Raw genomic sequence first — 144179 nt, 5'->3', positions numbered from 1 at the left:
GATTGCCTCTTAGTTTCTTTTGACTGTACCAGCATGTATACAAACATGGAGTTCAATGAACTCATTCATTCTGTTGGACGGGCTTATAACAGTGCAGTAAAAGAAGATTATCCGATAAAATTACCTAGCTGTGGAACAATTAAATCGTTAGTAGCCACAGTGTTGAAAAACAATTATTTCGAATTTAATGACCGATACTTTGTACAGAAAATAGACGCTAGTATGGGAAGTAAATGCAGCCCAGAAATTTGTGATATTAGAGCATTTGAAGTTATCAATGAAATTATTGAAAAATATAAGTATAAAAATAAGATCTTATTTTACGGAAGGTATAGAGATGATGCGTTTATAATAGCTCATTCATCACGAGAAGAGGTTGAGGAGTTTTTTAAAATAGCAAATGATCATCACCCTTTATTAAAGTTTACTTATGAAATTTCAATCGAAGAAATTATTTTTCTCGATACAGTCGTACATAAAGGGTTGAGGTTCAGGAACACCGGTATCCTTGATATAAAGAGCTACACCAAACCTACTAATACGTTTCAATATTTAGATAGGACGTCTATGCATAACCCAACAGTCTTCTCCGGATTTATAAAAGGGGACGCTATTCGCCACCACCGAAACAACAGCAACACGCAATATTTAAAAGATACACTTTGTAAATTCAAAGGCCATCTTAGCAAAGGGGATATAAGGTTAAGGACCAAGCAATACATCGTAACTGTGAATCGGCTCTCAGTATCGAACGACCAGAGTTACTCCGCTTTAAACAAGAATCTGACCAGCAGATTCCACTACTATTTGTAACTAAATATCACTTCTCGTTAGGAAATATATATAAAGCTTTACGAAAACATTATAAAAATCTAGTTCGCAATGCGAAATGTAGGGAGCTATTTCCAAAACCACCAATGGTGGCATATAGTAGACATCGGAACTTAAAAGAAATACTGACTAGATCGGTATTCAAAGCTTAGTACAATATGAAGGATTGGGTCAGGACCCCTGATGAAGCACCCACCCTTCATATGAGCCACGGAATATTATAGAGTTTGCCCTATGCTGTACTGCAGAAACACGATGTGTTGGGTCCTGGAGAATAGGCAAACGTGGCTGATAGGTACTTCGAGACATTCATTCTTATTGTCATTTTCACATAAAATATATTAAATCTCTCCAGGTTTTGTTTATTGTATGTAATAAGACTTCTTGTCCATTTTCTCTAAATGCTCAACCGTACCACATTATGTACATGTATGTATGTACCTATCTCAAGCCAGGAGCCTGTAAATCAGTGATTATCGTTTGTTAATGTGTTACATATATGTTTTTCATTCATTTTTTGAACATAAATAAAGCCGTTAGTTTTCTCGTTTGAATTGTTTTACATTGTCATTTCGAGGACTATGCGGAATGGGATTTGCTCATTGTTGAAGGCCGTACGGTGACCTATAGTTGTTAATTTCTGTGTCATTCTGGTCTCTTGTGGAGAGTTGTCTTATCGACAATCATACGACATCTTATATATTTTTTTTATATTTACACATCTGTGTCACCTCTACTATCGTTCACTAAAATATCGTCATTTGAGCTTGATGGACCAGGAATAGGTTGTAATTCAGGTTGGTTTGGTCGTTCCGACATCTTTTCTGGATCATTACGGTACTTTTAATATTACTGCATAGTATAACATATTTAACTTATTCATGTCATTTATTGTATATGTCTGCTTCAATGTAATGATTTGCTTTCTGTAGCCTCTTGTGGATGTAGTATGAACATGGAAACTTTTAATTATCAGGAACATTATTCTTATGCGAGTCTTATCGACTTTAAAATTTACTTGACATGGTGCATCTCTTGAACCATCATGACGTGATGTCAGTATAAACTCTACGTCATTTGGTATCTGGTGGAGAGTTGTTTCATTGTCAATACTACCACATCTCCTTATTTCCTTATAGAATTGTATAACTATCACTTTAGCTGGTATTCCATTTACACATGTAGCACGGGCATAATTTTCGAAAGGAACAATGCATCAATAGAAATCAAAAATCAGGACGAGAACACATTAATGAGATTGATAGTCCTAAGTCTGTTGAATATCTCATGGCAAGTAAACCATGCACATTCATGACGCGAGAGCAAATCAACCATGTTATTGATAGATTTAATCTGCGAAACGTTCCGTTGTAAGTATTTTATAATATTCAGGACTAGAACACATCAAACATGTAATTGATAGATGCAAGTCTGCTAAACATTCAGTGGCAAATATTTCACGCATATTCAGGACCAGAACAAATCAACAACAATTCATTGTGCATTTAATGCAATAGGTAAGTTCTGTAAAGTAGTTATATTACTGACTAGAATTCATACTCCATCTGTAAAATGTTAGAAACGATGCTGGACAGTGGTGTGATGACCATATTTTAACACCCCAGTCACATATTGGTATTTTTTACATCAAAATATAACCGCATGTTTTCATATCTGCATGCCTCCAAATTCGGAAATTCGACGTGTAAGTCATATATCACGCAATAACTGTGCACATGAACATCACACTAGCATCTACTAATAAGATATGAGAGAACATTTGCCACATTATGATGTTAAAATGCTAAAGTTTCTGTCCGGCTGTTATTAAACTAGACACTGTTACTTTTTTCAAATTTAGTTGATTGTCTTTCACCTAGTATTTTAGGGGAGCTTTGTTACACCTCTCCACATTCTGTATGTGCCTGTTTACAGTCAGGAGCCTGTGATTCAGACGTTGTCGTTGGTTCATTTGTGGCATATTTGCTTTTCGTAAACTGTTTTGTAAGAAATATCATATGTCAGTTGGTTTTCTTGTTTGAATTGTTTCACATTTTTCATATCGGAACTCTTACTGTTACTATATGGCATGGGATTTCCTCATAACTGAAGGCTGTACGACGACCTGTAATTGCTTATATCTTCGTCATTTGAACTCTTGTGGATAGTTGTCTCATTGTGAATTATACCACATCTCCCCTGTTTAATATTTTCATGTTTTACAGCATGAAGATTGTCGTGATTTTGTGTTATACTCATTAATTTAAGTTATTGCAAATTAATGATTTAAATTTCAATCAGATTTTATCGACTTCAAATAAAAGGATAATTAAACAACATTGTATATCTGAACATTTTAGTGTTAAAGAACCCTTTTACTACATCGATACATGTTACATTTGTAAGCTGTATTTTACATTCACTGTCATCAATTTGGCATGCATAATATGCGTATTTTAACCGATTAAACTACCACAGACTGGTTATTTTTTTTTCTCGTTTTGGTTATGGTTTAAATACTACAATTTTAATTTTATACAGCATTTAAACTTATTACATACAGTTACATGTATCATGTTTAATCTTTTATGTGTTATTTCTTTTAATTAGTTTTTCAGTGCTACCAGCTCATTGTCAGTCTGGTGTTCATAGACAATACCAATTAAGGAATACGTACACAAACTATCTATATGATATAGTAAAAAGAGGTAGCGATAAAAAACCATATGCATTAGTCGAAGTAAAACAGAATACCATACCAAAAACACCAAACACAAAGAAAAGACAAAGAAGCCTATAACTTAAAGATGCAACATGAACTCCTCCACAAATCGGGGGAAACGAAGATGCCCACTAGTGACACCTGTCGTATCTTTTAAGCAAACACCAGTTTTAAGCCGCATACAGTATTGCTATATTGTAGAGATTAGGACGGAGCTAAGCCAAGTGAAATAAATCATTGGTCATCTGTGACATACATGTAGATATTGCGTAACAGTCAATCAAACCATGATAGTATCCGTTAAAGTGTAGACCGACTAACTTCTACATGTACTACATGTACTATAATACCAAATGACACCCCCAAACTGTTTTATCAATTGCATGCAACAACCCTTTATCATTGAAATCCTGATAGGATATACATTGAAGTCACTGGATATCGTATCAAATGGAAATTTCACATGCATACGCTGCTGTGTTATAGCTCTTTAAACTCCAGAAACAAAATATCATTATGTAACTGAATACTAGTGAGCTAGTGACCTAATACGATATACATGGGACTTTTGAAGCTCGATTCCCCATGTGGAATTTACTGACCCCATATATATTGTATTAGGTCAATAGCACTTTGTATAACGAATTTATCTTACCGACTATCTTAACATGTGGTATTTAGAATAGTGGCCTATCAAAGAGAACACGTCGTCTTCAATATTAAGAACCTATTTCCATTGGTCTATAAAAAACAAATGCCAACAATAAAAACTTGTTACTTTAATTTAATTTGTTTTATGAATTTATTTCAATCGTTCATTATCAATATTTTCGTCTGTTGAAACCTTTCAGATTTTTCCTCAACACCGTGTTGTTTTCACAAAGGGAAGTAACACCACTGGTAAACGTGTATAGAAATAAACCACGCATATTAACCCCAAAATATACAAGGTTCCACGCGGTTGACCAGTCATACTCCTAGAAATGTATAGGAGATAAAATAGTGACATTTACACGTTATTTTTAAATATGATACACGTTTTGTTTCTTTGACAGATTTTTATATTGGTATTATCATGTGCCTTTGTTCTTTAATTCACAGTTGTAGCGTTTTCGTCAGTTTGCAAGAAATCCGCTCAAACATGTACTAGGAGACGTCTTAATCTTGCTGTGGGTCTTTTTGCTCCGTGTTAGGGTCTCGCCGTTACTTCGAGCATGCCGAGTTGAAAAACAGCAATACAAGTGTTGTTCCCTTGTTGTTCGTGTTTGTTTCCTGATTTTGTGTCATGAATCATGGATACCCCATATCATGCGTTTTTGATTATACAGGATATTTGCAGCACTTCTACACATTATAGAAGTTGCAAATGAGTTAGACTAACTTGTCTTAGAAGATATGTGGTAGAGTGTTCAGCATTAATATTTATTTTCTTTTAGAATAATTAATATTAATTAGTAGTTTTATTATATGTTTATTAAGAGTTCATCAATTCTTCTATTCTCTTATATCTTAGTACAGTTCTACTCTATTTTTCTGGTTCATTAGTCAATCAGTCATGTGTCATATTATCTTGTCTACTATTGGTCACAGTCATTAAGTTCATAGTTTTTGCCGCTCTTTTTGATATACCTTGAGAGAAAGCTTTACATGTAGCAGCCATATTTAAATAGTTATATAGTTTAATATTCTGGACACTTATTCCATATTAATCAGGACCAGAATATCTTCATATTCTATTGATCTGGTGATGTTTCCAAAAACGGAGATAGACCTTTGTACCATATACATGGGTTAATTTATTTATGTCGTATGAATAAAGCATCTTAAACTTGACGAATCCATTTATTCTGTCCAAGAACCCTATTACATTTGGCGCCCACTAGTAGGTTAGACGTTCAACGACATATTTCCTGTTGGAGCCTCACTGAAGGTCAGGATTTAGGACGTGACATCCATCGGAAGATTGGAAAAATCAGTCGAAAATATTCAACACGTTGGTGAAAATCGTTTATTGTACAGACTATTTGCTGTTGTATACATTGTTTATGTAATGAAATGGTGAGAATATACACATAGTTTACACTCTATATAAATATTTTGTAAATATTTGGTATCAGAAAGCCACTATTGAAGAAAAACATTGACTTTGAAAACATCCAAAATTTGAAATTGGCCATTATCATGCATGTTTTGTGTTGATATTGTATATTATTGTACTGTTTATAAATTTTCTTTGTTTGAATAATACTGACAACTGGTCTGCTTGTCCAAACTTAGAAAATTTTTGAAAATCCAGCTGGTATTTACACTTGACTTTTGTGTTTTGTACTTAGCCATTTATTTGTTTACATTGTGTACTATTGATTGGTAGGTGTTAATACATACCTGTTTGTGTTTGTTCTTGTCATTCACTTACACTTTGTTAACACGCATACACATCAATAGTGAGATACTATAGGTGTATTTATTTTATTTGCATGTCTACGATTGCGTATGTATGATTGAATGTTGATATGAACCTGTGATTGACCTTGACCTTTCACATTTTAATAAATTTTCCCTTGCCTTGCCCGACACTTACCCTACTTTGTGCATTGCAGTGCATGTAAATTAATACACTTTTATACACATTTAAAAGCATACATGCACTTGATAGTCTATAAGCGAACCAGATATAGATAGCGATATATAGATACATTTGAGTGAACTCATAGATTGAGACGAGAAGACATATTTGGTATTTGATTTGATGTAGTAAGTAACCCAAACCCATACATATAAAACTTACATTACACAGTAGGCTTCGGTTACACAGTAAAACTTGGTATAGTTGTGTTGTGGTCCAACCTTAGTTGTATTTGTTGTTACTGTTGCTTATACTTATACTTGTACTTTAACTTTACTTTATATTCTATCTACTTTACTTTGATCTATTGATGAACTAATCTTTACTTTAGTTTTGTTCATATTTATTTATATATAGTACTGGTGTCATATTTGTATATATTCATACTTGTGTTTTAGATATTTACATACTTGATATACTTATTCATTTCTTTTTATCAGGGTAGATAATCTGCACTATTATTAAGTTGTCTTTCTTTGCATATTGTGTTTATCATAATTAGGCTTTTATTTTTTTTTGTAATTTCAGAAAATTAATTGTACTTTATAATTTCAGATTACTATACTATTAGAGAGCTGACTTTATTTTTTTTTCTTTCTGTATTTTGATACTTGTATTTAATCATTATACATAATTTCTTTTACAGTTAGTTTAGTTCCTTGGTACCAGATTTAATACTTAACTTTGATATTTCAGATCTATTAATTATTATTTAATTTCAGATTTTGATATTTTGTTTCATATTTGGACTTTAACTAATCTTTACTTGAATTTTCAGTGCTGCATATTTGTCATATAGTATATATATTATTTTGTTTTCGTTATCCATCATAGATTACTGGTGATACATATAGTTATATCATATTGCATTGTGTTTTAGGATATACTTACCAGATATTTGTTTTCATTTTGACTAATTTGAGTACGAGATAAATTTATATAGATTTACCAGATAGATTTATATAGGTTTGTCAAATACATTTGTATTGATTTCAGCTATTCATTATCTTTATTTTGTATTCATTGAAGGTACTTAATATAATTTTGTATTCATTGAAGGTACTTAACAATTTTTTGTATTCATTGAAGGTACTTAACATTGCTTATATTCATTTTAGGTATTTAATATTATTTCTTATTCATTGTAGGTAATTAATTCTATTTCATATTAATTTTAGGTACTTAATATATACATTTGGTATTCATTTTAGGAATTTAATCACACTTTCTTCTTTATTGTAGATTATTAACATTCATTTGCTATTTCTTGTAGGATACTTATATTTTTTTTTTGTATTTATTGTAGATAACTTTATTTTTTTTATAGGTGCTAATATTTATTATATTCCTTGTAGATTTAGGATATCTTATTATACATTCATTCATATTTTGACATCATGGCCGATGAGGAATATCAACAGCTCGTCGACACCTTAAAGGAAATGCATATAAAACCAAAGGCCGATACACCTGAGGCATTACAACAGTGGATTGAGGCTTACGCAATAGAAACACTACAGATGGGAAAACAGACGCAACCTATTAAGAAGGAACCATCAACGTCATCCCATTATACTCAGCCACCTAGAATCAAACTTTTCTCTGGTAGTGGTGAAAAGAAAGGAGGTGAAACAACAGATGAACTTTGGAAATATGAAGTACTTGGACTCATGAAGGATAAGATCCACTCAGAGGAAGCTATCATCCAAGCCATACGTAGAGCTTTGCGTGGGGAAGCAGGATTAGTAGCAATGCGTTTAGGAACAGATGCATCATTAACTGAGATCATGAGCAAGATGGAAAGCGTTTTTGGCAATGTAGATGAACTTGAAACCATCATGAGTGACTTTTACAATGCAAAGCAGAAGGAAACCGAGGATGTTTCAGCATGGAGTTGTCGCTTGGAAGGAATACTTGATAAAGCCATCTATTCAGGGAAAGTCAGTAAGCCACAAGCAGATACCATGATGCATGACATGCTTTGGAAAGGACTTAGACCAGATATAAAGCATATCAGCCACTATGAGAAGGAACGCTTTAAGACATTTGATCATTTGCGTGTAGCTTTAAGAAAGATTGAGAAAGAACACAATCTTGATGAACTACCAAAAGTGAAAGCAACATCAAAACAGGCCATTGCTAATGACATGAATGAGAAAGAGGAGGAATCTGAACTTGTTACAACACTGAAGCAGATAAACACACGCCTTGAACAGTTAGAATCTACACAACATAATAAGCAACAATTTAAAGATCAACCAAATCAACAACAACAAGACACACAACCACAACCGTACCAAGAGACATTTAATCAGTTTAGAGGTAGAGGATATAATAGAGGTGGTAGAGGAAATAGAGGTTATGATAGAGGTTATGGAAGAGGTTATGGCAGAGGTTATGGTAGAGGTAATGGCAGAGGTTTTGGTCAAAATCAACATCAGTCAACTCAACCGATTACATGTTACCGTTGTGGTAGAGACTCGCACATTGCCAGAGGATGCGGAGCCAACACTGATGTCAACGGCAAACCTTTAAACTAGATGATGTCATCGACAAGGGGCAGCCGATCGACATGAACATACAAAGCCCTATTCAACAGAATTTATGCAAATCAATAATACCACCAGGACTTTGTGGACAACCAACTGAATCAAAAATTATCATCAATGGCATTGAAACTTCATCTCTTCTAGATACAGGGTCCACTGTTTCAACAATAGCTCATGAATTTTACACTAAGCACTTTACTGACACACCACTCAAACCGTTAGAACAGATTATTAACATTGAATGTGCAGATGGAAACTCATTACCGTACCATGGATATATTGAGGCCAACATTCAACTGAAAGAAACTGATCAGCATTATCCAACCATACTACTTGTCGTACCAGATAGTCCGTATCACTCCAAAGTTCCAGTTCTGTTGGGAACAAATATACTGACAACCATCATGGATAATTACAAAGATAGATTTGGCAACCGATTTCTTCAAACTTCAGATTTAACAACACCCTGGTATTCCTCATTTAGATGTATACTATTGAGAGAGAAAGAACTTAGAAAGATGAACAACAGATTAGCATTAATTAAATCAGCTGAATATAAAAGAGTCATTATACCACCAAACAGTCAGATATCCATCAAAGCCATGACAACCAAAGAACTACCTTACCACTCCACATCTGCTATCACGCAGCAAACAAAGTCATCTATATTACCATCAGATTTAGATATTGAACCATCACTGATAGATTATAAATACCAGCATAATGACATGTTCAACCTCAGAATTTGTAACATCACTACAAGAACAGTCACCATTCAACCAAATGCCATAATTGCTGAATTACAACCTGTACTCATACAAGATAAGCCTTTAAATAAAGAGAAAGAATTTGAACCACCATTATTACAGCAGGTAGACATATCCAACGACAACATAACATCAGATCAACTTCAACTTGGAAAAGATTTCATTACATCATACCAGGATATATTTTCCAAAGATGATTACGACATTGGACATACCAACATAGTACAACATAAGATACTGTTAGAAGATGATAGACCGTTCAAACAACGATACCGACACATACCGCCTTCAATGTATGAAGATGTTAAGAGCCACTTATACCAGATGCTCCGAGCAGGAATAATTAGAAAGTCTCATAGTCCGTATGCCTCCAACGTTGTTCTAGTTAAGAAGAAGAATGGCACACTAAGAATATGCGTAGATTACAGAGAATTGAATTTAAAGACAAAAAAGGACGCCTATGCTTTGCCAAGAATGGAGGATATGTTAGATTGCATGGCTGGAAATAAGTACTTCTCGACCGTAGACATGAAGTCTGGTTACCATCAGGTGGAGATACTTGAGGAACATAAGGAGAGAACAGCATTCACCGTAGGACCTCTTGGACTCTTCGAGTACAACCGTATGCCTTTCGGACTTGCTTGCGCCCCCGCCACTTATCAACGTCTTATGCAAGATTGCCTTAGAGATCTTCACATGCGTATATGTTGCGTATTCATAGACGATGTTATCATATTTGCTAAAACGTATGAGGAACACCTAGAGCGACTTGAGATGGTCTTTGACAGATTTCGACAAGCCAACTTGAAGCTTTCGCCATCAAAATGTTCTTTCTTCCAGCAAAAAGTCAAATATGTAGGACATATTGTATCTGAGGATGGAGTAGAGACAGACCCAGAGAAAGTTGAGAAAGTAATGAATTGGCCTACTCCAAAGTCACCTGAAGAAGTACGTAGATTCATCGGATTCGTAGGATACTACCGCAAGTTCATTCGTAACTTCAGTCAGATAGCAAAGCCACTTACATCCATTATGCCAACTTCAAATGTAAAGAAAAGGAAGAAGAAGACTAAGAAACAACAACACGAAGCATTTCAGTGGACAGATAAGCAAGAAACAGCTTTCACAACATTAAAGCAACACTTATCATCAGCACCGATACTTGGATATGTCGATTACTCCAAACCATTTGAACTACACACCGATGCCAGTGGTCAAGGACTTGGTGCCGTACTTTATCAAGAGCAAGACGGACATCAACGTGTAATCGCATATGCTAGCAGAGGTTTAACAAAAGCGGAACAGAACTATCCAGCACATAAGATGGAATTTCTTACGCTAAAGTGGTCCATAACCGACAAGTTCCATGATTACCTCTATGGCCACAAGTTTAGAGTACTCACAGACAACAACCCACTCACATATGTACTCACGTCTGCAAAACTAGATGCTACTGGACACCGTTGGCTCGCTGCACTAGCCGCTTACGATTTCGACATCATATATCGTCCAGGCAAAACCAATGCAGATGCAGATGGACTATCCAGATTGACAACCATCAGCAAAGATTCTATTAAAGCAATATGTGGATGCATATATACACCGTTGATTGACTCCTATGCCATATCACCAGATACCATCGACATTAGTAATTTGGATATGCACATAGAGGTTTCAACTGACACCAACTGGTCAGAAGTCCAAGCTATGGATCCACTACTCCATGCATGGAAAAAACAGCTGAAATCTGGACAGAAACCAGTTAAAGGAAAGATATCATCAAGTCCACTAAGTAAACAGTTTAACCATCTCAGAATTATAGATGATGTACTTTACAGAGAGATTACCATCGACGAGAAGATACATCATCAACTCATCATACCATCTTCACACATCAAATTAGCATTAGAAGCACTTCATGACGAAATGGGACATCCAGGCAAAGACAGAACCACCAGTCTAATAAGAGAACGTTTTTACTGGCCTGGGATGAATAAAGATATTGAAGAATGGATTCAACGATGCGAAAGATGTATTAAGAAAAAGAAAGACCCAGGAAGAGCACCACTAATCAATATCATAACAACTCAGCCAATGGACCTCGTATGCATTGACTACCTTACTCTAGAGCCGTCAAAGGGAGGAATTCAAGACATCTTGGTAATCACCGACCACTTTACACGTTATGCACAGGCCATACCAACACGCAACCAGACTGCAAAGACAACTGCAGAAGCATTGCTCAACAACTTCATCGTGCATTATGGTTTACCTAACAGAATTCACTCAGATCAGGGTCCATCCTTTGAAAGTAACATCATTCAGGAACTTTGCCGTCTTACAGGAATAAAGAAGTCAAGAACCACACCATACCATCCGATGGGCAACGGCATGACTGAGAGGTTTAACCGAACATTACTGTCAATGCTTGGAACTTTACAGCCAAAAGATAAGACCAACTGGAAAGCGTACGTAGCTCCGTTAGTGCATGCGTACAACTGCACTCGTCATGAAGCAACGGGACAATCACCTTACTTTCTGATGTTTGGCCGACAACCAAAGCTTCCCATCGATTTAGCATTTGGACTGGTAAAGGACAAAGATAGGAAACCACAAACTAAGTACATACAAGAATTGAAGAACAGACTAGTGGATGCATACAAGCTTGCTTCAGAATCAGCAAAAAAAGGCACATGAGAAACAGAAAGAACATTACGATCTGAAAGTTAGAGGAGCAGTGGTAGAAAAAGGCGACAAGGTATTAGTGAAGAAAGTTGCATTTGATGGTAAGCATAAGCTGAGCGATAAATGGGAGAACGATATTTACCTAGTTATAGAACAACCTAACAACGATATACCCGTCTACGTTGTACAGAAAGATAGTGGCGAGGGGCGTAAGCGGACATTACATAGGAATCTCTTATTGCCTGTGGGGTATATTTCAAGTCAACCACCAACGACAGAACCATTACCTAGACCAGTTCCTAGACCGAGAACGAGATTGCAAAAGAAGATTAGCAAGAACAACTCTAACACAGACTGTACCATGGAGGAAACCGATATCGATAGTGATGATGATTATGAGATATTTGTACATCAACGACCAATGGTTGACAACACTTCATCCAGTGTTGATGATGATGAAACAGAGAGTCTTGATGGTCACGAAGAAGAAGTACTACACACTCCGGAGTCAGATGGGGACGCCCATGATATAGATATAGATGTACAGGAACTAGCTTGCTTACACGAAGATGAAGAGCAGGAGGTGCCTTTAGAACCAGAGACGCTTGATCCAGCTCATGATGAAGATGATATACCTCCAGTTTTGCCTCGTCGATCAGGTCGAGAGAGGACACAACCTAAGTGGTTACAGTCTGGTGATTTTGTGACGAAGTCTGCAGTTCCACCTACTGATACATCTGTAGAGACACCAGCTGAGTGGAGACAGAAGGCAGATTATCTTTCTAGCTGTATTGCTAGAGGTTTATTTTCAGGGATAGAGCTAGAAGCAGGGAAGGCTTTATTAGCCATTTTGACCGATCATTGATGTTTTATATTTTAGCTTTACTATTGATACTATTAATCTTATATTTGATGATATTTCAGTGGATTATCCTGATTGATTCCTACTGTATTTATTAGTGATTGCAGTATCAGTACATTGCAGCTTCAGATATAATACTATTTCATTTTTATTTTTCATAGATATTATGTTGTATACTCTGAAATGACGTGGACGTCATTTTAGATGCCAGGGGAGTATGTGGTAGTGTTTAGCATTAATATTTATTTTCTTTTAGAATAATTAATATTAATTAGTAGTTTTATTATATGTTTATTAAGAGTTCATCAATTCTTCTATTCTCTTATATCTTAGTACAGTTCTACTCTATTTTTCTGGTTCATTAGTCAATCAGTCATGTGTCATATTATCTTGTCTACTATTGGTCACAGTCATTAAGTTCATAGTTTTTGCCACTCTTTTTGATATACCTTGAGAGAAAGCTTTACATGTAGCAGCCATATTTAAATAGTTATATAGTTTAATATTCTGGACACTTATTCCATATTAATCAGGACCAGAATATCTTCATATTCTATTGATCTGGTGATGTTTCCAAATACGGAGATAGACCTTTGTACCATATACATGGGTTAATTTATTTATGTCGTATGAATAAAGCATCTTAAACTTGACGAATCCATTTATTCTGTCCAAGAACCCTATTACAATATATACAAGCATACCTTGTGGTAACCTTTTTGTAATATGTTTAAAGGACAACAGCAAATTTGATTAAAATTTACCTTCAAATGCGCTATGTTAAAAAGTTGGACTAGTAACTTACAGGAAAGAGCCGAAAGTATTAATTAATTTAAATGCAATTAATGACAACAAAGAATTTTCAATTCTTAATATTCATTTACTATTATACAACTGTGTGACAATTATAAAACATATATTGTGTTTGCGAATTCACTTTTAAACTTTCTACGATTGTTTAGTTGTTACACATCATTTTACCTCTTAATCTTTGTTAGACTAAATGTGATGTAACTGTATCCGTCTTTTCTGAGATTTAACTATAAAGTAATTGTGACTTAGATGGATAGTTTTCTCATTGTCACACATACCACATCTTCTTATATCTATGTCAAAATTTGAGGCAAAATCTCACATGACGCATTTTGTAAAACACTGCTAGCAAAATATTTTGTCTCTTCATTCCTGCAAACATGTGCTGCAATAATTATAAAATCACGAAAATTTACAAACCAGCCTTTATTTCTTTATTCTTTCTATGCATATTTTGTGTTTAATCTCAAATCCATTATACAGGCCACTGTGCATGCGGTCTTCGACCGACTTGCTTTACACGTTTTACGATAAAATGTAATTTTACGTATACATTTTACGTACATAAATGTTATCCGTTTATAATGTTTTACATCTGAATTACATGTGTATTTCCCTTCTCCCAGAAATTATCAAGTCGCCTTCATTAAAAAAAAAAACAAAAAACAAACAAACGGGAAACCCTGGAATGAATAGGCAATTTGCTGTTTAGTTCTGATACAACCTGAACTAAAACATTCTGATTATTTCAGTTGATGAATTTTTGCATCGGTTCTTGCTCGGCTACGCACAAGAGCCCAATGAGAGAAATGACAACACCTGCGTAAGTGATGTCGGAACAACAGATTTAGGTTTATCCAATATTTCCTACATGCAAATAACAAGTTACCGAATTCCACATACTGAATATCGACAAAATGTTGGTGCAACTGTTGTATGTTTTGTCATAAAGCTCTTCAGCTGTTTCGGAACTTATACTGCCTCGGCTTTCAAATGTTCGGTTTGATGAAGATAAATCCAGGAAATCGCTTCGGACGCATGAAATTATGAAAAAAAACTATAACAGAGAACAAAGTCTTTTTTTTTTTTCATTCAAGTGGGCTAACATATAAATTTGCCGTGTCAGCTTAGTTGATGATTGATTGTTTGTTGTTTAGCGTCCAGTTACAAATAGCAGCTTTATAGTTGTTGTGAAGTGTGTATTCATGTTGATAAAACAATAGAATAGACATAATTTTCATTTGATACGTGTGCTTCAATTATAAAGTGATTGGAACATGCATATGTAGACTCAGTCTTTGGAAGATTAAGCGTTTCTTAGCTGGTCTGACTCCCTAATGTGAAAGATTTGGCGTTTTCATCTACCATCACACAGACTTATTTAAATATATGCATTGTAATATGTTAAGTCTATAATTTTATCTGGACGTATAAATGACTGGCTGTACATATGTGAATTATCTACACGTCTGTGGTATCTTCATCATTGCAACCCGAAGGGTAATCGAGGTATACAAATATGGTCACTTTTAGTCTTCTTCCGACCGGCAGTAAGTCCCTTACCAAAGTGGGGCGTCTGTTTGGCTGTGAGGGATGTATATATATTCACAACGACCGGACAGAATAAGGAATTTAAATCTGGCCCTTCGTGTAAAGAGAGCGACCCATTCTCTGCATGTTAAGAACCCTTGTAATAATCTTTTAGGGGTCATGTTGCAGGGGGAGGGATTTTTGTCACTATCCAATATGCCAACTTTTTCCGGTATCTATTATAATTTCCCTCTTTCATCCCGGTGGATCCCTATTATAAAACCTATTGTATCTATAGATTGCTCTCGTCCTAAACATGCTTAAATATTTGCCACTGGATACAAATAAACAACAATCAATATGTAATGATCCTGTATGGGGGTGCGAGAGGCAAAATATCAACAGCTAATAAAATTACGTCCTTTAATGGCACTTGCAAAACGAAAAAGAGACAGTACATGTGATTACGATTACATACATGTATATAACAAAATCATATACGGACTGAACAGTATTTCCGGAAAAGTAACGGATTGTCATGAGATAAATCCCACGGACAAAAACATGAAAAGTTCGCCAGAAAAAGTCGTTGTACCATCATCAAAGGGCATTGTCATGAGATAAATCTCACGGACAATAAGTTCAAGAAAAACATCGCTGTACACAGATTAATAAATTGTCATGAGATAAATCTCACGGACAAAAAGGTTCAAAATAAACATCCTCGTCAAGCATTGGCAATTGTCTTGAATTTTACAACAAATATGTACAATATGAGCGTTCCATAAAATGAATTTGGTGAGAATATCATGATCAGCTTTGTGTAATAATTGAGCTTTTTCTACAAGCTGGCAGTAAAAATCTTTGAGTGCTTGACCCGGTGACAACTTTATGTGTTCAAAAACCTCATTTTCTAGCATGATTGTTGGACTTTGCCAATCGAGATTAACATATTTTCTCTTAAACAGTTCAATAAGTTTTTCCCAGGAGCTTTTGTCATTGGATGTTAATGAGTTAAACCACGTGAGGGCTGGGCCCGTTAACTGGAGATGAAAAGCTGCTATTCGCCTTTGGTTTTCATAAGGCTTGATATTATGTAGTGTAGCAAAAGAGTCAAATTCACGCAAGAAAACAAGTCCATTTTCATGGGGATATCCCCCGAATTTCCTACACGGAGCTAATTTTTCCATGACAGCTGTATGTACTATTCTAGGTATACTTGTATGTTCTAATCTAGGCGTACTTGTAGTGTAACATGCACTTGTGTTATAAGTCAAATTATTTTGATGCAATCTGTTAACCAAACTTATTTGTGGTGTTAAAATTGGCATAGAACGATCTAATGTGTTGGTTTGAGAGGGCCTAGTCGGGGCTAATAAATGCAAACTTTGATCTAATTCTTGGTTTTGAGAAGGCCTAGTCGGTGCCAATAAATATGAACTTAAAAGTGAATCGTCGGTAAATTCGTCGTCCGTTTCAACTAATGAGTGTAAAGTTAAAGTAGACTCACCATCGGTCATATCATTTAAATTGCTATATTTCGGCGCCGACATCAACGAAGAAAAAAACCAACACCGTAATGAGATAAATCTCACGTACAGATAAAAAAATTAAATGTGCATGTTAAATAATACGCCTGTAATGAGATGAATCTCACGTACAGAAAACTGGGATTCATAAGGCAACTTGAAGAAAATCATAATCTGCATAAAAAATTTGACCACCCACGTGGTTTTCCCCACTTCAGCAATGTTCAGTGAAAATTATGGGAAAAAAATTTTCAGTTCATTTCAGTTCAGGTTTACACAAATAAAGTCCTTTGAATGAAGTTATATTTCGGGTCCTCCGCCATTTAATGATCCTGTATGGGGGTGCGAGAGGCAAAATATCAACAGCTAATAAAATTACGTCCTTTAATGGCACTTGCAAAACGAAAAAGAGACAGTACATGTGATTACGATTACATAACAAAATCATATACGGACTGAACAGTATTTCCGGAAACGCGGATTCAACCCCCTATATATATTACAAATAAATCAATCATACTGGCATATGAATGAAAGGAGATGTAAATAGTAACAAGACAGCAGCGTAACCACAAAAACAATTCAGAAGTAGAAATTAACAACAAATTTAGTCATATATTTTATGTATTATAAAGTTAACATTATTTGTTTGTCATATTTACTGAGCAAATGCAACCATAACAGCAGAGCCATGAAATATATGGATTTTATAGCTGTATTTTTGACACAATTTAAGTGTTATAACTCTGTCATTTCTTCAATGTGTAAATGTATATAGATCAATCATCATTATTAGTTACTTAAAAATAATAATATCATAAGGTTAATGATTTTCAAATATTATATACCTCATATATCAATTTTGTTTTGGTTCGATTAATAAATCACAGCAATCTAAAAGATCCGAAAAAAGACACGGGTTTGCTTCAAGTTATGATATGTAATACTACTAAAATTATTATTACTGCCTGAAGTAAAGACATGGTCCAGTTTGGTGAAGAGGATTTTCCATGGAAAGGTGTATTAAAGCTTATTTTCTTTGATTTCATCTTACTTAAAAATATAGAAGAAAAGGTGTCAGTTCTTTCCGGACCCCAAACCCGCGTTCCACACCCAACAATGGTAGCCTTATTAAACACTTGACTAGAACACACCCGCGAAATCGCGGGCATTTAGAGCTTGGTATTAGTATGTTAACTGTTGTAGAATGAATTTTTGTAAAAGATTGTATGACTGGAGAATTTCAGGAAAGGTATCAAAAGTAATAGGTACTTGGTGACAGGACAATTATTTGTTAGCCCTCCCCCTTTTTTCCAAAGTCCGTTATCTTTTGTTTTCTGTTTTTCTGTATACTATGAACATACATTTACATATTATACTATAAATAAAGTGTATTTGCTATTTACTATCAATTCCAATTTTACTATCCTAGGAGATATAGTCATTATTGAGACTCTCTATATAATATATCAGTGACAGTCGCGGATAGTAAACTTGGAATTGATAGTAAATAGCAAATACACTTTATTTATAGTATATGAATGATCATAGTATACAGAAAAACGCGAAAATAATTGTCATGTCCCCCAAGTACATTTTTTTAGTCCTCCTCCCTTTTTCCAAAGTCCGTTATATTTTTGTTTTCTGTTTTTCTGTATACTTTGAACATACATGTACTATAAATAAAAAAAAATGATAATTACTATCAATTCCAAGTTTACTATTCAACAGGGTCACTGATATATTATATAGAGAATCTTTAAATAATATATCCATGAACGCAGTGAATAGTAAACTTTGAATTGATAGTAAATAGCAAATACACTTTATTTTTATGATAAAAAAAACGCGAAAATAATTGTCATAATTATCCCCAAGTACTTATGAAAATTATGTGAAATTTTAAAACAGTCCTAAACGAAAGTCTTGTCGTTGACTTAAAAGTTCGCCGATGACGTAAACAATATCCGGACTCCTTTATTTTTGTTTTCCTCCCAAAATAATCCAAACTGAATTGTCATAAGCGAGGAGGACAAATGCGACTAATCAATCTACAACCAGTTTAAACCTAGCATTAAAGTATAATCAATATACAATTTCTGTAACAAGTACTAGTACTAGTGAAAATGGAAGTAATTGTTTGTGTTGACTGTTGAGGATCTCTATTTCATAAAGGAATTAGTTTAAAATTGATATAATGAAATAAAGGGGGGGGGGAGGATTTTAGGATTTTTTTTTATGTAAGGAACAATCATCTAGTCATACTAAATATCTATCAGTGTCATTTTCATAAATATTATAAAAATATATGATAAAAATAATAAATTTTATGTAAAATAGATTCCTTCAGATACAATGACATATAACACTATTGAAACTCGTGTATTTCATAAATACTAACTCATGTAAAATATCTATTTTAAATGTTCACTATTAATTCCAACACCTACAGAGATCTACAGAGATTTAGACAAATTTCAGTAATATGATTGTCTCAAAAGTCATACTAGTAGAAGATTTGATGCTGCATCTGCACAATTAACTGGTGTCATGTTGTCCTTGAGTCTCTTGTGCCAGTTTTACAGAATTAGCTCAGGAGTAAGACATGTCTTCGGATGGTTTTACGGCGTATTAATTATTGTCCTTAGTGGGTTTCAAAAAGTGGTATTAAGTTTGGACATCTTTTAAAGTTGGTCACAAAGCAATGACTACACAATATTTTTTTTATATAAATTACAATCATTTTTATAAGACTACAAAAAAATTTTGCGATCATATTGTGGTATCATGTTGTCGTTGTCGTCCGCGTCATCTGAAGACAGTTGGTTTCCCGACAAATACAGTGCACTTTAGTACAAGAAAATAGAAATCTATGAAATTTAAACACAATGTTTATAACCTTGAAAGGAAAGTTTGGATTGTTTTTGGGGGTTATGGTCCCAACAGTTTTGGAATTAAGGGCCAAAAAAAGGGACCTAAATAAGCATTTTAGTAGTTTCCAGACAATGACTTGTGTTAAGTGTATGAATCTCTCTGTAATTATAACACAAGCTTCCATACCACAAAGGAATGGCTAGGATTGACTGTGGGGGTTATAGCTCAAACCATTTAGGAATCAGGGGCAAAAAATGGGGAAAACAAGGGTTTCCTGGTTAATGAACTAAAACAAAGTAAATAAATCGTGCACTAATCAACTGGAAAGTTGTTGCCTCAAAATGAACCAAAAATGTTTTTCTTATATTTATTTCAAATTCTATATATTACAAAATGAATTTGAATTAAAGAAAGTTTCTGTTGAAGTATGTTTTATTTGTATATTGTGTTGCTTGTTGAAGTATGCTTCATATTTAATACAACAAATTAATTTTAATTTTTTTATTGCACAAATGAAATAGCTTTTTTTTCAATTATTGTTATATTTAAGTGTTTAATTTTAGAAATTTGTTTTATATAATAATTTAACATTTATTTCAACACAATTTTGCTGATATCAAGAGTTCTATTTTACAATTTTTATCTTATTAGAAGTTTTTAATAATTCAATTTTTACTATACAACTTAATTTTGAAAATACTTTATTTATTGTTTCTGAAGTTTTAAAGAGTAATATTTAATGCTTAAATATACTGACTGTATTTTACCTTTTATTAATTAATAATTGTTATAACAACACCTATTGTATTTTGTTTGTAGGCATAGGTTGAATATATTTTTATCAAATGTTGGCATAGGTTGAAGACACCGCACCTACATGTATAGGACACAGAGGCATAATGATTAATTTATTGTGGAAGGAAGATAATAGTATAGAAGATAGATAGATACACTCCTAAAACAAGAATCTGCTCATTTGGTCAAATGTTACATATGGAAGTTAACAAATTCAAAATATTTACAAATTTCGTTTTTATATGTTTTGTGCAAACTGGTAAACTTATCCATGTTTCCCTGTGCGAAACAAGATTTTGATGTACAAATATCATCCCCTTTAAAAAAAAATGTTTTGCACCCTTTGTCTTATTTTGTGTACGAGGTGAGCTGTGGTATTCTAAGTTTGTGAGTGTGTTGTAACATATTGTAATATGGACAATTGGCAGAATGAATATATACATGCAACTGAGGCAGATGCTTGGGGACAAAGTTCAAGGATAGAAATGAAAAATTCATTCTAATTATATTTCTACCACATATATATTTCAAATAATAAACACTTTTTTGTTTATATTTTATCTCGAAGTGTCACAAGAAATAGATATTAGAACATATTTCACATTTGAGTTATTTCCCTTAAACCATAAATCGATTTCAATCAAGTTGCTTTCTTTAAAAAAGACAAAAAACAAACAATCGTGAACCCTACAATGAAGCATGTAGGAATGGCTTATATACTACATACAGTTCTGACACAATCTGAACTAAATCCTCAAAATATTTCATTTGAATCGAATGTTGTTCTGTTACATACAATAGAACAATTTAGAGATGACCAAATTAAGTCTTAGTAAACAGTAAATGACTTCGGAACAAAACATATAGGTTTATCCATTATTTTCTACATGCAAAAATTCGCATATTTTTTCATTCGACAAGTGGTTAACAAAAACATTTGCGTTTCAGCTTTAGTTAGTTGATTATTGGTGGTTTCTAAACGTCCAGCGGCAAATATCAGCTTAGTTGATATTGAGTTTGTTTGCATCTTTGATAAAAAAAAAAAAAAGAAAAAAAAAGGATACACATAATTTCGATTTGATACGTATACAGTCTAGTACTTTCTTCCAATGTAAAGTAATAGGTATATGTAGTGTCATATTGGAGCTATACATTTTACTCATAACTAAATGTGTATAAACTATTAATATTATAATTTCTACTCAAGGAAAATAAGGAAAGAGGGACAAACTGTATGAACTAATGCAATATATTGTAAGATCGTATAATTTAGAGCAAGGACACTAAAAAAACTGACGAAAATATGTTATACTAGAAACAAATTGAAAAAGGGAGACATATACAAAGCGTTTCAAGTCTGTATGTCTTTTTTTGTACTATTTCATTCAAAAGGTAAGTGAAAGACATTTCTACAGTAATGTTAATGTGTACACATGTATTGAATCGTTGGTTCGTTAAATATACTCCAATGAAAAATATATAAATGCAAACAATACTGGCATTGCAGAGCCACCCCTCCCTCCCCAAACCAACCAACCAACCAACCAACAAACGCTCGCGAAGTTTTTAGATCTCCAGCACTTGACTTTAAAAACCACACATAATTTTAAAAGTAGAGAATCATTCATGTCGTATTTTTCGTTATGGCATTATTAGTTAGTTTAGTTTAAACATATTTAATTATAGTGGATTGGGAAACAAGTTTTGCAACTTATATTAATCCCTTTCCACTTTGCGGGTGCGAGTGCTGCCTTGTAGCGGCATTAGCCTGCTCTTTTTCGAAATCTACAAGGGTGTCTTTAACGTGCAAGAGATATGGCTCTCTCTTAACACGGGTCATCCATTTATCGTCCCCTTCCGACGGACTATCATTATTAGTTGAATTAATCCATCGTTAGTTGATAAAACCGGATACAGTAGGTTTTACAGATTATGTGGATCACTGCTAAGCATCTAATTTATTTAATAGTTACTGTCATAATTCAATAGTTACATTAGATGTATGTTTCATTATAATATTTTATTCTGATTGGCTAACTGCACATCACGTGTTATTCCGTAAGCAGTTGCATTGCTCAATACAACTTTTCACTCATGATAACACGTGCTCCAACAATAAAGTGCACAGGTGAATTAAATAATATATATATATAAAATTCGTGTTTTCATGTTCAAAAAATGTAATTATAAGTATTGAATGCTTCTTTTTGTAACTTTATAGGGTTGTAAAAGCGTTGACCGTGCGTACATTTTTAGAATGAAGCGCGGAAACAAAATGTACTTCGGTCAACGCTTTTACACCCCAATAAATTTACAAAAAGAAGCATTCAATTCTTAAATGATACTTAACTGTTTACATTAATTTGAAATATTTCTATCTCAATTCTTAATAAATATTTCGTTGTTTTTAGTGGCGGAATCAGAAATTTTACATAAGTGGGGGCCCACTGGCTGACTAAGAGGGGGCCCGCTCCCGCCACGCTTCAGTGATTCCCTATATGACCAACCAAAATTTTCCACAAAATGGGGGGCCCGGGCCCCCTGCCCCCCTAAATCCGCCTCTTGTTTTACAAATGAAAAATATTAATTGTACACCAGTTGGTATCCATTAATGAATACAATATATTTTAGATCAATCTCGTCTTGTTTAATTAAAATTAAGATTTATTCTGTCCTATATATATATAAAATGTTCATGTCTTTAGTACTTAGGATTTAATATATACTGTTACAAATCTATATGAAAATGTTCGAGGCCTCCCGAAAATTATTTTCCCGAATAAATGCGAATGGTCCATATAGCATTGAGTTGTCCATTTGTGACAAATGCTTTACTCGATATTGGCACACTTCAAACTAAAATGATGAATCAATGACAATCGTGATGATTTCAACAATTTCTTAGCATAACTTCTACCGTATCTACCTTATCGTATGGCAATTATATATATATATATCTCAATTGATAAATTACCAGGGGCGGATCCAGTCATTTTTAAAAGGGGTTCCAAACCCAGGAGAAAAGGGGGGGGGGGGGTTCCAACTATATATCCCCATTCAAATGTATTTATCGTCCCAAAAATTTTAAAGGGGGGTTCTAACCCCCGGAACCCTCCCCCTGGATCCGCCACTGAAATACGGTCGTGAATGTTCACACACTACGGACTTCATAAAATGGGATGAGCTCCTTACACAGAAACAGTTATGAGGAAGAACGACTGAAATCGACCTGTTACGAGAACGAACGACTGAAATCGACCGGACTACATACGATTCACGGACGCCCTCACGTGTTTGTTGACCGATACGTTATGTCTGAGTCTCAACTTAATTACAAGCCACATGTTTTTGTAGTCGGAAGACATCTAAATGCAAGAATAGGAGTATGAATTGAAATGTTATTGAGATTGTGTCTTATTTCCGACTTTAACGTTTTAACTGAGTATAGATTCGCATGGAGGGTGATGCATGCTTAGAATGAGAGGATGACCCTGTCAACGCAAACGGTCCGTTTCTTTTTAGCGATTCCTACAGTTTCTGTTTCTTTAAGTTACCTTGATTTGCCGGTCTTCATTACCGATTTATTTGTTTCACGTGTTTGACAGACCGTAAAAGTGTCGATATATATATATATATATATTTGTGGTGAATGATGTCATATTTTTTTGACAGTTTGCATATGATATTACACTAGATGCCAACTTCAATATCAAAGTGTAAATATCCGTTGGGAATAGTGCACCTCTCGTTCACCTTCTACATGTATGCTCGAGTATTACTTTACAGCGATCGTTTTGGTTTGATTACTAGGTAATCGGAGATTATTTTAGTTAAAATTTAGAAGCTAATAATGATGCAGCGAAAGTTTAATCCAGAAGCTAAAAAAACAATGATTTGAGGAAAAACACGTTAATTACGACACCATTAAAGGGACAAAAGTTAAATGTTATATATAAACTCGCAAAATATATGTTTGAATTCTTATTTAACTAAAGGTATCATCACACCAGATTACATAATGCTCCATGAAAATATGTTCACGGCTGAATGAACCCTGCCAGACGGATGTTTTTGATAATTCAACACCTCAGTACTATGTAAAGTTGACAATTGTGTTCAGTACCTAATACTATGACAAAGACATTATCACAAAACCTCAACCATGAGAAAAGAATCAAAAATAGGAAGCAGATACCAGAAACACATCTTCATCTGAATATCATCCCATTCACCAAACCATCACGTACTCTCACCAATGAACCATAAAAAAGGTCAAGGTCAGATGACCCTGCAATATTTAACTACACACCAACCATAGTCGACTATAACTTAAAGTATCCGAGAAACGGACGTAAACAGTAACGCCATTAATATGCGGTCAAGATCAGATGAAACCGAAATATATACCTTGCAAAAGAATATATATACCCACCCAAGATGTCTTATTACTCATAATGATTGAATAAAAAAACAAGGATGAAACATTTATGGAATTTTTCAAGCATTAATATTGTCAATTGAATAGCATTTTTTCCACGTACCAGGATATCACGATGCGTGCAAAAAAATGTACTGCTCAAACTCTAGGATCAATCATTATTCAATCTTGATATGGCTTGTATGTAGTTTTCTGTTGGTTTGATTGGCTATGATTGTCAAAGGTTGTCTGCTTTTCTTCAAAACATGGTTTACATTGTCCACATTGCTATTGATTTCATTTTTAAGGTAGGTGTACAATAAATAGTACGTAAGAAGAACTTATATAGCAAAGAAGGAACTTCACAATGATTTATATTTATTATGCAAGTAATGATACAAAAACATGTATGGTGTATGTCAACTCAGTTCAAACTTTCAACAAAATATTGTATTCTTTGAACTTCATCTCATTTCTTAATCTCAAGTTTATATTTGATGGAACTGTATCCGTCCTTGAACTTAACCTACAAATACAAAACATTTATTTGACTGTATGTTATACATATTCTGTCAAAAAATTCTTTATTGAACAATTGATGATCAATACACTATTCTTTCAGTGAAAACCGCCTTGGTCTCATGGTAGCGAGTTCGCCTCGAGTACGAAAGATCGGGGGTTCAAACCCTGGCCGGGTCAAACCAATGAAAGACTTAAAATTGGTTTTTGCTACTTCTCCACTAAGCACGCGGCATTTAGGAGTACACAATGTAAGAGCAAAGACTTCTCGGCTCGGAGTCAGCATAGTGTGTCCGGGCAAGGTAACATGTTTTCCTGCGGACTGTTACCTTGTGAACTAGCATGTTAAAAATATGACTCAACTTGTCGGTCTAGTGCAAAGCAGGATTAATATTCATATTAAATTAACATGTTCTCGTCCTGAATATGCATATCAATGTGTCGATGGACGGAAAGCAGTCATCAATCATAATCATTTTTCATTAAATAATTTAATTAAGCGTTTTAGATAATTGGGTTTTCATTTTTAGAATATTTAATACCAGAGCCAGTTTATAACTATATGTTCTGTTAAATTATTCCTATGGGTTATTTTAAGTATCCACTGAACTGTGGTAGATGCATATGTAAAGTTGCGTGCACCTACTACTCTTTGTTCAACTACATCATCATCTATCTTTTCACTCACAGCATCGTTACATACAATTTAATAAACAATTATACGTAATAAGTGACATTGTTCAGCACGAAAATTGTCACCTTCTCGTGCAGAGAAATAAAAGAACATTCAATACAATACACTACTTAAAATAGTACATATCGGAAATGGTGATAGAACAGATGTTTACCTATTGGCAAACCATTGGCAACCATAGCTGCGCCCCTGCTTTCTCATTTTTCACGGGTTTATAGAGTGCCGATGTTCAGTGGTTGTCGTTTGTTGATGTGGCTCATAAGTGTTTCTCGTTTTTATATAGATTAGACAGTTGGTTTTCCTATTTGAATGGTTTTACACTAGTCATTTATGGACCCTTTATTGCTTACTGTTCGGTGTGATCCAAGGCTCCGTGTTGAAGACCGTACTTTGATCCATAATGGTTTACTTTTACAAACTGTGACTTGGATGGAGAGTTGTTTCACTGGCACTCATACCAAATCATTTCAGCTATGGTTTCTAGTTATTTATTTTTTTTAGATATTGTCATTTTTACATAAAGATTAATATTTCCTGTATAATTAATTATTTTTTTTTGCATGTTGTAAAGTTAAACACTATACCTCAGGGTTGCTTCCCTTCTTTGGAGTAAATTTATACTTGTCACGTTTGAACTCTTCTTTTAAGTCTCGATAAAGCGTACTTTCAAAGTCGGTGGAAAATTCTAGTGCAGTTCTGCAATATATATATAACACTCAAAGAATTTGAAAATTGGTTGTTTGATTTTTCGTGTGACGTAAATATTCCAGGCAATACAACTTATAAAGTAAATAAAAAATGGGTCATCTATAAATCTAACTGTGTCATTAGACACTAACACACTGGTATTAAAGAGATAATAGTAACTGCAATTACGATTATCCCAATATGGCGACGGTAGATATAGGTAAAATCTTTACACTCATTTTTCTTAAATGTAGCATGCTTTTGTCAATAGTTACTCAGCTGCAAGGTTTATCTATACCATTACATCATATTTGAATCGTAACGGTGCACTGGAATCGTCTGAGCGCTTTGAAAATTGCCGTTGAAAAATTCGGTATGATAATCGTAACTCTATGGTATTTTTCTTCTTTGATAATCGTAATTTTCTTTATCGGATAATAGTAACTGAAACATAATAAATGTGTCTTTCAGCATTTCAATGGTATTTTGTGTGTTAAAAATGCAAATGTCAAGTTTAACGATGACATAAACGCATATAAAAATAAATGAAGAAACTTACAGGTTAATATCTAGGACAAATTTACCTATGTATATATATATATATATACAGTCATGGGACTAAAGTGAGTTCCCAGTAAAAAAAAGTCCTATCATTTCAACTTGTATATCTATTTATAACTGACAACAATATGCATAACCTTTTAGTTTAAACATATTTTACTTGCAAAAGTAGCAAAAGGGATTGGACACAAGTTATAACAACATTAGAGACGTCCTCTCCCAATATAAATATAAACACAAAGTACATTAGATAATGGCGAAAAAAAACACAACATAGTAGTAATGCATGTAATACATACTTCAAACAAAAATTAGAAATAAAAAGAAAAAAGAAAAAAAAAATACAATATAATAAGGAATAATAATGAAACAACTAGACTGAAGTGAAAGGTTGTAAAGTAGAAATTTAGAATGTTAATTGTACGCTTTAAATCTTTGTGTTATTCTGATATAAGATTGTACGGACTCAAAATGTCTTTGTTTTGCTGAAAAGAAAGGTCACCGTCACCAGCTAAAAGAAGCTCAATGGATATAGCATAACTTTCTAATTTTGAAAACAGTATTTCTCTGGCTTCGTTGTGAAGAGCGCACTGTAAAAAATAGTGTATACTATCCTCAACAGGATGGCCACAGCTGCATGCGGGACTGGGTTTAATATTAACACGATGTAAATCTGAATTTAAAGAACTGCACATATTTCTCAAACGTGTATGAATGATATTAATTTTCTATCCCCACAACTAAAATAGGAAGGTGGCTGTATCAATTTGGACTTCATCTTTCGTTTAAAAATATTTAAGGGGAAGGCTATTCCATTCAAAAGTAGTGGATGGGAAAAAGGATTTTCTAGTTATGTCTAGTCTATAACCGGGTACTACATAAATATTACTGTTTCGCAAATCGTAGTTAGATACTTGACCAACAAGCGGGGGCATTAAATCACAGAGATAATCAGGGGCAGTCTCATTATGTATAGAATAGAACATATTGAGCATTCTGGATTTTCTTCTGTTCACAAGCAATTGCCAGCCAGTTTCAAAATATATAGCTTCCCGACTAGCAAACACGGGCAACCCAGTTACTAACCTCCCTGCTTCTAACTGAACATGTTCTAAATTGTCGGCTTCTTGTTGAGTACAACCATCCCATAACTCACATGCATATTCCGTAACGGGTCTTATAAAAGTTAAATATATACGAGCAAGATAATTTCTATTCAATACATATTTCAATTTTTTAAGAACATTTAATCTCGTGCTTGCACACTTTAAAATATTTTCTATATGTGTATGGAATTTATCATTGGAACCAAAAGTAATCCCTAAGTGTTTATGACAGGAGACAAATTCTACTAATTGGTTTTGAAATTCTATTTCAATATCATCTGGGGAAGTATGGCAGGATAATATCATAGCCTTTGTCTTATTAGGGTTAAAGTTAATAAGCCAATCTTTAGACCATACTGACATTTGTTCTAAATCGCTGTTTAAGACATCCTCTATAGTGTAAGGGTTATTGCTGGAATAAGAAAGAGATGTATCATCAGCAAACAATCGAGTTAGACTTGTCAAATTATCAGCTATGTCATTTACATAAATAAGAAATAGTAGGGGACCTTATACAGAGCCTTGCGGAACTCCTGCATTAGTATTATCAAAAGGCGAATAGGCATTTGAAACGAAAACGCTTTGTTTTCTATTTGAAATATAACTTTCAAACCATTTATACAGATTTCCATCAATACCATACGCTTTTAGTTTTATTAAGAGGCCACTATGCCATACCCTATCAAAAGCTTTCGAGGTATCACATAATATAAGAGATGTTATACAGCGATCATCAAGTGACATGCATATCCTATAATAAATTTCTATTAGCTGGTGAACCTTTTGATATATACATGTACCTGTTAAAGATACGGAAAATGAAGCAGCTGTCGAGACAGCTATTGTGGTAAGTAGATATTTTGATTTTTTTCAAAGTTTCAATGTTGTGTGCGCGTTTAAGTCCGTTTTTGTTTGTTTTTTTTAGGGGGGAGGGGGAGGGGGGATTAGCTATATTCCATATCCCAAAAGTGCAATCCTTTCAATTCATTGCTCAAAATGAAAGTCACGTATACCACATTTTCATATGTCATATATATGTTTTGCCTCCAATATCACGTTTATATTAAAATTCTGCGCGAAATGAACAAAAGTTTCCGTCAATAACTTTATAACTGCTTTTATACTGATATAATATATGATTTTAAAAATTTACTTCAAATGTTTTGATCAAATACCCATGTTTTTTTAGGACGTTTCTTTAAACAGTGTGTATGGTAAAGGATCTAAAATAGTTACAGTTTATTGTTACTATTGTTTATTGTTACTTTTGTTTATTGTTACTTTTGTTTATAGTTACTTTTGTTTTTTGGTTTTTTTTTAGCCTTACCTATAGTCTTAATACGAAGCACTTGACGGACTGAAAAAAACACACACAAATATGTATATTGATAAATTACATCAGAAGGCATAACATGTACATCATCACAGTCGGAACTTGTTTAATTACAAAGATTTGTATAGATTTTACAACAAATATTTTGTGCTTCAGAAAAATACATGACAATTAGGTTAGGCTAATTTTTGTTTTCATTTAATAGAAAATAACTTATTGTATGGCAAGTATGCAAATACAAAAATGTTCCTTGTTTAGTACCTTCAATATTTGTCTCTACAATACCTTCCATGCATATGTATGCATCATACTTTTCATATACCGAGTATTTATGAATTTTTGAATTAGTTTGTTTCTAATATTGCGGAATATGCGTTATTTTATTCTCCACTTTGCAGTCATTCTTTGAATAAGTATTCCTTGTAAGACAATTTAAAGCCACATCAACTTCAATTCTTCATTTTCGGGCTTTTGGCCAAACTATAAGAGAACACAAATCCATGTTTGTCAAAGAACTCCACGTTACTTAATTTCATAATACACAAAAAATCCCAACCTTTCTCTATTCTTATATAGCATTAACTGTTTAAAGGATGTCATATTGTTATAATTAAAAATTAAATTTGTGTTGTTTATAGTTATTTTCTGAGATATCGAAATTTCAGTGACAGTCATGAAGTAGCTAAAATGCCCAAAAAATATGGTATGATTAACAACGAGACAACTTTCCACAAGAGACCAACATGACTCAGATATTAACAAAAATAGGTCACCGTACGGCCTTCAACAATGAGCAAAGCCCATACGGCATAGACAGCTATAAAAGGCTCCGAAATGACAATGTAAAACACTTTAGACGAGAAAACTAACGGCATTATTTATTAAAAAAACTAAATTTTATGATATACTAGTATGTAGATATAGGAAGATGTGGTGTGAGTGCCAATGAGACATGCAACTCTCTATCCAAATAACAATTTATAAAAAGGTAAACCATTATAGGTCAATGTACGGCCTTCAACACGGAGCCTTGGCTCACACCGAACAACAAGCTATAAAGGGTCCCAAAATTACTAGTGTAAAAAAACAATAGCATAACATCACAACATAGAAAAACACACGTTAAAATATCAATTGGCAGACTTAACTCAATCAAAAAACATAAATTAATACACATATGTAGCTGTTTTCCTAAGAACTGTTAATAATATATGCATAAAAAGAAATGTCATAAGATGTTGGAACGTTTCGTAAATAATTCATCGACATAACTTCATTATATGCTATTAGATATATGTTTTAAGTGTCAATATCAATAAAACACTTTCCAGTTACGATTATCTTTCCATTTTTAAATACCATAATTACGATTATCTTTTTTTCCGAGTGACGATTATCATCCCGAATTTTTCGACGGCAATTTTCAAAGCGCTTAGACTAATCCAGTGCACCTTTACGATTCAAATATGATGTACTGGTATAGATAAACCTTGCAGCTGAGTAACTATTGACAAAAGCATGCTACATTTAAGAAAAATGAGTGTAAAGATTTTACCTATATCTACCGTCGCCATATTGGGATAATCGTAATTGCAGTTACTATTATCTCTTTAATACCAGTGTAACAGTCGGACGAAAACACTTGGTTGGAAAGTTCGCCTTGCATGGCAACTTATTTGAATTACTCAGAATAGTAGCTACCTGATATGACGTACAGTGAGAGAGTCATTCCTATAATGTTGCATAAATCGCAACAAATTTGTTAATGCATACGGCATTTATTCTAAAAAAATATATACCACTTTTTGATAAAGCTAGTTTAATCCTGAAATTAAGTTCAATGTCACTATTTTGTTATTAAAACATATATTGAAATTCAAAATACAGGCTTAAATCGCTTCTCAATTTTAACTTTCACATATATAAACACTGTGCGGGACAAATTTGCAATTCCAGAATTGGCAAATCCGACTTTGTCGGTTTACAAGATATCAAAAATATTTTTTGCCAAAGTGATAGATAATCAAAAAAATTAAATTTCCCCATATGTCCCAACATGTCACCGTTGTCATTGTTGTCACCACAGCTGCTTAAAAGTACATTTCCCATGGGAAATTTAAAAATTCCCATGGGAATATTCGATGTTCCCATGGGAAAAGTTAAAGTTCCCATCGGAAAAAGTACTCTTCCCATGGGAATTTTAAAGTTCCCATCGGAACTTTACAGTTCCCATGGGAAAAGAAGAATACAGAGAGTTCCCATGGGAATTTAACTTTTCCGATGGGAACAGTTTATCTTCCCATGGGAACAATTTTTCTTCCCATGGGAACATTTTTTCTTCCCATGGGAACAACTTTTCTTCTCATTGGAACAACTTTTCTTCCCATGGGAAAATTTGTCTACCTATGGGAACAATTAATTTTTCTTCTCATTGAAACAAATATTATATGTATGGAACATGTTTTCCGTTTGATTGTTTTTCTCCTAGAAAAATAAAAATTTGTTGAAAATACAGGATTAATAGTAAATTATTGCAGTATGCAGGTTTTCTACAAAATGTCAATGAGGTTTCGTGTCTAAAGTTGATAACAACATGCAACTTCCATAAAAACTCTGATTATCCAATTAAATATGAAGCCCTGACAATAATAAGTTGTGCGTGTGTGTTATGAATACAAAATATTCTTTTTCTATTATTAAACTTATTGGAAAATAGATAATAAATGTTTGACAACTTTTTTCCGGTGCTTAGAAATACCACAATTTTTTTTTCATTTTTTTTTTTTACAAAATACAAGACCCATAAAACAAAACCGGCGTTTTGCATTTGCGCCGATCTGCATTTCATTTGCGCCGATTTTTTCTTTCATTTGCGCCGATTATTTTTTTCATTTGCGCCGATTTTTTTTACAGGTAAATTACAGGTGAATAGATATAAGAAGATGTGGTATGAGTGTAAATGAGAGAACTCTCCATCCAAGTCATGTTATTTTCCATTTATCATTTAAGACCTCTTCCATTAGCCATTTGTACAAATGTAATGAAATGTCAATCAAGATGGAAGAAGGCCCACAAGATACACCTCCAGACTTTTTCTTGACAGTACCCGTAGTTCTATAACCTCTGTCTTTCGGACATCTGCCACATGTTTATGCTCGATCAGTGTTTTGACAATATAATCCGTGGTGACTCTGGGTTTACACGATTTGTGGTACATTCGTAAGATATGTTCTTATGTTTCAGGACACTAACCTTACGATATGTATGGCCCTCGATGATTAAAGAATTGACTCTTCGGCTCGTTTCAGTGTGTAATATGTCCACCATGTTACAACGAAGTTCCAGAACAATATGAATCAAAATAAACTTAAACATAAATGAACAACAATTATAACCAGATTTTATCAATGTACAGTACATGTACAAGTATTAACTTACCTGTAAATCTAATTAGGAGCAAATATAAAATCGGCGCAAATGAAAAAATGAAATCGGCGCAAATGAAAGAATGAAAATTTTCAAAATCGGCGCAAATGTCATACGCCCAACAAAACACTATAACCATGATAACACGCTGAGATAATATTCATTTACAATCTGTATACACGTGTCTAATTAATGGGTTCTGGTTGAATGAACATGAATTTCGATCGACTACACACAGCTGACGATCAATTATAGAGTGTGGTACGTGTCGTTAAAACATTTACATGGTAATTACTAAAGATGTGATTATATATTTTGGAATTATTTTTTTAATTTAAAATAACATAGCCAACTTTTATATTTCATGTCCTTTGTGGCACCTGTATCATCACATCAAGTCCATAGTGCGTTTTATTGAGGTTGTCATTTGTGGTATTTCTACGGACGTCTTTATTTCAATATTTTGATTCCTTTCGTATTATATTATGTAATAATAAACAGTTTATGTAGGTGAATAACAAGAACAGAAAAAAGTAAATTAAAGTCATATTATTAGTCTCCGTTGTATTGTTTTAAAAAAAACTTAATACATGGATTAGTGATTTCTGTGATTATGCATGAACAAGTACCAAATGTACAAAATAGAAATACATGTAATACAAACTATGAACAAAAACGAAAATGCAATATAATATTTTGTAATATGAATTGGCGTGAAAAGCAGGCATTCAGAATTTTTATTGTATGCGAAGTTCTGAATCGTTGTGTAATTCTGATATAAGATTGCACAGATTTAAAAATTGCTTAACTTTGCTAAAATGTATACGCACCGCACCACCTGCTGGGCAGTGTACGCGCGGACGGTAATTTGGAACTTTATATAAAAAATTATCTTTTATAATATACATCATGTGTACGTTGATATACTATATATCGTGTAGTCAATTTTATATACTACCAGTTGTGTATGAAATATTTATCGTGCAATGAATGATATTTAATTCCAACCAAAGATTTGAGGAATTAACAATTTATTGAGATACTTTCCATCGGTAAAATTTGAAAAGTGCAAGTGTGTACTACTAATATTAATGAATATTTCAAAACATTTAAATATTGATTCACAAAAATGAACGCACTTGTCGATCGTTGGGTTAGAAAGATAGAAAGATTCGGAACTAAAGATAGTCACATTTAAAAATATGCATTTTGAAAAAAATACAAAAACCGCCAGAACAGATCTGATTTAAATCCAGGGTCCGTATATGCACAATGGTACTTGAGTTAAGATTTGATCGGAACGGACGGATTTTTCTACATGTTCTACAATAAATTTGTACAACGATTGAATATTGTTTAATGCATACATGTATATGTCCAGATCTGGATTGAACTTGCTTTGCTTCGTCGAAAGTATGAATATAGAAAAATCACAGATTTATATTTCAACTAGAACGTTCTGGAACAGATAAAGAAATCATCACAATTGTTTTATTGTTAGTTATTTTGTAAATGTATAACTATAATGCGAACCTTTTGAAATAGCACGTGAAATCGCAACTAAGCGTGAATTCTTTGGAAAAGCGACGGTTCTATTAATAACTATTGTCAATTTCAAGTTCTGTTTCGACATGCATTGTAATATATGTCACTGGACGTTAAAATTCTATCATAATTTCGTCTTCGTCAAATATTGCTAGCTGTTGGTTACTTTTTTTTATTATTATTACATGCTAGGATACATGAATACATCACAAGTTATTCCTATGTAATCTCATTTAGATAGTTAATACAAAGTAAATTTTAAAGATGAAAGTCGTATTAGTTCGATAATGCTTCCAACTAAATATAAACTCAGAGGCGGATTTAGGGGGGGGGGGGGGGGCTTTTTTGGGAAAAAATTTGGTTGCTTATATAGGGAATCACTGAAGCGTGACTGGAGCGGCCCCCTCTTAGGTCAGTCAGTGGGCCCCCACTTATGAAAATTTCTGGATCCGCCACTGAAACTGAGAATACATGTATACATGTACCTGCCATATTCCGAATCCCTGACATTCATTTGTGTAAATGAAGAAAAGAAAACAATGATCGATCGGTATCTGTCAATCAAGCCTCATACAGATACTACAGAATATTCAAGATTTACAACTTTTCTTGAATATGATTGCCAATGAAATAAACTATACAGGAGATTTCAAATTAGCCCAATTAATTTGTGTACGTACTATAACAACTTGAACCGTAATTCTGCTGTATAGTGCACGTCGATCGTATCTGTAACAGGAAGGCGTATGGTAACCATACTACCTAACTTAGTTCAAAAGTGCATAACAACCCTTTTCTTTGTGCATTATACGCTCAGGAACATACATCTTACTATTTTGCATGGATTGGTAGTAAATGTTACTTTTTCAACTGTATTCCTTAACCAAAAGACGGTATTTTTTTCTCCATCTGACAGGCTTAATTTTGGATGAAGTGATCATACAAGTACGGATGCTAGGATTTATAATTTGGCTAGTCTGGATGACTTCGTGCAATACCCCCGCTCCGTATTCATTATATATAGTTTAAACATACATAAATTTTAGATCCTTCAGTTTGCATATAAATATGATATTTGAATTTTGTATGGCTTAGTACAGCCTGCAAAACATTTTAGTTGATGTCACCAATGGTAAACATGTAAAATGATAAAATAACTTACTATACCAATATAAACTTTTGTTTGATGTTTATACAAACAGAAATCACTACCCCAGACGTGGGGTTGACACGCCCAAATTAACCAAATTATGTTTCAAAGAACCAATGCACTAAATTGATTTTATAGGATTTAGTTTAACATTTAAACCTGTTTAAAGAATGCATTTCTTGACAAGAACAATTTAAATGTAGGACAAAATCTGCTTGCAAAACGAAATTTATTCATAGAATAGTACCAAGCATGTGACGAAATGACGGGCATGTAACAGAGGTATCGCTATTGCTGATGGATTGGTGGATAGCTACTGTTTGTTCAACGTTCAGTGACAAGTATCTCATGCATATTGCAAGACCAAACAAAGTTGGGTAGACGACGAAAGCGAAATTGTGACAAATTCGTTGCTCAAAATTTATTTTCAAGTGTTATTTAGGAAGTCAAACATGTATACGGAAAGTAAATTTTACTATAATTTATTGAACAATTAAAATAAAAAGATTAAAACCGTTAAAAGAAATTAAACCTGGTTAATGACACTCTATGTTGTTGAATTCGGGTTTGACTGACCTTATTTTATATTACGTTATAAAAAAAATATTCAAATTAAATATACAATTTTTAACTTTCATTTTTTTTTGGGGGGGGGGGGGGGGAGGGGAGGCATCGACCCTAAAAAAAATAACAATACAGGCTTTAATAATTTTTAGCTTTTTTGAAACATTCAAATATAATGAAACGTACATGTATGATATTTTTTACGAATACAAAGAAAAGGCAAGTCTGCCCAAAAATGATTGATATTTCCAAGGAGGTTGTGTGAGAACGTTAACCAGAATACGTATAGATGTCTCTACTTATAACAGTCACAAATCACTTCTACAATTAAAAATCAGAGATTTACCATTCATGCAATTTAATATTTTGTCGATGGTGATCGAGATGCCCCTGTAATACATATATTATATCTGGGACTATAATACTAAGTATAATAGTCCCAGATTATATTCTCTGCTAATATGCATCCTTCTTTTAAAGTCTTGTTTTTTCTTAAATACTTTAAACCGTATATCGGGGGCACTGCCGAAAATAATCTTTCAAAAAGCAAATTTAAGTTTCAACCTTTAAAACTTGTATGTCAGATAATTTGACCACATGACAAGAAATTATACAATAAACATTGATCACGCACGACAGATTCCGATGTAAGACACGTGCCGTTACAATAGCCAGTTTATACGCATCAGCGCACACAAGTTTGTCGAATAGGCCAGTTGATTGGAGGAAAGTTACCGAAAACAACGCCTTCCTTTAACTAATACCCAATCAAACGCCTTAACAGAGATTTGGTTGCGTATTCAATATTTGAAAAAGTTTAGACTTTTAATTCAAACCATTGAAGTAATATTTAAATATTATTTCCATGTTCAAACTTAGAAGTATAAAATATGCCCGTAATGCAAGTTTCGAAATTTTTCAATAAATTTTATACATTATTTCTCGTACCTAGTGAGGAAAAAATACATATTTAAAAAAAATCAAATTACAACTATTTCGAATTGTTCTCTGTGTGTTATAGGAGTCGCAGTCTATTCGTACAAAGAAATACCAGCAATTAAAAAATCAAATATTTCTTTCACCTGTATCCAATCGGAAAAATAATTCATTTTAGTCTTTGATCTATATGCAAAAGACTACAATGCTCTTTACTGTTGAAACAGTCTACTCAAAGTTTCATAGCGTATGCAGAGCTTGACAGATACCCATTACTGTCCTATGTAAAGTTGCGAATGATACATTTCTAAAGTAGATTTCTTAATGGAAAAGAAAGTAAAATTTGTGTTCAATTATACAAACTTGTGTTTTTATATTATGCTAATAACGGAATAGAAACTAAGTCGATATCTTATATGAAAAAAGTTTTTGATAATTACGGTATGATTTGCGGTATGATTATGTTCAATTTCATAATGCACAGTTTGTGATAAATGGGTGTCAAAATGTATTAAACAAAAACCGAGGGATCAGTTTCAACAAGAATGCTTTGCTGTTATTGCAGAATCGCATAAAACTTAATGTTGTCGTATTTTTAAAAAGAATTAACAATTTGAAAACTACTTTTCGTTTTTACCTTACTAAATTCATTTTTACCTTACTAAATTCATTTTTACCTTACTAAATTCATTTTTACCTTACTAAATTCATTTATATATTATGCAAATATAGATGTGGTAGTCGCCACTTGCCGATTGAGTCTGGAAGGTGGCAGGATTTACAGAAAGAAAACATAATCTGCCGTATCTGTGACACAAACAACATTGGTGACGAGTACCATTACATTATGAATTGTGGAACATTTGAACTATAGAAAGAAGGAAATTTTTACGGAACTACTGTTAGTCAAACCCTTGTATCTTTAAAGTTGATCAACAGTTAAACACATAAATATTGTAATATTAGAAAAAAACTACTAGTATGTGAAAGTCAGTTCTCCAAGTTAATTTAATTGTATCGTTTATACATGCATGTAATAATTTTACCTTACAGTTATGTTTATGTATATTCTCGATAACTAGTAATTGAATTTTTATGAGAAATAAAGTATTCGTATTCCTTTAAACCATTAATTATACGAAGACAGCCTACGGTTAAAGATTATAAAGATTATATTTAATCCTGATCTGTCCTTGTAAATGCAAAACTCTGGATTCTCTTTGATATATACCTGAGAGATCATAAAAGACAAATCTAACAAGACTTTCAAAAGTTTGCCAAAAATGAATAGAAATAAAAGATTTTTGTGTAGACACTGCATTAGCATGATTAGAAAATTTGACCAAATGAATGAAATAAACTTTAAAAAAGTAAGTGACCATCTTTCTAGAGGCGAAAACCACGCATATCGAGTTACGTCGACGAAAGAGAATAAGTAAATAAATAATAATTATGATGTCAATTTCATGAAATTATAGGGTTTTAATTAGAAAACAATCTGAAACACGATTCTTGATATATAAATTAAAACAGTATTATAATTTTTATTCTTAAATTCAATTTTGAAATACAAAGGCATGGCTCTGATACTTGACAGTTCAGCGAACACTATTACATGAAATGCACGATGCTATTGACCGAAATCAGCCGCTGGACGGTAGAATTTCTATCAATTATTCAACGATAATAAAAGACTTTTGAGTGTAAAAGTATGATAGAAATACTTTTAATTTGTTGAAAAAAACGCCTTTTTATAAAATGGAATGCTTGTTAAACTGTTCCAGTCATGGTAACTAGTAACTGTCAGTCCATTGCGATATTTCATAGCTCTTTTACAAATTCTAAAAAAAAATAAAAATAAAAAATAATGTTCCCATATGAAAAATATATCTTCCCATGGGAAGAATTTTAGTTCCCATGGGAAGAAAAAATGTTCCCAAGGGAAAAAGGTGTTCCCATGGGAAGAAACATTAGTTCCCATGGGAAAAAAAATTCCCTTGGGAAATTTAGAATTTCCCATGGGAAGAAACTATCTACCAATGTTCCCATGGGAAATTGTAGTTCCGATGGGAACTTTAAAATTCCCATGGGAAAAGTACTTTTTCCCATTCCCATGGGAAAAGTACTTTTTCCCATGGGAACTTCAACTTTTCCCATGGGAACTTTGAATATTCCCATGGGAATTTTTAAATTTCCCATGGGAAATGTACTTTTAATCAGCTGTGGTGACAACAGTGACAACGGTGACATGTTGGGACATATGGGGAAATTTAATATTTTTGATTATCTATCACTTGGGCAAAAAATATTTTTGATATCTTGTAAACCGACAAAGTCAGATTTGCCAATCCTGGAATGGCAAATTTGTCCCGCACGGTGTTTATAGATAAGCTTTAAACTGCATGTCCTGAATATACTAGGAATAAATTCTTCGCGTCACATCAGGGATTGGTTGTGTACAAGGCTTTTCCGAAACTGAAATATTCGGCAAAGTGCAAACTTATTGCAAATTTAAATGATCAGACAATGAGATTTTATGTCTATAAAGCTTAGAATTTATAATCATTCATGACATATAGATTAGACCGTTGGTTTCCCGTTTGACTCGATGGTTTTACACTAGTAATTTTTGGGGCCCTTTATAGTTTGCTGTTCGGTGTGGGCCAAGGCTCCGTGTTGAAGGCCGTACCTTGACCTATAATGGTTTACTTTTATAAATTGTTACTTGGATGGAGAGGTGTCTCATTGGAACTCATACCACTTTTTCTTATATCTATCTATGACAGTCTAAAACAATTCACCTTTCATGAATTATTACGTTTTTTTTAATACATATAGGAAGATGTGGTATGAGTACCAATGAGACAACTTTCCATCCAAATAATAATTAATGCATACATTGTTAGAAAATACATGTATGTGACAAAAGACAATTATATGCTAAAAGGGGACGACCATTCGGTTTTCGGGGAGGGATGGACAGGGGAATATTTGAAATGAATGTTCCGAAGACGAAAAATTACTGTGCCCAAAACAGGACAGAAATGTATATTTTCTGACAAAAAAATGCCGGAAAGAAATGTGTACGAAAGTGAAAAAATCGTACATAAATATAGCACGATGTGATAAAACCTTATGGTATTTTTTCAACTAAAATCTTTAACCTGTGAAAGTACTTTTATTTACATTATCAAATTTATATGTTCAGTGCACCGTGTTATCTGAATCAAAACCGTAATCTGCCATATAGTATAAAAAGTTCACATGATAGGTTATAATAATTGTCCTAAATTTTAAGTTATAAGACCTCACCTTTACGATTACCTAAACCAAAGCCTTTAACTGAGACGGGAATGACCAACGGACAGACGCACAGAACATAATGCATAAGGAACTTTCTAATGTAGGCGGACATGACACTAATTTTACAGCAATAGTATTGATCTTTCTTATTTCACATCACATATCAGGAAATAAAAGCTTGGTTTCTGCTTTGTTAACAGTTTAAGTTAATACCTTGACCTTGACTTTTATCTGAATTCTATTTTTGTCATTCATCTATTACATGTATAACATTTCCGTCTGTGCTATCTCGTGACTTCATTTATTTTTTTTGCTGTCAAGTGGTTTTCTCTCTTATTTAAATCCAACACTTGTCAAAGTTTAAGTATTTTATTTTCTATAATTGTTGAAAAATTATGAAATTCAAAGTAGATTTCACACCAGTTGAAATTTCCGTGTGTCTTTTTTGCATTGCATAAATGAGTTTACTCCCACGATGTTAAAAGATGAGTTTAGTGATACAAAACGCAAATTTATGCACGACCTTAATATATCGACAAAAGCAATGATACAAGTATTTGTCTCTGTAATAAAATCCTTGAATTTTTAGTTCACCCGCCCCTAAGAGCCAAGTGAGCTTTTCTCATCACTCAACGCGTCGTCGTCGTCCTTTCACTTTTACAGAAATCGTTTCCTCTAAAATTACTCAACATGTGTTCGATAACCCCTCTCGTCAAACAACATGGCCGACATGGCTAAAATATAACATAGTGGTGGTAAAATGCAAGTGTTGTCTAATATCTTGAAAATCACTTTTATATATATAGAAAATCTGACAGGGGAGAAACATGATCAACATGTTGAGATCTAACCTACAAAATGTATGCATATGTACATTAAAACCGTCAGACGTCTTCTTATAGGTGTTATATTGCCCTTGAATAACGACTTTCACCATATGTTTTTAATATTTGTTTTCTGTTATCTTGGAAATTATATAGTTAAAAATTTTGTAAAACAAAAATGATCAACAAGACAGGATCTACAAATTAGTCAAATCTCTGAAAACTACAGTTGAATTGTTGCCTTTTATGACGATTTTTACCATTTTGTGCGTGTTGCCTAATAGCTTGCAAACTATAATAGATATATAGAATTTTTCTTAGCCAAAAAATGATACCTAAGTTAAGACGTCGACTTTCGTGACTCGGTAGAATGTAGAGCTAAACGTATTGTTTTCAAAGACACTGTCAGCTCTTTTGTGTAGACATGAATTATTAATAATATGGTCATAGTTATAAATAAACTGTTTACAAACTTTCAATTTTTGAAATACTAACTTAAAGGCTTTTCTACCTCAGGAATAGATTACCTTAGCTGTATTTGGCAAAACTTTTATGAAGTTTTGGGTCTCAATGCTCTTCAACTTCGTACTTTATTTGGCCTTTTTAACTGTTTTTGATTCGAGCGTCACTGATGAGTCTTTTGTAGACGAAACGCGCGTCTGGCGCAAATACAAAATTTCTATCCTGGTATCTATGATGAGTTTATTTTGCTTATGTTTCAATGTTTTCACTGTTTGTTGCACTTTATATGTCATTTAGTGATTTGTGTCGTTTGGTCTAGTTGGTACATACATGTGACTCACATCTTTTGAGCGTAATCATTTGGTAGTACATCGTTTAGATAATTAGTATAGTCTCAGACAAACAAGTTTATTATATTGTATGGATAAATGTAAAATATCGCGAATATAAATCGTCGCAAACTTGCAAAATTGTACCTTATCTTATTCAAAAACATCAAGTAATTTGAAAATCGCGAAATTAAAAAGCCGCCAAGTGGTCTTTAAAGAACTCAATGCGATTAAAGTATCCGCGAAAACAAGTTGGTTTACATTAATCAAAACAGGAGGATATGCTATATAATATATATATATGGTCTAGCGGGACGGCTGCAGTGCAGGCGATTTGGTGTCACGATATCACAGTAGCATGGGTTCGAATCCCGGCGAGGGAAGAACAAAAAATTTGCGAAAGCAAATTTACAGATCTAACATTGTTGGGTTGATGTTTAGACGAGTTATATATATATATATATATATATATATATATATATATATATATATATATATATATATATATATATATGTGTGATTAAAACGGTGACACAGTTACTAGTAATTAACTGCAGAGAAATTAGACACCAAAAGTTCGTTGAAAGTTTGACGAAAGAAAGTTAAGATTGCATATACATTTATACATTGTGTAAGATGTCAATAACAAATGACAAAAGCATACGCGTAAATGAAACTTGATCGAGGACAATAATTGGCACACATGAAAAATTTCTAGACACGCAAGTGCAATATAAAAAGAAGATGTCAAGTAGACGCAAAATGTTAATTTGAAGAGGACAATGTGTCTCTTTTAGTTTGTTGGGGTTCAGAAAACATTGAGATGTTTCATTCGCTGATTTTGATTTCCTGTTCAATTCCGTATTTGAATTTACATTTGCCCTCGATTTTAATATAGTATATTTCATTTACTTTCTTTCTCATTTCTTTCGGAATTTCTTCAAAAATTATTGTTCTCATATTCAATGTACATGTGTACATGCTTTGTTTCTTCTGGTTGTAAAATGTTCCCTTAACAATTCCTTTCACTGCCACCCAGGTTTCAAAGGAAAATTCTCTTTGTCGTTCTTTTATTTGCATCGATGCCGTAATGGTAGATGTTTGCGGAACGTTTAGACAACCTTCAGCAACCCATGTAAGTGATTTTTCCTCCGAGTTTTCAATTGCATTTTCTAGCGAAAATCCTTTCGAATATCCAACAGCAGCATTTGCAATATCGTCTGGTGCTGAAAGAGATAATTCAACATTAAAACCCATCGTGTATCCTTTAGTTAAACAACTTTTACAAGACGACACAGTTTGTCTTTCTGCTCTCAGCGTATGCTGTTGTTGGACTTTGCTTTTGTTTTCAAAGACAGTTTTGAAAATTATATGAACTGCATCTGCATCTTTTCCAGTAACGTTGAATTCATTGAAGATAGGTTCATCTGGAATGAATTTTACACGAGACCAATCCAATACCAGATCAAGTTTTTCTCTTTTTCGGGGCAAGCATCTTCGAGTATGTTCTTGATACAGAGCCCATGCTCGCTTTTTCACTAGTTTTTCTAAATCTAATATGTTTTTGTCGGTTTGACGCAAATCCTAAAAAAAAGAGAAGAATACAGGTTTATGGTTTAAAATATGTTTACCATTTGTTTTCCTATTTGTTTATGTTGACATACTTTGTACAAACATATCTTAAATGAAGTATACAAAACATCGATCGCCTTGACCTGTCCAATTCGAATTAGATATAGGATCTAAAGGAATGCTGTTTTCTTCGTGAGACAATTTTAACGAATATATAGCATCCATCAATTGGAATGTGAAAATATAATCCGTTTGCTGAGAGTGCATGTTTAACGTTAATGATATTTAACGTTGCATAACTCGTCTGGAGATCCGTAGATGGTTAGTTGCAGAAACAAAGATATTACGTTAATAAAATTCTTTCTAAAGTTTTTCTTGTACCCACTCCTTGGCCTTCACATCGTTTTTTTTGCTGTGTTCGAACTCACAATCTCAGTATTGCCAGGCTAGTGATGGAGTAGTTGAACTACTTAAACCACACAACCACCAAGGTCCCTGTTTGGCAATATATAACACCAAAAGGTATAGTATTTGATATTTAGAAGTTCGTTTTAAAAGAGCGCATTGTAACACTTATTTATTTACTTTTGGTATATGGTTCTTAAGTTGACATCTAAGTAAATACTATCTAATAATAGTATAACAAAATATTGAGGTTTAATTTAATCAAAAACTCATTTTATTATCTTTATTACAGTACACTGTACCCGCCAACGAATATACAAAATAAACGAAACATTTAAGGCATGACAAAAGATGAAAAGACAGACAATGAAATCGTAATTAAAAAGAAAAAGAAGTCGGAGGCTGTAATCATACACTATATCATATGGCATAATATGTACATAAATGTTAAAGTTTCCGATGTCCATCAGTTTTTTGTTGTTGTTTTGTTTTGATTGTCTCTAGCATATGTCAACTTTAAGACAGGACTGGGGGTATAAATAGAATCCAATGAGAAAAATTATGGCTTCTTGGGTTTTCTTTGCAGTTTTCAAGTGTAAGGAACATTTTTACAGATATCTCAACTAATAATATTTTGTTCCTTTAGGAATTGTCAACCAATATTTTGTTCCTTTAGGAATTGTCAACCAATATTTTGTTCCTTTAGGAATTGTCAACCAATATTTTGTTCCTTTAGGAATTGTCAACCAATATTTTGTTCCTTTAGGAATTGTCAACCAAGTAGGAACATAAATTATCTGCATTTTGACAAACCTATGTTGAACAAAATCCATAAATATAAGAAAAATTGACTGTTCAAAAACTCAAGTGGTCAAATTTTCAAAACTTGAATTTCCCAGACTGAGAGATAAGGCGGAGGTTGCATTAGCTGTTTTCTGTTTTTTGTTTACATAAATACCACACAGTCCGATATGCGGTTTAAATAGAACAAAAGAATTCGACCTCTTGTGTTTAGAAGGTAGAAAAGTGTAATGAACTTTGTATACGGTTGTCAAGATGTCACAAAAGTTACTTTTCGTAAAGTCATTATAAATATTTGCATTCACGTTGTTTAATTTTCATATTGTACAATTGTTCACAATACAACTTGCAAACAATCGTTTTTAAAACGACCAAAAGTCAAGCTGTTACGTCATTTAGGGGGTCTCCTTATAAACTGCTACTTTTTTTTGCTCGACATAGAAAAAATCTGGGAAAAATTACAAAAATTGAAAAATGAATTGTCAATCGTTTAAGACCATTCCCAAAGTGGCACACCTAAATTTGACATTTGGACGCAACTTCAAAGTTGGATGTTATATGACGGTGTTTTGTTAATTAATTTACGCATCGAACACACCCGTCCGATATATGTAACATCACATGACTTTTAAGTGATTAAAACTATTTTTTTTTTAAATAATATTTGCATGCTTGACATGTTTTTTTCTTAAACAATTACAATTTCACCGACAGTCATAATTTCTGTATTATTTAAAAAAGTTGTGTTACACATTTTGTTACACCTTAGTTATACAGTAACCCGGATTGGTTGACCATTGTGAAGTTGAGTTTTTGGGGTAGCATAGATTTATATCGTTGTATTCCTTTTGTTTATGTTAACCAATTGTCGTTCGGAATTATTTTTTATACATCATTTATTAATCTTGCAATTCTTGTAATGTATCTTGTATTTCTTGAGTGTCATATTTTGGCTATGTTTGTGTTCGATCATACAGTATAATAAGTCGCTAGTTGCCAGCGAATGGATTTTTGTTTTATTTCTTGTGACTCTTTGTGTCTTATTTGCTGATTGCAGTTGGTTTTTTGTTTTGTGTCATGTGAAGATATGGTGTTTTTGTTTTTCTTTTGATGTGTTTGCATCTTAAATTGGGATTGCACGGAGTTATTTCATGATTTCTTTTGTGCTATATTTTCGATACATTTTTAGTCTATCCTATAGCATCTTACAATTGTCTGACGACATAATTTGATACTTTTTTTGTTCGCCAATATTATTCATACGATTCATACGATTTGAATTTACTATTCATATCTTATTTTTTTCTTAATAATAGTTTACCTACAGTCGAAAATTTGCAAGACATTAAGAGTCTTTACTTATTTAACAGTTTTACATTAGAATCAATTTTATTGCAGAAATTTTCTTGAATAACCGACCCACTGTTAGTTGTATGTTAGTTCTTCACAACTCAGAAACAGATTCAAGGATATCAAAGTTCCCTTATATGAATTTTTACCGTATACGGTAGCTCACTCTATTTGTCTCATACATGCTCACTATTACAAGTCACAGAGGCGGATGGCCCCTCCCCCCTTTTTCAGAAAAATTTTGGTTGGTTATATAGGGAATCACTGAAGCGTGACGGAATTGGGCCCCCTTAGGCAGTCAGTGGGTCACCTCTTATGAAAATTTCTAGATCCGCCACTGAGTCAAGTACTTTAATAGTATACCGGTGTCTTCATATTTCATGTATGCTCTGTATGCCCCTTGTGGGCCCTTAATTGGAAATAAAATATGTTCTGTTCTGTTCTGTTCTGTACAACATATGCGTATATATATTACTCGAGTGTGAAACATGCAACAATACTCTACCAAAGCAAGCCAGGAAACAATCCATCAACAAGGAAGTAAGTTAATCCTTTAACTTCAAAGGGGGTATGGTTTTCTTGTTTGAGCGCGAACATTTATTGTCCGCCTCCATCAATCAATTGTTTTTCTTTCAAAACTTAACACTATGAGGTTTTAGAAGATCAGAATTCATAATATTTAGACGATATTTTTTTAATGAATCTTACCCCTCACTCTTTGTCACAATTTGAAGTTAAATTTTCGTTCCCGTATGTAAATAACCAGCACAAAGACTTTTATCACTTTTTTTTTTATTATTCATTTGAAGACTTCCATCGCACTGTTAAAACCAATATTCAGTGGCGGATCCAGAATTTTACATTAGGAGGGGGTGGGCGCTGACTGAGCTTAGAAGAGCTCGCTTCAGTCATGCTTCAGTGAGTCCCGTATGTTTAAGCTAACAAATTTTTCCGACTAAAGCCACCACCCCCCCCCCCTCGAATCTGCCTATATTCTTGAAAATGTTGTTCTTATACATACTTACCTCAATGTCATTGTCTCAAGTCTACAGTCTCTGCACCGCACACTTACAATCGACTAAGCCGTTGATAAGACGGTGCTTAAAAGAGCAGGGGCTTGGGTTAAAATTGTACTTACTAGACTAGATAATCTGTTACAGTTTTGTGCAAGAGTTTGTCCTTTGTTTTTTTTAATAATAACACGGAACTATTATGATGTTATGGAAAATATCGAGTTTGCTTGATATTGAAAATCAAAAACTCAAGTCACATGGTAATGTTTGGGATGCTTAAACCTTTGACAGATTCTGTAAGTTGAAAAATGATTATACTAAAGACCTTTTTGGAATGTTAACATTTACGGTTGACTGGCATATTTTATGTAGAATTTACAACCTGTTTCATTTTAAAAAAAATGATGATTCTAAAAAATAACGAGAATTAAGCATATATGTGCTCTTTTAACTGTTCTTGAACAGGGCTCCAATTTAAAAAGTTCAGATTATCAAGTTCTTTGAAGAAGGAGAAAGGGGAAACCAATGGCACTGCTATATCATCTCAGAAATTCAAATTATATAAATTATTACCATCAGTATTGCAAGGCTATATAAAGGATGCATTTACATCTCTTCTGTTATGGATACGTTTGACAAATTCTGTATATATATAAAAAAAAACAAGTTCCTTTTGTGGCATAACTTTATTCATATAGATTATTTCTCCTACATATCTTTATATATTGCTTTCTTTAGTTCAAATTGGAATCTCAGATAAGAATCTGGTACTTTAAAACCTCTCCTCACTGTTTCATGTCTCTGGTCGACATGTGTACTTCAGAATAATTCTTGGTTGTCAGATGTACGGCAGAACTTTCACATAACTTCTTGATAAAACTGCTGTCTTACTCCCTTTTCGACACTGCAAACAAAAAATTGAACAGGCAATTAAAGAGGGGGTTGCAACCACATGTTCCCCGTACAAACGGATTGGAACTAGAAGCTCTTTCCCGGATCTGGCACTGGATTTATACATCAGATGCGTCACATAAATATAAACATGTTATTAAATATACTAGAATATGAAATAAAGAAAAATATAAATAGAAAATGTTGAATATCATTTATGTCCACGAAACCACAAGATCCTACTTAATTGGCCATGTTTTCAAATCATATCAAATGTTTTCATTGGTCTTCACTTGCTAGAAAAATGCACTTCACTTGTTAGAAAAATGTACTGAAGTTATTGTTAGCCAAATTATCAATGTTAGGTTATTGCATATTCTTCAGACCTGTATCTTGAACTAATGATGAATTGAAAAGAGGGGATTGGTATACGTACTAAACATTTGTCTGTATTTTCAACATGTCTAACAAATATGTGAGAAACATTAGTTTTAGAATACGAAATATTTCTCATTCTGTAAACAGAAATTAGTTTTCTTGTTTTAATTGTTTTACATTGTCTTATCGTGGCCTTTTATAACTGACTGCGGTATGGGCTTTGCTCATTGTTGAAGGCCGTTCGGTGACCTAGAGTTGTTAATGTCTGTGTCATTTTGGTATCTTGTTGACAGTTGTCTCATTGGCATACCACATCTTCTTTTTTATATTGTAGGATTGTTAAGGTATTTTGGTGTTTTTACCCCCCCCCTTTTTTTGTAATATACACCACAAAAAACATTTAGTTAGGATAAAGAACTAATAATCAATAGTCCAATAATGTCAGGCTTCAGAGTTTCATATCATTTACTTTCAACATGTTTATCGGATTTATTTTTACTATCAATGTTGAACCATTAATTTTTATCGGATTTTTTTTTTAACTACCAATGTTGAACCGTTCAACATTGAAAGTAAACAAAAATTCGATAAAAAATGTTGAATGTAAATGATATGAACCTCCGGTCTTATATTAAAGGACAATATATAAGACTTCTGAGGTTCATATCATTTACATTCAACGGTTTTATCGGATTTTTTTTTTTACTATGAACCGTTCAACATCAATAGTAAAAAAAAAATCCGATATAAAAACGTTGAATATAAGTGATATGAACCTCCGAAGTCTTATGTAATAGCACTACGGTAAATAGAATAATTGAAATTCAGTTAATTGAGTGTGGGAGGCTATTTTAATCCACTTTATGAGCGTGTATTATATAATGTTACAATGTAACAAACCTATCAAACACACCGTGAAAAATAACATTATCTCCCCTGGAAATGCTTAACAACAAGACATAACAAACTGCTACCTTGTTTTGCTCTATATCACATAATTATGAAAACACATAACATAGATAGGGAATACTGTGCTTGTGTACACGTTTGAATGTGTAGGTGGCACACTCAGAACGATCGTCTCTAGATTTTTTTTTAAAATTTGTCCTGGCCTATCCGGGTTCACGTAGCAACACGTTTCTTTTCTTCCCAGCTATTCCTGATTATGAATTAATTCAAAACATGCATTTATCCCAATGCAACAACTATTAAACAACTCACCTAAACCAATGGTGATCATCTAATTCCTAGCTGATTCCTTTAATCGTACCTTTCTTGACGACACCCATCGTTGTAGCGTCTACCATTGGAGGTAGCGAAATTACACGATTTGACAGGAGAGCGAAATAAACAAGGGGAGCAATTTTATCGAACCGCATTCCGGACTGCACATGCACATGCTGATAAGGGAAAAATTCTTCCATGCATATGTACAGCTTTAATCTAAACTTTATTCCATTTCACAGTAATGACTTTTAAAAATTCCATTGATTCATAATAACTAGTCAGGGTTAATTTTATTAATATGAAATTGAGTGATTTACTTTTAGTGAAAATCATTTAGATTTGGTAGAAACGTCCAATGTATACTAGAATAGGGGGAAATGTAATAATCACAACACTAATCCCATTTGTTACCCAAATATTCTTGACATGATGGATTTGGGAACCATTTCCTAACCAGTTCAAGGACTCATTTTGGTATTAAATCTCTCCTGGGATACGTATATTTTTTCCTTGGTGTGTCCCTTTAAGTGCGTTTCTCTTTCTCCTTAAATATCTTGGGTCATTCCACACCTCTATATGAAAAAGCTTTGTCCAAAAACATTTGAAATTTATCTTTTTTAAGAAAGAATTTCTTTCATGAGGTGCACAATTTTCATTTTCCCACCACAATTGTCTATTTTGTTCATCTGTTATACACGGGCGACATAAACAATAACTACATTCAGGTGACTCTAGGTCCTGTTCAATATGATAATTTTCTGAATGTTCATTGCTTTCAGAATTGTTCACATTATTCATGTCATATTTGGCTCTTTAAAATCCCAATCATTATGAGCAAAACAGTTATATATTGCATCTCTCTGCTCTTGTGTAACTTCAAGTGCTAACACAGAAGTGACATTAGTACATTTATTGTTTCCCTCCAAGTTTTATAAGATTGAAATGAACTTCCAAAATCTAGGATGTGTAATCTGCAACCCAAGGCACAATGAGGATTTCGATTTGAACAGATTTAATAAAAGTACTTGGAAATGTTGATAAAATAATAGTTAACAATGATAAATAAATATCAGATATATTTTTGATAAAGGAATCTTCATCGATCTTTTTTATTTTCTTTATCCCATGTAAGGCCTCAAAAATGCCCTATGACAGGGATATTTTACACATGCTGTGTTTGTGTGTCATTAATTTGGCGGGAATGGACATATCTGTGTCATTAATTTGGCGGGAATGGACATATCTGTGCCATTAATTTGGCGGGAATGGACATATCTGTGTCATTAATGTGGCGGGAATGGACATATCTGTGTCATTAATATGGCGGGAATGGACATTATCTGCAAGTACTAAAACTGTAACTGATACATTAGTATAGGGGTGTGAGCAATTTTGAATAACAATAAACAATAACAATAAAGATTATTGTTCAAAACAAAACAGAAAAATTCTTTATCATAAATTTTATCTTTAAATCTCATTAATATTTATCTCCTAAATTTGTCGAAAAATATTGACAAGATATATTACATATATATTAATAAATTTGACTTGAGTACTTATATACACCTTCTTAAATTAAATAGATTGATCCATATGTCAGACAAAATTACCACCTCAGCCTTTCTTATCATGCTTATAGTATTTCTAATAGTAATTTTTGTAAATGGTCTTAGTTGAAAATGTCAAAAAGAAAAAAGCTAGAAAAAGGACTCCGTGTTTTCGGATTGAAGTGTCAAGTACTGAGGAAAAGAAGTGTGATTTTTTTTCGAAAAATTTGCTTCAATTAGACAAGAATTGACAAAAAAAACCCCAAACAAACCTATGGTAAACCGGCAGGTTATTGAAGCTTTACTGCAAAAATGGAATGAAGAGAATGATACCAGTAACACCCAGTCAAAAGAGTTTCAAGAGGAACCCTGTCCATCCACATTCATCAGATCAAAGAAAGGAGACACAAACCAACGTATTTTTTCTGACTCCAGAAGATTCATTTAAAAGGCTTATATCGGTTGTTGATTGGCATGCAAGATGTTGTAAAGAAAAACTTAAACCTACAACAATGTTGAAAAAGGATATGTTTGCAAAACAAGCCTAACATGTAACGATAAAGAAACACCTCATGTATTTTCTTGGTCCTCCTCTCCGTATTTACCCACAAAGGTTATTTAGTGAACAGTAGAGTAAATCATGGGATTACTTGTAGTGGAATATTGCCCGCGGTCTACAAGAGATTTGCACAAGGATCAGTAATAGGGGTTATAAGTATGGAAACGTATATTAGTCACCAGTTGATCAGTTGTCAACACAACTTGACGACAAAAATAAGAGGGAAAGTTGCATTGTTACTGATCATGAACTTGTACACTTAAACAAGTTTACTTGTTTAATTAATAATTCAACTTGTAGACTTACTACAAGTTGACTTGTTGAGTTCTTCTGAACAAGACCACAGACCAAACAGTGTACATAATATTATTGTGTCCTAGTAAACTTTGCCGTTTGTTCACTTGCTAAATTGAACGTTTCTTTCTTGCTTTAGAAAAGTATACTTTCCGAGTTAATCGTGGTCACTTGTCGTGTTGTTTCTCGCCTTTCCGAATTCGTGAAAGTATACTTGTGTTCAAAAACTGCACAAGAGAACTTTTTAAATGTCAATTTGTTCTGGAAAACAGTCCATGTTTACTTTCAAAATGTCGACTTGTTTTAGTGCAAAAGTGAAAAAATAATATTTGACCACGCGGTTCCTAGTGTCTTCTTGGAATTTAAGATGAGCTTCATCTACAGTATTTTAATGGTGAGTATAAATTTTTTGTGGAAAAACCTTTTGATTTTCTTCTAATTATTAAATATTTTTTTTGCCAAATATTTTTGTTAAGCTTATTTTTTCTTTCGCAAGCTATCGCTTTGATTTTTTTAACATGATGTGGTTTCACCACTGACCCTGTGAAGACTTTCTTTTTTGTATGCCATTCATAAGATAGTAGAGGGGCATTATGTTTTTTGGTCTGTGTGTCCGTTTGTTCGTCGTAGGGTCCGCCCGTGCGTTCGTTCGTCTGTACGTCCGTCACTCCGCCTGTCCCGTGTGAGGTTAAAGTTTTGGTCTAGGTCGTCTTTGCTGAAGTTGAGGTCCCCTCAACTTGATCCTTAGTACACATGTGACCTATCATAATATCTTTCTAATTTTAATTCCAAATACGAGTTTTGACGCCAATTTCACGATCTACTGAACATAGAAAATGATCGTGTGAGGGTACTTTGGACACATTCTTGTTTCATTGTATTTTTCTTCTGAAACTTCTGCTCTTACTTGACCGAGATTTGAGAACCCGAATGCACAACCACAGAAAAGGTAACCTGTCCAAATTTTCATATATACTCCGAAATCAAAAGTCGGTAATATACAAACTGACTACGACGTCTTCTTATATAAGTAATTGCCCCTTCTGTTAAATAAACATATCGCCTGTTTTAATTTTAATGAAACGCCGGATTGGAAATATTTGACCTTGAAAAGAGTAAACCGGAAGTGACCTTGACCAAGCCGAAAGTAGTGTTTTAACAGATTTTCATTGATAACATTCATAATTTTCATATAATTGTGGAATCTGGGTACAAATGTATAAAATTGCCTTAAATGAGACAAAAAAAAATATTTTGTTAACCGGAAGTGGTAGAATATTGGTCTTATTTCAAGTAGAAGTCCTTTTTCGGAATCAAGAGAACTTTTGAAATTATCTTTAAAGTTAGACCAAAAGTAAAAGAAAAACATGACATCATCATGACTGTTCCTTATGAGGTGCTGACAAAGCTTTGTTACTTTGTGCGAATCCATCATTCAAGATGGCCACCAGCGGGGTATCAGGGCAAGATTTATCATTAATTGACCCATTCAATACCTATTTTGGTATTTTAGTTTTCTCATTACCAATTCTCAATCAAAAAGGGGAAAAGGCTTAATTTTTTGTATGTTTATGATCATCCGGTTGTTTTTTTGTTGTTCATACTAGTCCGGAAGTTAACAAGGGATATATAGATTAGACCGTTGGTTTTTCCGTTTGAATGGTTTTACACGTCTAGTAATTTTGGGGCCCTTTATAGCTTGTTGTTCGGTGTGAGCCAAGGCTCCGTGTTGAAGGCCGTACTTTAACTTATAATGGTTTACTTTTTAAATTGTTATTTGGATGGAGAGTTGTCTCTTTGGCACTCACACCACATCTTCCTATATCTATATAAAGGAAAACAATGAATTTGTTTCTGTACAATTTAAATGACAGGGGTGGATTAAGGAATTTTCAAGAGAGGCGGGTGCTTGTAAATTGAGATCGATTATAGCATTGATATGTTTGGTTATTTTTCAGGCACTTATTTTCTTACCAGATGGCATTGCATTCCCATTCCCTGGTGAAGATGGCACAAAAGAAGATCTTGTTAGATATTATTTTAGTCGACTTTATACAACAAAAGAAATCTGTGGATTTCTTATGTTATATCATGGTATTATAGTGAGCTTCTCGACGATAGAAAGAATTAAAAGGAGACTTCGATTAAGGCGACGCCAAAACCAAGCCCCAATATTACTTGTATGTCAGAAAATATATGAACTACGTGCTAATGGCTTTACAAATGTAGGATACAAGTCAATGTGGAGACTCCTCAACTCAAATTACAATATCACTGTTTCACAGGAAAATGTAAGAAATTGCTTGGGTTTCATAGACACTAATGGCGTAAGCTTAAGAAGAAGGCACAGACTTCAGAGAAGGAGTTATTACAATAGTGGACCGAACTATCTGATACACATAGACGGTTACGACAAGATCAAACCATATGGTATTGCCATTCACGGAGCTATTGATGGCTATTCTATAAGAATATTGTGGCTAAAAGCAGGTTGCTCCAACAACAACCCTAGATACATTGCTAAGTTTTACATTGATTTTGTGAAGGAATTACGACGAGTTCCCCGAGCCATTCGTGCTGACGCTGGCACCGAGAACGTTTTGGTAAAAGACTTACACATTGCATTGCGATTCGATCATGGGGATGAAATATCTGGATTAAACAGTTTTTTAACAGGAAGATCAACAGGAAACCAAAGAATTGAAAGGTTGTGGAGAAGTCTTTCGGAATATTTAATGTTATTTTGGAGAAATACATTTGCGAACATGCGTGATATTGGACTTTTTAGTACCGCAGATCATCTCCATATTGAATGTTTAAGATTTTGTTTTCTTCCTTTAATTCAGACTCAACTAAATCAGTTTATGGAAAACTGGAACGACCATAGAATACGCAGACAACGACAAGAGGTTATAGTCCCATCGGGTATTCCAAACGTTCTCTATTTTCAACCTGAAATATATGATTCGTCTGATTTTTCTTTTCCTATACTATGCAATGACCAGACATTGAGTGAACTTGAAAATGAGCATACTTCAGACTTACCAGTAAGAGGGTGTTCCGAAGACTTCATGCATCTCATCGGATACCTTAGTGGCGAAGAACCAATGCAAGCCCTTATTCCACAAACCCTTGACGAAGCTTTTCAAAACTTTTGTACACTCATTTAAATTTGTAATGGTTGTAGGATTTAGGTTTAAGCCATGCAACGTTACTTTCTTCAAATTAGCCTTAAAGTCAGTTTTGTTGTTTGTGTGAAACGAATGATATGTAATGGCAGAAATCTGAAAAACAATTTTCTAATGGAAGAAAGACAACACGAAGGCGGGAACCTGCTTAGACTACCTGCTTGTACATGGATTCACCTTATTTGCGACTAAAAATTTAGTTTATTATAATCTTTTTGCAAATTAGATTTGTTACAGTATTTGCATAATCTGGGATTATTTATAATTACTGAAAATTTCAGGGATCTACATAATCACTGAAATTTCAAGTATTCTACATAATCCCTTATTATCCATTTTCACTGTAACATGCACTCTATTAACTATATTGAAAGATGTTGGTTTTTTTTAATTAAACAGATAGACACGATTTTTTGAATCTAAAATGCTTGTCATATTTGCATAACTTATTAAAGTACCTATCTCATATAGCAGCCGCGTATAGAAAAATAGTTTGTGTTGGGAATTAGGGTGATGGAAACGCAATTTCATTTTTGGCTACCCTAAAATAAACACTTTAACATACTTCAGATAGGGTATGAGTGTTGATAAGACACAATGTAGTTAAAGTTGGCAATAAAATGTTTCAGTACGGCATTCGATCCACAGCCGTGGCTCACACCGAACAGCAAGCTGAAAAGGGCCATTACAATAACAGTGTAACAAATTCCAACGTGACAACCAACGGTCTAATTAATAAACAAACGAGAAAGGAAAACCACATATGAACCACACCAACAAACGATAGCTACTGAAAAATAGGTCCCTGACTTAGTACAGCTGCATACAATGCAGTGGTTATAAACTTTTTAACAGACCTTGACCTTATCCTGAGACAAACACAGTATTGTACCATTACTCATAAATACATAATATCAAAGATGTCAGGCTTACAATTTATATTACACCAGACGCGCATTTCGTCTATTAAAGACTCAACAATGACGCTCGAATTGAAGTATATTGAAAGGCCAAATAAAGCAAACAAATAAAAACAAAAAAGTTTCAAAAGGTTGTGCCTGTCACGGAATAGAAGTTCCTTCATAACATAAGTTCCAAAAGGAAAATATATTCTGGAATATTATTCCCACAGGAATAAATATTACAGTATATGTTCCTTACGAAAAAAATGGAATAGAATATTTGTTCCAACAGGAATATATATTATGACAATGTTTATAACAAAGTTTCCTTTGGGACTTCTGTTAGGCGGAACAAATATACGTTGACAGTGCCAAGTCAAATAAATGACATACTATATATAAAAAAATAATTAAAAAGGCCTAACTCATTAAATCGACAAAATGTGAACAAAAACAAGTAGGCTTACATTTAGACCCATGACAAAATCTAATTATAAAATAAAAACACAAGTGCTAGTATAACATGGCCATGGACAGCTCAATTTTACTACAAAACAGATGTTCTTAAGTAAAATATTACGTAAATGGTGTTGCAAAAATATTGATAGACACGTAATAACAGGTGAGTCTAATTATTATAATTTTGTTGTTATATAGATTAAAGTTAAATTTCATCGGCAAGATAGAATAAAATGAACTTTAATATTCCTTTCACGGTTTTGGCTTTACTTTGTGGACCTTTTGGATTATAGCTCTTCATCTTTTATATAAGCTTTGGATTTCAAATATTATGGCCACGAGCATCACTGAAGAGACATGTATTGTCGAAATGCGCATCTGGTGCAAGAAAATTAGTACCGTTAATTTTATTAATATAATATGGATTAAAAGAAATATTCTACTCAATAAAACTACAGTTGGGTGCGATGGTATGATATGTATCACACAACAAGTTTTTATTGAATTAAAGAAATGCATTACAATAGTGTCAACGGGCCAACTAAAGACTCAAAGTCTTTAACCTAACGGGTAACTTTTAAGACTCTAAAAATGACTGATAAAATGAAAAACCAATTCTTCAGGGAACAATTGAAGGTCTTTCCATCTCGATACTAAGAATGAATTTTAAAAAAAGATGTTAGAAAAGGTCACTCCTTGTTGATTTGATTTGGTACCTCAAACTGATATAAAAAAAAAAGATTAATAGGTATATGCAGGAGACTTTATTGTTTTATAATGAACAAGCAATAATTTAATGCAAAGGTCAAAATCTGAAACGTCAATTTGACCGTGACCTAAATTTCAAGGCCATAGGTCAGTGATCTCAAATCAAAATACCCCAGGTCAATCACTTGTATGGTTGTGGAGAAATACCGATTTCAAATACAAAAGGGGAGAAAACTCCTATAAGGGTTGACCAAACACTTCGACTTAAATGGGTAGAAGTTGCCCCTTATGGTAAACAGTAATTTGGCAAACACATCATATCATTAACTGTTACAGTTTCTTTGAATATAGATTACAAGCAAAATCCACAAATTTTGAATATGACCTTGACCTTCAACCTTGACCTCAAATTCAATGTCATATGTCAGGGAACTCAAATCGAAAGGCCCGAGGTCAATCACTTGTATTGTTGTGGAGAAATAATGATTTCAAATACATAAGGGGAGAAAACTCCTATAAGGGTTAACTAAAACACTTCGACTGAAATAGGTTGAAGTTGCACCTTACTGTAAACAGTAATTTGGCAACACATCATATCATTAACTGTAACAGTTTCTTTTGAATAACGATAACAAGCAAAATTCAATATTTATAACATGACCATGACCTCAATTTCAAGGTCATGGGTCATTGAACTCAAATTGGAAGGTCCGAGGTCAATCACTTGTATGGTTGTGGAGAAATAATGATTTCAAATATGTAAGTGGAGAAAACTCCTATAAGGGTTAACCAAAACACTTCGACTGAATAGGTTGAAGTTGCGCCTTATTGTAAACAGTAATTTGGCAAATATATCATTTCATTAACTGTAACAGTTTCTTTTGAATAACGATAACAAGCAAAATTCAAAATTTATAACATGACCTTGACCTTTGACCTTGACCTCAAAGTCCTTCAAATAGACCAAGGACTTCATATCTAAAGACTGTATGCCTCTACGACTTATACCGTATGAATTTATCCAACATATCGCCTATCTTAAATTTTCAAAGGGAAATAACTCCCATAAGATGTGTTCCGATCACGTCAAAATAAAACCACGGGGGGGGGGGGGGGGGGGGGGGGGGGGTAACTTCTTATTATTGGGTATACGGGGATGTGCCAAAAATATGGGTCATAATTTTGCGAGATTTTATATAGAAATGACCCTCCTTTTTAATGACATCTTATATTAAAATGCCTTTACGTTTGATAACTGTATATGGATTTTGGGTATGATCTACATATCATATATAAATATGCTATTGAGAATCTTACAATATTAATGGTCAATTATTATATTAAATGAAATAAATTCATTTGAAAGTTCACCTTTCAAATAAGTTCCCAAACGAACCCAGGAAATTTGTCGCCTGAGTTAGTGCTTATATAAGCATGAAGTATAGGTCATTCTTTCTTAAATGTTTTTATAACTACAGGTACTGAATTTCAGTCGAACTACGTGTATCTCGAAATATTTCTCTGGTCCGGCTGACTTCGACATAACGAGAGTCGACTGTATTAAAATGGGTACGTTTTTTGAGGCAAAAATGGCACACCCTTACCAAAAAAATATCGAAGTTACCCCCCCCCCCCCCCCCCCCCCAACCGGGAATAAAACAAATCATTCTTAAGAGTAGACGAACAATTTGGTGAAAACAGTTTGTAAAAGATTAAGTGTTCGGTCACACATGATGAGTTTTGAAACCCCCATTACTGTACAACATCATTGGCCAAACATCCATTCCATAAGTGGTAAAACAAAAAAGCATCTCAGACGGCAGAAGAAGAAAAAAATATAATTAGAAGAAAAACAAAAAGTCTTTCCACGAAAAGCGGAAAAACCTTATAATTCAAAAAGAAAAACCAACGGTATAATCTATACACACAACTGCCGAGAAAGACCTTTAAACCAAACCAACAAACGACAACCACTGAACAACATATGACATTGGATATATGTGTAAAAATGCAGCCGAAGTTTGCTACTCAGTTTCAAGAAAAATAACTTTCCAATAGACTAATATATATTGAAAGGGGATTAATTAAGAAAGCAAAAGAGCAAACAAAAATATAGAGGTCAATGTGCTTGTTTTTGAGTTATTAGCTATTGAAATTTAGGCGGGAAAACGTTCTCTCTTGACTTTTCATAGTCTTATCATTGACAAGCTAAAGTTCTCAAAACTATTAAAAACTAATTAATATTTTATAAGACTTTTACAAATGGCTTATAATTATACATGTAAAAGATTTATAAAATGAATGAGGGTCAATGGGCAAATTATTTTAAGGCATTCAAATGGATAAAACCAGAAGATTTCGAAAATCTGATAAAAATTCCAAAACATGACAAGCGAACATCCTACCCTTAACAGACGTCATAACCTGAGACAGTAGTGTAACATTAAACAATTATTGTAATTTTTTACCCGAGATGGGTTGTTTTCTTCGAGGGCTGTAAACCGAGAGAAAAAAAACTTCAATCAAGGATAAACAATTTGGATGTTTGCCTTGTATGATGGCAATGAATCACATCGGGTATCCAAATCCGAAGAACAAACAGCAAGATCTCAAAAAGTGTTTATCATGATTTTAAAACTTGTTTTATTCATATTTTGAGGTTCGATTTTTCCAAACTTACATGTCAGCTCAAAGACATCAAGTGAACTGATAAAAAGAAATACGTCTTCGACCTGTACATCTTCCAAAAATTGGGGGATTTATATGGCAAGCCCTTTTACTATTTATTCGAATTTCAAGATATCTCCTATAACATATAAGATATCTTATATAATATATAAGATATCTCCTTTAATATATAAGATATCTTATATAATAGATATCTCATATATATATTATATAAGATATCTCCTAAAGTTTATAAGATATCTCCTAAAGTTTATAAGATATCTCCTAAAGTTTATAAGATATCTCATATAGTTTATAAGATATCTTATATGTAATTTATAAGATATCTTCTATAGTTTATAAGATATCTTATAAAGTATATGAAATATCTTATAAACAACTTTTATATCAGATATCTTATATAGTTTATAAGATATGTTATATAGTTTATAAGATATGTTATATAGTTTATATAAGATATGTTATATAGTTTATATAAGATATCTTATATAGTTTATAAGATATCTCATATAGTTTATAAGATATCTTATATAGTTTATGAGATATCTTATAAAGACAATTATATAACTATATGAGATATCTTAAAAACTATTAAAGATATCTTATAAACTATATAAGATATCTTATAAACTATATAAGATATCTTATAAACTATATAAGATATCTTATAAAGTTTATGAGATATCTTGAAGTAAGAATAAATAGCAAAACGGCTTGCCATAGGTTTACAATATAGTCATTTTCATTTATCAACTAGCAGGCTGTTTGTTGTTGTATTCGTGCTTTGTCGCGAGATGCGTTTGTTCTCGTTGTTGTATTTTGTGTACTTCGTATTTTTGATAGAGTTTAGCCATTTTAATTAATATTTTATAGTGCGTCATTTCTTGTTGTAATGTTGTACTGCTGTATCAGGTTAAGGTCAAAGGTTGGTGTCTGTTAAAATCTTCAAACCGGCACCTGCATATATTATATGCACCTTTCCTAAGTTAGGAACCAGCAGTGGTTGTCGTTTGTTGGAATGTTTCATAGATGTTTCTCGTTTCTCGTTTTGTAAATAGATTAGACCGTCTGTTTTCCTGTTTGAATTTTGTTACACGGATTATTTTGCGGCTGTTTATAGCTTACTGTACGATGTGAGTTAATGCTCCGTGTTGAAGGTCGTACTGAGACCTATGATTGTTAACTTTTTTAACATTATGACTTGGATGGAACCTTGTCTCATTGGCACACTTATCACATCTTCTTATTGATTGTTATTTAAACCTTCCTAGATTTTGTTTAAAAGAAATTTGGCATAATTCCTTGTGCTTCAACTTTTATAACATGGTGATACATCCACATGTCAAATTAACGCATATATATATAATGAATAAAGTAAGGAAAAGTAACACCTTGAGGTCAATGTCACATTAAGATCATCGTGGCACCGGACACATCATCTCACGACGATATATTCACATGCAATGAGGCCAAAGAACACAAGCCTATGTCAAATGAGAAAAAGTCATGTCCTGGTCAAGCGTTTTTAGACTAAATCTGCATTAGCTGTAGGTGAAAAGGGGGAGGTTGAGCTTCACGAAACACCCGTTTTTAACCCGCCGCATTTTACTTGTCTCTTTGGTAGCAATACACCAGAGGCGGATTTAGGGGTGTGCCACGGTGGCCAGGCCCACCCCCCTTTTTTTGGAAAAAAAATGTGGTTGCTTATAGAGGGAATCACTGAAGCGTAACTGAAGTGGGCCCCCTCTTAGGTCAGTTAGTGGGCCCCCACTTATGACAATTTCTGGATCCGCCACTGTACACATGTACAATTAGGATTCGACCCGGAACGTGTTAATTATTGGTATTATATATTAATATGAGGAAATCAAAAGGGCCGGGAATGTATCGGGAATGGTGAAAATTTGGTTAACACCATTGTCCTATATAAGTGGCGGGGGTCATTAGTTACATATAAAGTTAAATTCTTTAATTCGTCCGGCGTTTTTAAGTCATGACGGCTGACATTTAATTGGACCTGGCGATCGTTATTTTAGTATTATAGATGTGAGATTATCCTGAAGTTATAATAAATAGTAAAACGGCTTCCCATACATATTGTGTATTCCATTTTTAGTAATATCGTTTTTGCGGGGCTCGATATTTATACATCCCGCCAGTGTCCTGTTGTGTTATTGTTAATCATATTTTTGTATTCTTGTTTTTAATTTATTTTTTTTGGTCAATGATGTCTTGTCTAATTATTTTTTTTGTTTTTTTGTTTTTATACACTTATCCCGTTTTTATGGTATTTAAAATTCTAACACTGTCTGTATTGACTGCTGTTCCCCGATTTTTGATTATTGTCAATATATGTAATACTATGCGTCTATCATACCAGTAAGAGTTTTAGTTAAATTTAAGCCACCACTTCTACATACCATAAGGAACCTCTGTACTAAGTTTCAAGATGATTGGACTTCAGCTTCATCAAAAAATACCTTGACCAAAAACTTTTAACCTGAAGTGGACGGACGAACGAACGAACAGACGCACAGACCAGAAAACATAATGCTCGTAGGTAGCATAAAAATTAAAATCTGGTAGACATGCACATCCTTAGGTTAGGGTTTAAACATCTTAAAGTATTAAAAGCAATACACTTCCAAAAACTGAAGAAGCAGCTAAACAGACAAATCATGTATCTATTTCCAGACTGGTAAATTAACATGGCTCTCAAATTATTGTCACTGGACATAATAAAAAGATTATCCATTAATGATCTTCATGTCTCCAATATACATTAAAACTCGTTGCATTGTTATATGCACCCATCCTATGTCAGCTCTTTGTTCAGTGATTGTCGTTTGTTGGTGTGCCTTATAGGTGTTTTTGTATCTCGATTTATATATAAAGATAGACTTTTAGTTTTCCTGTTTGGATTACTTTACGCTGGTCATTTTGGGGCCCTTTATAGCATGCTCTTTGTTGCAAGCCAAGACAATGTGTTGAAGGCCATACTATCACCAATAACGGTTTACTTTAATACATTGTGACTTGGATGGAGGTTTGTCTCATTGGCATCACATCTTATTTATATTAAATTCATTACCATGAAATTTTTATCAACTTGAAGAAACAGAAAATTTCTAACAATATGCACATCTCCATTCAGTGAACCCACATTGCTTTAGTACGCTTGTACTACTACAAACAAGCATCTTATGAGCAGTAGTGGATTGTATGTTGGACAGACCACAGACTGACATAATGAAACATCTATATCACCCAAACTTAGTTTAAAGGTATTTAAAAATACTCTGGAGGGATCAAGTGACATTGTATACCCTAGACTTTGTAAGGAGCTAACCATTGATAAGCAGAAACGATAAAACTGTAGACTCAAAGCACAGAATAGGTAGGTTCATATTGAATCTTAAAATTTGAAAGTCAACCTATTGTTATCAATCATTTGTGAATGGTAATAGTTGATCAAAGGTTGATTATGATCAATTAATAAATATATTAAAGCAATAATGAATTAAAATAAAGAACAAAACATCATAACATTTTATTAAAATGTAAAGTTTGATCATCAGACCAGAGACCAATAAAATAAAAAATACAATTTGTATAAAATGAGAACTTAAATAAATAACAATGCAAGTTATGATTGCAATAAAAATATAACTTATAAGTCATAAAATGTTATAAAAGAAATACTTCAGGAATAATCATACAAATTTTAATTTTAACTGAACATATGTCAATTAATTAATTACGTATGCTGTTATACTGTTGATATCATATAAATAGATATCAGTAATAAATAAACAGCCAAAACTCCCAGAAAGGTCTCAAATTATTATTAAAAATTAAAGGGCAGCTTTTTGTTGAGTCATTGGTCATTTTTTCTCCAATATATCTCATAGATTTTAATTTGATTGCTAAAAACTACAATTTACCGTTACACATAATTATGATCTTTTTTACAATGACATCCTTGTTTTTTCACCAAATAAGTTCTGTGCAGAATACCGCAGAAAATATTTTAAAACATTTTAAAGAACATTAATACAAATCAATCTTGAGGTTTTAGCGGAGATTTTTTACAATCATACAATAAAGTTAAACAGCAATATAGCTTAAATTGCACATTAATGGCCATTTCTAGTTTGAGATAAATAAATTGAGCTTGACAATTTCTGTACCATTTGTCCTTGCAAAAATAGGGAAAATAAGAACTTAAAACTGTTTTGTGTTATCTAGTTTACATATGTCAAAATAGTTCCTTATGTTTTCCAAATCTTTAGCATAACAAACCAAAAAAAAATGCTATAGTATATATAAACAAGAGGCTCTCAAGAGCCTGAATCGCTCACCTTAATTTTTTTGGTTAAATCTCCCATCAATGATTATTTTGGCTTTTCAATTTACTTAAATGTTCTTTGAATTATCCTATTTTCTTCAAAAGCAAAAAAAAAAATATTTTCTCCTATGTTCCATTTTAGCCATAGGAGCTATGTTATTTGACATACAAGAAAATAAAATATAAAATTTATTCTAGATACTCTGAAACTCATTTAGCCTAAGTTTGGCTGAAATTGATACAGCAGTTTCAAAGGAGAAGATTTTTAAAAGTAAGTCAACATGATGAACAAATTGTGAAAAAAAGACTTTAAAGGGCAATAACTCCTTAAGGGGTCAATTGACAATTTTGGTCAAATTGACTTATTTGTAGATCTTACTTTGCTGATCATTTTTGCTGTTTACAATGTATCTTTATCTATAATAATATTCAAGATAATGACCAAAAACTGCATAATTTCCTTAAAATTACCAATTAAGCGGCAGCAACCCAACAATGGGTTGTTTGATTTATCTGAAAATTTCAGGGCTGATAGATCTTGACCTAATGAACATTTTACCCCCCATGTCAGATTTGCTCTAAATGCTTTCGTTTTTGAGATATAAGCCAAAAACTGCATTTGACCCCTATGTTCTATTTTAAGAAACGGTGGCCATGTTTTTTTGACGGATCAAAAATCAAAGCACAAACTTTGTGCAGGATAATCTAAGGAACAATCATGCTAAGTTTCATCCAAATCCATTTAGTAATTTCAGAGGAAAAGATGTTTGAAAAATTGTTAACGACGACAGACGACGGCGACGACGACGGACGCCAAGTGATGAGAAAAGCTCGCATTTCCGTTTAGGGAAGGTGAGCTAAAAAAGGAAATTGTTAATTGTTATCATATAAAACCTGATCATCAATTGTCAGATTCATTTACAAAAAATACAGAACCATATATCTAAAAGATACAAGTTAAGATTAAACCACAATCCATCTCTTGGAAACAAATGCTATCTGTAAAACAGTTCTGCGGTTTTAATGAACTCACCCTGCTTTTTAAATCAATTAAAGCTCACTTTTCCAATCGACAACATAATGCTTATATTGAAAAAGAGAACTTTTGACATTGCTGCCAAGTTACATATCTCAGACATTTTGTGAGGACAAAATTATTTCCTTTTTGTTTGTAATTAAAAGATTTCTTGTTTGCCTGATATTTCAATATTATTTTTGGCTTACTAGTAAAACACCCAAGTTTTTTAATACATTTGCAGGAGTCAGTTTCTATGATACCAATATTTCAAGCCATCATCACCTACATTATAATTACAATTTTTTTGGCTGTAACTCAATCTACATCTACTGCAAAAATAAATATATTAGGCCAGAAACTTAAATAAATAAAGACTCCACGAAATGATGAAGCATTTCTAATCATTTACATGATCTAATTACTACATTTTCCTAATGTTCATAAGATAAACACAATAAGATATGAAATTTGAAGACTTTGTCATAATGAAGGAAGAGCTACTGTCAACCTTTAAACAAACATTTTAGTATGACAATAAACAGAAGAAAGATTGTCCTCTTTAGACTCATAACAACAACAGAACAAGTTGTTTGATCTGATCAATAAATGGAAGCATGTCAATTATGGATTTTATAAAATGATACACTTATCTTATTTATATTCATGCATAAATAAATGACAGTTGCACAAAACAGACTAAAAAGTGCATCAGCTCAGATGCATGTCTGACATAAAACCATTGTAAACATTTAAGTATATGTAGATAGAGTTGTCGTCAAATCAAGTAAAATTTCTATCATGACCTTCAACTATGAATTGGTGCAAACTGTCTGAACAAAAGTTATCCAAAAATGACAGAACTTCTTCACAGCCATCATTTATACTACCAAGAAAAAAATACAAAAAACAAATCTCATATCATCATACATGTTCATTATGTCTATAATCCTCTTTTAAGGAAAACACTGATTTACATCTTGAATGGCTGTTCTGCATACCGGACAAGGCTGGTCTAATGCCTCAATCTGTGTAGCACATGCCATACAAAATGTATGACCACATGGTATTATAACTGCAGTTTTTGGTCGATCCACACACACTGTACACCTTTGTGAATTATCATCATGCTAAAAGACAAGAAATTATAATATTACATTAATTAACAGTTTGGCATAAAATTGGTAGCTGATATACCTAAAACTAAGGTAAAAAATTGTGTCTGATTGTCAGATTTTTTATTTTAACAAAGATAATCGATAGAATTTTTAGTTGTTAGTAAGCTTTTAATGGAAGAAAAAAATAAAAATTGGTCAGTCTAAAATGCCCAGGTTGGTGTAGTGATTTTTGAATTAGGATCGTAGTTGAAAACTGTGTGATCAGGAGATTATTACAAAAAAATACAATTGTGTAATAAACCTGGTTACTATAATAGTTAGCTAAACCTCTCACTTGAAATTTGATGGTTTACCCACAGGGTTTACCAGGCCTCACGGTCATAAAACTTTCGAGTAAGTTTTTAGTACTCGTACTCCAACTTTAACCGATCATAATGGATCATAATGCTGGAATTCATGTTTCAAGCACGATTTTTGTGCTCCGGGCGTGATTCATGGAAAAGAATAAACTTAGCTATCTCGATAAGTAGCCTGATGATCGCTAACAGATAAATAGTATCTACGTCTCTGATATTACACACCTTTGACATGAAAAAAACCCCAACATTTTTACAATATTAACTTTTAGTCACAGGCCTGTTAAAAAAATTGTAGTTAATTACCTCATCACTGTTACAGTCGGTCTCCATTTTTGCATCCATTCTTGCTCAGAGATCTTCTCGCTATAATTTCGCGCGCAATATGAAAATTATGTTTACTTTGCACTTGTAGACCAACGATATTTGCTTAACAAGTTCACTTGTGTGAAGTTGACTTATTCATAAAAACAATACAAATGAACTTATACTATGTAAGAAAGGCGAGAAACAACACGACAAGTGACCACGATTAACTCGGAAAGTATACTTTTCTAAAGCAAGAAAGAAACGTTCAATTTAGCAAGTGTACAAACGGCAAAGTTTACTAGGACACAATAATATTATGTACACTTTTTGGTCTGTGGTCTTGTTCAGAAGAACTCAACAAGTCAACTTGTAGTAAGTTTACAAGTTGAATTATTAATTAAACAAGTAAACTTGTTTAAGTGTACAAGTTCAGTAACAATGCAACTTTCCCTCTTATTTTTGTCGTCAAGTTGTGTTGACAACTGATCAACTGGTGACTAATATACGTTTCCATATATAAGTGATGAAAAATCGTACATCATTTTTCAATGTTCACAGTCAGCACATACAAGAAGAGTATAAATATTCAACTGACATAGCACTTTTTCAAGAGATAGCATCTTATGAAGAACTTGACAGCAAGATAGACATTATGACAGATGCAATACATGGCTGGCGTAAGAATGCAAAAAATACAAGTGTTGTTTGTATTGGAGAAAAAAACACATAAAGCAATCAGTTGTGAGCATGTAACGCAAACAATGTAGCCTGCATCTCAAAGACATGAAATACTTGGGACAGAGAAGATCTTCAACTATTTACATGAACACGATGTAACAGTGAAAATTAATTGCCATGACAGGAATTGTCAATAAACAAATACGTAAGGGAAAATACAGAAGCAATCAATCAGAACGATGTTTGGCATTGTGTTAAATCTGTAAAATCAACATTAAAAAAGGTGTCAACTGGATCTAAATTTTCCGAGCGAAAAACATGGTCATTCCAGTTATCGGACAAGCTTGAAACGGTGGCTACCCACATGCATTGGGCAATTCAGAACTGCAACCAAGATGAAAAGAAACTGAAGAAGAGTTCATTAAATATCCTCGATCACTATAAGAATATTCACACTGGCTGCCATGAGAGTGCCAGGTGTAAGGTTGATGACAAATATGAACCGTCACTAATTGTAATAACCTCGCCAGTTGCTGAAAAACTTCTTTTAAGTGTAATACTTAATTCAACTCTACACAAATATGCAAAGGATTATGTTCTTGGAGGGGATACATTTTATGTTGAGAGTTTTAACAATGTAACAAATATTTATCAAAACAAAATAATTGCTTTCGGTGATAGCCAATACAATGCCCGAGCCAACCTTAGTGTACTTCACTGGAATGAAAATTTTGATCGAGACTTTACTGTTCAGTGTCAATTAATCAAAATCACAGATGCCAAGGAGTAAAAAAGGGAAGAAAAACTACAAAAGAGCTACGTATAAATTTAGAGACAATATTTGGTCAAGATTTATAAAAAGTATATATTCAAAAAGAAATCGTAGACAGTAGAACAAAAAAGTGTTTTAAATGTGATATTTCAAATAAAATTCATTTTCTGCAGTTTTCAAGACATTTGTTTTTGTAATTTATTAGAATTAATCACAGTACAAGAAATGTAATACTGTGTACTATTTTCTGTAAATTTTTGTTTTTCTATTTCTTTAATTACAATTTAGGTGTTTACTGTAAATTATTCATACTTTTTAATTTTTATCACTCAGTGCAATTTTAATTATACTTACACATGAACATTTCTGTTACAAAGATACATAAAATTTATCATTCAGATACAGCCATGTGTTATTATTGTAAACAAATGATATGTATATTTATAAATAGAATGTTGATAACAACAAGCTCCTCCCATCCCGATATAGGTTGTATTGCTTACCACCTGGTATTTTTTATAGGTCAAGTCAGGTCTCTAAGTTTTCCTGTAGGAATCTTGTTTTTGTATTATTTAGTCATGTTAGAATTGGTTCAGTTTTATCGTCTGCGTAAAAGATATTTTTGAAAAACGCGTTTCATTTTGATTTCACTGCTTGCCATTTCATGTATTTTTACGAATTTTACTGATCATAGGCCATGTTAAACTAGAGGATTGACTTATCTGATTTTATTAAAACATTGCCTTGTTTTATTTTCTGTAACAGTCAAATGCTAAGGTCACGCAATATTAAAGAACTAGTGTAATCACATCATATATATTAATGTGCAATAAATTATCTTCATCGCTTGGCGTATGGTATGGACGTTTGTTGATCATTAAAAACGCAAGTGTATCTTTTGGATAGATCACTTGGCTCTTTTTGCAAAGCATTTCGAAATTTTTGGCCCTCAATGCCACTTTATTTGACCTTGTTCTTCTTTTTTGATTCGAGCTTTATTGACGAGTCTTTTGTAGACTAAACGCATATAGCTCGTATACAATTATAAACATTATATCTTTGATGAGTTTGTTTTAAGTATTTAAAAAGTCTTTTCTTTAGTTTGTCTCAATTAAATGTATCCAACAGTTCCTATTATTCGTAAAACTTACGTCATCTTCAATAGAGTCATTACAGCAGCAACAGGAGATGACCGAGCCCATGTTTTAGATGCTGTGTTAGTTGGTTATACTTGCTTGTCATCCTGGAGCAATAAAACATGTGATTTACTAGTAATACCAAATCTAAATAACTAATAATCACGTAATATATTATGCGAAAAATGTAAATTTTCTTGGCTCTATAAGGCTTTATTGTACATGCTTTTCAAGAAATTCCCCTTGATTTTGTAGAAATTTTAATAGAAACAAGTTTCCTCATCTCTCAAGCAACGTTTATCTTATATAATTTGGAAGATTTCCCAAAAAGGCATACTAAATTGCTCAAAACGTCCCTCTACGCAGTTATGGAGGTGAATTAAAACCCATTTTTATTCCGCAAGATATCCACTTGACATAACGAATATACAGACCATAGATAACATTGCTACTACATATATACTGTCTTAAGTTGTTAATGCCAAAAAACGTATTTACTGGTTCTTTATCGTGAAAGGTTCATACTATACCCAATGTTTCATCCAAACTATTGTCTGACTGTATCTTGAAATGTGGGGGATTATAGGAAACCGTTTGAATAAATAACGAGTTTTATTGATAGGAAATTTTGCAATTGTAACTGTTACACAGTAACGTTAAGCGGTTCTATTTAATACATTGCTTTTTATTCTTGGAAATATTTTATATTCTTGACTTTCAGTCTTAAGTTTATGTGATGAGGGTAATTCCAGAAACACGTGTGGTGTACACTGTAATATGTTTCATACGTAGTTATAATTATAATTTGTACAAACTTATGCGACAATCTCCTCAACTTGTAGTATGATGTACTTGAATAAAGGAAGTGGTTTTTAATGTATCTATACTAGTTATATCGTATCCGTTACATCTGTATGATATACGTACTAAACCATAAGTTGTTGATATGTTTACAGTAGATTTTGATGGGTTCGTGTTTTTCAGTCTTTAGTTTTCAATGTTGTGTTTGTGAACTTTTGTTTGTCTATTGGTCATTTTCTTTTTTAGCCATGGCGTTGTCTGTTTATTTTCGACATATGAGTTTGAATGTCCCTCTGGTATATTTTTCCCCATTTTTAATATGCAATTAATGATGAAATATGTAGATCTACTCAAGAACGTTCTTGAACGACACAATAATGGAACCATATTCCCCTTTAAATTTACTAAGCATTTCAAAAAAGGTACGAAAAAATTGACTTTTAATTCATATTACATTTTTTAAAACATATCTTAATGATTGTGGTAATGTTTTCTGAATATTGTTTTGTCCCTAGGGTTTCATAACTGTGATATCCACGAAAAATGGTAAAAACTATGGGATAAACATCGAAGGTGTCCGTAAGTTATTGAAATGTTTCGAACAATTTTATAGCTTTTGATATTTCTGGATTCTTTGATTTAGCAGATGGTCTATGGATGTGTACTCTCCTTACTAGAGGAAGGAAATATAAAGACTAGAGTACATGAAAATTAATGCTTTTGTGTGTGTGTGTTTCAATATGTTGTTAATTGAATGTTGTTACCTTAATGTTTAAAGGCAACTATTTTACAATTATTCAGGTCAAGAACAAACTAATAAACACCAAGTTCTTTAAGGAAGTGGACAAAGACAAAGCGCGATTGCTAATCAAAGAGAGGGTATGTTGGATAAAGACAGTCCGTTTGCAAGAGACCACATATGGAACCTTGACAGGTAGTTACAAGTAATCTTATCTTTCAAAGAGCGAGGTATTCTCCTTTTTTCATTTGTTTTACTCGAAACAAACCCTTTATCATACAGTTTCAGTAGGAATCTTGTTTAAATTTAATTTACAAGTATATATGGAGTGGTTATCAATTGTCATTGTTTGCTTGCCTTTTCATCATAATTGTCAAAAGTGAAAACATGTATATCACTTTATTTTAAAATTGTTATAAGAAAAATGAATTAAAATCTACAAATTTTGTCAGCCTCTTAAATAAATTATAATATAACGTTTGGATAATGTTCAATACATTTGTTTTAATTTGACAACTTCTGGGTTTTCTTATCAATTAGATGCACTTAGTCACCCAGGTTTAGATACATGAAATCCTTTTCGTTTTGCTTCTATCAGATTTCATTGATATTGAGAGACGTGCTCTATCATATTCTAATTTTTAAAACAATGTTTCATTGTAATTCAACTTGTATATTATATGTTTCAGGTAGCCGATTCACATGAATTTCTATAAAATGTCTTAATAATAAAAAAGAAGTAACTAAAATAGCACATAACCAATAGTTACAATTAATAATATTGAATTTTAAAAGAACGACGAATTCTGACTTCCTTATTCCATACAATTACCATAACAATCAATAAATATAGCTTGCTGAGTCATAAAATTGATTTCATACTACAAATTGCACGATTTTACTTACAGTTTAAGCTTGGATTTTACATGTTTAAAGTCGCCTGTCGATAGAATAGTTTGCGCATGTGTATGGTTAATTTACATAGGTTAAAGTGAAATAGAAAAGTATTGGAAATCAGTTGATATTCAAAAATGCAGCATATGTTACGTTACATAGTTTTATGAATATACTGTTTCAAACAATGCATACATTTTTTATAGAATAAGAAAAACCCATCAAATCCAGACATATATATCGATTAAACTAGAACACACCCGTGATATCAGCGGGTCCGTGACTGAATTAAAGTATATAACTATGCGCAAGCCTTATTTTAGTATTATTATTGTCATCTGATAAAGTCATGCCGATTATAAGATACACAGTTTTTCTCTGCTTTCAAGTCTTTCTGTTTGAACCCGTCGAACTGAAACAATAATATTAATTATTTGGAAAACAAAAGGTCCTGGAATGGAGTATTTTTTAATCAACAGCATTGTCCTATATAAGTTATAAATAAAGTTGAATTCTTTGCTTCGCTGTTTTACGTCATGCCCACTAACAAATTGAAAACTGTACCTATACGCCTTATTTTTAGTCCAGATTTTTAGTGTTCGTATTGTTATCTTAGAAAGTCTTACTGATTAAAATACTACATTAGGTAACAATTTGACAATTTAGTAGTGTCAACCCTGTGGTTATGACCCGTGTATATATCATATTAATCCTGAATACAACGTTTGGTGGTGCGCCTGTCAGATGCGGAACGTACAGATAAGGTAATAGGTAACAGGTGAATATACTATTGGTATCGGTAGCGGACTCGACCCGGAACTTCTTAATTATTGGCAATATTAATTACGTGGAAAACAAAAGGGCCTGGAGTGGTGTAATTTTTAATCTACACCTTTGTACTATATTAGTTATATATAAAGTTGAATTCTGTGATTCGTCGTTTTTACGTGATGACGGCTGACAAATTGGACCTCGTAATTTTAGTATTATAGATATCTCTTTAGATAAAACAGTTTTATAGTCCTTACACACAGCCCTCAAATTGAAAAGTTTTACAAAACTACTGTTTAGATAAAAACAACATAAAACCTAAGTGGTTGTCAACATTCATTAAATGGAAGGACAAGGTATGATAAGAGGCGTTTTTGGCCCCCTTCCCAAATAAGTTTATATATACATCATTGATAGCCTTAGTATAGAAACTATTCAAAACTACGATTTTTTTATGTTCCGGTGAAAGGAAGGTTGCCTAGCAACGGTTTAAATAAATAGCCAAATTATCACATATGCATTCCTTTCTCATTACACATTTGCATAATTCAAAATAATATTGTTTGTTTAACACTAACTTGAGTTTGCAAATGAAAAGTCACTTCAATTTCAGTTTTAAAAAAATGCTTAGCAACAACCTAGCAACAAAAATATGAGGTATAAATATAGCAATATTTAAAGATATTTTAGCTACTGTAAATGATTTTTCTTTCATATATATGATGTCTGAGTCATCATTATTTTTTTTAAGAAAATGAAATTGACCATAGCAACCTAAAAGTTGCTTAGCAACAGCCGAAAAAGATAGAAACTAAATTGAACTACAAAAAAAAAAAACTTTTGATTTTTAATTGAACAAATTAGAATAAAATCAGCTTAGATTGGTTAATGCATGCAAGAATAACTAGCAGTAAGAAATGAAAGCAAGTCAATTGTATATCATGCTTATACAAAGATTAGCAACCACAATAGTGCTTAGCAACGGTTAAATAATGTTGTTTTTTTTTGTAAACCGAAGTACATGTAGGTTTTTGGCATTATTATTATATCTTGATGATGTAAATATTAAATCATATGCTGTTACCAAAAGCAGGGTTGAGATCTCAAAAAAAAAAATGTTTAACCCCACCGCATTTTTGCGCATGTCCGAAGTCAGGAGTCTCTGACCTTGTGTTGTATGATTTTTAATTTTAGTTTCTTGTGTATAATTCGGAGTTTAGTATGACGTCAATTATTACTGAACTAGTATACATATTTGTTTGGGGGCCAGCTGAAAGATGCCTCTGAAAGATGCATCAGGGTGCGGAAGTTTCTCGCAGCATTGAAGACCCATTGGTGGCCTTCGGTTGTTGTCTGCTCTATGGTCGGGTTTTTGTCTCTTTGACACATTCCCCATTTCATTCTCAATTTTAGTATTAAATAAAAGATAGCTATCAAGGAAATGGTCGGTTTATTAAAAAAAAAAAGGATAAATACAAATCATATTGTCACATGATAATTAGTAAGTATAAACATTAACATGTTAGTAGGTAAAATAAACAAGAATGTGTCCCCAGTATAGTATACCGTTAAAACGGGGCAACATCTCTAATCTGGCATTAACATTAGAAATAGCATATCATAGGGAACATGTGTACTAAATTTCAAGTTGATTGGACTTCAACTTCATCAAAAACTACCTCGACCAAAAACTTTAACATGAAGCGGGACAGATGGACGAACGGACTGACGGGCGGACGGATAAACGGACGAACGAACAGACGAACGCACAGACCAGAAAACATAATGCCCATAACTGGGGCATAAAAAAACTTTAAGTTACATAAGAAGTGTCACACTTATAATTCATAAATAATAGTTGTTGAAGTTATGAATATAGCATTTCACATTTACATGATGATTACCGGTACATTAAAAAACGCAAATGGATTAAAACTACTATTGACGATACAGTATGTATAGCAAATAAATGTCATTGTTTGTCACTTAAAGAATCGTACACTGTGAACTTTCTAACACTTAACAGAATATTTTAAAGACTGAAATGCTGAAAACAAAGTTTAAAGTTTTCGATGAGGTCAGGGTTTAAGACGTTAAAAGCTCATTAAGATATGTAGACGAAAGAGGTATGAACATCTTCAAGCTTCTTTAAAAATTCATTATTTCTACGATATATATCCTGAAATTAGCACATTGATCGCCGGTGTATAGTATCATGTGCAATCATATCACATCTCCTTATCTTATCCAAAATGTTATGCTTTTTTTAATGAAACAGTTGTTGGTAAGTAGTATTTCATGAAACCCTCGAAAACATTCGAATTTGATTAGAAAAGTAGACATACTTTATTAAAGGGTCTCGGTGGCCGAGTGGTCTAAGAAGTTACTTCTTCTGTAATCACTAGCCAGTCAACACTGAGGTTGTGAGTATGATCCCCGCTCGTGCGGGTGCACTCGTTTTCAACCTTAATTTCTACTTTCAATGTTGATCTATTTATTATTTTTATTCTGAATGTCTTCACTTGCAGGACTAAATGTCCAGCCAAAAGGTTTCAACTTTCAAGATTTACAGCCGATTTCATTTAGTGTGAAGCCAAAGGTAAAATCTTTGGTAAGCTTGCTTGTTAGCTGAACCGTGAAGTCATTATTATGTCATGTTTACTACCCTCCTTTCGAAGAAGCATAGTCCATCAAACAGATAGATTGGTAATCTACTGAACTAGTATATTCTTAAAGGAGGATAGTTAACCTGACCTAACAATGACATTATGGTTCATCTAACAAGCAAGCTAACTAAGAATATTACCTTTGACTTCACACTCAATGGAATCGGCTGTAGTATTCACCAAATTCAACCTTTCCGGTATTGAATAAATATTTGAAGTTACTGAAAAAATCTTATTTATTGCATTTGGGACATTAAACTGTAGTACTAGTAGTGCAAGTTGTGCTTTCAATAGCAAGTGAGAGGGAAAACAAGTTCAACTACCGTTTTTGATGAATATTCAACAACTACCCTAATTGTTTTTTAAGTAGTAAGAAATATTGACTAAGTCCAAAAATCTGACATTTTTAGAATGTTTGAAGAATAATAAAAATCCGATGGCAATACATGCTTCAATTATGTGTACAATAAACCTATTAGGTATAAAAGCTGTATCTCAAAAACTGTAGGAGGATAACCGACTCTTTATATATATATAGCTTGTACCAAAAATACCGGACATTTAAAGAAAATTAAAAACAAAAAATCAAAACCCTGTAGACGTACACACCTCTATTATAAATAAAAAGCTTTTTAGGTCAAAAATTGAAGGCGATATTTAGACGTATATGTCCGGACAGAAACAGACGAACGGACGGATGGATGGACGGACAGATATAAATTAACAAACGTGCTCGACATTTTGTCCCGTGAGGAGAGGGGGAATGTGAAATCGAATTAAGAGGACATAGTTTACATGTACATTAAACAGCTAGGTAAGAAGTACCAGCACTCCAGGAATCGGTATAGGTTTGGCATGAAATTTTGTCACTTACATAGAACTCCAGACAAAACAAAATACACATTCGAACAAATACACATGTTTTTTTTCGCGCATACTTCGTAAGTTTGTTTGCCATGGGTCTTATCCAATTTGTATTTATGCAAGTAAAATATGTTAAAAGTGATTTCGCTAATAGTGCGGTGACAGAAGTGTAAAAAGTCGTCTAGATCGCGAGTTTAATCTCCCCAAATAACACACGGCTAAAAATGGTCTTAACTTAAAGACAAATATGTCTTCTTTATTTTTTGCCCTGTCGTCAGAATTTCGTATGGTCACATTTTTCTAAAAAGTCGTTTTAATGACTAGTAGTATATTGGAGAGTTTCAACCCCCCTTTTTCAAAATAAAAAATTGTGTATGTTTGCTTACATTTAATTGAAATAGTTTTTTCTGAAGCTATTTTCATATGTCAAAATACTCTATTTAGTATTTTATTTCTTCTTATCTATAAAATTTGCTAAGTTTGGACTGTTTAAAATTGAGGTAATTTTAATTGAAAATTCAGATACAAACTTCAGTTTCTTCTTTATAGTAGTAATTGAAATTATCCCATAATATTTTAAGCATATAGTATTTCATAAAACTAATAACTGATAAAAATTTCGGAACCTAAATATGAAAACAAATGTAAGAAATCAATGGAAAAAGAATGGAATAAAAAAAGTCAATTTCAACACGGAACTTTATCACTTGCCTTCCGTCACATTTTGTGCATTAGTCAATAATTTGATTTATGAAATTACTACCTTTTTCTCTATTATATACAAATATTTTCATTTGAAGTGCACTAATATATGACACATACTTTGTTTGTATATGTTTATATTCTATGTTTTTGTTATAAAACATCAAATATACTATTAAGAAAAGTCTTATTGTAAAAATCAAAATAATTGACGGATAGTTTCAGTTAATATTCCGTGACATGTCAAGTCCGTTGAAATTTGCTCCTTTGAGTCCAAAGAAAAGACAAACGTCGTTACATTTTATGCAGTGCTTAATATGCCAAAAAAAAAAACTCGACTGAAATTTTGAGTCAATTTACCAGTATAGGGAAGTCGACTTTTGTATCTGCATTGAATAAAAGATTGGATGAGGTGAACATCAAGGTTTTTCATGCGATAGCTGTGAATTTGAAGAACTCCGTGCAGGCTGTTTATCATCGTTCATGCTACAAAAGTTACATAAGTAAACATAATTGTTCCCTCTTTTAGAGCGAGGAAGCTTCTAATCTGATTTTTAATGACGACATACAATTATCGGAATGTTGTCCCTCAGTTTTGGGTGTTTGTACGCGTTCTAGAATGCAGTCGTTCAACTGGAGCGCTTGTATATTTTAAAAGATCAAAAACTACGCAAGTTTGAATCAGATGAGCGTATTAAGAAGTTTTATCCGTGTCAGATAAAGTTGAAGTTGAAATAGTTTCTCGTCCATCTTTTGAACTTCAATCACTCTGTCATTCTGGTTGCATTACAAAGTATTTGCTAAAAACGAAAAAAAAAAAACAAAAAAAAAAAACAACTCCAAACCCGTGGAAGCAGAAATCTTAGATCACGATACTGCTTTTACTAATTTTATTTGGGTTATTGACAACGATTCAATTGGAAAAAAAACATTCCTCATGACATCGTTACTTGATAAATATAGATCTTCTCTTCCTACTGATTCTAATCTAAAATATTCTACTTGTAAAATGCAGTCTTAACTCATTGATTTCTATAGAAACTCGGTTGTCAAACAACTTCAACAAGTTCAAGGCAAATCTAACATAATATTTAGTAGCAACATAACTATTTGAGATGCCATATCAACTGCTAGTCAATTGAAAACTGACCTCAAAATATCAATGTCAACTGTATTAAACACAAATAACGGACAGACATTTCATTCCGCTGCAAGTATATTTAGAAAAGATATCGAAACTCTACAAATTTCCACAAAAGAATACCTAACTTCGGATGAATTGTCTCTTCCTTCATCAATTCAGTCAATGCCTTCGTATTTATTGCAATTCATTTTATGGTAACTCGATGATACTGCAGACAGCCAAGTTTATTCTCAGGAAATGGCACCAGAGGAATTGCGTAAATGCTTGGCAATTGTTGAGTCAATCGTTTATGTGGCCAAATTTATTTTTACTCCTTTTCATTTAGAATTGGCTTCACAAATGTACTATAAGTTTGGTTCAAAACACCTTGTTGAAACATTGAATGTCAATGGATTGTGTTGTGTTGTTACAGAAAACCATCAACGTACTGATGTTTACTTTCCGGCGCATGCATGGTAAATGTTTTTTTTAATACGTTTCCCAAGCATCTTTGCAGACAAGCATATGGATATCATCACACCTTCCTAAACCCCCTTTTAGATCTCCGTTAAATCTTGAATGAATTGATAGGGATGGTTTGAAGCTGGTATTGTTTTAGGAACAAATGTCTTCGGACTTCCAACAATACCTTGTCTGTACTTGTAAAGAAAAATCTGTGCGCTCAAAATAACGTGTTTGCTTTGAGCAGAACCTTTCATTTGTAGAAATAGTATAACATGGCTTGTGACAGTTGATGAAAATAAAGATGATGGAGATAACGCTTGATTTTATATATAGTTTGTTGCACTGGTACACACTGTCCCAGGTTAGGGGAGGGTTGGCGCGCCTTTGAAAAAGTTAAACCCCGCCACATTATGTATGTGTCTGTCTCAAGTCACGAGACTGTAATGCAGTGATTGTCACTTGTTTCTATATACTATATTTGTTTCTTTCGTATTTATTTTGTACATTAATCTGGCCGTTATATTTTTCGTTTGTTTGACATTTTTCATTTCGGGAATTGAAGACTTTGCTGTCATGATGAATTTTACTCATTGTTGAAGCCCGCACGGGACCTATAATTGTTAATTTATGTCTCAGTTGGTCTCATTTTGAGAGTAGTCTTATTTGCAATCATATCACATCTTCTTTTTTTGTATGGAATACTTTTGAAGTTTGTGGTACGTTGCAAGGAAAAAAAGGGGGGTATATGTACAAAACCTATAATGTAATTGATATCACTCAGAGTAAAATACACAACAGATAATGCTATGGAAGCAGCAATAAATGTGAGAAAAAAAAACAAAAGCAACGAGTAGTCTTTAAAAAAGCCTGAAGTATCTGCAAATTCTATTTGAGGTCATATTTGACTGTAGTGTTCTATTGCTTTGCTTTGATACCTCACCCAATATGATAGTTTAAAAAATAATTTTAAGGTATGTCCTGCATGACACTTGATTTTTACCTGAAATTGAAATTTTTTATAAGGTTAAGGTGCTCTAAACTTTTTATAGGTTGAAAACTTGATTTTTAAAGTTTTGTTTATAAAACGTCGTTTTCGGAACTTTTTTGATAACAAAATCTTAATGATTAAGGTTTATGTATAATAACAAACATTACTACAGCCAAAACAGTATCGTTTGTATTTAGGAAGAGTTTAGAAAAAGAAAAAAAGTGTCAAAATTGAAACCTTCCCAAATTTTCACAGATTTTTACATATGACCTTTGACCTCAATTTAAAAAAAATGTGACCATATCAAGTCCTGACGACAGGCATATTGTTGTAGTACAAGGTTTCCTCTTTCCAATGATATATTATATAGGTGTGTGTGTTCGGTGGGGAGATTAAATTCAGAAAAATCTGCCTTCAGTCACCGCACTATAAAGCATGTTTTATTTGATAATCCATATAGGATCTGAGTCAATTGAATGCTACATGTGTACTTATATTTTATGATTTAAGTTCTTGTCAAAAGAGTGCTCTGACACATATATAAGAAAAATCTTTAGTGTACCGATATATGAATAGGCTGGAAATACATAATTTACAGTGTAGTATAAGTGTAGTTAACTTAATTTCAGTATCAACTGCTCTTTACCTGGAATTATTTTTATCATTACATTCCATACTTTGGATTTAATACTGACTGCACGTGTATAACCTATTAGTTTAGTACTGTACGCAGATTTTTGTCTATCAACCAGTGATTTTAGTATTCTTAGTTCTCTGATCATATAGCTACTACAATGTATATTATGGCCAACGAACATGTGCAGACCTAAGAATTCTGTTAACGTAAATGTGCACGAAATGGATATGATACATAAGTCTATTTTTCTGTAGATGGTTAAATAGAAAACTTCAAAAAGCAAAATATATACGTTTTGATGAACTAATTTTCTTCAGAACTACAAAAAGAGTTTGAATATATTGAGAATTTATTATAAAATTCATTTGTAAGATTTCGTTGAATATTTGAAAATTGTAATGAATAAAATTAATTAACCATATTTCAAGGGACACAACTCTGTATTTGGCTCCTTAGTGTTAGACTATTTTAATCATTATGGGTCTAATTTCACGTACAACGTATTTCTTTAAGAGAGTGACATGTCTTGATGACTGGATACGACATAAAACAATCCGTACGTAATATTCTGATCAATTATGGATCCGGAATAATTTCGTACCCGTGCCGTTCACTTTGACGTATTATAATGACTTGTCAAAATATGTAAACAATCGGATTATTTTTCAAATTTTTAGACATGAGCGCCAACGTAGACCATCATGATATTTTATCATGTGAAAGATACATAAGAGTACAGTTGATGGTTGAAAATTTCAAGATGGTCTACGTTGGCTCTGATATAAAATTTTGTCTCCGAACATGACGAAATTGTAGATTTTTTTCACTTTTCGTCGTTTAGGGCTTTTCAAGGTCTCAGTTTGAACATATTTGAGTACATAACATCTAAAAATAAAGTTCTACATGGACGATCAGATACTGTAGTTCATTACACAGGCGTGATGGGTTTCAATTTCAAAGTTTAAAAATTCTCGAAAAAGGGGGGCCAGAAATGGCCCTTATCATACCCTGTCCTTTGTCAAATTTATAATATTATCAGTAAAATTAACATTACACAGGTTGGGTCGGTTGAAATATCTTGTTAGCTACAGTGATAATTTCTGCCTCCTTTGTGATAAAACTGGTGTACACATAAATGGCATTATGGTTGTGCAAAACATGAAATATAATTTCAAGGAATAAACAATTTCATGACTCTTTGGGTGAAAAAAAATCAACAGAAAGAAGCTGTTTAGTATAAACATTTCAACAAGTTATAATAAATAAGAACATTTTAAATAGATAGAATTTTACATTAAAAAATGCATGACAATTGGCATTTTCAAAGTTCATCTTATCAGTTAATTTGCACTCTACATGTATCACACAATTCAAGTTAATAAAATAAGGAACAAAAAAGAGGGGTTGAAAAATTAGAATAAAATTTTCATTTAAATTTTACTAATGAAAAATCAATAAATGAGGATTCACAATTTATTCTTTTAGTAAATTTCACTAAGGCTCTAGCAGAATCTAGAGGTGGATTTAGTCGGGGGCCAGGGGACCCCCCCCCCCTCCTTTTTGGGAAAAAATGGTTGCTTATTTAGGGAATCACTGAAGCATGACTGGAGCGGGAGCCCCTCTTAGACAATCAGTGGGGCCCCACTTATGAAAATTTCTGGATCCGCCACTGGAATTTTCTCCCACTCCACACACACATCCCTTAATAATGATCAATAATATTTCAGGAAAAATGTAACTTATTTTATCATTTAGTCATCTGAGAAACAGCATTCCAATTCTAAGCTGACCACACTTTGCAGTTACTCTTTAAGGATTTGTGCTTCACCATTCTTGTTTTGCATGTCTTAAGCACCTCCTACGCTATTTAAAGTCCCAACGTCCAGACTATAAAATTCATAGGGTTCCGTGGAACCCAGTGTCTCGCCTACTTTTGCTGTTTATCACAGACTCAACAAAAATGACGAAAAAAATCAACAAAAATATTCCTCTCAATACTATCTGTTAATTTTAAGAAGCTTCTGTCCAACATGTCCAAGTTTGGTAAAATTCCTGGATAGTGTATGAATCTAATAAATGTTTTAAAAACTGCAGACTGTGTGTAATGTTAACTTTCATCTGGTATTAAATGTCAGTTAATTTTCATCGCTTATTACATTCTTGCATGTAGGCTTATGGTGACATTTACTTCCACACAGTTTTCGCCTGTACATTTGCACGTCTTGGTTGTGCACAATCCTTTTCAGTTACACTTTTTGTTTGCAAGTGAAAAGATAGCATTCTTTGCAGCTGCGTGAAGTGATGTCGAGGTTTTGGGTTATTCCGATGTGTCTACGGTGTTTATGAAGCTCTAGATTTCAAATATCGTAATATGACTACAGTACACCATATTCACAAAACAACTTAAATAAAATATGTTCCTTGTCAGTGACTTTTTGTGTAACAGTTTATTGAGAAATTTTTGGAAGTTATCTTTTCAAGTCGACATATTGCTATTCACTCGTAATAACAAATCGGTAATGGACATCGGTATAAAATGTGTTTATTATAGTTTTGACTAGGTAGTAAAATTAACTTTGAGGAACTTCTTATTTTTATTCAGTTGATCTCTGTATTATAATATGATAATAAAATGACCTATATTATAGCGTATTTTTGAGGAACGGTCATACCATATGAAGAGTTTAGAAATATTCAAAGTAAACTGTAACAGAGTGTTAATTACCCCAACCATACGCGTACGGTCGGACCATACGCGTAATGGTCGGACCATATGAGTATATACCCATATGGTCATGACCATACGCGTATGGTCCAAATACTCATATGGTCCGAAACATATACATGTAACTATAATATACTAATATTATTATAATATATAACTACAAACCAGAGTATACTGACTTGTATCACTACAATATAATAGTTATTACGAACAGGTTGAATTCCCTGTTATAAATTTATCATACACGCACGAACTACGGGGCGCCGAATGGGACTCTTGTGGTTTTGTACTTGAAATTCAATTTTGTACGGACAAAAGTGACTTTTGTTCAACAAAAATGAGTTCAGTTTAACAAAATTTGTAGCATACTACAAATTTAAAATTTTGTCACACAAAATTATCTTTCAGTGGACAAAAGTCACTTTTGTCATGACAAAATTCATTTTTGTTACACAGACTTGACTTTTGTTACCTAATTTGAAAATTGGGCGACAAAAGTCAATTTTGTATGCAAATAAGTTTAGTTTGAATTCTGTGAACTAATTTGCATACAAAATCGACGTTTGTTACACAAAATTGACTTTTGTGAGACAAAATTGACAAAATTGAGACAATCAATCTTATTATTGAGACAATCAATTTTGTCGGCACAAAATTTTTGTCTCACAAAAGTCAATTTTGTCTCACAAAAGTCAAATTTGTCTCACAAAATTGAATCTTGTCTCACACAATTGACTTTTGTGTTTTAATTTCCATATCAGGTAACAAAAGTCAATTTTGTATGCAAATAAGTCTATATTTGCATACCTTTTTGACAAAATTGACTTTTGTCATGACAAAAATGAATTTTGTCTACAAAAATGAATTTTGTCATGACAAAAATGAATTTCGTCATCACAAAATTGAAGTTCTCATAAAACAAGTCTGTATCACATAGTTTTGTAAAACAAAACTGATTTTGTTATGACAGAATTGAATGTTGTACAAAACCACAAGAGTCCCATTCGGCGCCCCGTACGAACTTGTCTCAGAAAAAAATATATCTGTACATTAACCTCACTTTCAGGTATAGAGATGTGATTTTTCTGAGACAAGTGATTGTGACCATCCACAAGAACTTGCAGTCATCCGATGTTCAGTACTTCAGTACTTTGATTTAACTTTTTATTTAAGCGCCACTAATGAGTCTTCAGTAGACAAAACGCATGTCTACCGTATACATTGTTTAGCTTGGAATTCATGATAACACATTTAGTTAGGTCATTTAGTAGAGGATTTTAAATCGTAGTTATGCCCTACATTCCGAACAAAGCTTTTTTTTTCAAACAATATAAATGAATACACAGTATCTAGTTTTCCTGGTTATTAAATTGATGGAATATACAAACAGCTGTTTCTTAAATATGTATTTTTTTAAGTACGCCTGCGACTGTTATGTCAGATTTATAATTGACAGATAAACGTGCTCCATCACCCACGACAAACTTATTTCAAGTATTCCTGAATATTTTGCATTTTTGAGCTGTTTTGTTCGTTTCTTATAATACAACAGGACTAAATTGCTTAAGGATCAAGTGCTGTTTTTCGTACATAAATTAGGCCGTTAGTTTTCTTGTTAGACTTTTTCTATATTTGTCATTTCGGAGCCTTTTATAGCTGACTACAATAGACTATGCAGTATGGCTTTGTTCGTTGTTGAAGGAGGTACAGTGGCCGATATGTGTTAATTTCTATATCAACTGGTCTCTTGTGGAAAGTTATCTTTTTGGCAATCATAACATATATTCTTTATATGTATAAAGACCATGCAATATTATATATCTATTTGTCTAGATATGTTTTGTAAACTGTATAGTTTTTTTACTTAACATCTTGTCAGAAAAAATTAAATGACGTAGTTGGAATCACTTTTTATTCTATTATAAGAAACGAACAAATCTGACTTTACGACAAAAGGGAGGATTCCAATTGTGAACATTTCATTTCTATGTAGCACCATTCCAGCAGCGAATATATATATAATATGTAAATTTTTCTACATGAAAACACATATTTTTAATGATGAATACTAACCCTTTTTATAACCTTTGACCAAGACGGTCTCATTTTTCAGTAAAATGCGAGCTGGAATATGTTATGACTTGTTAACTGTTAAATAGATATACATTGGCATTGATTTGAACATGGCATCTTCCTTTCAAGTGGTGTCTGATTCAACGTCTAAAATGCTTGTGGACTTGGCATATACTTTGTAGAATCTAACTGACACAACTCTTTAGCATGTGTTTACTATTGAATTGTAAAGTGCAAGAGTAGCCATAATTCTGTACCGAGTAAACCATTGCCATCTATACGTCTGCCTTTATTTGTGTTGTATAGATCTGATGTTGTGTATGTATCCATATATACAAAAAATTACAGGACGACATTCGACATTCCATGTTGAGCAAACAATAATGTGAATATTTCTTTTTGGATAACATTTCATTTTTGGGTTCTCTTCTCAGACCTCGTTTAAACTATGTCGAAATTTAAAAAAAATCAGAGACAACTAATTTGGATAGAAACAACTAAAACTTAAAGTGCCGGGTGTAAATACAAGGATAAAACAATATATATATGTACATTGTCGGAAATAAACCCGAGAAAAGCTCGATGAGCCTCGCTTTTCGTCCCGTTCTAAAGTTTGTCTAAAGTTCATAAAAAAAAATTATACATTTTCCGACAATGTAATTATATTGTATATCCAGTTATCTCCCGTCTACCAGAAAACAACCTCAAATTCTAAATAAAAAAAACCCCAAATCATCACATTTCTGTACAAAACATTAAATAAGGCGTATAACATAAAACATATGTTGTATTCCTTTATCTAATTAAGTATAATAATATCAGGTGAATAAGCAAGATACATATTAACCCATTCATTTTATCTTATACGGGAGATATATAAATAGACATTAAAAATATAGTGTAGTATCGATACCGTTTGGGATTAATCAAATTATTGACAGTGCATTGCTCTGATTGTTATAGGACCAGAGAGTTTGATTACAATACATATCTCAGGGATAAGCTCTGCTTACACGGATCTAACAATGTTCCGTTTTTATGCCCCATTTAGGGGCATTATATTTTCTGGTCTGTGCGTCCGTTCGTCCGTTGTACCGTCCGTTCGTCCGTCCGTCCCGCTTCAGGTTAAAGTTTTTGGTCAAGGTAGTTTTTGATGAGGTTGAAGTCCAATCAACTTGAAACTTAGTACACATGTTCCCGATGATATGATCTTTCTAATTCTAATGCCAAATTAGAGTTTTGACCGATTGGGGTATCCGTGTACTATGGACACATTCTTGTTCTTTCTGTTTTTAAGACCTTTTGGGATCATTTAGCTTAGACGTACTAGTACGCTCCTTGAAATCAAAAGGCGGGAACGTCATTATGGTGTATGATTTGATACTAACCAGCACAGAAATAACTAGAGGCTCTAAAGAGCCTGTGTCACTCACCTTGGTCTATGGGCATATCAAACATTAAGCACACCAACATTGTAGACGAGAATAGACTTCATGAAAAAAATGTCTATCTTGTTGGTCTTGTATTACTGATCTTTTAGTCTGTTTAGTTTCTTTGACTTATTAATAGATCTCGCCTTGCTGATCATTTTTGTGATTTAAAGTGTTTATTTTTCGATTATAATTTAAATCATATGAGGCATAACAGAAAAACAAATGTTTCTCTTTAAATATCATAGTTTTCATGATAATAGGCAAAAAATGAAAAATAAAATGTTTGTCATTTATGGGCCATAACTCCTATAAGAATTTGTCTAACAGTATTGACAAATATGGACAATTGGTAGAGCTCATTATTCTGAACATATTTGTTCCTTTCAGATTTTCTCTATTTTAAAAAGGTTGAAAAAATAATAGACAAAACTTGCATTTTACCCCTATGTTCTATTTGTAGCCATGTCAGCCGTTGTTGGTTGGTAGGAGGAGTCTGGCACATGTTTTTGACTAGTTACCTTAATGATGATTGTGGCCACGTTTGGTAAATTTGTCTCAGTTGTTTCAGAGGAGAAGACTTTTGTTAAAGATTACAAAAATTGTTAAAAATTGACTATGAGGGCAATATCTTCTAAATGGTCAATTGACTATTCTGGTCATGTTGACTTATTTGTAGATCTTACTTTGCTGATTAATTTTGCTGTTTACAATTTATCTCTATCTATTATAATATTCAAGATAAACTAAAACCTTAAAAAAATCGAAAAATTGTAAAAAAATTACTATAAAGGGCAATAACTCATCAAGAGGTGAATTCACCATTTTGGTCATGTTGACTTATTTGTAGATCTAACTTTGCTGAACAATTTTGCTGTTTACAGTTTATCTCTAACCATTATGATATTCAAGATTATAACCAAAAAAACTGCAAAATTTCCTTAAAATTACCAATTTAGTGGCAGGAACCCAACAAGAGGTTGTCTGATGCGTCTGAAAATGTTAGGGCAGATTGATCTTGACCTGGTGAACATTTTTACCACGTTTCAAATTTGCTCTAAATGCTTTAGTTTTAGAGCTATAAGCCAAAAAACTGCATTTTACCCCATGTTCCATTTTTAGCCATGGCGGCAATCTTGGTTTATGGGCGGAGTCATCGGATACATTTATAAAAATACATATCCTATGGATGATTTAGGTCAAGTTTGGTTTCATTTGACCCAGCTGTTTCAGAGGAGAAGATTTTTTAAAAAGTTGACGGACGACGACGGACGCCAAACGACGAGAAATAGCTCACTTGGCCCTTTTGGGCCAGGTGAGCTAAAAAGGGATTGTAGTCAGATCCTTATCAGCCAATTTAAACATAAATACAGGATCTGTTTTGTTAATCATATGAAGGACGATGTAGTATGATACTAACCCTGCATATTGAAAACCGAATATGTACACAGTATTTGGTAGACAAATATTATTATGAATAATCAACTTTGCAATATCAAAACAAGAGCATCTAGCTTTATCAGATTAACATGTTACAGCTTGTTTAGCTTGCAAACCTTGTTAGAAGATTTTTTAAATTCGTTATAAATTCCAGCTTTGTCTATTCAATCAAAAGTTATCATAAATATATTTATGTGCGGTTCGTGTATGATTTTTTAAGTATGTAATTTATTCTTTTGTGTTTTCATAATAGTTGTAAACCGGTTTTGGCGGTCAGTATATAATGAAAGTTTGCACGAGATTTAACTATCGAGGTTTGGGCAGTGACCATTGTCGTACGTTTCTTTTGTATTGATGTTTAATTTTCATTAGGAATTCTGTTTTTTTAATGTATTGAAGTTGTATGTAAAGAATTAATGTGTTTTGTATATATTTTGTAGATGTTTGATTTTGTAGATGTTTGATTGCTGTCTTTTACCGGTATTGTTGATTGTGTGATGTTTATAAACCGGGATTTGTTTTCGTAGATGCATGGTTTCCGTATTCAAAACATGAACTGTTAATGATGTTTGATATTAGAAATATTGTGATCTCTGAATCTATAGTTATTAAAATTGAGATGGTCATTGCGCCTAACAGTACATAAATATGTATTTAGTTTTCTATTATGCCTTTATCGTATAAAGGCACATATCTGAATGTGCTCAGATATGTATGCTTTACAATAATATAGAGAGATTTACATGTAGCACATAAATACTTTATGTTCGTTTGAACACAGTGAATTTAGAACATAAATCATTTGTGGATACTAAACGTTTCGGTACCTACTCATTTTCACGGGCATTTTTTATGCGATTCTCATCGACTAAAAATTCACTCGAACTGGTGCATCTCTTAAGGTAGCACAATACAAAGATTTTATAACTCCAACTCCCAAGTTTTAAAATGCTGTAATTTTCTTAATAATGCTTGAAAATTTATAAAAGATGTAGTTTTTGATAGCTAACATATTACTCTTTCAAATTAATGCAATGTTAGTATAATGCAACAATTATGTAACCAATTATAATGTTAACTGTGTCTAAAATATTTTCTCCAAATTTCCACTTTCAAATAGGATTACCGTGGAGAACATTCATTTGTAAACATTACTCTGAAGTTGTAAACAATATAAAAAATAAAAACAAATCATTGTCTAATAATATAATCAATTTAAATATACTGTCATTGAATGTATGTGGTTTAAATAGAAGAATTCAGTATCCAGAATTTAATGAACTTATTCAAAATTATGATATTTTATGTTTTGTTGAAACAAAGACCGATGAAGTAGATGAAATAAATATACCAGGGTATACTGTTAAAATGAAAAATCGCTGTAAATATGCAAGGGTTAAATCAGGGGGAATAATCCTTGCTTATAAATCTAACTTATCTGAACACATTCATCCTATTGAAACAGATAGTAAATATATTTTTTGGTTCAAAATTGATAAAAAAAATGTTTCATCTATGTCAAGATATTATTTTTGATATTGTATTTATTCCACCAGAAAATTCATCATATTGTATAGGTGACCAATTTAACGAAATTGAACATGAACTTCTTATGTTTAGTTCAGATCATAGTTATATATATGCCTCCTTGGAGATTTCAATGCCAGAACAGGCGAGGACTTAGATTTTACAGAAGTTAACTATGACGAATTTTCAGGAATGTTTCAATAGACAAATTCGACTGGATATAAGGAAGTTAATATGTTTACTCTGATTTGAAATTATCTTTTAGAACTTTTTTAGTAATTGAGAACCTACATGTATGTTGTTTATGGGTAATAGGTGAAATGTTGCATGATCCCTCAAAATGACAGCAAGCGTAGTTTTCCGGACGATTTTCATTTGTACACTGCTAAAAACTGTCAGGTCCTGGCCATGGTATATTTTGGAAAAAAAATTTTTTTACTGATTTTTACTAAAAAAAATATTCTCTGTGTGTGCCATTGCAAGAAATAGTTTTGCTCGTTATTTTGTCATTTAAAAAAAAATTCTCAACAAAATTTTCCCGTTTAAACTGTACTAGAAAAAGTTTGGCATGTGAAACGGACGAAGACATATTCTAACAGAAGTACAAATACCAGTCCTCCCTTTTGTGTATACATATGAGAAAACATTTCAAAGTTATTGATTGAATTCAAATCCATCACACATACGGTACACATTGTAGTCCGAAAAAATAAAGGACTTCATTCCTATCAAACACCTTTTTAATTGTTTACCAGTATATTTCTTTTAGTTTTGGGTAAAATTGTAAAGGAAATAATACTATCAAGACGTCCTTCCATATTTTTTTTTTCTGTTCTGACTTTGAAGAAACGACTACTTTTCGCCCAATCGAAATGGTGCATGGACATATTTTGTTTCATGTTATTAGAATTATTTTCAATATTATCGGTATTAAACTTGATTATCGACACATGAAAGTTTGTCAGCATTGTCAATCTTTTTAACGTTAAAGTACCAATAGTTCGGTCACTACTCAATTAAGTTTGTCGATAACGTAGCTAATTTTGACGGTATAGAAACATCATTTCGATCACTTCTCTGTTACGGGCTGTATGTAGACTCAGTCTTTGGAAGATTAAGCGTTTCTTAGCTGGTCTGACTCCCTAATGTGAAAGATTTGGCGTTTTCATCTACCATCACACAGACTTATTCAAATACATGCATTGTAATATGTTAAGTCTATAATTTTATCTGGACGTATAAATGACTGACTGTACATATGTGAATTATATACACGTCTGTGGTATCTTCATCATTGCAACCCGAAGGGTAATCAAGGTATACAAATATGGTCACTTTTAGTCTTCTTCCGACCGGCAGTAAGTCCCTTACCAAAGTGGGGCGTCTGTTTAGCTGTGAGGGATATATATACTCTGTATATTCACAACGACCGGACAGATTAGGAATTTAAATCTGGCCCTTCGTGTAAAGAGAGCGTCCCGTTCTCTGCATGTTAAGAACCCTTGTAATAATCTTTTAGGGATCATGTTGCAGGGGGAGGGATTTTTGTCACTATCCAATATGCCAACATTTTCCAGTGTCTATTATAATTTCCCTCTTTCATCCCGGTGGATCCCTATTATAAAACCTTTTGTATCTATAGATTGCTCTCGTTCTAAACATACTTAAACATTTGCCACTGGATACAAATAAACAACAATCAATAAATCAATCATACTGGCATATGAATGAAAGGAGATGTAAATAGCAACAAGACAGCAGCGTAACCACAAAAACAATTTAGAAATAGAAATTAACAACAAATTTAGGCATTATGATATATTTTATGTATTATAAAGTTAACATTATTTGTTTGTCATATTTACTGAGCAAATGCAACCATAACAGCAGAGCCATGAAATAAATGGATTTTATAGCTGTATTTTTGACACAATTTAAGTGTTATAACTCTCATTTCTTAAATGTGTAAATGTATATAGATCAATCATCATTATTACTTAAGAATTGAATGCTTCTTTTTGTAAATTTATTGGGGTGTTAAAGCGTTGACCGAAGTACATTTTGTATGAATTCTAAAAATGTACGCACGGTCAACGCTTTTACAAGTTAACCCTATAAAGTTACAAAAAGAAGCATTCAATACTTATAATTACATTTTTTAGCTGTGATTATGAAAACACGAATTTTATATATTTTATTATTTAATTCACCTGTGCACTTTATTGTTGGAGCACGTGTTACATGTATTATGAATGAAAGGTTGTATTGAGCAATGCAACTGCTTACGGAATAACACGTGATGTGCAGTTAGCCAATCAGAATAAAATATTATAATGAAACATGCATCTAAATGTAATTATTTAAAAATAATAATATCATAAGGTTAATGCTTTTCAAATATTATATACCTCATATATCAATTTTGTTTTGATCCGATTAATAAATCACAGCATCTAAAAGATCCGAAAAAAGACACGGGTTTGCTTAAAGTTATGATATGTAATACTACTAAAATCATTATTACTGCCTGAAGGAAAGACATCGTCCAGTTTGGTGAAGAGAACTTTCCATGGAAAGGTGTATTAAAGCTTATTTTCTTTGATTTCATCTAACTTAAAAATATAGAAGAAAAGGTGTCAGTCCTTTATCCGGACCCCAAACCCGCGTTATACACCCAACAATGGTAGCCTTATTAAACACTTAACTAGAACACACCCGCGAAATCGCGGGCATTTAAAGCTTGGTATTAATATGTTAACTGTTGTAGGATGAATTTTTGTAAAAGATTGTATGACTGGAGAATTTCAGGAAAGGTATCAAAAGTAATAGGTACTTGGTGACAGGACAATTATTTTTTAGCCCTCCCCCTTTTTTCCGTTATCTTTTGTTTTCTGTTTTTCTGTATACTATGAACATAGTATAAATAACGTGTATTTGCTATTTACTATCAATTCCAATTTTACTATCCTAGGAGATATAGTCATTATTGAGACTCTCTATATGATATATCAGTGACAGTCGTGGATAGTAAACTTGGAATTGATAGTAAATAGCAAATACACTTTATTTATAGTATATGAATGATCATAGTATACAGAAAAACGCGAAAATAATTGTCATGTCCCCCAAGTACATTTGTTTAGTCCTCCTCCTTTTTTCCAAAGTCCGTTATATTTTTGTTTTCTGTTTTTCTGTATACTTTGAACATACATGTACTATAAATTAAAAAAAATGATAATTACTATCAATTCCAAGTTTACTATTCAACAGGGTCACTGATATATTATCTTTGCTCCAAGGGGATACTAATGTAAATGAATATCATTTGTCCGTTTTAATTAAACTGTACTTAAAAAAATATGTGCCGCTTTTGCATTTCGGTTCTATACGTAGCAAATCAAGCAAACCGCTCATATAAATTATGCTGTATGACTGAACTGCACGAAATAAAAAAAAAGTACGACGTTATTTATGGGCCTTTTCAAAAAATGTGGATTTTCTTGTACAATCAATATTTCTAAAAAAGTGTAAATATTTTTATCCAATTTTTAGATACACCATTTAGTTTTTAGTGTGTGTAACAAGTTCCAGCAAATTCAATATGAAATTTAGCTACAGAAATTGCTTCCAGTGGGTTTCAAAGGGTCCAAAAACCCCAAAATTGCTTGTACGAAATTGAAAAACTAGTCTTTTTTAAATGCTGGTTTTAATACCCAGCGGAAATTATTATTTTTCTTTTGTTATTATAAATATATAGGTATCACTGTAGGTATGTATACACAAATACAGGGAATTATTAGATTTTATTAGCATTTTTTTTTACTTTTCATTTCGTACTTAAAAAAATGTCAACTACATAACACAAATGAAATAATGTTGCCAATAAACAACTGATTATATCCCTTGTAACTAAGGAAGTGTTCTCTACTTACTCTTCATCCTCTGATGACGTGCTTAAAGTTACAGGATGACATCATTGATTCATTTCATTATAGATTACTTTTGGTGAGTACAAATTACTCCGTAATTTTATTCTATGTCAACTTTGTAACGGCAAAAACATTGATAAATTTTGGCATAAATATTTTTTTTTACATAAATCATTCAAAGTTTATAATACTGACTGTAATTTAATAAAAACCATTTATCTGGAAGTATTAGGGTCAAGAAAAACATCCAAAAACCACAAATAGGTCAACTACATAACGGTCAACTACATAACGCAGTGAATCGTTATGTAGTTGACAAAAAGCGTTATGCAGTTGACAATGCTGAATTAAATTCACTTTAAAATATGTTTCTAAAAAGTGTTATTTTAACCATGTTAACTGTTTTGAAAAAAGTGTGATGATTTTTATGGAAATATATATCAAGCAAAATGTAAATATTATTAAAAAAAAAATAGGGACCGAAACTAAATTTGTTATGTAGTTGACATATGTCCCATACTTGTTTCTATGTTATTTTTTAAAATATTTTTGTAGTAGCATTTAAGATTGCATATTTTTATTTCAGGTTGTATTGTTGTTAAACTATTCAATTTCATATATTAAAGTTGAAAATTGAATATTTTTTTGTATTGTTATTTCACAACTGAAATATCCACATTTTTTGAAAATGACCCATATACAATGCATGAAAAATAACGTCAAACTAACGTTACCAAAACTAACACCAACACCGTACGCGACGTCTATATAGAGAATCTTTTATTTATATAATATATCCTTGAACGCCGTGAATAGTAAACTTGCGCCGTGGATAGTAAACTTGGAATTGATAGTAAATAGCAAATACACTTTATTTTTATGATCAGAAAAACGCGAAAATAATTGTCATATCCCCGTACTTATGAAAATTATGTGTAATTTTAAAACAGTCCTAAACGAAAGTCTTGTCGTTGACTTAGAAGTTCGCCAATGACGGAAACAATATCCGGACTCCTTTATTTTCGTTTTCCTCCCAAAATAACCCAAACTGAATAGTCATAAGCGAGGAGGACAAATGCGACTATGCAGGACACAGAGGCATAATGATTAAATTATTGTGGAAGGAAGAGAAGCGACACACAATATGAAGTCTTCTCGTTTAAAAGTATAGAAGCTAGATAGATACACTCCTAAAACAAGAATCTGCTCTTTTGGTCAAATGTTACATAATGGAAGTTAACAAATTCAAAATATTTACAAATTTCGTTTTTATATGTTTTGTGCAAACTGGTAAACTTATCCATGTTTCCCTGTGCAAAACAAGATTTTGATGTACAAATATCATCCCCTTTAAAAAAAAATGTTTTGCACCCTTTGTCTTATTTTGTGTACGAGGTGAGCTGTGGTATTCTAAGTTTGTGAGTGTGTTGTAACATATTGTAATATGGACTATTGGCAGAATGAATATATACATGCAAATGAGGCAGATGCTTGGGGACAAAGTTCAAGGATAGAAATGAAAAATTCATTCTAATTATATTTCTACCACATATATATTTCAAATAATAAACACTTTTTTGTTTATATTTTATCTCGAAGAGTCACAAGAAATAGATATTAGAACATATTTCACATTTGAGTTATTTCCCTTAAACCATAAATCAATTTCAATCAAGTTGCTTTCTTTTAAAAAAGAAAAAAAACAATCGTGAACCCTACAATGAAACATGTAGGAATGGCTAATATACTACATACAGTTCTAACACAATCTGAACTAAATCGTTAACATATTTCATTTGAATCGATTGATGTTCTGTTACATACAAAAGAACAATTTAGAGATGACCAAATTAAGTCTTAGTAAACAGTAAATGACGTCGAAACAAAACATATAGGGTTGTTCATTAATCTCTACATGTAAATATTGCCATATTTTTTTTTATTCGACGAATGGTTAACAAAATCATTTCCGTTTCAGCGGCAAATATCAACTTAGTTGATTTTGAGTTTGTTTGCATCTTTGATACAAAAAAAAAAAAAGGATACACATTTTTGATTTAATACGTGTACTTTCTTTCAATGTAAAGGAATGTCGAAAATATGGTATACTAGAAACAAATTGAAAAAAAGAAACATATACACAGTTTTCAAGATCTGTAACTATTTTATGTACTATTTCATTCAAAATGAGCAGTAATGTATTGAATTGTTGGTTCGTTCTAATATACTCCAATTAAATTAGATAAATGCAAATAATACTGACATTGCAGAACATCAGTTGGTATCCGTAATTAGTAAATAAAATAGTAAATAAAAATATAATTAAGACCAATCTATTTTATATTGATTTTTTTACCACATATTTTACATAAATGTTGACGCCTCCGATGAAATCTAGGTTTGCTATATATATATAGCTATTTCTTGTTTTCGTGTCATAAATGTAGGCTCAGCTAAAATTCGAAGCACATATCGAATCTCAGCTGAAAGGAAAGTAAGAGGAAATCCCAGCATATTCAGACTGACAAAAAATAAACGAATATCTAATACGGTACCATTTGATCGAAAGAAATTTTTTTCTCATTTTTTCTGCAAATACATGCTATTGAAGAAAGATTAAAAAGACAGATCATAATATGCTTTAAACCAGATTTGTTTTAATACTTTATATTGAGATTAAAATAATTTTTTTACCAAAATTCAAGTGTACGCCCGGGTGTTTAGACGTAAACGTAGCTACGCGCCTGACATGTAAGTACCCTTCTATCGTAGGCGGACGTAATTTATAATATTGTTACGACAATAATATTGAGGTCTTCATTATGTCAGATACATTTAAGATATAAGATATCAGGAAAAAACAGCTTGGTTTCTTCTTTGGTAAAAGTTTAAGTATATACCTTGACCTTGACTTTTATCTGTCATTATTGAATTCTATTTTTGTCATTCATCTGTAACATGTTTAACATTTCCGTCTATATGTATCTGTACTATCTCGTGACTTCAATTGTTTTTTCCCCTGTCAAGTGGATTTCTTTCTTATTTAAATCGAACTTTAATCAAAGTTTAAGTATTTTATTTTCTAAAATGAATTCAAAGTAGATTTCACACCAGTTGTGATTTCCGTGTATCGGTTTCGCATTGCATGTATGAGTTTATTCCCATGATTTGAAATTATGAGTTAAGTGCTATAAAACGCAAACTATTGCAGGGCCTGATATCACCAAAAGCAACGATATTTGTCTCTGTAATGCAATCCATTATTTTTTTTAGTTCAATCGCCCCAAAGAGCCAAGTGAGCTTTTTTCATCACCCAAGGCGTCGTCCGTTCACATATACAAAAATCGTCTCCTCTACAAATAACCAAAACTATTTTCGAAGACCCCCAGAGGCCTTCTTATAGGAGTTATTGCCCTTAAATGGCGACTTTTTCAATGTCTTTTTTTTAAATTTTTTTTTTATGTTATCTTGAAAATTATAATCGATGAAGAAAAAAATGTAAAACAAAAGTGATCAACGAGACAAGAATTAGTCAAATCTGATTCATCGAAATTGTCAAGCGACTCCATTTTGGGATTTTTACTATTGTGTTGGCTAATATCTTGCAAACTATAATAGATACAATGAAACTTTCATAGCAAAAATTGATAAGTAAGTTAAGGCTTGCTTCACCGATACTATGTTAAGCGTAAAGTATTGTTTTCATAGACACTTAGCTTATGTTACAAACTGTATGTAGCACTTTATATGACTGTATTCTGTTTATTTGTGTCGTTCGGTTGCTGTCTAGTTGGTACGTATACATGTACATGTAACCCACATCTTTAAACGTAATCATTTGATAGTTCATCATTTAAGTAATCATTTCAATCTTAAACTGTGTTTTTTTTTTTACATTGGCTAGAGGTAGATGCTCAAAAACATGTTAACCCCAACCACATTTTTAGCCTGTTCCAAGTTGGGAGCCTCTGACCAATTAGTCTTGTATTATTTTTTAATTTAAGATTCTTTTAAATATTTTGGAGTTTAGTATAACGTACATTATCAATGAACTAGTACACATTTTAATTTAGGGGCCAACTGAAGCACGCCTCCGGGTACTGGATTTTTTCGCTGCGTTGAAGACCCATTGGTGGCCTTCGGCTGTTTTCCACTCTTTGATCTGGTTGTTGTCTCTTTGACACATTCCCCATTTCCATTTTCCATTTTATTGAGTTTCTTACATTGTATAGATATAAAAATAAGATGAGGTGTGATTGCCAATGAGACAACACTCAACAAAAGACCGAATGACACAGACAACTATAGGTCATCGTACGGCCATCAACAATGAGCAAAGCCCCTGCAGTTCATTTGTACATATTGGTTGTTGTTCAGTACAATTAAAGAAATTTTAAAACGTATGAGCATGTTTACAAATTCAACAATCTTAATGATATTCTATATTTTCTAACTGAGTAATATTACTCACATACATGTAGCAAAGAGATAACCAAAAACAACGTAAAAGTAATTGACGTCGGAACATAAAATATATTTTAATACATGCAAAAAAAAGTTATCACCTGTTTTTTTTCATCTTATGAAATGATTATGTCTATTGATAATTAGGATCGTAAAATTATGTATAAAACATATCATTCACATTTAAAAGTGTATTAAAATAGAACGTTCCATCATATAAAATATTAAATAAGAATAATACGAGAAGATAAAGGAAAGCAAATTTACTAAATAAAAAAAATGGAAAAAAAGTGACCTTGCCAAAAGCACTGTTTATAAGTGGATGTTTTTTTTTTAATTTCATTTAAAACAAAAATGCAAGATATTTTTACAGCAAAGCACGTGTGTTCATTTAAAAGTCATTTTACAGGTTTGTAAAATATATGAAAAATATTAGTGAGTATCAAATGCTGAACGTTCTTAAGTTCATATACACACTCACATGCTGGCGAAATGTATAAATGAGGTGAAGGTAATTTGTTTTATTCAAGTTTCAGTGGCGGATCCAGAAATTTTCATAAGTGGGGGCCCACTGACTGACCTAAGAGGGGGCCCGCTCCAGTCACGCTTCAGTGATTCCCTATATAAGCAACCAAATTTTTTCCCAAAAAGGGGGGGCCCGGGCCCCCTGGCCCCCCCCTAAATCCGCCTCTGAGTTTTGAGGAACAGAATGAGACACAAAAAAATCGAGGGATTCAATGTCTTTAAAAGTCTGTCTTGAAAGTCAAATAAAATAAAAGATAAAAACCTTACGAGATCTAAATAAGATAAAACAAAAAGATTTAAAGCTATATTCAGGTAAACAATAAAAGATTTATGAAACCGATAATACTTAAAAGTCCGACATACATGTACCTGAATTGGTTTTGTAAGTACGACGGTTTTGCACATACTAGCTGCAAGTTTCACAATTCACCCTGCAAACAGGAACTATAATGTATAAATGACATGTTTGTAACAGTGAAGACATATTTTGTATGCTTTATTTGTACTTCTACAGATGAATCTCCTGTTACTCAGCTGCCACTTTGAACAAACGTTCTGATCGGGGCCTATTATAGCTGACTATGCGGTATGGGCTTTGCTCATTGTTGCAGGCCGTACGGTGACCTATAGTTGTTAATGTCTGTGTCATTTTGGTCTTTTGTGGATAGTTGTCTCATTGGCAATCATACCATATCTTCTTTTTTATAGTTAATGTGAATATTTCGTTTTGGAAAACTGTTCATTTTGGGAATTTCTTCGCTGTCTTTTAGCAATGTCGACTTTTTTTTTTAAAAATCAGAGAAAATAAATAAGATTCAAAACAACTAAACCTCAAAGTGTCATGTTTAAATTACTGGATACAAACAATATATGTACATTGTCGGAAATATAAAATTGAATTGTACTTGCTACGAAACCAGAGAAAAGCTCAATGAACCTCTCTTTTCGTCCTGTTAATATAATTAAAAGTTCGTCTGAAGTTACAAAAATAAATAATATATTTTCCAAGAATGTACATATATTGTAAATCTAGTTATCTACCGTCTACCAGAAAACAATCTCAAACGACTAAAAAAACAACAACCAAATAATCGCTTTACTGTATAAAACATTAAATCAGCCGTATGACGTTAAAAGATACAAATGTATTCCTTATCTCATTAAATATAAAAATAAGAAGATGTTGTATGATTGCCAATGAGACAACCACATGTTACAGCTTGAAAGTCAATGAGACAACCACATGTTACAGCCTGTTTACCAAAAAGACAACCACATGATACAACCTGTCTGCCAATGAGACAACCACATGCTACAGCCTGTTTGCCAATGAGACAACCACATGTTACAGCATGTTTGCCGATGAGACAACAATATGTTACAGCCTGATTGCAAATACGTCAACAACATGTTACAGCCTGTTTGCGAATAAGACAACCACATGTTACAGCCTGTTTGCCATTGAGACAACCACATTTACCAGCATGTTTGCCAATGATACAACCACATGTTCCAGAATGTTTGCCAATGAGACAACCACATGTTACAGCCTGTTTGCCAATGAGACAACCACATGTTACAGCCTGTTTGCAAAAAAGACAACCACATGTTACAGCCTGTTTGTCAATGAGACAACCACATGTTACAGCACGTTTGCCAATAAGACAACCACATGGTACAGCCTGGTTGCCAATGGGACAACCACATGTTACAGCCTGTTTGCCAATAAGACCACATGATAAAACCTGTTTGCCAATGAGACAACCACATGCTACAGCCTGTTTGCCAATGAGACAACCACATGATACAGCCTGTTTGCCAATGAGACAACCATATGTTCCAGCATATTTGCCATTGAGACAACCACATGTTCCAGCATGTTTGCCAATGATACAACCACATGTTCCAGAATGTTTGCCAATGAGACAACCACATGTTACAGCCTGTTTGTCAATGTGACAACCACATGATACAGCCTGTTTGCCAATAAGACAACCACATGATACAGCCTGTTTGCCAATAAGACAACCACATGATATAGCCTGTTTGCCAATGAGACAACCACATGTTACAGCCTGTTTGCCAATAAGACACCAACAGGTTACAACCTGATTGCCAAGAAGACAACCACATGCTACAGCCTATTTGCCAATGAAACAAACACATGTTACAGCATGTTTCCCAATGAGACAACAATATGTTACAGCCTGTTTGCAAATACGTCAACAACATGTTACAGCCTGTTTGCAAATACGTCAACAACATGTTACACCCTGTTTGCCAATAAGAAAACTACATGTTACAGCCTGTTTGCCAATGAGACAACCACATTTTCTAGCATGTTTGCCAATTATACAACCACATGTTATAGAATGTTTGCCAATGAGACAACCACATGTTACAGCCTGTTTGCCAATGAGACAACCACATGTTACAGCCTGTTTTCAAATAAGACAACCACATGTTACAGCCTGTTTGCCAATGAAACAACCACATGTTACAGCATGTTTGCCAATAAGACAACCACATGATACAGCCTGTTTGCCAATTGGACAACCACATGATACAGCCTGTTTGCCAATAAGACAACCACATGTTACAGCCTGTTTGTCAATGAGACAACCACATGCTACAGCCTGTTTGCCAATGAGATAACCACATGATACAGCCTGTTTGCCAATGAGACAACCATATGTTCCAACATATTTGCCTTTGAGACAACCACATGACCCAGCATGTTTGCCAATGATACAACCACATGTTCTAGAATGTTTGCCAATGAGACAACCACATGTTACAGCCTGTTTGCCAATAAGACAACCACATGTTACAGCCTGTTTGCAAAAAAGACAACCACATGTTACAGCCTGTTTGCCAATAAGACAACCACATGATACAGCCTGGTTGCAAATGGGACAACCACATGTTACAGCCTGTTTGCCAATAAGACCACATGATTAAACCTGTTTGCCAATGAGACAACCACATGCTACAGCCTGTTTGCCAATGAGACAACCACATGATACAGCCTGTTTGCCAATGAGACAACCATATGTTCCAGCATATTTGCCATTGAGACAACCACATGTTCCAGCATGTTTGCCAATAAGACAACCACATGTTCCAGAATGTTTGCCAATGAGAAAATCACATGTTACAGCCTGTTTGTCAATGAGACAACCACATGTTACAGCCTGTTTGCAAAAAAGACAACCACATGTTACAGCCTGTTTGTCAATGAGACAACCACATGTTACAGCACGTTTGCCAATAAGACAACCACATGGTACAGCCTGGTTGCCAATGGGACAACCACATGTTACAGCCTGTTTGCCAATAAGACCACATGATAAAACCTGTTTGCCAATGAGACAACCACATGCTACAGCCTGTTTGCCAATGAGACAACCACATGATACAGCCTGTTTGCCAATGAGACAACCATATGTTCCAGCATATTTGCCATTGAGACAACCACATGTTCCAGCATGTTTGCCAATGATACAACCACATGTTCCAGAATGTTTGCCAATGAGACAACCACATGTTACAGCCTGTTTGTCAATGTGACAACCACATGATACAGCCTGTTTGCCAATAAGACAACCACATGATACAGCCTGTTTGCCAATAAGACAACCACATGATACAGCCTGTTTGCCAATGAGACAACCACATGTTACAGCCTGTTTGCCAATAAGACACCAACAGGTTACAACCTGATTGCCAAGAAGACAACCACATGCTACAGCCTATTTGCCAATGAAACAAACACATGTTACAGCATGTTTCCCAATGAGACAACAATATGTTACAGCCTGTTTGCAAATACGTCAACAACATGTTACACCCTGTTTGCCAATAAGAAAACTACATGTTACAGCCTGTTTGCCAATGAGACAACCACATTTTCTAGCATGTTTGCCAATTATACAACCACATGTTATAGAATGTTTGCCAATGAGACAACCACATGTTACAGCCTGTTTGCCAATGAGACAACCACATGTTACAGCCTGTTTTCAAATAAGACAACCACATGTTACAGCCTGTTTGCCAATGAAACAACCACATGTTACAGCATGTTTGCCAATAAGACAACCACATGATACAGCCTGTTTGCCAATTGGACAACCACATGATACAGCCTGTTTGCCAATAAGACAACCACATGTTACAGCCTGTTTGTCAATGAGACAACCACATGCTACAGCCTGTTTGCCAATGAGATAACCACATGATACAGCCTGTTTGCCAATGAGACAACCATATGTTCCAACATATTTGCCTTTGAGACAACCACATGACCCAGCATGTTTGCCAATGATACAACCACATGTTCTAGAATGTTTGCCAATGAGACAACCACATGTTACAGCCTGTTTGCCAATAAGACAACCACATGTTACAGCCTGTTTGCAAAAAAGACAACCACATGTTACAGCCTGTTTGCCAATAAGACAACCACATGATACAGCCTGGTTGCAAATGGGACAACCACATGTTACAGCCTGTTTGCCAATAAGACCACATGATTAAACCTGTTTGCCAATGAGACAACCACATGCTACAGCCTGTTTGCCAATGAGACAACCACATGATACAGCCTGTTTGCCAATGAGACAACCATATGTTCCAGCATATTTGCCATTGAGACAACCACATGTTCCAGCATGTTTGCCAATAAGACAACCACATGTTCCATAATGTTTGCCAATGAGAAAATCACATGTTACAGCCTGTTTGTCATTGAGACAACCACATGATACAGCCTGTTTGCCAATAAGACAACCACATGATACAGCCTGTTTGCCAATAAGACAACCACATGTTACAGCCTGTTTGCCAAAAAGACAACACCATGTTACAGCCTGATTGCCAATAAGACAACCACATGTCACAGCCTGTTTGCCAATGAGACAACCACATGTTACAGCCTGTTTGCCAATAAGACAACAACAGGTTACAGCCTGATTGCCAAGAAGACAACCACATGCTACAGCCTGTTTGGCAATGAGACAACCACATGTTACAGCATGTTTGCCAATGAGACAACAATATGTTACAGCCTGTTTGAAAATACGTCAACAACATGTTACAGCCTATTTTCCAATAAGATAACTACATGTTACAGCCTGTTTGCCAACGAGACAACCACATTTTCCAGCATGTTTGCCAATTATACAACCACATGTTATAGAATGTTTGCCAATGAGACAACCACATGTTACAGCCTGTTTGCCAATGAAACAACCACATGTCACAGCATGTTTGCCAATTAGACAACCACATGATACAGCCTGTTTGCCAATGGGACAACCACATGATACAGCCTGTTTGCCAATAAGACAACCACATGTTACAGCCTGTTTGCCAATGAGACAACCACATGCTACAGCCTGTTTGCCAATGAGACAACCACATGATACAACATATTTGCCATTGAGACAACCACATGACCCAGCATGTTTGCCAATGATACAACCACATGTTCTAGAATGTTTGCCAATGAGACAACCACATGTTACAGCCTGTCTGTCAATGAGACAACCACATGATACAGCCTGTTTGCCAATAAAACAATCACATGATACATCCTGTTTGCCAATAAGACAACCACATGCTACAGCCTGTTTGCCAATAAGACAACCACATGTCACAGCCTGTTTGCCAATGAGACAACCACATGTTACAGCCTTTTTGCCAATAAGACAACAACAGGTTACAGCCTGATTGCCAAGAAGACAACCAGATGCTACAGCCTGTTTGCCAATGAGACAACCACATGTTACAGCATGTTTGCCAATGAGACAACAATATGTTACAGCTTGTTTGCAAATACGTCAACAACATATTACACCCTGTTTGTCAATAAGACAACCACATGTTACAGCCTGTTTCCCAATGAGACAACCACATTTTCCAGCATGTTTGCCAATGATACAACCACATGTTATAGAATGTTTGCCAATGAGACAATCACATGTTACAGCCTGTTTGCCAATGAGACAACCACATGTTACAGCCTGTTTGCAAATAAGACAACCACATGTTGCAGCCTGTTTGCCAATAATACAACCACATGTTACAGCATGTTTGCCAATGGGACAACCACATGATAAAGCCTGTTTGCCAATAAGACAACCACATGTTACAACCTGTTTGCCAATGAGACAACCACATGATACAGCCTGTTTGCCATTGAGACAACCATATGTTCCAGCATATTTGCCATTGAGACAACCACATGTTCCAGCATGTTTGCCAATGATACAACCACATGTTCTAGAATGTTAGCCAATGAGACAACCACATGTAACAGCCTATTTGTCAATGAGACAACCACATGATACAGCCTGTTTGTCAATAAGACAACCACATGATACAGCCTGTTTGCCAATAAGACAACCACATGATACAGCCTGTTTGCCAATAAGACAACCACATGATACAGCCTGTTTGCAAATAAGACAACAACATTTTACAGCCTGTTTGCCAATAAGACAACCACATGCTACAGCCTGTTTGCCAATAAGACAACCACATGATACAGCCTGTTTGATAATAAGACAACCACATGTCACAGCCTGTTCGCCAATGAGACAAACACATGTCACAGCCTGTTTTCCAATGAGACAACCACATGTTACAGCAGGTTTGCCAATTAGACAACCACTTATACAGCCTGTTTGCCAATAAGATAACCACATGTTTCAGCCTGTTTAGCTTGCCAACCTATTGAAATTCGTTAAATATTCCGTAAACAATAGTTATCATCAATAACTTATGGAAACTATTATACGTTTCGGTAATTACAATTTTCAGGGACATTATTTTTATACGATTCCTATCGACTAAAATTTTACTTTAACTGATGCATCCTTCGAACCATCACAACTTGAAGTCAGGGTAAACTTCTTCTCCAGTAAGTCTCTGCTAAAGAGTTGTCTCACTGGCAATCATACCACATCTTCTAATGTTAGTAACAATTGTATTCATCTAACTATCACTTTTGATGGTTATTTCAGTAAACACAATCATAATTTCCGAAAGGTACAATGCATCAGTGGAAATCGAAAACTAGGACGAAAACACCTGAACAATAGAATTTGATAGACTTAAAAAATGTAAGTCTGCTAAATATTAAGTGGCAAGTCATCATGCAGATTCAGAACGAAAACACATCAACAATGTGATCACCGATTTAAGTCTGTCAAGCATTAAGTGGCAAGACATGTAATTCACGCCCATGCAGGACGAGAACAAATCAACAATGTTGTTGATCGATTTTAGTCCGTTTCACATCCAGTGGCAAGTATTTCATTATATTTAGAATATATATCATCAATGTGATTGAAAGGCTTAAGTCTATTAAACATACAGTGTCAAGTATTTCACGCTTATCCAGGACACGAACATATCAACATTGTAATAGAATGATGTACATTTTGTACTTCTGCTGAACAATCAGTAGCAAGTATTTAACGCATATTCAGGACAAGAACATATCAACAATGTAAATGAATAATGTACATGTTGTATGTCTGCTAAACACTCAGTGGCAAGTCTTTCACTCATATTCAGGACAAGAACATATCAACATTGTAATTGAATAATGTACATTTTGTACGTCTGCTTAACACTCAGTGGCAAGTATTTCACTCATATTCAGGACAAGAACATATCAACATTGTAATTGAATGATGTACATTTTGTACGTCTGCTAAACACTCAGTGGCAAGTATTTCACGCATATTAAGGACAAGAACATATCAACATTGTAATTGAATAATGTAAATTTTGTACGTCTAATAAACACTCAGTGGCAAGTATTTCACTCATATTAAGGACAAGAACATATCAACAATGTAACTGAATAATGTACATTTTGTACGTCTGCTTAACACTTAGTGGCAAGTATTTCACTCATATTCAGGACAAGAACATATCAACATTGTAATTGAATAATGTACATTTTGTTCGTCTAATAAACACTCAGTGGCAAGTATTTCACTCATATTAAGGACAAGAACATATCAACAATGTAACTGAATAATGTACATTTTGTACGTCTGCTTAACACTCAGTGGCAAGTATTTCACTCATATTAAGGACAAGAACATATCAACAATGTAACTGAATAATGTACATTTTGTTTGTCTGCTAAACACTCAGTGGCAAGTCTTTCACTCATATTCAGGACAAGAACATATCAACATTGTAATTGAATAATGTACATTTTGTACGTCTGATAAACACTCAGTGGCAAGTATTTCACTCATATTAAGGACAAGAACATATCAACAATGTAACTGAATAATGTACATTTTGTACGTCTGCTAAACACTCAGTGGCAGTATTTCACGCATATTTAGAACAAGAACATATTAACAATGTAATCGAATAAGGTACATTTTGTACGTCTACTTAAAAATCAGTGGCAAGTATTTCACGCATATTCAGGACAAGAATGTATCAACAATTGTTCAATTAATGAAATAGGTAGATTGTAAAAAGTATGTCGATTACGATGAAGGACGAGAATTTCCACTCCAATTGTAAAATAATAATAAGACGGATCCACTCTCACTAACGAAGCATTGCATTTTATATCCAAATTCCGACTTTACGTGGCGGCGGATGTATACATCCTACACAGTCAAACGGATGACATAGTTACTTAAGGTGGTACCCAACACCTTGACTAAAATTAATTTGGCTCGTTTAATTTTCATAAAATTTTGACAAAGTATTTACTTTAACCCTTTGACAAAAATATGAAAATTTCAAAAAAATTGAACCAACCATTTTATCAGAAAAATTACACTGGTTACATAGCAGTTTGACAAAGACTAGTTTTGACCAATGAGAAGCTTTAATATTCCCTTAACAACACAACGTGAATAAACGTTTAGCTGATATTACAGAGTTATCTCCCTGTAGTGTTAGGTACCACCTTTAGCAAGGCTTTTACTTCGTGACAGGGAACTTATGGCCCTTTGTCAATGCCCATTCATTTCGCTTTTTTTTTTACATCAGAAAATTAACGCATGTTCTCTTTTATCTGCGTTAGTATATATGGTTGATATATAGTTGTACATTGACAATTATATAGCATCTCTAAATTTTTATATTATCAGTTTTCACAGTTATATAGTTTCAACATGCACATTTGAATGTGTTTAATGAAGATTGCGGAGGTAAAGGTATATGCTCATTAATTTTAGATATTTTCAAACCAAACGATTTGAAATGTCGAAAAGATTGTATATGCTACTAAAAAATGGTTATCATACAAAAATTTCAACTGTATAGTTTTAACGAACACTTTTGCGATTTCGACGCAGCCATCCTACATTTATAAGCTGCATCCACTGTTATCGTTGTGGCATGCAAAATTGTTTCTGCTTAATATGATTGACTGCAATGTCACTGGTTTCTATTCCTAGTATTTTGTAAGTTTTGGCCTACGATTTATTACGTTAAAACTGTAACAGCATTGGAAGCCAATACATATAGTTACATTAGCATTTTGAATTTTCTATTTATAAAAATAAAATGTCAGTGATACCAGTGCATTGTCCGTCCGGTTAAATACAGACAACAATTCAAATTAAGGAACACATAGAATGAAATTCAAAACATGGTGGCTGTGGCCATTGATTGACACATTAAATTCATCCATTGACTGGGACAATTTAGGTGAACGTTTGTATGTAAAGACCACTGATCACTATGTACTTTTTAAAGACACTTAAACTATGGGGTCACCAAAGGTTCTCAACACCTCAATAAAGTAATTCGAAAAAATTAATCAGAAATAACACGATGTTTTGATTTATACCAATTATATAAATCAAAACATAAAGGTTATTCCTGATTATTTTTTTCGAATTACTTTATAATTAAAGGCGTTAAGAAACCTTTGGTGACCCCACAGTTTAAATGTCTATCGTAGGTACGTCGTGAACAGTGGTCGTTACAGACAAACGTTCACGTAAATTGTCCCAGTCAATGGATGAATTTAATGTGTCAATCAATGGCCACAGCCACACTGTTTTGAATTTCATACTATAACAGACTTGATACATGACAGTAAAAAGATTAAGATAAAGAAAAAATATTAAAGTTGCAAATGAGTTAGAATAAAATGTTATATTAGAAGACACATAATATATCATATTTTATTGTAACAGTAAACAAGTAGAGGCCTTTAAGGCCTGGTTATGGCCAGGACACTGAAGCGTTAGGGAATTATTTCAAAATTGTACATAATGTTTGGAAATGAATAAAATCAAGAAATATAATAAATGAATTACATAAGGCTTTTGATGCTACATGACTTTATATGAAACCACAATTACGCCAAAATATGCACTATATTCATGAAAACGAAGAAAAGTTAAGAATCGATGTAGTTTTCCATTATTATTTCCATTGTGAAAACATCGTGCGCAACAAAGACACATCAAAATTATTTATGAAAAGTTTTATTATAACTATTGATAAATATATAATATCCCCAAATATAATTTTGTTTCAAGGTGCACACACACTTTTCCAATCTAAATTATACTTTAAAAAAGATTTTGAACAAGGAAAACAAGAAATGTTACAAAATATACAATGTTCGTCATGGCTTGTTGCCATAGTAACTCGTTTGATGTGAAAATTTAACTTCTTGAATTTACAAAAATTTAAGAATATGTATGGTAACTTTTCAATTTCAATTTATATTTTTGGCGAAATAAGGGCCCTGTTGTCCCAGCTCCTTTTTTATTATTTGATTGACAGTAAAATTCAGAAAGTTTGAATCAATCTAAATGTAAAGAACGGCAAAGAATGACCTTATATATTATACATTTTTTTACAACATAATATATGGTGTTTGTGCATTCACTTCAAACATTCTACGATTGTTTTGATGTTGCACAACATTTCACTTCTTAATCTTTGTTAGACTAAATGTGATGTAACTGTTTCCGTCTTGTGTCCTGAAATTTACCTATGAATAAAAAGTCTTAGATGATGCATTTTGTAAATTCATTCCTTCAAACATCTACTAACTGCATCAATGATATTTATGTAATTTTAAAATCTCGAAAGCAAACCAGTCTTTATGTGTTTATTCTTGTTATGCATATTGTTTTTACGGTCAAAAACCATTTATGTAACACTTAATACATAAATGTTGTCCATTTACATAGTTTAAAAAATACCAACTGTTTTGGTTTAAAGATCTTTTAAGGGTACTTGCGGTATTAATTCTTAAACATAATTTTTGCAAACCGACATCTGTGTTACGTTTGAATGCATGGTGTCGTTATTCTTTAATTTTTTCCAAGAAGTGTTACCAATTACAAAGATGCCATCACAATCGTTAGATCGTGATAGATGTACCCATCTCTTATGTACAGTACTAAATACGTTATACTTGTCTTATGTAGCATGCAGATCTTGAAGGTTTATGTGTGTGTGAATGGTTATATTTTAATAACACTCATGTAATACTATATAATTCGATTAAACTATTAATTAGTACTGTGTTAAATGCAAAATTAGCTGTGTATATTTTTTAAAAGTAACCAAACATCTAGTTCAACTCAGAAGTATTATACATTTTAAAATGCTATAACAGTTTTTGGTTTTATAGAAAAGTGAATTTTCTTTTTTTTTTTTACCTCTGGATTTCCTCTCTTTCGAATGAATTCATATGTGTTACTTTTGTAGTCGTCATTTGGTGTTTCAGATTTATAATGTGTCTTGCCTTCAAAGTCGGTTTTGAATTCCAATGACGTTCTGGAAAAAAAGTGCTTAGTAAATGAAAATAAATACTTGCATCACATACATACATGTAGCAAGATATTATGCATAGGCATTTAGCTATATGTACATGTATGTATAACATCAATACCCCTCGCCGGCCTCCGAGTACCTAAATAAAATGTTAACTTGGTGGCTGATAACGTAATGTCTTTTAATACATGTATAGTCGCTAAAGATTATACTTAGTAAAACATGTAATCAACATAATTATATATACAATATTAGGTCAATGTCAGGAAAATATACACTTTTTGTATGATGCTGAGAAACTGGTGAAGGACGAGGTTTTACGGAGCCCCTCCCCAGTTTTGCGCCGGTTACAATACGTGTATAGTTTTATGACATTGCCCTAGTATTGTTTTTATACTGCAACTTAAATTAATACATTGATAGCTTTATAAATCGTAACACAAATGTCAAACTTATTTTCATCCCTTAATGGACCCCTGATTGTGGAGAAAGCGTTCAATGATGAAATTAACATTATACAAAATATAGCTATGTTACCACTAGTTGCAGTATAAATGTAAAATAAATCTTAAAGATATATTCAAATTTGCACGTATACTTTTTTAACGCAGCTGACGCATTTTTACAGATCTAACATATCTAATTTTGTTGGGCCGAATTCGATACGAATTATATTATCCTAGCTGCCTCATCGAAATAGATTGTCTTAAAGGTGCTTGCCATTTATATTATGTACTGTGTAACACATCCTTTAAAATCCGACGAGGAAAGGCATTACTCGATCTCCGAACGCTATATTTATATATAGCCAAGATAGTCTAGGGTCTATGTCTGGGCAACGTGCAGGCAATGTAACTATACGATGTCACATAAGCAAGGGTTCGATTCCACTGTGAAAAGAAGTAAACATTTTCTTATGCAAATTTGAAGATCTATACATCTATAGATCTATAAATCTGAGATAAATAATATCATAAGTTACATAGTGTGCTAGTGATCTAATCGATGTATACATGTATGAGGTCAGTAAATTCAAAATGGGTGAGAGTGATTCAGAAGCTTCAATCCCCATATGGAATCTACTAACGCCATATATATCGTATTAGCTCACTAGCACACTGTACGACATATTTTTCTTACCGACTATCTAAACATATGCTATTTAGACTAGTGGCCTATCAAAGTGATCAAGTCTTCAATACCGTTAGTATAAAGAACCTATTTCCATTGGTATCTACAAATTTAAACTAATGCCAACAATACCAACTTGTTACTTTAAATGTGTTTTATGCATTTTTTTCAACCTTTAAGAGTGTTCATCAGTACCGTGTTGTTTCTATAAAGGATAGTAACACCACTATTAACCGTGTATTGAAATAAGCCTAGCCTACTAACCTAATATGGAATATACACAGTCTCCACGCGTTTGCGTTTCAACAATCAAATTACTAGAAATATATAGGAGGTACGATAACAATGCATAAACCGTATATATACGTAAGTTGTTTCTGAATCTGCATCGTGCCATTATTATGATCAATACGTATCATATCGACCTAATTCACGATGGGTAAGGTTGTCTTGCGAGAAAACGTTCTGTGCTGGTGGTTTTGTCTTGACTGGTGCCGGTGGTCATTGAAAATTTGTAAACAAAGACGAAAAAGATGGGGTTTTTTTTTACGTCCCCCCCCCCCCCAAAAAAAAAAACCGCCCTTTTCGATTTTATTTTATATATAAGATAAATATTCAATGTTAATACCATTTGAATCAATTTATAAAGTCAGCATTGTAATTTTAATTATTCGTTGTGTTAGAAATTTTCATTTCATTGTAAACAAACTATTCATGTTAATGAATAATTAAACCCCAATATACTAAGATATCACATTTTTGATATATTATAACCGAAAGCTAAGTTGCAGCTTTACAATATCATTTCATTTGCATAAATAATCGTCTGAAAATGCATCTAATATTTGCCGCTGGTATTAAACAGCAATTAACTAATATTAATATATGATTCATTGTATTGAAGAAAAAAAGAGATTGATGGTTAAATTAACCGGTCTCTATCGACCGAAATATATGAACTGCACAGTCACAGCTATTTCAACTATAGATGGAGTAAAAAATGTCTCACATTGTCAAAAAAAAAAAAACATTTGGTGTTCACGGTGATAATTCTTGTAGTTCTTTTTAAAAATATTTTTTGTTTATCCTAGTCCGGATTCATATCATTAACATTGTTTGCAAAAATGTTTAGCCCTGTTACATTTTGAACCTTTTAAAGAACAGAAATACACGTACCCAATTTCCGTGACTTCAATTCGTACACCATCTGCACCATCTACAACTTTTCCTTTACCACTGTACGTTAGTTTTCCGTTGTTGTTTCCAGATACATCTAAAGCAAATAGATAAATATCATGAGGTGTTTTTTTTATATTATTTCCAGTATCAGTCTATTGAAAATGCGAATCGAGAAATACTTTTTATTTGTAGAATAGCGATATTTTATTTGTACACGAGATGCGTTTTTGGAAAATCGTAGACGGTTATCAAATAAGTAATACAAAAAAAAAAGGTTTATCGGTAAATAATTGTATAATTTTTTTTTTAAAACATGGAGGTTTGTCACAGAACCAACGTCTATCGATTCGCACTTTCCATAGACTGCGTATCAATTAACTAAGTTGGAGATTTACGCAAATTTTGTTCACATTAATTTCATGTGAATTTAAATGCATGTGAATCTCACGTGAAATTCACATAAATTTCACCTCAAACGAGCTTATACATGTACGTGAAACTAACGTGAAATCAGTTCATGTGAGTTTAATGTGAGTTTTATGTGAAACTCATATGAATTTCACATGAGAATCACATGAGTTTTTTTCATGCGAAATTCACGTGAATTTGTAAAATAACATAATTCAAATAACATTTAAATTTTTAAATCTGATTGAAATCAAGAAAAGTACCCTTTTTGGGGGGTAAAAGTTCATGTGAAATTCACGTGAAAAATTTCACATGAGATTAATGTGAATCTCAATTCATGTGAAATTCACATGATAATGTTCACGTGAGATCATGTATAAGCTCGTTTGAGGTGAAATTCACGTTAAATTTTCCTGTGTAGAATTGATACAAGACAAAACACATATATGTGTATAATAGTGTCATTTTGATATTTTTTAATCACGTATTTCCCAGTCGTGACTCAAATAAAATTCTACCTTCTATTTAAGGCAATAAATATAATAAGGACATTTAAGAAGCATTTCTTTAAACTTCATTATACAATGTAATAATATGTGTTTACCCCCAGTTTTGAAAATTTAACTTGGTACTTGTATCTGGTTAACAGTAAATCTATTTCCCATGCTTTTCTCTAAACTAAATATGGATTTATCGCAAAAGTAAGTGATGTACCAAAATTACTTTAATAGCGGTCACCATCAGATTTCTTTTACATACATGTAATAGACATAGCTGTACGTATATTACAAGTTACTCATAAAGAAGTAAATGAAAAAAATGTGCATCATTTATAGCAAAATAAACAACCTTTCAACTTTAATCTACCAAAATTCCTTAATTTACTTTTCCATATATCAAATTAAGATAATTATTTCCTTGTGTGCATACCTAGAGAGTAAAAAGATACCACCTTTACAAACAATGACCTATCACAGATGAAAATAATATTTTCAGAAATGTGTAAGCTTTAAAAAAAAATCCTCTTAAACACAGAATGTAGTGTATATATGTTAGTCTTTAAAACATTTAGTTCCCGTTTCTCAATTACTTGTTTTTTAGATTTAAGTGTCATTGTAGGTAAAGGTACATTTTCTTTCTTTTATAACGAGAAAACCTATAGTATAAACCATCATATATTTTTTTAGTTGTGTTTTCTGTTTTCTACTTATCCACATAGTAAGCACCGAATCTCTTCAAATCAACTACGTCGACCAATATACTTTAATATATGTGCATTGAAGGAAAATTTCAAATGTATTTATTTGTACAAACTTTGAAAAAAAAATACAAAATCGAAAGATTTTTTTTTGTGTCGTAGCGAGTACAAATTCATCCTAAAAAGTGCGTATTCTTTCATTATTCTGCAACTGTACAACGACATTTTAACGATTAGTTTGAGTTTGGAAATTTCCAACCCACGTCTTTGTTTCTTATAAAAAAAAATCGACATGTATTAAACGCGGACCACGATGAAGACCCCAAAAATACATGTACCTATGACGTAAGCAGTAATTTTAAGATTGCCGTTCGATGAACTTAGCAGCAATATATCAGGTTAAATTATTTGTAAACCATACAACCATATAATAGCAAACACATATTTATAGACCTATTTTGTACATTAGTTGGGTGATTGCAGAATTAAGCATTGTTATATTCTTTCAATCATTTAATCTTGATTTTATGAAATAATGTTTTTTTTTTCTTCAAAAGATCGATAACGTTCGATCGAGTATAAACAATGTATTTAAAAAAAAAACAACTTTTATTTGCCTTAAAACTTCTAATAAACAATCGAGAAGTTTTTCAGAGTCTAAAAATGACAAGGCTTCTCTACTAAATCTCATAATGCCCATATTATCGGACGCCATTTTGCTGAATTTGCATTGCCACATTTTAAACAATTTGCCAGATTAATAAGACTAAATCATCATACAGTAGCATGTTTGAAAGGGAAAACAATTTTCAAAAATAATATCAATTGTGGGAGAAAAGAAAACCGTAACGAAACACACAAATGCAAAACTTACAATGTGGGTCCTCCGTATCAGCCATTGCACAGTTTTACCGATGTCTAGCATTCACTCCAAGAAACTAACGCTAAATAAAATTTGTCATGCTGTCATGTCTCCATAACGAAATGCTGGTCCCGCCTTTCTACATTTTTTGCACCAACACACCAATGAACAACTTCCGATAATTTTGATCTAAAATAGATAGCCAATGAAAAATCGCCAAATGTCAAATTTCATCATAGGTTTAAACATTTTCTCATTTCCTAAATGATTGCTTCTGGTTACACGTCTACGACAAAAGTCCACATTAATGTGCATGCTTGAAAATGGATCTCTGTATATATCCAGGAAACAGAATTTGCTTAGCAAGTTTTATAAGTTCTTGCAATGTTTTTCTGCAATAATACTTCACCTGTACATGTATACAGCTGAAAAAGATTACAATGCAAAAGGAAATTATTAGACAGGAACAGTTTTAACATCAGAAAGAAAAGGTAAGACGCGTTGAATATTCATTGTTTTATTCTTATATCTGACAAAGAGTATATTTAAGGAAATATTCATAGACTCTCTTAAAGTTTGTAGTATATACTAAACTCATCTCTTATTCTTAAATTGCAATAAATTATTGAACAAAGAATTATTTTTAAATATGTTGTCTCATAAAACTGTAACAGTAAACATTATTGAAATTCTCCAAAGTCTTTTGAATTAAGTAAAAGCTCAATCTACAAGTTTACCAAAGAATTAAATATATGTACCGATTCAATTATGCTCGTATTTTGTTTTTGTTTTTATCATTTATCCCTCGAGTAAATTAAGATTTCGCGGTGTTTTCTATTGATATTCATCCTTTGTAGGTGCTTAGGCAATTACAAAATATACCAAGTATTGTGATAAGCAGATTTTGATGTAGAAAGTACCTAGTATCGAAATGCATTCAAATCATACAATGACATAGGGAGAAACAAGTTTGATCCAAAAATGCGTCCTTTTGCGCAATATCTTTTTTCCCAATGCTAGTATGTTTTTCCAAACATTGTTTTCCTGTCAAAGCTATGTTTGCGCCACATGTTTTAAAATTACATAAAATCATATGCGCCTAAAATAAAATATACGACTTCCCTCCTCCTTTTTTCCGGGCTTGGTCTAATTTACCCTGTATTTAATTTTAGTCACAAGGTTCAAAATCAGATAGGTGTTAAGCTTACTGGACTTTGATGTTAGATATTAATACCCTGTCACATCCAGTGTGTGTTTTTGTTTTTGTTATTTTTTGTTTTTTGTATCGATCTGATGAGTTGAGCAATTTTCAGTTTTTTTGTTTTTTTTTATAGTTCTTATGTTGTGCTGTACTACCACTGTTCTAGGTTATGGAGTTGTTTAAGCCCTCATAAACATGTTTAATCTCTCCACATTCTTTTAGTGCCTGTCCTAAGTCAAGAGCATGTAGTTTAGTAGTTGTCATTGGTTCATGTCTGTTATATTTTTAACGTTTTTTTGTGAATTGCTTTGTTACAAATAAGGCCGTTAGTTTTCCCAATTTAATCGTACATATTTTTTTTTCATGTCAGGGCCTTTTATAGCCAAATATACGGCTTTTCTCAGTGTTGGAGGCCATGCAGCTACATTCAATTCATGTGAACTTACATGGATAGTTTGCTCTGTAAATAACTCGTTGTCATGTAACCTCGAGGTATCCAACGTTTAAGTGTCGGTGCGTATAAATGACTCTCGTCAGTGAGTGTTGTTTGTTTTATCACCTCATGTTTTGTTTGTTGTGATTATTTTACTGGAAAAAAAAATGAATGAAAAATATAATTTAAAAGTAGATGGTACAATGTAGATCCTTCATAGTTTATTATAAATTTGTTTCGTATTATTTTTCAACTCGGGGAGATTTACAGCTTGACATCGTATTGGATACTGCGTTGACCTCTAGATGTGTTTTGATTTTTTTTAAGTTGTGTCGTTGGATTGATGTCTCTTTTACGAAAAAAGGTCTCGTACCCTTTTCTACCATCAAACTGCAGTGTCAACGCTTCAACAAGTTATACAATTGCATAAGTAAACTTCATGTTCCGCATGCTACATTTATATTTTATACTTTCCTAATAATTGTTTTTAAAGTTATTCAACGCCTAGCAATGTCAATGCCTTCTTTCAGTACAATATCATGATTTCTCGTCGGTTTGTCAGATACAATATTTTCGGATAGTACTTGAAATTGATTTAAAAAATAACGTAAATATTTGAAAGAAGATATACGGAAAATCGTCCTATTTATTCTTGACGTCCAGCAGCAAATATTACAAGTGTTTACAAAACAAAAGCATACCAACGAAGACGGATATACCACTCTGCTATGTTATTCAATGAATCCTTGACTTTATTTCAACGTAATATCTCACAGTTTCAATCTGCGGGAGCATAACACCAAGACTCAGACTCTTTCCCGTATCGATCAGTTTTGTTTTTCACAGCTAATTTTAATTAAATTATTTTGAATTTGTATTTGTTTGATAAAAGCAGGGACTACGACAAATAATGGGCCTAGTATTTATATATAACATTTGAAACAAGAATGTCACGCTCTTTAGACGTTATAGAGAGGCGGGAGATACACATGGATGTACATACATTTGCTGCAAGAATGTCACGCTCTTTAGACGTTATAGAGAGGCGGGAGATACACATGGATGTACATAAAAATGAGTCCCGAATTTAACGTGGTTATTTCATTTTGTTTTTGAACCATTTGCTAGATACCGAAGACTGAGACAGGAAAATCACGAAAAGTTATACAATGTATTGCTTTTTTCACTAATAAGTCTCCATTTGCTAGTAGTACGGCCTGTATGTCTCAGAATTTACAATGTCCATCTTTAATAACACTTCAAACATTTGAACACACTATAATTTGAAACCTACGTTGTAAGTGATTCTCAGTTTGATATTATAAAATGAGTATGAACTTACTTATCGTTGGGAATACTAACAAATGAAAGATTGGAGTTTGTAAACAAATGGCACAAATACAATGCGCCCATCTTACTGAAGCAACGGACTTGTATTTAACTCCATACAGATGTATATTAACAGACTGAGTTGTTGATTAAATATGCATAATGCAAGATTTTTATTGCTCTTATATAAAGCATTCATTTTGAAATACAGTGAACCCTGTATGACTATGCGATTAAAAAATATTCAGTCAAGAGAGAAATCCAATATTGAATCTTGCCATTTACGACATGTAAGGAATTGGTATTCCATTTACTCACACAAATGACATAAACACTTATAAATCTAACTTACTTTATAAAAATCTAACTGATTTTTTAAAAACCTAGTATGTTGACCCAAATTTAAATTCATTTACGACCATATATAACGTATACTTATACAAAGATATAGATTTAACAGAAGTACGATAAATGACCATGCATTACTGATTTCATCCGATTTGTCATTAAAGAAAAAATCAAAAGGAGATGCTGAAAAAATGTATGAAAGCAACCAAATACAAAATTAATGTAGCACGCTTAAAAAAATTTGAAATGACATCAATAGATTCACAAATTGATTTATGAGTGCTGCTTGTAAATGTCCAATAGCAAACATTTCAAGCATGTTGGAGATGAGTCACATTTTTAATATAAGCTTGTAAATACTTTCAATTGGTTTAGAATAAGTCTGCAATATGTTACGGAGTTTGTGTCAGTTGTTTGAAATGCCTACTCTTGTGTTCTTATAATTTGTTGACACCTGACGAAATACTTTTTAGGTCATATGATTAACGAGCAAAAATATTCTATGACCATTATTTTTTTCGTGGTCCCAAATTCTGATCAAACAAATACAAATTCAAAATTTAAATTCACTGTAAAGAACAAGACTAATCAATCCGGGAAAAAAAGAAAAACAAACAAGTGTCTGAGATTGGTATTATGCTCCTGCAGACTGAAATTTGAGATTTTACGTTAAAATAAAGTCACGGATTCATAGAATTACAGAGCAGAATGGTAAACCAGTTTTCGTTGGAAAATGTATGTTATCGTTTTGTATACATTTGTAATATTTGCTACTGGACGTTAAGAATAAATAGGACAATCTTCTTTCAAATGTTAAGGTTATTAGTTGACTCAATTTAGAAGCACTATCCGGAAATATTGTATCCGATAAACCAAAGAGAAAGTAATTGTCCTAAAAATAAATGCATTGACATTTCAAGGCGTTTAATAACCTTCAAAAAAGTTATTAAGAAATTTGTACATGTACATACAAGTTCAATCGTGATTCAATATTTAAAATTTCCCGGTATGATTTTAACCGTCTGGAACGTTAGAAAGGGGGATCTCCTGTTGCTCCATTGAGAATAACTCGATGATAGAAAAAAAGGTACGAGACCTTTTACGTAAATGAGTCATCAATCCAACAGGTTCAAAAATCGAAAGACATTGATACTTCAATACGTAGTCCCCAATAAGAAAAACCATGCGGATAAGTATGTAATAAACTATGAAGAATCTACCATCGACACCAAATTTTGCAAATATATATACATATGTAGGACTTTAAAGTGCGATGGGGACGCAAAAATGCGATGGTCACGCTAAAGTGCGATAGTCTGCGCTAAAGTGAGATGGTTTGATACGCTTATGTGCGATGGTCTGTGCTAGTAAACGAACAACGATAAAGTCTGATGCCATGGTATGCTAAGGTGCGTTTTTCCGCGTGTGGATGCAATTATGACGCTACAAGCCGTTTGAACATACAAAAGGGACATGCCGATTGACGAGAATGTTTGTGGGGATGACGGTTTTTTTTTCACAAGACAAGAAAAGAGATACAACGATCCAAAATATTTGTTAGTCTGTGCTATAGAAGAGTTTATCATTCTGTTTTTTTGTAACCTTACATAATAAACCGAATTGTTCGGAATATAGTAATGGCGCTGAAAGACATTGATATTAGGTCCGGAAACACAGTTATTGTCCTTTTATCCTGTACGACGAATGCATGCGCAGTCTCCAGTGTGGACAGTGTGTTACTTATCAATTCTTTTTATTCCTCTTCCAAATTTATTTCCTAATGTTTAGGCCTAAAATAGCAAGTAGGGGTATGACATTACACTGTAATGAAATGTGGTCATGAATTTTAAAAATAAACTAGTGATTTGGTCCAGCGGAAAAAGTAAAAAAAATAGCATTTCGGAAGCTATGAATGATCATAAAAACATTGTAAACCTAACTATAACAATAGGTTGCCTTCGGCTGTTGTCTGCTCTTTGGTCGGGTTGTTGTCTCAATTTTATACATTTGTACCAAATAGTATTGTTGTACGCATATTCACATTACATGTATTACAACATGTCGATATCAATATTTTGCCATTGCAAAATATCACTTTTTGTGACTCAAATGACTACGTTCCACTAAATTAAATGTACGATATGTATTGATTAATATTTTAGTAAGTATACTTATATTTATTTGTACTTTGTTTTTTTTTTATTTTGGAAATACAATTGAGAATGAAAACGGGGATTTTTTTAAAGAGACAGAAACCCGACCAAAGAGCATACAAAAGCCGTAGGCCACCAATGGGTCTTTAATGCAGCTTGGAGGCGTGTAGCTGGCCACTATAAACAAAAATATATACTAGTTCAGGGATAATGGACGTCATACTAAACTCCAAAATATACACAAGAAACTAAAACTAAAATCACACACACTAATAAATAATAGGCCAGAGGTTCCTGAATTGGGACAGGCGTAAAAATGTGTCGGGGCTACACATGTTATTTGTAAGATTCATCGCTTCCCTTATACATATACCTCTAGCCAGTGTAGAAAAAACAAACAAACATAAAACAATACGCACATTAAAACTCAGAAGAAATCCGATCCCGATGTCAGTGTAGGTATACCACAGCCCTCACGGACTCTGTCGAGTGCAGGCGCCCACTGTGGAACCTCAACAACATGACAATCATACATAAATTAAGAAAGACTTCTAGCAGTTACATTTTTTAATGACATACCAGCTCCTGACAAAACTTAAAATGATTGAAAGATTACATGCTCATCATGTATGAATACCCTGCCACGTTCGGTGTTTTGCTTTTGTTAAAAAAAAAAATATTTTGTATCCATACGACGAGTTAAACTTTTTTCAACTGATTTCTATAGTTTTTTCTTTGTTGTACTATCAAAGGTCAGGGGGAGGGTTTGCGCCTCCAAACATGTTTGTTTTTAGTGTGCTATTCTTAAGTCAGGAGCATGCAGTTTATGTGTTGTCGTTAGTTTATGTCTGTCATATTTGTTATGTAAATTGTTTTGTCATAAATTAGGCCGTTCGTTTTCTCAATTGAAAAGTTTCATGTTTTTTTTTATGTCAGATCCTTTGATAGATGGATATACGGTATGTATTTTTCATTGTTGAAGGCCGTTTATTAATTTTCACATTCAGCATCATTTGAACTTTCGTACCTCGTGGATAATCGTACTCTCCTACACATTTAAACTCTATGTTCCAAATTTGACATCGTTTTTGTTTTGCTAAATTCAGATAGTTATTTTTGTTTACGATTTGCTATGTTGTGCTTTGTATACTGCTGTTTGTTTTTTCTTCAGTTTTGTTTTTCTGGAATGACATTATCATTTTTTATTCCGACTTGTTAGTGTGAATTTCCCTTTCATGTCTTCCGCCTTTCATTAAGACAAAACAATGTCAAGGTTCAATAAAAACAGACAATGTTAGTTACGGTGGAGGTTTCACGCCAATTTTTAACTAATGAGTATAGTCTAAGCATTATACCTTTCCCGTTAAAACATTTTAGTGATCATGCAATATTCTTTCAATTGGTGTTTCATGGAATATATTTGCACAAAATTTTAGGCGGTTTGTTTATGTGTGTTACTATCATATGTTTTGTAACGTTTGTAACTACCGGTTGAATTCAAGATGGTATTAGAAGGGTATTGCCCATCGTTGACGCACTGCTCCTTTTGTATGAGTACGACGTTCTTTCTGATACAATGCACTTGTAAAATGTCTTTCCCAATATTTCCGTATGTTCTATACTACTTATAAAATCCTGTTATGTATACAATTCCTTTTGTCTACACTGAAGTCTCTTAATCTTACGTATTTCTTTTTACAGAGGGTGCTCGACTATGAATACAGTTCTAATTTGATCATCATTAAAACAAAAATAGAAAAATAAATTTAATTATTGAATATGCTTGATTAAGCGCTAGTTTCATTGATTACTTTGTTGTTTACGAAATATACAATGTGTCACTTCAATTTCAAATAATTTCCTCATAATGGTTATATTGGGGAAATTGTGTTTAAACGATGGTCACCATATCTTTATACATACACGAAGGTTTCTTCCAACGACTGGGTTTTGGTCATGTATGGTATATCATGATATTTTGAGTTTTCTGAGAGTTGGTTAATGTGTACACATAGCTTACCTTGAAAAAAAAAACAAGTACTGCACTAATTGTCGAGAGCAACGGCTTTCAAAATATATATCATATGCCATCAATGCTTAAGGGTTTTAGATGTTGCATCAGTAATGAAGAAAATCAAATTAAGTTGACAATACTTACACCGCCAATGTCTTTTTCATTCGTATACAAGAAGTCTACTTGGTTTCATAGGACCTTTCATTAAAATGTCAGAAAGTGTTTGGTCATAATATTATGTATGAAAGGAGTTATAAAAAAGATGCCACATGCAATTTGTGAATGAAAACTTACTGTATCATACAAACATATTTATCAGACATGCATATGTAACTGATAAGGTTGATAATAGCCCAGAAACGTGTAATACACATGGCATGTGCAGGACGGTTTCAACAGATGTTGAGGTTTCTAGATTAATAATTATATATACCTAAGATGCAATATTATAGATGAATCATATCTTGCTTTAATTGTTTTTGTCATCTAATATGTACAATTCAAGTATACATTTGGTATATGTAGGTCGTGAAAATATTTCATTTTGAAACAAACTAAAACTAGTTTTCTGTAGGTGAGAGTACTCTTGATATCTAATATGTTTTTATAAGTACCCGGCCACGTCCACTTGTACTTTTGTCCATCTGATGAGTTAAGCCTTTTTCAACTGATTTGTATAGTTCGTTCTTATGTTGTACTGTTATACCACTGTCCCAGGTATGGGGGAGGGTTGGGATCCCGCTAACATGTTTAATCCCGCCACATTATTTATGTATGTGCCTGTCCCAAATCAGGAGCCTGTAATTTAGTGGTTGTCGTTTGTTTATGTGTTACATATTTGTTTTTCGTTCATTTTTTTACATAAATAAGGCCGTTAGTTTTCTCGTTTGAATTGTTTTACATTGTCTTATCGGGGCCTATTATAGCTGACTATGCGGTATGGGCTTTGCTCATTGTTGAAGGCCGTACGGTGACCTATAGTTGTTAATGTCTGTGTCATTTTGGTCTTTTGTGGATAGTTGTTTCATTGGCAATCATACCACATCTTCTTTTTTATATTTTGTATTTGTTTTTGTGTGTTGTATCAGTCTGATCATAATAAAGGATCAAGCCCTTTTTACTGGTTTTTAATGTTTGATCTTATATTTTGTCGTAATAGCACAAGCTATTTAGGGGGGGGGGGGTGTTCACGATTACAAGTATATGTCCGTTCGAAGTCAGGAGCTTGTAATGTAGTGGTTGTTGTTTGTATCCGTTTATCAAATTTAATTTGTTTCTACATAAATGAGCGAGTTAGTTTTCACAATTGAATTATTTTACTGTTAGTAATGCTGAGACATTTTATAAGTTGTGTGAGTCTTTCACGTTGTTGGAAGCCGATCATTATATCGTATCTTTATATTCTTTACATGCCCATTTGTATCATTAGATTAAGAACAAATGGGTTATAGTATTTTAGTAAGATTCACTATGAGAGAGAAAAAAATGGTTGTTGCTTTCGAGATTGGAAAGAACAACAAACAATGTACAGAATATAAGAAAAACAAAGAATCTAAACTTTTCATTATTTGCTCTTTCCATGGTATTTTCTGGTCGAAAAGTAAGTACACATGTATTATCAGAAGACAGATAAACACGAACAACAACAAGCAAAAGTGTTGTGGTGAAAACATCAGTTGTCGAACACATTGTGACTTTTAATTTGTCTGGGTACAGGAAACATTAAATAAATACGGTTTGTTAGCTTATTTTAATTTCCTGTTCGATTCCGTATTTGAATTTACACCTGCCCTCAATTTTAATATAGTATATTCCATTTTCTTTCTTTCTCATTTCCTTCGGAATTTCTTCAAAAATAATTGTTCTCATATTCAATGTACATGTATACATGCTTTGTTGCTTTTGGTTGTAAAAGGTTCCTTTGACTATACCTTTCACTGCCACCCATGTTACAAAAGAAAATTCGCTTTGTCTTTCTTTTATTTGCATCGATGCCGTAATGGTGGATGTTGCTGGAACTCTTAGACAACCTTCAGCAACCCATGTAAGCGATTTTTCCTCAGAGTTTTCAATTGCATTTTCTAGCGAGAATCCTTTCGAATATCCAACAGCAGCATTTGCAATATCGCCTGGTGCTGAAAGAGATAATCCAACATCGAAACCCATTGTGTATCCTTTAGTTAAAGAACTTTTACAAGACGACGACGTTTGTCTTTCTGCTCTCAATGTATGCTGTTGTTCGACATTGCTTTTGTTTTCAAAGACAGTTTTGAAAATAATATGAGTTGCGTCTGCATCCTTTCCACCAACGTTGAAATCCTCGAAGATAGGTTCGTCAGGAATGAATTTAACACGAGACCAATCTAGCACCAAATCAAGTTTTTCTTTTTTTCGGGGCAAGCATCTTCGTGTATGTTCTTGGTACAAAGCCCATGCTCGCTTTTTTACTAGTTTATCTAAATCTAATATATTCTTGTCTGTTTGACGCAAATCCTAGAAAGAAAAAAAAGGTATTGTTGTTTAAGATTATAATATGTCTACAAATCTATCTCTTATTTAATTGCCCTTAACATACCTTGTTAAACATCTTAAATCGTATTCTCTGTACATTTACATCAAATATGAATCGTTTTTGGCTTTGTACTTATATTTGTGTGTTCTTTTACTGGTATCCAGACTCCTTAACATGAAAATGTACAATCGGAGCTAATGGAATACTGTTTTTGATTGTTAATTGTTTTTAAGAATCGGTTGCATCCTTAATTTTGAATTCGTTTGCTGGGATTGCATGCATAACGTTAATAATAATTTCCAATTCAAACTATAAGTCTCATGTTCTCTCATCAAATATATAGTTCTCGGGTTTAAATGAACACATGAAGTTAAGTGAGCCGGATACACGATGTTGATGACGTATTATGCAGTGATGCTTATCAGATAAAATGAACTGTGTTGGTTTCTTGAAGATATGTATGTAAACTATTGTCAGAGTAAAATCATTTTATTTTTCTCTTGTCAAAAATTAAGAGGTCCCAAAGTATGCGACCTGTTATACTTAGGTATTTATTTATCAGGAAATGATTGAATACACATATCGTTAAACAAAACCTAAACATTCATTTATTTGAAAAAGAAGGTTGTCTGTTGCAATGACAAAGATATTATGAACATTAAATTCTTTATTTACTTTTCATGTACCCTACGCATTGCCTTTTCCATCATTTTTGAGAAACCTAAAATTTAATCTTTGAATTCAATATATTGTTATGTTATATAGTCGAATTCATATGCCACGTGCTGGTTTCGAAAATGTTGACAGGCTAGTGATACAGTAGTTGAACCATCCAACCACCGAGGTCTCTTTTTGGCAATGTAAACACCTGGAGATATAGTTCTCTTTTTAAAGAGAGCATTCTTAAATTCATTTATTTACTGTTGGTGTAGGGTTATTAAGCTTATATCTAAGTTATCACTATCTATATTCAAAAGAATGAGATTTAATAATAATAAAGAAAACAACATTTTATTATCTATATTACAGGACACTGTACCAGTTGGGGAATGTACAAAATAAGTGGCAGCTAGTAGGGAATAACAAAAGATGAAAAGAAAGCTAATCGTAAGTAATCAAACAAAAAAGAAGCCGTAGACTGAAATCATACTTAATATCAAATGACACAGTATATACATTTATATAAATGTTTCCGAATTGCAACGGATTTGTTGGTGTTTTGTTTTGATTTTCTCTAACACTGGTCAGTTTAAGTTTTCCGTGACTGTGAGGAATTTGTATGATTTATTTTTGTACTATTCAGTATAAGTTCTGTTTTATTGTCTGCATAATTGTTGTCGAAGGTACAAGGCTTATATTTTAATACGCCAGTCGCGCGTTTCGTCTACATAAGACTCAACAGTGACGATCTGTTCAAAACAGTTATAAAGGCAAACAAGTAAACAGTTTAAGAGTATTTAGGATCTAATATTCTTAATAATTGTTCCAAATACGACTGAGGTTATCTATGCATGGAATAAAGACACATTGAGAGTCGCGTTTCATTTTAATTGACCCCTGCTTATCATTCCCTTATCTTTACGAATTTAGCTACTAGTATTCATAGTCCATGTACAACAGTTACTGGTACATTGGTAAATTCTGTCATATTAACATGTTGCATTTTGTTTGTATAACAGTCAATCACCCAGGTAACACATAAAAAAAATAACTATTGACTCTTCCTATGGTATCTTTTGCTCCTCTTTTGTAATCGAACCATATAATAATATGCATAATATATCTTTATCGCTTGGCAGATAATATGAATGTTTGTGGATAATAAATAAAAACATTTCTCCCCTGTAACATATCAAGTAAGCCCTGTTTGTGAAAACATTTTTGGAATTTGTGGCCCTCAATGCTCTTCATTTTTGTACTTTAGTTTGCCTTTTTTGGAGTCGAACTTTATTGATGAGTCTTTCGTTGACTGAATGCATGTCTAGCACAAGCAATATTATAAACCTTATATCTTTGATGAGTTGATTTGACCTATTTAAAAAGTCTTTTTTTATTTATCTCATTGAAATGTATCCCACATATCCTTTTTTTCATACAACTTACATCGTCTTCAATGAAGTCATTACAGCAGCAACAGCAGATGACCGAACCCATTTATAAGTTGCTATCTTATTGGATTATACGTGCTTGTCATCCTGAAAAATTATAAAAATGAAGTGTTGTAGTTAAACCAATACTTAAAGATTTTTAGCCCAGTATATTATCATTCTCACAGCACTAATTGCTTTGATTTTATAAAGAATTGTTTTCCCTGCATCTCACATAGTTCTTTTTTTATTGATTTTCACATCTTTCAAGCAGGGTTCAGGTTCTTTAGTTTTGTAGATTTTCCAATTAGTCATACAGACATTGAACATATCCAAATTTCACAATATATCCACTTGATCCAAAGAATCTTTAGACCTTAAAGGTGTCAATCTGACTAAATTTACCACAAATACACTATCTTAAGTTGTTAATATCAAGTATTTTTAATCTAGTTTTTCATTGTTTTTAAAATATGGCATAGACAAAGAAGGAGGGGCTTTCCCAGCCTTCAGTCCTGGGTTTAGAGTGTTGAGGGTTCATATTATATCCATTGCTTTAAGTAAACTTTTTCCTATCTGTATTACTTTTAAACGTGGAAGAATATACGAAGACAGCTAAATTAACGACAGGTACTACATATGGAGCAGGATCTACTTATTCTACCGGGGCACATGCGATCACCCTCAGTCTTTGGTGGGTTCATTTGTCTCTATCTTTGGTGGGGTTCATTTGTCTCAATCTTTGGTAGGGTTCATTTGTCTCTATCTTTGGTGGGGTTCATTTGTTTCAATCTTTGATGGGGTTCATTTGTCTCAGTCTTTGGTGGGATTCATTTGTCTCAATCTTTGGCGGGGTTCATTTGTTTCAATCTTTGATGGGGTTCATTTGTCTCAGTCTTTGGTGGGGTTCATTTGTCTCAATCTTTAATTTGGTGGTGTTCATTTGTCTCAATCTTTGGTGGGGTTCATTTGTCTCAGTCTTAAGTGTTTGTATATTGTATATCATTTGCTGTTGTTTGCCTGTTGGTCTCATGCTTTGTTTTTATCCTTGGCCTTGTTTTATTTTCGACATATGATCTTGAATGTCCCTTTGATAGCTTTCGCCTCTCTTTTAACATCAAAACAGAGGCGAAAGATACCAGAAGGACAATGACAAAATAATAAATTTGTCTGCATCTCACAGAGGTTTTTGTTGATTTTGGAAATGATTTAAATGAAGAAAGTTTCCATACCTTTCAAGCAAGGAAATCAAATTTCATAGTTTTTTGCATTTTTAACTTAACAAAGGTAATCACTTCTTCAGACTAAATTGACCTCAGTTACATTAAGCTTTTCTGTTTAAGCCATTCCCTCCCCCCTTATTTCATTTTTAAACCAGAAACACGTGTAATACACACCATGTACTCTGCACACGGTTTCCGTACATACTTTGAATGACATAATTATTTAATTTTATATCTCCTTGTGTGACACCAAACGCGCTATTCTACGTCGGAGTTAATGTAAATCTGATCATGTGTCTGTCAGGGTAAGGAATCGGTCCCAATTTTAAAAATCTTTCAATTCTTTATGGGTTGAATTTAGTTAGATAAATAAAATTGCATAATAGAAAAGAAAAATCAGGTTCTTAACTTTGATTTTTGCCTAGTGTGATTCTTTGTTACATGTTTTGTTTTTGTTTTATAGTGAAAAAGATGATAACACAATGTTGACTACTGAACCCCTATTTTGACATAACCTATTGTGTCTGTTTGTTTTGTTTACTCATCGTTGTCAATATAATGAATTTGATGCATCTTTCATACAATTGAGAGGTTTAGCTAGCTATGAAACCAGGTTCAATCTAATATTTAAAAAAATGCCTGTTCAAAGTCAGGAACATGACAGTTGGTTTTTTTTTATGTGTTTAAGCTTTTGATATGCAATTTGATTTGGGGCTTTCCTTTTTGAATTTCTCTCGAAGTTCAGTCTTTTTGTGATTTACTTCTTTCATACGTAACCCTCAATTATGTGTTATAGAAACTAGTGGCGAACATCTCCAAAATTTTAAGTCTAAAACTTTCAATTTCATTGAACATAGTTTACAGCGGTTTTAAATGTATTTCTAATACTAACATCTTAATCGTAACATTAGTTTGTGATTCGTATTCAATCTTTCGATATGTCTCGAAGTGTGTGTTGCTGATAATTATTTTTAAAGAAGATATATTGATTATGCAGGTATTTGTGAACTACATTGATCTTCTTAAGAACGTACTTGTACAACACTGTAATGGTACTATATTCCAATTTGCTAAACATTCAAACGAAGATACGATTAAAATGACTTCTAGTTCGTATTAAATATTCTATAACCAAATTGAGATAGTTGTGAATACTACATGAATTTGGTCCTCTCCACGAGGTCTCGCAATTATGATATCAACCAAAAGGTGAATTCTAAGGGTAAAACATCCACAGTTCTTATTAGACAATGAAATGTTTTGAACAATTTAAAACTTTTTATATAATCTAAACATTAACATTGCAGGTTCGAAAGATTTCATCACTCTTATAAACGCTTTTGGATTCTATGATTAACATATGTTTTTTGCATGAGCACTCTACTAACTAAGAGTAGGAAATATTAAGAATATAATTAATGGAATGCTTATGAGTGTGTTTATTTTATTTATTGAATGTTGTTACCTATTGTATAAGGCAAATGTTTACCATCCAAGCGAGGCAACACGTGTCTGCGTATGAAAACATCTAGACGAACCAAACAAACGGTAAGGGTCCAGGTGATCATTTTTTTCTTTTTCATTTGTAATACTAGACACGACCCTTTATTTTATAGTTTCAGTAGGAATCTTGGTTAAAGTTTATCGAAATAATTTCAATATCGAGTTTTTATAACATTGTATAAATTGAGTATATTTACTCGCCTTATCATCATATATCAAGTGAACATATCGCGTTATTCAAATTTGTTTTCAGAGATAAATGATTGTAATCTGAAATATTTTGTCAGTCTCTTAAATAAATTTAATATAACGTTTTGATAATGTTTAACATATTTTTGTTTACTTTAATCACTTCCGCGTTTTATTTTTGTATAGATGTACCTAGTCGTCAAATTTTAGATTGATGATTTTCCTTTTGATATTGAGAGACGTGATCTATCATATTGTAATTTCAAAAAACGGTTTCATTGTTATTTAAGTTTTATAGGTATTAGGTTACCGAGCAAATTTGGTTATATAAAATGTTCAATTATTAAAAATAAAGTAACTAAAATAACATACAACCAACATATACAATTAATCATATTGCATTTCATCATAACGAGGAATTCTTCAATACAAATTACCATAACAATCAATAAATATTACTTGCTGAGTCATAACATTGATCTAATACTACAAGCTGCACTATTTTACTTACAGTTTAAGCTAGGATTTTACATGTTTAAGGTCGTCTGTTGATAATAAGGTTTGCGCATGTGTATGGTTAATTTGCATAAATTAAATTGAAGTAGTGAACTGCTATGTTTCTGCAGGATATAACTTGAAGCAGAAAAAGTTATTGGAAATCAATTGGAATTCTAGAATACAGTGTATATTACGTAACATAGTTTTAGGAATATATTGTTTCACACAACGTATAATATTGCTGATCGAATAAAACCATTAAATCCAGATAAAGATATCGATTAAATATCTCTATAGATATGTTTATAAATATTACAGTATCATATGGTTTGGACATGTCTATTTAAAAGACAAATATTCTTTGTTGTTCTTGAATCTTTTTAAAGTTTATGATTAGAATATATTTTTAACCACTGCATAACGACATAAATATTTACAAGTTTATTACTTCCTAGTTACATGACATAAATCGTATTTTACTTTGTAATATTTTATTTACTATAATAAGTAGAGAGCTTTATACTTATCACCAATCTTATACACAAATATTTCAGACGCCAAAAAACGAAGTACCTATTGGCGTACACAATTATAGATCTTTACAAAATTGCGATTCTAGCAAACTTCATAAGCAATTCGTCCTATCTCACAAGCGTAATTAGACGGGTGATTCCTTCCAACATAGCAGTCTGAATGTTAACAAATACTATATTCGATAATTGTGAAGACTAGAAATAAACGTCTGAACTCAGTTTTAGTATGAAAACAAAGTTCTTAGATACAATATGACTAACTTCGTTTCGGACTCAAATAGCTAGAACTTGTTTATTGTTGAAATTTGAACTGACGTAAATATACCAACCAAAACTGTCTGCAGTTAAATTGACCCTTGTAGATGAGTCTTATTTTTTGAAACAATGTAAAAATATTTAAAAAAATAGAAAAAGTATTTTAGTAACTATACTTTGGCATGCAACAAATGGCATTTTCATATGACGAAATGGTATGCAGCATATTTCAAGGGTGTGTTGGGCAATAGGGAAAGGGAATTTTTATATCTGTATACATCTTGCATATTTATAGAATTGACCTCTCATCGATTTAAACAGCAGTTGTAAATGTGTATGTTATTCTCAGTTAAAGAGTTATACACGTAAACAAGTCTCCTTCCGCCCATGTATCCCAAACTATGTTTTAAGAATAAAATAAATGTTTGTTAGAAAACATCCCTTATATGATTTAAATTCTTTTGATTACTTAACCGTGTGTCTTTACCCACAACAAAAAATAAATGCACACCTTAAGTCTACAGAAATAACTTGAATAAACAAAGCACTGGAAAAAAGAATAAAGCAATATTGAAAATTAAATGGAAAAATTATTGTTATGACTATACTTTTGACTGACAACTATTATATGGGATGATGCAGCGAATCATAGTTCTAGTTATATTCAGTTTATGTTAAAAAAAAATAATGTCAGAGTGTTCTGAATAAAACTTCTACCTATATTCGTGAGATAAGCCGATCTTCTTCCGTCGCCATGTGTATAATATTCCATTTTAAGGCAGAAATAATTTTATGGTCGAACGCATCCATAATGACATATTAAGTTAAATTTGAGTCGTTTACAGACTACGTAACATACTATTGTCCCAAATTCCACTTTCTAGGGATACACATATTTTCATGTTAGCAAACATCCCTTATTTCTTATGATTGATTATAATCTTAATCATTTACAGATAATGTTACTTTAAATTGACACAAGCCACAAAAAGAGAGTGAATATACACGAAAACTGAAATAAACAGAGCACTGACAAATATGAATGAAATAATGTTCAAAATTGGTGCAAACGCGAAAAAATATAATAATAACTATACTTTCGCCTGGAATACATGAACTGATAACATAATTTTAATAAAGGACACCGTAACATCATATTTTTACCCCCGTGCGTAACTAGACAATTTATTAAGTTAATCATAAGAAAAATCTAAACAAAACTCCTTTTATTTAAGAGTTTTGGAAACATTTTTCTTAATTGAAAAGCCTCTTAGCCAACAAATAATTCTCACAAATGATATTTTTGAAGTATCAAAAACATGTAAAAATTGGTCTGAAATAATATATATATATCGGCATGTTATTATGTCTCAATTTAACCTCAAAACCATAGTAACTTACTTTGACACCCTTATCAAATAAAAAGACGTAAGCTCGCTCACAAATAGATTGACTAAATTGTTATTATCAAATGAATATATCGTTCATGTTTCTTAATTTTTTCATTTTTTTAAAATTTAATTTGAAAACTAACCATGCCAACATATACAGATAACATTCTTATTCATACACATATTTATCGATTAACAATTACACAATGTATACATGTATACATAAATATATCCATGTCCTTGTGAAAAAGGTATCGTACTACATTTTGTACATTTTACAATGTATTGTAATGCAGTCATTTAATATTGCACTAGTACCTTTAAATATTCCGTTTAAGAAAAGACACCCGTAGTATCAGTTTTCAATTTTAAATGTTAAATTGTAAATTGTAAATTAACATGTTAACCAGTCGATGAATGCATTTAAATAAATTGATGTTCCGAAACGATAATATCTGTATTTATTTTGAAGAGGTTTGACAAATTATATGTTAATGTTGAAGTGTCAAAGGGGATGTTTGCTAAATAAAGAAAAGACACACTTCATTGTATACATATCTTTCCCATTCAAGTGGGCATTATAGTGAAATAATATATTCAATAATAAGAAGTTAACGAAGATCGTTTGATAAAACATACTTACAACTTAATAAAATGTATATATTCATGATAGTTTAAAATTTTAAAAAGTCCCAATAATGTATTGCTCGTATTTTTCTTATGTTTGTTTGTGTGTGTATTATTTTCTTTTAGTCTTGACAAGTGTGATAACTGGTCGTCGGCTGTTTTATATTTGATATGTATTCTTAAATATAGAATAGATTTGTTTGAAAACGAAACAGAAATGCACATGTGTATATTTTTTTCAAAATAGAAGCTAAATATTCTTTTTTTTTAAACGAATCGGTACATGTTTGCGGTGTGATATTTACTATTCTGTGATTCGATGAAATAGGAGAACTAAAATTGAACTGGAAATGAAAATTATATTTATAATGACACGTTTGAACATAAAATACATATACTACTCTCTGCTAAACGAAAGGCAGGAATGTTTCATTGTTCTATTGTATACGATTAAAAAAGCATTTTAAATGTAAGGACACTATTTGACATTTAAATTCTATATTAGTGGATAGAATGTTTGCAATTGTATTGATTTTCGAAAAACTCTTCGATCAAATATCTTCTACCTATATATTTTTGTAGACTAAACTTTTAGATTGAAAAGAAGATATGTTAGCTGTTGTGAGTTATGAATAGTGATATAATCTGAAGGGGTTTGTAATTATGAAGGCCAAAGTATACTAGAAACGTAATATAGACATGATAAATGAGTAGATAATTTTACTTGAATAGTTTTTCAAAATTTTGTTTTTCATACCAAGAATGATTTGAAAACAAACCTTGATATTTGTCTGTCATGAACGTGTTCTTAAATGGTATGGTATCGAAACAAGATCGAATGCGCTAAGGAACACGTGTTATTGTGCATAAAGATTTACAAATAGTCTTAAAAACAGTAAACGGCATCAAGTTTAATGCACATATTTTGTTAATTTTTTGTTTACAAAACCAGATTAAGAATCAGGGCTACAAGGTATACACGAGAAAGACGCCATCCCTAATTTCAAATGATATTTAAAGTTATATGACCAAGAAAAAATTCTCATGACAACACTAAGTTACATGGGAAAAAACTTCGCCAAGACTTACAGTCTACCAGTAATATTACCTACCGACCGGTCCATCAAAAATGTATTCGAACCAGTCCGAAGTATATGTTTTCGGCAGTTTTTACACAATACTGAACTGTACTAGACAAAATATGAACAGGACACGACCAACTTGTATATGTACACAAGTAAAAAATCAATAATAACGAACTCCAATAATTCAGGATATTTCAAATGTAGCACGATTGTCAGTGAAACAACAAGTAAACGAATATAATCTTCAGCATATTTAAACAACTCAGGAATATAGCCTTTGACAACTAAAAATACAGTATATTTGATTAAACTTTATAAGCTATAGTTTTTAAGAATAATTATTTATATTAATATAAGGGTCAATGATATTTTAGTGCTGAAAAGTACAAGAGAGGATGTGATATCGATCAAGTAAGTGGATACAAGTGAGAGGCTTAGCTAGCTATAAAACCAGGTTTAATATCCCCTATTTTCTACATAAGTAAATACATGTACCAGGTCAGGAATATGACAGTTGTTTTCCATTCGTTTGATTTGAGTGAGCTTTTGATTTTGCCATTTGCTATGAAGGGACTTTCTGATTTGAGTTTTTCTTGAAGTTCGGTATTTTTGTTATTTTAATTTTTTCAGACTATTACACAATATTGTAATTTACTTTACACTAAAAATGATAACTCAGATTTTTCCAATTTTTTAAAACTTTTTGTGTTTTCTAAATGTCTCTAAAGGTTATTTTACCATTCCGTACCAGTTTTGAATCTATCGTTCACATACTGAAGAATCTCTACAAGTACTGATGGAATGTCTGCATATTTAGAGGTGACGTATATCTATTTCACCTGTCTAAAACAACGTGATATCAACTTGTATCAACTAACCACATAATTGACTCAAATGCAGGCCAATTACGCCTTACCATTAGCCTTTCAAAACACACGAATACTAAGAGTTAGGGCGGTTTCGGATAAAGATTTTTCATAGTTGGAACGTGTTTGTGCATAGATATCACTCTGAGATGTTTATTTCATTTTTAGCATAATTTATTTACTTCATTACCTACTATAATGACAATGACTCTTTCTCTTTATCTCTCTCTCTCTCTCTCTCTCTCTCTCTCTCTCTCTATATATATATATATATATATCGTTCGAGAACTCAAACTCGAATTTATATTATTGTGACATATATTACTGTAGATTAATCGATACAATGATCAACATGACTTGATTGTGTTTACAACTGAGAATGTAAAAATGTTTTCAACATTATTGTTATTTTCTTAATTTCCTATTTCATTATATTTCAGGTTGCATATGAACACATGAGTACCAGCAATACAAGTAATATCGACCACACTTTAAACATTATTGCTGATTTGACAGGATCTACAAACTGCAAAAGCATTAAGTCAAAGACAAATGCAAAACATTTATACATTGGATTGTAACGAATGTGATTTCCTCGAGAGTTCTTTATCATGAAATCCAATAATATTTGACTAAAACAAAATTATTAGAAACTAGTTTAAATTTTATTTATTAGATATTTTACAGCCAAAAGCCATCTTGGTATTTTTGGAATAACTATTGCTAAAGATATAAGATACTAATGCTTCTCTACATTAAATATGATATTTCTAATTTCTGTTGATTTCATACATTTTTATTTCAATTTAATTTACTCACATGTTTGCTTATTTGATATCATTTCATTAAGACTTTTAAATCCGTATTTGACAAACCATATATATCCAAATGATAAAGACTATCAGAACACACATGAATATTCCAAATCATTTTCAAACAACAATCATTTACAGAAAACTTTTTTTTAACATCAATTCAATTCCTATCCAAGTATACAAATCTAAAACGTTCCATTGATCACTTACCAGAGTTTAACTTGATTTACAAAGTTATACCATTGGCTAATACTAATCACATGATATTGAAATACGTTCATACTATGGTAGGAAGCAGAGACATTTTTAATAAACCTTTCACTGTTACACAATGTACAACCCAGAAAGAGGTTAGACGAGGGTCGTCGAATGGATAAGATCTACAAATATAGGCAATTGATCATATACTATCTTCAACGATATACAAGTTTCCATACCGTATGAGAAGCTGTACAACCTCTACAGACTAGGCAGATTAACAATATATAGAACAGAATTACCTGATAGATTGTACATGTTGTGCCACATGTAGAGCAGGATCTGCTTACCCTTCCGGAGCACCTGAGATCTACCCTACTTTTTGGTGGGGTTTGTGTTGTTTATTCTTTAGTTTTCTATGTTGTGTCATGTGTACTATTGTTTGACTGTTTGTCCTTTTCATTTTTAGCAATAACGATGTCAGTTTATTTTCGATTTATGAGTATGACTGTTTCTCTGGTATCGTTCGTCCCTGTTTTGTATATGCAATTAAAATGAACACCATGATACGGACAAAGACAAACCATGACGACACTCATGACTCCTACATATAAATAGTATACTATAGCGAAGTTAAGCGTTCTTATCGACGCAAGACGTACTTCATATTTATGTTTATTGATTCATAGTATGAAACCCCAAAATTTTAAAAGCAATAATATATAAATATTTGAATACTTGAGGAGAGGTATGACCACACGTTACTCTAATGTATACGCAGTTTCAATGAATTGGAATATTAAGTTGCTTAAAAGCCAATTCTTAAGAAAATGCCTGTACCAACTGTTTGAAAGTTATAAATTGATTGAGAGAAATCAAATCTGGCTTACAAACTAAAACCGAGGGAAACATATCATCTATAAAAGGAAAACAACTAAACAACAGAAAAACTAGAGTGCAACAAAAAACCTAATTACAACACACAGAAACGAACTATAAGATAACAACTGTCATTTACCTGACTTGGTACAGGAAATTTTAAGAAGAAAATTGTAGGTTGAACCGGGTTTTGTGGCTAGCCAAACCTCGCACTTGTATGGACATGTTAAATATAACACTAAAAAGACAACATTACATGATAGGACCACAGTACAAAAAATGCAAGAAGATTAAGGACAGATAAATACACAAATGAACAATACAATAATACATTTCGAATTGCTTATAGTCATCAAAGGTACCAGGCTTATAATTTAATACGCCAGATGCGCACAGAGATCTGACAAATACAAAATCTACCAGCTTTAAGGCTTTTTAACTTTTCAGTGATTTGAAAATAATCGTAAAACTGTGCTCTTGTTTGTTTCAAACAGATCATTTAAATTTATTCAACACAGTCATTCAAATTGTTTCAACATAGTCATTCAAAAATAAAAATTAAGATGTGGAATAATTGCTAGTGAGACAAATATAATCTTCATACGAGACCAAATGACACAGACATTAACATATATAGGTCTCCATATGGCCTTCAACAATGACCATATCTGATTTCACACAGTCAGCTGTAATCGGGCCTCAACTCACAAACGTAAATCAATTGAACAAAGAAACCTGACGGTCTTATTAATGTACAAAAACATGAACAATAACAAATATGTAACAACAACAAACAACAATTATTCACTGTAAATAAAATTGAGAATGGAAATGGGGAATGTGCCAAAGAGACAACAACCCGACCATAGAAAAAAACAACAGCAGAAGGTCACCAACAGGTCTTCCATGTAGCGAGAAATTCCCGCACCCGGAGGCGTCCTTCAGCTGGCCCCTAAACAAATATATACTAGTTTAGTGATAATGAACGCCACACTAATTTCCAAATTGTACACAAGAAACTAAAATTAAAATAATACAAGACTAACAAAGGCCAGATGATGCTGATTTGGGACAGGCGCAAAAATGCGGCGGGGTTAAACATGTTTGTGAGATCTCAACCCCCCCCCCTAAATACCTCTAGCCAGTGTAGAAAAGTAAACGCATAACAATACGCACATTAAAGTCTTTTTTAGTCATAAAGATAACCAGCTGATTTGGTTTTAATGCAACCACAGCATGTACAAAATGATGTAAAACATATTTAAACTAATGTTTCAAATAGTAGGTTTTGTAAGTTTGGTTGGCTGTGATTAAGAACGTAAAATATGGACCACAATTGAGACATAAAAGTACGTGTGTTGGAGAAAGTCAGACGTTTTGACAGTTTACATAGATACATCTTTGAAATTAACAAAAGTTATTTAACATAGGAGCGAGTGGTAATTGAATATCTATCGCGATGAGTATGATTTTACTTCACTTCGATTAAACTTAGCTGTGAATTTCTTCATCGCACACATTTTACAAGCGTAAGATCGTCTGCCGAACAGGAGAAATCTTTTTATTTTGTCATAATGATTGATATTTTTTTCTTCAAAGGGTTTTATACATCTTAACAAATACGTTATGTTATGTTATGTTCCTTTCTTTTCATTTGTCGATGTCTCTATGGAGATCGATGGGTCTGGAAAACAGTAGCACGGTTGTTTTCGGGAGGTCAACTCGATAGGCTTTTTATAATTTGGATAAATGTTTTACATTGCTTTAAAACAAATATGAGAATTTGAATCAAATCGGTGAAAATAAATTTGCCAGCTAGTGCTCCTTTAAGGATTTTTTTCAGATTGTCGTACATGTAAACACAAACCACACACATACCCCCTACTCTTCAGACATTAGTGAGTTAGACCTATCATCGACTTGCCATGAACAACATGACGGGAACAACATTTCAGTAGGCTGTAAACTTCCAAAGCACACGAAAACAACTATGGGCATGAGGTATACATGAGTTCGCTGTTTCTCGGTCGCATGATGTTTTCTTTGTGATGTTTGCATTAACTTTGATTAACATTTGTTTTGCAAAGGCGTTGTGAGTTTCACTTCCGAGTTTTGATTGTCCTCTTTTTTTAGTAGTCACTAGAACACACCCGCGAAATCGCGGGGAAATAGAGCTTATGTAAACTGTAAAAAAAAATATACTGACTGGAGAATTTCAGGAGAGATATCAAAAGTCAAAGGTACTCAGGGACTGAGCACATTTTTTGCCCTCCCCCTATTTTCCAAATACAGATTTTTATACCTTCTGTTGGTCGTTGAAAAAATTTTGTTGATTATATGGGGAATCACTGAAGCATGAGAGGAACGCCCAGCCCCACCCCTTTTAGGTCAGTCAGTGCCCCCTCCCTTATGAAAAGTTCTGGATCCGCCACTGTAAACTAATTGATAGTAAATAGCAAATATTATTCATTTTCGTTTTCCTCCCAAAATAACCCAAACTGAAACACTTAAGCAAGTATGATAAATGCTAGAACTCAAAATGATAGCAGAAAGAAAATTTATATACTTTATTCATAGTCTTTGTATGTTCAAGGTACAGAAAAGGAATTTATAGTAAATTATAACAAATACAGTTATCCATAGTAAATGTATGTAAGTATGTACAGAAATATATCCGCAGTGACCGCCGTTGAGTATAAACCATAGGCGGATCCCATGGGGGCCTGGAGGCCCTGCCCCCCATTTCGTTGGGGAAAAAAATGTTGATTATATGGGGAATCACTGAAGCATGAAAGGAACGCCCCCTTTTAGGTCAGTCAGTGCCCCCCTCCCTTATGAAAAGTTCTGGATCCGCCACTGTAAACTAATTGATAGTAAATAGCAAATATTATTCATTTTCGTTTTCCTCCCAAAATAACCCAAACTGAAACACGTTAAGCAAGAATGATACGTGCTAGAACTCAAAATGACAGCAGAAAGCAAATGTATATACTTTATTCATAGTCTTTGTATGTTCAAAGTACAGAAAAACACAAACCGGAAGTCTAATCTGACTTAAAGTTTTGTCCAAAGACGGGAAAATATCCGGACGCATTCTTTTTCGTTTTTATCCCAAAATAACCCCAACTGAATGATCATAAGAATGGATGACAAATGCGACTATACATGTTACCTATAGGACACAGAGGCATGATGATTAATTTATTGTGGAAGGAGGAGAAACGACACCCAAAATGAGGTCTTCTCGTTTAATAGTATAGATATTAAATGGATATATACAACTTATTTAGTCATAAAAATTATTCATACCTGCATATGTTGTAGAGATACTAATCTTTTAATGGATCGTATGATGATCGCTACAGGTTTTTTGTTTTGTTTTGTTTTGTTGGTTTGCAATCTAATATGTGTATACCAACTACTTTATTTTGTACAGATATTTCAACGAAATAAACTTTTATCATTGAAACAGAATAAAACACCTTTTGTTTCCTTCATTGCGTATAAATGGACACTAGCTACGAGACATATAAACAATCTGAAATATGATATTTTTAGTTCAATCGTTAATGAGGGTCCAATAGTGAACTGATAAGGTCTTTGCATCGGAACTAAACACATTTATTCTAAAAACAGTTGTTGGCATGACACGGGTTATATTCTTCTCATATATGTTATGATGGTATGATACTAAACCCCTAACGGGAAGGATTGTGTCTGATGTTCATATGATGAAATCATAATCTTTTAGTCAGTTTAATTGAAGTCTGGAGCTGGCATGTCAGTTAACTGCTGGTAGTCTGTTATTATTTATGTATTATTGTCATTTTGTTTATTTTCCTTGGTTACATCTTCTGACATCAGACTCGGACTTCTCTTGAACTGAATTTTAATGTGCGTATTGTTATGCGTTTACTTTTCTACATTGTTTAGTGGTATAGGGGGAGGGTTGAGATCTCACAAACATGTTTAACCCCGCCGCATTTTTGCGCCTGTCCCAAGTCAGGAGCCTCTGGCCTTTGTTAGTCTTGTATTATTTTAATTTTAGTTTCTTGTGTACAATTTGGAAATTAGTATGGCGTTCATTATCACTGGACTAGTATATATTTGTTTAGGGGCCAGCTGAAGGACGCCTCCGGGTGCGGGAATTTCTCGCTACATTGAAGACCTGTTGGTGACCCTCTGCTGTTGTTTTTTATTTGATCGGGTTGTTGTCTCTTTGACACATTCCCCATTTCCATTCTCAATTTCAATTACTCGATTTTAGCAGCTAGTATGGTTTGATATTGTCAAAATAAACTACGATACTTGCAAGGGAATAAAACGACCTTTTTGAATCTGTATATATTTAATCTTCAATTCAACCCCTTATCTAGTTATGGATATTGCATGCAGGGGCGGATGCAGGAATTTTCGAAAGGGGGGTGCTAACCCAGGGCAAAGGGGGGGGGGGGGTGCAAAACATATGTCCCGATATGTCCCGATACAAATGCATTGATCGGCAAAAATAAAGGGGGGGGGGGGGTGCGCACACCCGGAACCCCCCCCTCCTGGATCTGCCACTGGCATGCATTTTACGTGTAAAGTTACTAAATGGAAAAGATGTGCACATTGAAAGTAAAACAGATGTAAATCATTTGATTGACTGATTCAATAACAAAAATTATTCTTATACATTTTGCAGATATAAAACGATGATAAACATATAATGTTAATCTTTAAACTATGATACATATCTACTTTATATATTGCCTCCGTGAAATTTAGCTCCATTGATAAATTAAATCTTTCAAAGTGGTGATCATTATTAGCAGCATGTATGTGTATACCTTTTTATAAGTACATAACCCCACTCCCCTCCCTCTGTTTTGATTTGTCTTACTTCAAATGAATTTCACTGGATAATGCATTGTGCATGTTGTGTGTTTTAGCATAAACATTTTGAAATTAAAAATCAAAACCCTGTTCATAATTGGTATTCTCATTCAATATCTAAAGCTTGAAGACGACACGTATTTTATTTCTCTCGTTCAGCTAATTCGACTTAATCAATAATGCATAGTTTTAGACTACTTCGATAAGGAAATTATTTAAAATATGCATTTGCATTGAACGAAGTTTAGTCTTTATTGACGATGATTAAGCTACTGACGTTTAGTCATGTTTCTGCACAAATCAATTTGTCGAACATTGATCGCTGTAGCTATAGTGAAATACAATGTAGCTATGAAACAGGCAAAACCGAATGAATTGCTAGCCAGAAACACATTGTTGAAAAGTGCAGTATCTTGTGTACTAATTTGCAGATAATTTTCCTTATTTGTAGTTTTGTTTTGTTAACGTGTGTGTTGTATAACATAGAACAATGTATGACGATGATTATTACCACGGATACGAGGTCTTTTAGGGAATTAAAAAAAACAAACCCGCTACAAATGGAATATTAGGTACAGTTTAACAAAACACAACTCAATGTAAGATAAGGTAACATTAAACAATACAAAATAAATTGGAAAACCAATGTTCAACCACAACAGTAAAATGCAAGGTTGCAAAAATAATATCTTATTGTGTCCTGTTGTTTTTAGTTTTTTAGTTGTCACTGTACATAATCACTGCTCCTCATCGATACATTCTTTGTCCGTTCGTAAGATGTGGAGAAACTTCAGGTAGGTGACAAAATGGGGCATGTCAAAGCCTCTGTATCAGGGATAATAACTTTAATAAGAGACGCATTTATTGCAAATAAACTCATCATAGATACCAGGATTAAACTTTGTATTTATGTGTACATCAAATAACCCATAAAATAGACACATTTACATGCTACTAATCAATATTTCATCGTCATTACAGGATATCTACGTCAATTGAACCCATATGCGTATTACAAAAGGAAAAAAATCCTAAATGATTTTTTATTTAAACAGCAAACTCAACTGTATAGATGCTCAAAGAATACTTTACAACAATTGTAAGTATTATAGGGAATGAGCTGTTTTCCTTCTGTCTCCTTTTGGCAATACAACCCGGACGTCAATGTTCTATTTATAGTTATCAATATAATTAACCTGATGGTAGTTATTTTTTATCATCAGTGCAAAGCGATGTAACTCTTATTAACTTTTGTTTACAAAATTTGATGACAGGTAGATGTGTTCGTTCGAAAAAAAAAAGATATAAATGATTTAAAATAGTGAACATGGCTTTTCAGTTGAGAACATTTATCAAGGAAAAGCTGTGACATTATAATAACAACCTTCTGCTTAATATGATTTTCTGGTGTCAATACATGTCAGTTTTATACATCGTTCTAACCATCCAAAAATTATGTGTCGTTGTTTTGTATTTTGTCGTTGTTTTTCTCTTCAATGTAGTTTAAGTTTGCCAGCAGGTTATCGGCATTTGTGTTTAAACCAACTGTGCGCTATTCCCAGCAGATCTTGTCTGATTTAATGTTCCAACATAAACTGAACTGAAGCAGCTTCTTCCGCTCAATTTCTAGACATAAATCTAGACACAGAAAGTATGACAAATGAGATAATTT

At 32.9% G+C, this 144179-nt stretch overlaps 3 protein-coding genes and 3 long non-coding RNA genes across 9 annotated transcripts; 3 read left to right on the top strand and 3 right to left on the bottom strand.

Annotated features, from left to right (window-relative positions):
• Positions 1-5118: 5118 nt before the first annotated feature.
• Positions 5119-13733, top strand: LOC139481798 (uncharacterized). Its single transcript, XR_011654688.1, has 2 exons — positions 5119-5611; positions 13576-13733. It is a non-coding gene; the product is annotated as an uncharacterized lncRNA (long non-coding RNA).
• A 29311-nt stretch (positions 13734-43044) lies between these two features.
• On the bottom strand, positions 43045-73445 carry LOC139481807 (uncharacterized). Of its 2 annotated transcripts, none has more exons than XM_071265315.1 (3): positions 72194-73445; positions 70172-72093; positions 43045-44023 (listed from the first exon to the last, which is right to left on the bottom strand). In XM_071265315.1, exons 2-3 carry the CDS (start codon positions 70220-70222, stop codon positions 43268-43270), a joined length of 807 nt encoding a protein of 268 aa, XP_071121416.1. In that variant the 5' UTR covers positions 70223-72093; positions 72194-73445; the 3' UTR covers positions 43045-43267. The 2 variants fall into 2 exon arrangements, with proteins under 2 accessions (XP_071121416.1, XP_071121415.1); XM_071265314.1 differs by having other exon boundaries at positions 70172-70263; positions 72603-72689.
• LOC139481806 (uncharacterized) lies at positions 52557-56077 on the top strand. Its single transcript, XM_071265313.1, has 2 exons — positions 52557-52873; positions 54438-56077. The coding sequence occupies exons 1-2, from the start codon at positions 52847-52849 to the stop codon at positions 55647-55649; spliced, it is 1239 nt and encodes a 412-aa protein (XP_071121414.1). The 5' UTR covers positions 52557-52846; the 3' UTR covers positions 55650-56077.
• Positions 73446-109089: 35644 nt separating the features above from the next.
• Positions 109090-115637, bottom strand: LOC139481808 (uncharacterized). The gene is made up of 4 exons (XM_071265316.1): positions 115506-115637; positions 113023-113119; positions 110601-110718; positions 109090-109924 (listed from the first exon to the last, which is right to left on the bottom strand). The coding sequence occupies exons 1-4, from the start codon at positions 115528-115530 to the stop codon at positions 109859-109861; spliced, it is 306 nt and encodes a 101-aa protein (XP_071121417.1). The 5' UTR covers positions 115531-115637; the 3' UTR covers positions 109090-109858.
• A 133-nt stretch (positions 115638-115770) lies between these two features.
• On the top strand, positions 115771-136518 carry LOC139481811 (uncharacterized). Its single transcript, XR_011654697.1, has 3 exons — positions 115771-115984; positions 126513-126590; positions 134372-136518. It is a non-coding gene; the product is annotated as an uncharacterized lncRNA (long non-coding RNA).
• Positions 124514-136803, bottom strand: LOC139481809 (uncharacterized). Of its 3 annotated transcripts, none has more exons than XR_011654696.1 (3): positions 136766-136803; positions 127587-127678; positions 124514-125464 (listed from the first exon to the last, which is right to left on the bottom strand). It is a non-coding gene; the product is annotated as an uncharacterized lncRNA (long non-coding RNA). The 3 variants fall into 3 exon arrangements; XR_011654694.1 differs by having other exon boundaries at positions 136560-136778; XR_011654695.1 differs by lacking the exon at positions 136766-136803 and adding an exon at positions 130997-131180.
• Positions 136804-144179: the final 7376 nt, after the last annotated feature.

Source organism: Mytilus edulis, chromosome 7 (assembly GCF_963676685.1).
Source record: "Mytilus edulis chromosome 7, xbMytEdul2.2, whole genome shotgun sequence".
In the NCBI taxonomy this organism is placed as follows: domain Eukaryota; kingdom Metazoa; phylum Mollusca; class Bivalvia; order Mytilida; family Mytilidae; genus Mytilus; species Mytilus edulis.
The sequence above is the reverse complement of the archived record's forward strand: the minus strand, read 5'-3'. Positions and strand labels throughout refer to the sequence as shown.

Excerpts from the sequence above, each read along its gene's own strand:
- LOC139481808 (XM_071265316.1), bottom strand. The coding sequence starts at position 115,530 with ATGGCTGATACGGAGGACCCACATT. Across the intron at positions 110,719-113,022 it reads ATTGAAGTCACGGAAATTGG|AACGTCATTGGAATTCAAAA; the intron begins GTACGTGTATTT and ends CTTTTTTTCCAG. Across the intron at positions 109,925-110,600 it reads GAAAGAGAGGAAATCCAGAG|GTAAATTTCAGGACACAAGA; the intron begins GTAAAAAAAAAA and ends TTTTATTCATAG.
- LOC139481807 (XM_071265315.1), bottom strand. The coding sequence starts at position 70,222 with ATGGGCTCGGTCATCTCCTGTTGCTGCTGTAATGACTCTATTGAAGAT. Across the intron at positions 44,024-70,171 it reads ATGACTCTATTGAAGATGAC|GATTTGCGTCAAACCGACAA; the intron begins GTAAGTTTTACG and ends TCTTTTTTTTAG.
- LOC139481806 (XM_071265313.1), top strand. The coding sequence starts at position 52,847 with ATGAGCTTCATCTACAGTATTTTAATG. Across the intron at positions 52,874-54,437 it reads TCATCTACAGTATTTTAATG|GCACTTATTTTCTTACCAGA; the intron begins GTGAGTATAAAT and ends GTTATTTTTCAG.